The sequence below is a fragment of the Salmo salar genome, chromosome ssa27 (genome assembly GCF_905237065.1).
Source record: "Salmo salar chromosome ssa27, Ssal_v3.1, whole genome shotgun sequence".
Classification (NCBI taxonomy): domain Eukaryota; kingdom Metazoa; phylum Chordata; class Actinopteri; order Salmoniformes; family Salmonidae; genus Salmo; species Salmo salar.
In genome coordinates this window covers 17431189-17553084 of record NC_059468.1, presented here as the reverse complement: position 1 = coordinate 17553084, position 121896 = coordinate 17431189, and the positions used below count along the sequence as shown (strand labels likewise).

At 43.5% G+C, this 121896-nt stretch overlaps 1 protein-coding gene across 1 annotated transcript; it reads left to right on the top strand.

Annotated features, from left to right (window-relative positions):
- Positions 1–308: 308 nt before the first annotated feature.
- Positions 309–53374, top strand: LOC106588622 (protein FAM135B). The gene is made up of 20 exons (XM_014177789.2): positions 309–792; positions 9095–9191; positions 15229–15308; positions 20439–20593; positions 23655–23725; positions 24531–24704; positions 25140–25272; positions 31313–31466; positions 31632–31681; positions 32608–32763; positions 36612–36685; positions 36870–37024; positions 37318–39598; positions 39770–39936; positions 40194–40285; positions 40499–40596; positions 49717–49868; positions 50249–50359; positions 50847–50960; positions 51236–53374. The coding sequence occupies exons 2-20, from the start codon at positions 9115–9117 to the stop codon at positions 51439–51441; spliced, it is 4500 nt and encodes a 1499-aa protein (XP_014033264.1). The 5' UTR covers positions 309–792; positions 9095–9114; the 3' UTR covers positions 51442–53374.
- The last annotated feature ends 68522 nt before the right edge of the window (positions 53375–121896 follow it).

The following is a 121896-nucleotide window of genomic DNA, read 5'->3' as shown; positions in this document are numbered from 1 at the left end:
GCCTGTTTATGAGTGCTCCAACCTGTTAACCAGGAATTTGACGTTTTTCTTTGGTAAACCCTATCACTAGATTACTGTCATTGTTGTGGAACACCCCTCTTACTTCTTGTGTTTACTGAACTCATAACTCCATGACTCCATATTTTGCTTCTCAATCCCATAATAGTCTAGTTGTTGTAGAATACACCAAACTAAGAAATGCTAACAATCTAATGACTGTAAACATAGCCTACTGTATTTGTGTTGATAGTGATGGTGAAAGTTGTCAGGTGGACTCTTTCAGTGTTTCATTTCTCAGCCGGCGTTGACGTCAGCCCGTCAATTGTAAGCACAGTGCACAAGCATGCAGCAGCCACGGCAGGATACTGGCACAACCTGTGCACGCTGACTGTTAATATTCTCCCGAAACGATGTGTCAACCACCAGACAGAGGATAAACACGAAGCTAAACCACGAGACAGGCCAGGCGCACCACTTAGACAAATTGAACATTACTATCATGATGGGGGAAACGTAAGCTAAGCTAGGAGGCTGACTTCTAGTGTTTTGCACTGCAGAAGGAGAGGATACAGGGGCTGAATGGATAACCATGGCAACAGCAGCAGCAGCAGGAGAAGCGGTGAGCAGCAGCTTACAACAGCGATATAACCACTGAACACAGACAAGGCATCGTACCTCCGTAGATCTGAAAGGCAAGGGTCGCTGTAGGTTGTGAAGCCAAAGCCTTCTGGATATTAAACAGTGGTGGACACTGGTTATTGCGTGGGGATTCGCAGCGCATCAGTGAGCAAGGTAAGGTTTGTTACATTGTAGCTAGCATCCTCATTGTCCATCACAGTGCAGTGGGACAGACAGAGAATATAACGGGCCGGCTGTTGCTTGCTGCTGTATTGTGAAACTGAGAATGTTTTGACAAGGTTGTAACAGACCTGTCCGCTACATTGTTGCCAACGAGCCAGCTCATAATTTAGTTGCGGTTAAAAGGTTGATGAGTCTATAATAGCAGCGTTGGCTATAACAGCATCACTAAAATACCAACAGTAGAACGTTGTGTCTGCCTCGCGCGCACGCACGCACGCACTCACACACACACACACACACACACACGCACACACACAGAGCAAATCATTTTATGGAAAACATTTGGCAAACCCCCATAGCTGCTTAGTGGAGGGCAGGTGCTTTGTCTGCTGCACACTGCATGCAGCTGTCCGCTTGGTGAACAGTTTACTTTCCTAGCACCTCAGCAGACCCCTACAGCAGATTCCTGAAGTGATAAAACAAGGCTTTTCCAGCTGACTTCAACCCTCCCAGGTCCATCCGCTCCGGGCAAAATGTAGTCAGACCACATGGGACTTCCGTGTGAAGACAGCATTGATGTTTCACACAATCTGCTGTTAGACAGATCTTATTCCACCTCCATCAACCCTCCAACCGCTGTACCAACAGCACACAGGCCACAGCAATGTTATGTTCCTTGGCTAGTTGGATGACTTGACGGGGTGAATTACTATGATATATTATATTGGAGCCTTTGGAGAAATGTTACACGTTGTTATCAGCACGGAACAGAACTGCAAGTTCAGTAAGTCACTGCAACCCCCACCCACTCTCCACCCTTCCAGAAATGTGTGTGTGACTGTGATCTAAACTAGTATTTCTACAGTAGCTAATGTCCTGAGAAGAACTTGGCCCAGAGTTCACTATCACAGGATTTACATAATCTTCTCTCTCCTTTACACAGTCAGTTATGCTCTCCCTGTATCACATATTTTTGCTGCACCTCCCTTCCTTACATGGTGCTTTATTCCTAGGGATTGTGACTTTTAAGAAGCGGGTAGTTCACACTTCTCATATAGCCTAGTTCCAGTCGGTGCATGGAGGGACAGATCAGTGTACAAGTCCAGCATAGGCCTACTGCTGTTCTTGTAACTCAACAATACCGTTAGGCTAATTTGTCTTTAAACCAAGAAAATAGCCATTTAATTTATTGTGTGGCATAGAGTATAAGGATACCAGTGTGCCTGGAGTGTCTATTCTGTGGGATGATGTTGTTGTATTCCAGTATGTTCTATTTATTTGTAGGGACGGTGTGTTTGCCTTTTATTCTAGTCTGCTTCATGAGATGGAGGTTCATTATGAAGTGAGTGTGTGAGATTAATTTCCTGTCATGTGACGATGTTGTGTAAACATTCAGCCGGTTGTCATGACACTGTGACTGTCCTAGGATTACGCCTACGCTTGGCCAGTTGTCTCAGTTATGCCTCTCCAAATGCTCACTCCAAATATAGGCAAGAAGCGACAGTAGGCTGCCATACTCTGAATAATGTCCCCCTCTGATCCTGAGATATTTGGTTATACTCTCAGAAGGAGAAAAATAGAAGGTAGCCTACCTGCAGACTGCAGGTAGGAAATTCTGTGGTGAAAAATAACATTTGAATCCATATTATTGTGCTGACCTTCATTTTTCTAGACTATTTCAGGTCTACGAACTACTCGTAGGCTAATGTACGAATACTACGTGTGTACTGGGTTTTGTCCTTATTTCAGTAACTGAAATGTCAGTCTATTTGCCAGCTGAACATACAAGCCAGGTCAGTGAGAGAAGAGCCAGGGGCTTGTTGTGCTTGCTGTGGTTGAGAGATTAGTGGTGACCAACTCAAGTCCCCCATAGAGCACGACCGTATAACCTGTAATAGCCTCATAGAGCTCCAGCCTCAGTAGTGTAACCTGTACTAGCCTCATAGAGCTCCAGCCTCAGTAGTGTAACCTGTAATAGCCTCATAGAGCTCCAGCCTCAGTACTGTAACCTGTAATAGCCTCATAGAGCCCCAGCCTCAGTAGTGTAACCTGTAATAGCCTCATAGAGCTCCAGCCTCAGTACTGTAACCTGTACTAGCCTCATAGAGCCCCAGCCTCAGTAGTGTAACCTGTAATAGCATCATAGAGCTCCAGCCTCAGTACTGTAACCTGTAATAGCCTCATAGAGCTCCAGCCTCAGTAGTGTAACCTGTAATAGCCTCATAGAGCTCCAGCCTCAGTAGTGTAACCTGTAATAGCCTCATAGAGCCCCAGCCTCAGTAGTGTAACCTGTAATAGCCTCATAGAGCTCCAGCCTCAGTACTGTAACCTGTAATAGCCTCATAGAGCTCCAGCCTCAGTAGTGTAACCTGCAATAGCCTCATAGAGCTCCAGTCTCAGTAGTGTAACCTGTAATAGCCTCATAGAGCCCCAGCCTCAGTACTGTAACCTGTAATAGCCTCATAGAGCTCCAGCCTCAGTCCTGTAACCTGTAATAGCCTCATAGAGCTCCAGCCTCAGTACTGTAACCTGTAATAGCCTCATAGAGCCCCAGCCTCAGTACTGTACCTGTAATAGCCTCATAGAGCCCCAGCCTCAGTAGTGTTATAGTACTCTGCATTAAATAGTCATCTGAAAGTGTGTCTTTAACCCAAGCAGGTGGCACTTTGTCATGATTAGGGTTTAATGATTTTTACCTACAGGCTCATCAGAACAGCAGCATATGGCCACAAGCAGCAGCACATTGAAGGGTCTATTGTAATTGGACTTCAGAGCATCCCCATCAGCTACTAGCATGGTAGATGATGAAGAGCATTTTAGGGCTGAACCCATTTAGTCGACTGGTCGATTGTTTGGTCAATAGGCTGTAGGTCGACCGAGATTTCTTTAGTCGAGCAGTAACAAATAAAAACATGAAAATCATGGTATACAAGACACCTGTCTTATTGGTGCCTGTCTGAGTGGACTGATCCATTTTGGAGGCTGTGGGGATGGCACAGTCCATCAGTCTAAGACATGTGGTACTGAAATTGTATATGGTTAAACTATGTAAGAACAATGGTGCAAAGCAAAAAAAAAAGATATTATTATAAAACAAATGCACTTTCTCCTGCGTTGGATAGCGGTCGCTGTCCGCGGTTCTGAAACACATCAGTGCACTGTTGAATTGGTACCTTTTCCTAGACCATGTTGCTATGTGCATAATGGCAAAGTTTACCAGCATATTGGGGTTGAGAGCAGAGGCAGCAGCAGAATGAGGAGATGAGAAAATAGCCTTATTGCCTAAGAAAAGTGAGGAGAGAGGAAACCACATAATGAAACCCCATAGCATAGGATATGCTATAGGTCAGGCCCTATTGGTCCCGTGCATCCGATGCGTACATGTGTCACGTAAAGAGAGCAAGGGTTGAGGGAATAGGGAATGTTTTTCCTAAACAAATGAGGGAGTTTGGTAACAGAATGGCTGTAATTATGTTGCAGCTTAAGCAACATGGACAGCGCGATAAACACTTTGATGTTCTGTGGTGGTCGCTGCAGCAGGGAGAAGAGAGAAACAACGGGTGCTTGTCACAGTCACTTGCTGTCTTTTTATAACACGGCGCAGCGAGTCTGAGCCCGGCCTGGCACAATCAAATAAATTGCTGGTCAGACTCCCTCTAGTCATCTGTGTGTCTTAATTATTTAATCAAACAGTGTGCTTGAAGCATCAGATAAGCTTAGTGAATATAGTTGATTTGATTAAAACCCATAGGATGTATCTATATGTGGAAAAATACACGTTTAAAAATTCAGACCAATTGATTGGTCGAAAGAACAGAAGACTCTTGGTCGACCAAGATTTGTTTTAGTCGGGGACAGACCTAGAACATATCATACTGGACAACAATCTCCAGGTCTCAGTATTCTGTCTAGACTTCATCTGTCTTAACAGTTGAATTACAGTGTAAGTGGGAGGTCTCTTTGAATCACAGAGGATCTGAGTTTTAGACGTAGCAACAACCTATCTGGCTTATCTTGTACATACAGTAAGAGTCATTTAACTGACTATAGAGAACATTTTGATTAAACTGAGAGATCCGGTGAGACAAAGCCACAGCAGTTGACCCAGCCTGAGGAGTGTAGGTCAGGGACAATGTGTAGCTGGAGCAGTGTAGGTCAGGGACAATGTGTAGCTGGAGCAGTGTAGGTCAGGGCCAATGTGTAGCTGGAGCAGTGTAGGTGAGGGACAATGTGTAGCTGGAGCAGTGTAGGTGAGGGACAATGTGTAGCTGGAGCAGTGTAGGTCAGGGCCAATGTGTAGCTGGAGCAGTGTAGGTGAGGGACAATGTGTAGCTGGAGCAGTGTAGGTCAGGGACAATGTGTAGCTGGAGCAATGTAGGTCAGGGACAATGTGTAGCTGGAGCAGTGTAGGTGAGGGACAATGTGTAGCTGGAGCAGTGTAGGTCAGGGACAATGTGTAGCTGGAGCAGTGTAGGTCAGGGACAATGTGTAGCTGGAGCAGTGTAGGTCAGGGGCAATGTGTAGCTGGAGCAGTGTAGGTGAGGGACAATGTGTAGCTGGAGCAGTGTGGGTCAGGGACAATGTGTAGCTGGAGCAGTGTAGGTCAGGGACAATGTGTAGCTGGAGCAATGTAGGTCAGGGACAATGTGTAGCTGGAGCAGTGTAGGTCAGGGACAATGTGAAGCTGGAGCAGTGTAGGTCAGGGAGAATGTGTAGCTGGAGCAGTGTAGGTCAGGGACAATGTGTAGCTGGAGCAGTGTAGGTCAGGGAGAATGTGTAGCTGGAGCAGTGTACTGTTGGTCAGGGATATTTAGCAGCATCTATTAAATTATATGGTTCAATGCCATGCATTCAGCATATATAGCATTCAGGATGATGATGAAAAATGGATTTTCATCATCCTCCTCCTCCTCCTCATCGTCATCCTTCTCCTCATCTTCATCATCATCAGCACAGGCAGACAAGCTCAGTAGAAATAAGGGAATTATTGCAAACATGTAATACCCTTGAATCTGTTTGTGTTTGTGGATCACAGAGATCCTATCAAAGTTCTATGTAATTCTATGGTCTGGAGATACGGTGCCCTTGACTTATTTACATTCAATTATTGATCAATTTCTGCCTCGGTTGATTAGCAGGGGAGACAATGCAGCCTCCGCCATATACAGTACTTCTGCTGACAGTTAGCATGATCTAGCGGTTACACTGGGATTGTGTGTGTGTGTGTGTGTGTGTGTGTGTGTGTGTGTGTGTGTGTGTGTGTGTGTGTGTGTGTGTGTGTGTGTGTGTGTGTGTGTGTGTGTGTGTGTGTGTGTGTGTGTGTGACAGAGAGAACGAGAGTGAGAGAGAGAGAGAGATTGACTGATCTGCAACCTCCTGTGTTTCTGTAAGGCACACCGTGTTCAGTCCCAGCTGTAGCCTGTATATGTCCCAGACAGAGAGATGAAAATGCAGAGCTCCTGCTTTTGACTCAATGTGAGACAGCTGACAACAGCTGACTAGAACTGGGCTCAAGTGAGACTTGGGAAAATGTTGACTAAATCAAATAAATGACGCATTTTACATTGTGTAATACACTTTAGACAAAATAATGTACAATACAGCACTGATGTAGAATACAACACTGATTAACAATTCAACACTGATGTAGAATACAACACTGATGTAGAATACAATGTACAATACAACACTGATGTAGAATACAATGTACAATACAACACTGATGTAGAATACAGCACTGATGTAGAATACAACACTGATGTACAATACAATGTACAATACAACACTGATGTACAATACAATGTACAATACAACACTGATGTAGAATACAGCACTGATGTACAATACAACACTGATGTACAATACAATGTACAATACAGTACTGATATACAATACAACACTGATGTACAATACAACATTGATGTACAATACAACACTGATGTAGAATACAATGTACAATACAACACTGATGTACAATACAACACTGATGTACAATACAACACTGATGTACAATACAACACTGATGTACAATACAACACTGATGTAGAATACAACACTGATGTACAATACAACACTGATATACAATACAACACTGATGTAGAATACAACACTGATGTACAATACAACACTGATGTAGAATACAACACTGATATACAATACAACACTGATATACAATACAACACTGATATACAATATAACACTGACGTACAATAGAGTACTGATGTACAATACAATGTACAATACAACACTGATGTACAATACAATGTACAATACAACACGGATGTAGAATACAGCACTGATGTACAATACAGCACTGATGTACAATACAGCCCTGGTGTAGAATACAGCGCTGATGTACAATACAGCATACTTTACACAGCAGCACAACATCCTCCACATATTCTCTCTCCACCAACTGTTCGAGGCTGCTGGGTCAAGGCTCTGTGTCAGGACAGGTCACTGTTAAAATGACCCACGGACTGACGCAGCACAAACCTAAGTTCCCTATCATAACCTTTATTAAAGTAGCCAGTTTGGGCAGGGGGGTGTGTGCGTGCATGTTTTTGTGTGTGTGTGTGTGTGTGTGTGTGTGTGTGTGTGTGTGTGTGTGTGTGTGTGTGTGTGTGTGTGTGTGTGTGTGTGTGTGCGTGTGTGTGTGTGTGCCTGCCCCCTCACATGTTCATGTAACACAAGAAGTCATGTCAGCAGAAGGCAGCAATGCTGTGTGACATATATCTTCCTTCCCTTTAGCTGGTTTTCAACAGCAATGCCATAATGGCCAACACAGTAGTGGAGAACGAGGCTTTGTTATTGTGTTTCTCTTGCTTACTTCTGCGTAGTTGCTTTACGGCGTCAAATTATTGTTATGATCTGTTATCCCTTTGTTTTGATGTGTCTGTGAAGCTAGAACAGTCTAAATGGGGACAAACAGCTTTTTGCATCGTTTTTGGAAGTAGATTTTAATGCAGATCATGTCACATAGAAATGTGATGCTTAGTTTGCTGTCCTACAGGCATGGCTCTGCTGTTGTTTCATTGGCTCAGTTGGTCGAGCATGGAGCTCACACTGTCAGGGTTGTGGGTTCCATTCCCGTGGCCATCTATATTTAAAATGTATCATCTGTTAAATGGCGTATAGTATTTGATTTGGTAGAGTTATTAAATGGGGATCAAACAAGCTCAATGAGTAACTGTGACTCGTTAGTAGAGGTTTTGCATGTCAGCCTCTGGGCTTTAAATCTGAATCAAAACAGGAAATAAACACAACGGCTACTAAGTTACTATAGTAATGCAGTGAGATAACAACCTTACCCATGCTATTGCTAACTACTTCTACTACTATCTTGAGAAGAAGGCTAGAAATCTTTATTCGTGACTGTGAAATACGTGGTTGTTTTAACGACGTAAGTCGAACGCACTGACTGTAAATCGCTCTGGAAGAGAGCGTTGGCTAAATGACTAACATGTACATGTAAATGTCTTAAAGAACACAGTCTTCAACATGATATCGTTATGATTAGAAAACACATTAAGAGGTGAATATATTTTGAGTCAATACTTTCCATTCCATTAATTTATTACTGTTTTCTAAAACTTCCTGGCGGGTGTCTCTCTCTCCGTTCATCTCAATGTTCCATGCTGAGGTTGATGTGCAGTCTGTTGAGTGTTGACTCTGTGAATAAGCTTCCTGGGAGATGGAAGGACCAAGGCAAACGCTTCCTGAATGACTCATTGTTTGTCTAATTAGAAACCATGGTGGAGGAGGAGAGTGTGTGTGTGTGTGTGTGTGTGTGTGTGTGTGTGTGTGTGTGTGTGTGTGTGTGTGTGTGTGTGTGTGTGTGTGTGTGTGTGTGTGTGTGTGTGTGTGTGTGTGTGTGTAGAGGAACTTCTATATCCAGTCTGGGGTTTCCTCCCTAAATGCCAGTGTGCTTCTCACTATGAGGCCTCCGAAGGTCAACAGAGTCACAGAAGCACTACAGTGAAGAAGACAAATGACAGTGTTCAATGATTACATGATAAATGTCATGGTTTGATTTGATTTTGATTCCTTGTGAATGATTCCTTTTTTAGTTTTTTTTGTATGAAAGGATGCTTTGTTGGCCATGAATTCACTGATGAATCATGAAGGTGCTGCTGGCTTTGTCACTTCAGTCATAAAACAATGGGGGTAGTGCAATAGAGCATTTCTCAGTGTGTCCCTCACACTACAATACAGTATGCATCCAGATGTGTCTACTGTGACTTCCTTTTTACCCATCTCATATTGGTTGATATATTCTCTTTCCTCTCTGCAGGGGATGACCTGGAACATATCATGTCTGAAGTACAGGGGACCTTGGAGTTTTCTATAGAGCTGAACAAGTTTCACAATGTGGATCTCTTCCAGAGAGGGTGAGTGTAATGGAGGTGGATCGGTGAACCACGCTCCTGTGATGAGTACATTTGCCTTGAGACCTGAAGACTGCCCAAGCTAATCATTAGGCTTTAGCTCAGAGGGCTAGCACACTCCTGTGGCATGTAGGAAACTTGGGTTGAAACAGTCTCCACATGTATCTCTGGCTGCTTCATAGTTCATATTAATACCCACTGACAGTCTCCACCTGTATCTCTGGCTGCTTCATAGTTCATATTAATACCCACTGACAGTCTCCACCTGTATCTCTGGCTGCTTCATACTTCATATTAATACTCACTGACAGTCTCCACCTGTATCTCTGGCTGCTTCATACTTCATATTAATACCCACTGACAGTCTCCACCTGTATCTCTGGCTGCTTCATACTTCATATTAATACCCACTGACAGTCTCCACCTGTATCTCTGGCTGCTTCATACTTCATATTAATACCCACTGACAGTCTCCACCTGTATCTCTGGCTGCTTCATAGTTCATATTAATACCCACTGACAGCCTCCACCTGTATCACTGGCTGCTTCATACTTCATATTAATACTCACTGACAGTCTCCACCTGTATCTCTGGCTGTTTCATACTTCATATTGATACCCACTGACAGTCTCCACCTGTATCTCTGGCTGCTTCATACTTCATATTAATGATAAAACGGACAGTTATTATTTAGAAAACGGACAGATATGGGCCTGGTCGTACGCTACATTGGGAATGGGGTGCTATCTGGGACACAGACACGAGGTAGTATAGGGTCATCTTTATGCCGTACAGATACAGTGTATCTGCTGAGAGATTATAACCGGGCATCGGGCTAGCCTGTGGGATGTGACTCTGACTGACTGAATGGCCAGCTTTACCCAGATTAGATTTTCCTGGATCCAAACAGGACAGGGAGGGCTTTAGCAAAATATAATCCTGCTTAGCTGAGCCTGAGTGCACTAATATATTTGTTCTTATGCATGTTTCCGCCCCAAACAGCAACAAGAAGGGAGTAGGTCTGATCGGAGGACAGAACAGAGGGAGAGAGAGTCAGAGACTCCTGTCCAAGTGACTGCTGGTGTAAAGAAAACACAGTCATTGGCTATTGTGAGATAAGGAGAAATGTACAATGAAAGACCATTAGGTTAAATATCTATGCAAATCTTATATACAGCCCTGAAAAAGCTATTCCCATGTACGTTTTATACAAACCCTATAGAGGAGTAATTGCATTAAACGAAAGTCTATGTTTGATGTTTTAAACCAGGAGATGGTGATAAGATCAGCGCAGACCTTTTAGTTGAGCTGAACGGATGGCGAATTAGTCACGTCTAACGTTGCTCTTGATGCTCTAATCAGGTTTGATTGATAATCCTGTTTGTAGTTTCTAGGAGCATGTCCATTTGAAGTCCATTTGAAGAACTGGTTGCCAATACATATCCAGTGTGTGATACCCAGAATGCACTCTGCCAACCATGCAGCATCTGTTTCTGACGTTCTGACTAGTACAATTAATGAATGTTTCCACTTTTGTTTTTATTGGAAAAGTGTTCATATGTCAATGATGTAGTGCATGATATCAAGACAAACTACAGGTATACTGTATATCATCCACATCTCTTGCTTCTCTCTCTGTTATCTTTTTCCCACAATACACTCTGACTCTAACCATAACATGTTCTACAATGGGTTTCACACAGTCGTGCTGTGATCTGCTTGAAGTCTATCCCCTTATTTATCAACCTCCAAAACCTTTTCCCTGCTCGCTAAAACCCTGATGATACCACGTCTGTTCACAGCTAGGCTCTGGTCTCTTCCATCGCCTTCCGATGGGTCTCAAATCAAATCAAATTGTATTTGTCACATGCGCCGAATACAACAGGTGTAGGCCTTACTGAAATGCTTACTTACAAGCCCTTAACCAACAATGCAAAAAAATGTAAGAAGAAAAATGTGTTCAGTAAAAAAAATTGTAATAAAATAAAAGTAACAAATAATTAAAGAGCAGCAGTAAAATAACAATAGCAATAGCAAGGCTATATACAGGGAGTACCGGTACAGAGTCAATGTGGAGGCTATATACAGGGTGTTACGGTACAGAGTCAATGTGGAGGCTATATACAGGGTGTTACGGTACAGAGTCAATGTGGAGGCTATATACAGGGGGTACCAGTACAGAGTCAATGTGGAGGCTATATACAGGGTGTACCAGTACAGAGTCAATGTGGAGGCTATATACAGGGTGTTACGGTACAGAGTCAATGTGGAGGCTATATACAGGGGGTACCAGTACAGAGTCAATGTGGAGGCTATATACAGGGAGTACCGGTACAGAGTCAATGTGGAGGCTATATACAGGGGGTACCAGTACAGAGTCAATGTGGAGGCTATATACAGGGTGTTACGGTACAGAGTCAATGTGGAGGCTATATACAGGGGGTACCGGTACAGAGTCAATGTGGAGGCTATATACAGGGGTACTGGTACAGAGTCAATGTGGAGGCTATATACAGGGGGTACCGGTACAGAGTCAATGTGGAGGCTATATACAGGGGGTACCAGTACAGAGTCAATGTGGAGGCTATATACAGGGGTACCGGTACAGAGTCAATGTGGAGGCTATATACAGGGGTACTGGTACAGAGTCAATGTGGAGGCTATATACAGGGGTACTGGTACAGAGTCAATGTGGAGGCTATATACAGGGGGTACCGGTACAGAGTCAATGTGGAGGCTATATACAGGGGGTACTGGTACAGAGTCAATGTGGAGGCTATATACAGGGGTACTGGTACAGAGTCAATGTGGAGGCTATATACAGGGGTACCGGTACAGAGTCAATGTGGAGGCTATATACAGGGGTACTGGTACAGAGTCAATGTGGAGGCTATATACAGGGGTACTGGTACAGAGTCAATGTGGAGGCTATATACAGGGGTACCGGTACAGAGTCAATGTGGAGGCTATATACAGGGGGTACCAGTACAGAGTCAATGTGGAGGCTATATACAGGGGTACTGGTACAGAGTCAATGTGGAGGCTATATACAGGGGTACTGGTACAGAGTCAATGTGGAGGCTATATACAGGGAGTACCGGTACAGAGTCAATGTGGAGGCTATATACAGGGGTACCGGTACAGAGTCAATGTGGAGGCTATATACAGGGAGTACCGGTACAGAGTCAATGTGGAGGCTATATACAGGGAGTACCGGTACAGAGTCAATGTGGAGGCTATATACAGGGGTACTGGTACAGAGTCAATGTGGAGGCTATATACAGGGTGTTACGGTACAGAGTCAATGTGGAGGCTATATACAGGGGTACTGGTACAGAGTCAATGTGGAGGCTATATACAGGGTGTTACGGTACAGAGTCAATGTGGAGGCTATATACAGGGGTACTGGTACAGAGTCAATGTGGAGGCTATATACAGGGAGTACCGGTACAGAGTCAATGTGGAGGCTATATACAGGGAGTACCGGTACAGAGTCAATGTGGAGGCTATATACAGGGGTACTGGTACAGAGTCAATGTGGAGGCTATATACAGGGTGTTACGGTACAGAGTCAATGTGGAGGCTATATACAGGGGTACTGGTACAGAGTCAATGTGGAGGCTATATACAGGGGTACTGGTACAGAGTCAATGTGGAGGCTATATACAGGGGTACCGGTACAGAGTCAATGTGGAGGCTATATACAGGGGTACTGGTACAGAGTCAATGTGGAGGCTATATACAGGGGGTACCAGTACAGAGTCAATGTGGAGGCTATATACAGGGGGGTACCGGTACAGAGTCAATGTGGAGGCTATATACAGGGGTACTGGTACAGAGTCAATGTGGAGGCTATATACAGGGGTACTGGTACAGAGTCAATGTGGAGGCTATATACAGGGTGTTACGGTACAGAGTCAATGTGGAGGCTATATACAGGGGTACTGGTACAGAGTCAATGTGGAGGCTATATACAGGGGTACTGGTACAGAGTCAATGTGGAGGCTATATACAGGGGTACCGGTACAGAGTCAATGTGGAGGCTATATACAGGGGTACTGGTACAGAGTCAATGTGGAGGCTATATACAGGGGGTACCAGTACAGAGTCAATGTGGAGGCTATATACAGGGGGTACCGGTACAGAGTCAATGTGGAGGCTATATACAGGGGTACTGGTACAGAGTCAATGTGGAGGCTATATACAGGGGTACTGGTACAGAGTCAATGTGGAGGCTATATACAGGGTGTTACGGTACAGAGTCAATGTGGAGGCTATATACAGGGGTACTGGTACAGAGTCAATGTGGAGGCTATATACAGGGGTACTGGTACAGAGTCAATGTGGAGGCTATATACAGGGTGTTACGGTACAGAGTCAATGTGGAGGCTATATACAGGGAGTACCAGTACAGAGTCAATGTGGAGGCTATATACAGGGTGTTACGGTACAGAGTCAATGTGGAGGCTATATACAGGGAGTACCAGTACAGAGTCAATGTGGAGGCTATATACAGGGTGTTACGGTACAGAGTCAATGTGGAGGCTATATACAGGGAGTACCGGTACAGAGTCAATGTGGAGGCTATATACAGGGTGTTACGGTACAGAGTCAATGTGGAGGCTATATACAGGGAGTACCAGTACAGAGTCAATGTGGAGGCTATATACAGGGGGTACCGGTACAGAGTCAATGTGCGGGGGCACAGGTTAGTCGAGGTAATTGAGGTAATATGTATATGTAGGTAGAGGTAAAGTGACCATGCAAAGATAATAAACAGAGAGTAGCAGCAGCGTAAAAGAGGACTCTGGGTAGCCCTTTGATTAGCTGTTCAGGAGTCTCATGGCTTGGCGGTAGAAGCTGTTAAGAAGCCTTTTGGACCTAGACTTTGCGCTCTGGTACCGCTTGCCGTGCGGTAGCAGAGAGAACAGTCTATGACTAGGGTGGCTGGAGTCTGACAATTTTTAGGGCTTTCCTCTGACACTGCCTGGTATAGAGGTCCTGGATGGCGGGAAGCTTGGCCCCAGTGATGTACTGGGCCGTCCGCACTACTCTCTGTAGTTCCTTGTGGTCAAAGGCCTTAGCTTAGTGATGAGCTTGGAGGGCACTATGGTGTTGAACACTGAGCTGTAGTCAATGAACAGCATTCTCACATAGGTGTTCCTTTTGTCCAGGTGGGAAACGGCAGTGTGGAGTGCAATTGCAGGGGACACAATGTGTTTTTACACAGAACCACATCCATTCACACTCCAATACTGAAAGTGATCTTTGAAAGACGCGTGTTTCACTGCACTTTTCATACCCACATCTTTTTGTACGAAGGACTGCTGTATGTCAGCATTTGCAGGATGATAATAGTATGCATGAGGCAAATCCAAATGATAGTATTAGGGATGTAGTATCAGTTTTATCAGCTATTGTTCAGAGCTCTGCTACTGTTGATCTTCAAGCACAGACAGCAGCAGACTCCACTGAATGGATGTGCATTACGATGAGTCATTTCTTATTTATTTGCCATTTTATCCCGTCCTCGTTAATAATTAAGGTAAATTTGTACAATTCCTTAGCAGCTGTGTTTAACATGACAGTGCTAGCCCCGGGTCTGATGTCATGGAAAGCGGCAGTTCTTTCCACTCCATTATGGCCATTGATTTCATATGCTATAGTATGTGTGTGGTATGTGTAGTGATGCGTCGCACCGGCATGTGTGTATTAGCTATTTGCAGATGCCGTATCTTAATTTGATCATTCTGTTGTTGCAGGAATTTTCCTGCACGGCAGGAAATGCAAACTTGTAGTATATTTGAGGTTTAAAAAGGCTTCTAAAGTTTGTAATTTCCACTTTAAAATGTCAGACTTGATTTGCCCTAATTAAAAAATGGATCGACCCCTACAAAAGATTCCCATGAATTATAATCCACATAATAATTCACAGTTCCTGTTGCTGCAGGTATATTGTTCTGCAGTAGCGAACTGGCTCAAATTAATATCCTACATCTGTGTAGTAACTGAATGTATTGTATTGTTTTCTCCCTCCAGATTCTACCAGGTCCGAGCAGGGCTGAAGGTCTCTCCTCGTGTACCACACAGGTTGATAGCAACAACACCAGGGAATACAGGTAATGTTTTCACATTGAGTTAAATCTGAATAACGTTGGAAGTTTTTAATGGATCGTTTGAACTTTGAAGCATCGGTATGTTTTCCATTTGCCGTAGATTGGGCCAGGAGTTTTTTCCTGAGCAGGTTCTGGCCAGGTCATGCTGAAAGATACCATAGATGCCATAGAACAGTTTCTTAGTTTTACAGATGCTAATTCCCACACAAATGTGTCTCACTGATTCCAGCAATGGGCAGGTGGGCAAGACCCAGACCAGCTTGTAGCATACCGAGACTTCTATACAGGTAGTTTGAGTTCATGCATAACATGCCAGTGGTTGGGACACTGTGTCTATGAGGTCTGTTAGGCCAGGGACTGTTGTGGGTTGAGTGTGAGATGATAATGCTTGTCTGACAGAGAGAATGTTCTGGTTACCCTGCTACATGATTACGATCATCTTCTGTGATCCACATTCTTAGCCCCAATGTCACACATGCTGAAGTACAGTTTCCTTTGATGTTTCTGAAAACAACACCTGCTTTTTATTGCATTTGGCCACTGAAACTATAGTATATGGGAACAGCAGTGCGTAGGTGGTGTGCTGTGTTGGAGCCTTGGTCTTGACTTTTTATCATGGGGCTCAACGTTTTGGAGGAATTAAGTCTGTACCACATGCTAGCTGTGTGTATGGCCCATATTATTCATGTTTCTGATGTGTTATACCATCTGGTTAGGCCTCATACAGCAGGCCACCATTAGCACCTAACTATGGGTGCTTCAGGGTTGCATAATGTGCAGGAATCGGAGGCAGCCATGAAAACTGCCTATCTTTGTCTTAGAGATGTGAAACTAAAAGGTTTATTGAACATCATTGTGTTGACTAATGATTTAAACAGTGCACGTGTCTCAGCTGGCTTTAATACATGAAAATGAATTTGTATCGCATTGAGTTTCGATATAGACTTTGCATGTTCTGAAAGTAGTCCCTCTCTTCTCGAGAAGATACAGTCCCACAGAAAGAGACGGGACAAAGTGCCCATTGCCACCGAGTGTCTCCTGCCTGTTTTACATGGTCTCAAGCAATCGGTTTAGGGTTGTGAACGTATTCACAAGAAGATCAAAGGATTTTGTTGTAACATGACAGAGTTAAATGACAAGAGTTAAACCAGAGGAAAGCTGGCATTGGATGCACCAAAAGAGAAGTAACAGTGTGTTACTTCCAGCTGACCGCTTCCTCTCGTGTTCTCTGTTTAGTAGTAATACGCCTTGTTGTTATTGGTGGAGAGTGTTTTCTTCTCTCTCTGTGAGGAAATGTGAAAGTCAGGCTGATGAATCTGGCTTAAGTGCATGATGCGGTTTTACCCTTTGTGGTGCATTACAACTACACTTTTGTTGACTTCAGTGGCCGTTACTAAATGTTAGTGTTGAGAATATATTTTTTCGGTGTGCAAGACTGTTCCAGTAGACCGGGCTGACACACGCTGTCATTGTCCTGTACTGTAGTCCCGTCAGCATTAGCAGACAGATCTGGTCCCCTGGATAAGCAGGAAGCCATATCCCAGGCGTCTCTGATTTGCTGTAATAAAAAATCTATTATTAGTTCATTATGATTGGAACAGGATGCAGGGAGCAGTGTGTGTGTGTGTGTGTGGGTAAGTGTGTGCATGGTCCGGGCTGCAAAAGCCCTTCGTTGTGTTGGTCTGACCCTGACATTGAGATGTGACACTCAGGCATTTCCTCAGACCCTCCAGCCACCTGCTCCTAGCCTCCTACTGACTCTAATAATCTGGATGTCACTCTGACCTATGTGGGGAAGTCAGGGAGGGATTGATCAGACCAATGTGACCTGTTGTATGGTGGAGCTTCACATGGTGCTATGCAGTATAAAACGGCATAGTATTTTACTGTATCAATTTGTAAGGTACAGAGCAGTATATAATGAGAGGTTAGCTGCATATTTAACTACAGTATGCATTAGATCCCTTATATGATTGGATAGGAGAACTGCGTAGAGTGGAGGGCATCAACTTGAACGACTTTGCAGTATTTAGCGCCCATAATATGATTAGGTCGTTGTCGATAATGTTTAGTTTATTGTCCATAATATGTTCACTTTCAGCAATAATAGGTTGTGGTGATTATCTCTGCACTGCCAGATGATAACATCAGCAAATAATTTGCTGTAGTGCAGAATATTCATATAGCCTAGCCTAGTATCAGGATTCCCTGCACACACACAGTGCAGCAGTGCCATAGTATCTGTACACAGTGAGTGTCGCTAGCTACATTGCAGCAATTGGAACGTACAGTAACATTACAGTATGTATCCATATTCTAATTGGAGGGCTTAGCCGCAGTCCCCTTCCCCATCTCCCTCCCCTCTCCTGCAGCTCCTCCTCTACAAGGTCACGTATTACAGCCAAAAGCCTCACAGACAGACAGGACAGACAGGGCTCCCAGACATAAATTCACCAGCCAATGACACGCTCCGTTCCAGCCAGCCAGGACAAAGACATTTATCAACCACAGAGACTTGGGAAATGATCCACCCAGAGTACTGTGGGAAATTAAAGGGTTGTGTACTTGACATTTCAAGCAAAGAAATGAAAGGTGTGACGGATTGTCTCGCTTCTGAAGAAGCCCAGCCATTTAATGACTGTGGTTCATACAGACAAACATTGTGCTGTGTTAAGTCAGGATGGTGTTATATCAATTAGCTTAGCATTTACTGTTCTGCTGCCTCCTTACAGTAGCTTAACTATAAAGGTATTATGTCACACAAACAGTAGGAGAATATCTGAGAAAGAGTGAGAGAGAGAGAGGATAGGGACTAGAGAGAGAAAAACAGAGGGTAGAAGGTGCGAAAGAGAGAAAGAGAGAAAGAGAGAGTGAGGAGGGAGAGAGTAAGAGATTGAGAGAGAAAGAGAGCGAGAGAGAGAAAGAGAAAGCGAGTGAGGAGGAAGAGAGAGAGATTGAGAGAGAAAGAGAGCGAGAGAGAGCGAAAGAGAGAGAGAGAAAGAGAGCAAGCAAGAGAGAGAGAGGGAAAGAAGAGAGAGAGAGAGAGAGAGAGAGAGAGAGAGAGACAAGGGCAACCAGTGAAGAACAAACACCATTGTAAATACAACCCATATTTATTTATTTTCCCTTTTGTACTTTAACTATTTGCACATCGCTACAACACGGTATATAGACATAATATGACATTTGAAATAATTTTATTATTTTGGAATTTCTGTGAGTGTTTATTTCACTTTTGTTTATCGATTTCACTTGCTTTGGCAATGTAAATGTATGTTTCCCATGCCAATAAAGCCCCTTGATTTGAATTGAATTGAGAGCGAGAGAAAAGAAAGAAATAGTGAGTGTATGTGCAGCGTTAGCAGGTTACTTCTGGTGCAGAGGTACAGTGGTTGAAGGCTTAAAGTTGGAGAGTCTAACATTATGTGAAAACTCCCTAACACCTGTAACTCCTGTATTTGGCTTTAGAACATGAACGCTTTGATTGCATACTTTAAATCACATGCCGTGTCAGACTGTGTAAATGAAGTACAGTATTTTGATTGATAACTTGATTAGTACCTCAGTATCACAAGGAGTCTCAGTGAAGCCTCTTTAATGCCTTGCTAGTTCCACTCCCTCTATCCCTCTCTCCCTCTCTCCCTCTGTCCCTCTATCCCTCTCTCCCTCTCTCCCTCTATCCCTCTCTCCCTCTATCCCTCTATCCCTCTCTCCCTCTATCCCTCTATCCATCCTTCTATCCCTCTCTCCCTCTCCCTCTCTCCCTCGCTCCCTCTCTCCCTCTCTCCCTCTCTCCCTGTAGAGCAGAACTAGAGATGCCATGTTTTTAGATTGGCCTGGAGCACTGAGCATTCACCCTCATTACAACTCTGTTGACAAACGGACTGTTCATCTGTAATAGCCAGGCTATGATTGGTTTGGAATTAAATAAGACTATTTGCGCTTGCAGTATCACATCATGCTGCCAAAACACAACATTCTTTCACTAAATCTACATTTTGTACAAAATAGTCTGCCACTCGTGCTGGTTGAAGCGACTGTTCTTTCTGGAGAGGGCTGCCGAGAGAGGGAGAGAAGTGGAGAACAGAGAGAAGAAACAGAGGAACCGAGGGAGAGAGAGAGAGAGAAAGAGAGGAGGGGGTGTAGAGTGCATGTTGAGGTAGATAAAAGGAGAGCACCTCAGTGGGATGCTTCCTTCAAAGGCCTATCACAGCTGCACATCCAGCAGCCGGATGCAGACAGCTGCTTCCTCACATCTACTTTTCAGAAACAAGCAGAAAACACCACTGACTATATAGAGATTTAATGGAAACCCATTTATTTTGATATCCAGAGAAATGTCAGATTGTATATTTATCCATTCAGCTATGCATAGTCACTGCTTCTGAGTCTCAGTTATGAGGAGGACATGAAATGACCTGTGATGGGAAAGTTGATGTGTTTGTCATGTATGATGATAATCAGGGCCATCTCTAGGCTTTGGGGGCCCGAAGCGAGATCTGGTTGGGGGGCCCCACCACCTCGCTTGTAAAACCTTTTCAATTATTTTCCTGCAATTTTGCCATGGGCAGAGAGCATTTTGCAGTTTTAATTAAAACTAATTTCATGCAATTCTACTAATTTTGCCATGGGCAGAGAGCATTTTGCAGTTTTAATGAAAACTAATTTCATGCAATTCTACTAATTTTGCCATGGGCAGAGAGAGCATGTTTTTTTTAAAAAAAGCCTGTTTTAAAACCCTGCAATTTTGCCATGACTTAAACCAGGTTCATGTGATATCTGAGTGAGAGTGACTAACAAAATCAATGTGGGCTCCTGGGCACGTGCCTTGCTTGCCCGGTAAGTAACTCAGTAATTCAGCCCTGATTACTACAAGGTTTAGATAGCTGGCTAGACTAACTTACCGAGCAATCTATAAAATGTGAGTGACTGTCAGTGACTGACATAACAAGATAAAAAGTGCTGATGCACAACCGAATGTCATAACTGCACCTTGTGTATTCTACTATTCCAACTCTCAACAGAAAATTGAGACCCCCAGCTGACTCTCAAAAAACGTAGCGCCTCGTCCGCGTATAGGCAGATGATGACGACGAGGGTACTGCTGATGTTCTCTGCCCTCCCTCCCCCCAGGTGACTGTAGTTTCAGCTCTGCGGGGGTCCATGATGGGGTCCATGAGGACACTACGGTGTTCAGTCGGATCTTCCAGATACTCTACCGGAACGAAGAGGTCAACGTCAATGACCGCATGCTCTTCAAGGTCCACCTGTTGCTGGACGGGGAGAGGGTGAGACACACACACAAACACACACACACAATCACACACACCAGCTCAATTTAACCACTTTAACCAGTTTATTTCCAAAACGCTATATCCACCAATTTTTAAATTTTTTTCCTCAGAAATGATACCTTATGGGTACCTTCATATGTGTGTGTCAAATATTACAGTTCGCAGGTTTTTAATTCAGCCCAAAAAAAGCTAAACACTATACATCCATTGTTTAGCTGGAATGGAATGTTTGCATATTGGACTGTGTTACAGCGCCTTCGGAAGGTATTCAGACCCCTTGACTTTTTCCACATTTTGTTACGTTATAACTTTATTCAAAAATGTAGAAAAAAAAAAATCCTCGTCAGTCTACACACAGTACCCCATAATGACAAAGCAAAAACATGATTTTGAAAATGTTTGCTAATAAAAAAAAGTAAAAAAAAAAATCACGTTTACATAAGTATTCAGACCCTTTACTCAGTACTTTGTTGAAACATCTTTGGCAGCGATTACATTCTTGAGTCTTCTTGGGGACAACTGTCCTTCTGGAAGGTTCTCCCATCTCCACAGAGGAACTCTAGAGCACTGTCAGAGTGACCATCGGGTTCTTGGTCACCTCCCTGACCAAGGGCCTTCTCCCCCAATTGCTCAGTTTGGCCGAGTGGCCAGTTCTAGGAAGAGTCTTGGTGGTTCCAAACATTTTCAATTTAAGAATGATGGAGGCCACTGTGTTCTTGGGGAACTTCTATGCTGGAGAAGTTTTTTGTACCCTTCCCCAGATCTGTGCCTCGACACAATCTTGTTTCGGTGGCCTACGGACAGTTCCTTCGACCTCATGGCTTGGTTTTTGCTCTGACATGCACTGTCAACTGATATAGACCAGGTGTGTGCCTTTCCAAATAATGTCCAATCAATTGAATTCACCACAACTCAAGGATGATTCATGGAAAAAGGATGCATCTGAGCGCAATTTCGAGTCTCATAGCAAAGGGTCTGAATACTTATGTAAATAAGATATTTTTGTTTTTTATTTGTAATAAATTAGCAAAAAATTCTAAAAACATGTTTTTGCTTTGTCATTAGGGGGTATTGTGTGTAGATTGATGAGGATTTTTTTTAATTTATTTAATCTATTTTAATATAAGCCTGTAACTTAGGGGTCTGAATACTTTGCGAATGCACTGCTCAGGTATCTTACCTACAATCTAACCTACAGTGTTAAACAGGAACCCTGGTACAGTCAGAATGTAACTGTCAGAATCATCAGCTTATTGGTTACATGGCAGGTCAACTCTCCTAATTGATTTATTTCATGTCGGCTACCTACCTTTGAGGTCTCCTAAATTTAGGTTTTTTCATTAAATGTATGACACATTATTTATGCAAAGGTGTTGAGAGAGAGGCTGTGGGCTGGAACGTAGATCAGATTTCAGACATCCCCTCTTCTCATTATCCTTCCAGAGGTTAACTCCTTTTCTCTCTCTGTCTATCACTCTCTCTTACTCCCTTTCCCTCTCCCCTTCTACCCCCCGCTCTCTCTCTCCCTCCCTCTCATTCCTCTCTTTCCCCCTCTCTCTCTCTCTCTCTCTCTCTCTCTCTCTCTCTCTCTCTTTCCCCCTCTCTCCCTTTCCCTCTCCCCCCTCCTCTCCTCCACCCCTCTCTCTCACACTCCTTCTCTATCTCTCAGTATATCTCTCTCCTTCCCTCTTCTTCCGTCAGACTCTGATAAGAAGGACAAAATAGAACTCGATTTCCCCAGTGTGTATGTTTATCCAATCAGAATATCAATAGGATTTGACAATGCTGTTTGTTCTGCTACACAGAGCATGTTGTGTATTTGTGTGTGTGTGTTTGTGTGTGTGTGTGTGTGTGTGTGTAAGTGTGTGTGTGTCTGTTTGTGTGTGTGTGTGCTTGCTGTAGAGAGATAACAACAAAGAGAGTGAGACGAGAGAGAGAGAGGCGCAGAGAGAGAGCGAGAGAGAGAAGGGGAGAGAGAGCGCGATAGAGGAGACAGAGGGGGAGAGAGAGAAAAGAGAGAGAGAAGAGAGGGAGGGGGAGGAGAGGGAGAGAATAGAGAGGGAGAGAGAGTGGGAGAGGAGAGAGAGAGTGAGAGAGAGGACAGAGAGGGGTAGAGAGAGAGAGAGCGAGAGAGAGGGGAGAGAGAGCGAGAGCGAGGAGAGAGAGGGGGAGTGAGAGAGGGAAAAGAGAGAGAATGAGAGAGAGAGGGGGTTAGAGGAGAGAGAGAGCGAGAGAGAGGAGAAAAAGGGGGAGAGAGAGGAGAGAGTGAGGGAGAGAGGAGAGAGAGAGTGAGATAGAGGAGAGAGAGTGGGAGAGGGAGATGAGAGAGTGAGAGAGGAGAGAGAGAGAGTGAGAGAGAAAGAGAGAGGAGATAGAGAGAGGAGAGAGAGTGAGAGAAGAGAGAGGGGGGAGAGAGAGAGTCAGAGAGAGGAGAGAGGGGGGGAGAGAGAGGAGAGAGGGAGAGAGAGAGAGGAGAGAGACTGAGAGGGAGAGGAGAGAGAGTGAGAAAGAGGGGTAGAGAGAGAGGAGCGAGAGAGAGGAGAGAGAGAGAGCGAGAGAGAGGAGAGGGAGGGGGAGAGAGAATGAGAGAGAGAGAGGAGAGACTGGGAGAGAGAGACAGAGAAGTAGGGTGTGTGAAAATAAATGAGAGATACAGTAGGGAGAGATTTCTTCCAAATTATTCTTCATTTCTCTCAACGGTGTACTCTTTAGTAGTGTATGGCTTTTTTGTTTTCCACTGCTTTATTCAAATAGGGTTCAATTGATTACCCTATCCCAAATCCAACTACCTGCCTTTTACCTTCATCATGATACGAACAATACTGTTCGGTCTACAGTGTAACCAGACAGAAGACACAGTAGAGAAACTAATGCCAATGCTACACACACATTAACAGCTGCTCAGGGTTCAATGTCGCACGATAGTATTGTTACACTGGTATGGATTTACAACATTCGTTTTTTATACCCATTGAATTTCATTGCTGATTTGTCTAATTCTGGTTGATAGAGTCTTGTTGATTTTGTGACTGTGCCTGTGTTTCTGTTCTCACAGGTGGAAGAGGCTCTGAGTGAAGTGGACTTTCAGTTGAAGCTGGACCTTCACTTCACAGACAACGAGCAACAGTACGTTAAACACTCGGTTACATGCTCCTTCTTCTCTGGCACTTTTCTTTTCACTTTCTCCCCATCTCTCCTCCTTTCCCCCCTGCCCTATCTGTCAGTTCTGAGAGGCCCTCAGTTAGTAGTGCTGAGGCCCAGGTCTTAATGATGTCCTGCCAGGGAAAAGCCTCTGGCTCTAACAGACTGACAGACTGCACTGTCATGAAAAAAACACTACTTTACCCACATCTCTGTGCAGACTTGCATGCGTGTGTACATTTGTGTGTGTGTGTGTGTGTGTGTGTGTGTGTGTGTGTGTGTGTGTGTGTGTGTGTGTGTGTGTGTGTGAAATAAAGGATGAGTTCGTGTTGGATACTGTCACTCCAACGTCTGCGTGTTTGTGCTGTGGCTGCTCAGTAGCTCAATAGTTACTGTAGGCCACAGACAGGTGATAGATGACTTGTAATGTGTCCTGGAGGCCTCATTAAACATCCCATTTGGAGCGCTTACAACTTCTCAGACTTTGCTGCTCAGAACTTATGGTGTTAGTGTGTGAAGAATATTACCAAGTTCAAGTTTCAACTTTATTGCCCCAGAGGGAGATTCGTTTTTTTCACCACACTGGTGTGCTTTCTTGAAATGTCTCTTATCCTAGCTGGATGATAACCCATTACATGATGTCCTTTTAAATGGGTAATAGTTTGAACAATGTATTTTAAACTGGCATTCACTGTCTTTGGCATGATGTTGTAACTGTATACTGTTCTGGCATGACCTCTCTCTGCTGTTGTTCTCAGGCGGGGTTAGACGCTAACTGTGTTGTCTTTAGGTTAGGGGACATCGTGACAGTCCCAGTGATCAGCAGTAGAACCCTGGGTCTCCACTTCCACCCCAGGAGAGGTCTCCACCACCATGTACCTGTCATGTTTGACTACTTCCACCTGTCCGTCGTCTCTGTCTCCATACACGCATCCTTGGTGGCCTTACATCAACCACTCATCAGGTAATACTGCGTGTGTGTCTTTGTGTGTGTGCATGTCTATGCAAACATGCATGCCTGTGTGTGTGTGTGTGTGTGTGTGTGTGTGTGTGTGTGTGTGTGTGTGTGTGTGTGTGTGTGTGTGTGTGTGTGTGTGTGTGTGTGTGTGTGTGTGTGTGTGTGTGTGTGTGTGTGTGTACATGTCACACTGATGATCACTTCTTAGCTGTCACACCACGTATCTCCTCTCCTGTTAGAATGGGTTTAGTTTAGCAACCTGCTCTGAGACTGCATCCACTGGCCTGCTACTTGAAGAAGTTGTTTTTCAAACACTTGATGAATCTACTTGCCAATATCTTAACCTGAATGTTCAGCCATTCTTTTCCCTGGTTACACCAGAACTCTATTGATTACATAATGACTTACTGCTCTTCTCTCTCTCTCTCTCTCTCTCCATAGTTTTGCCCATACAGGGAAGGGTTCCTGGCTGGGAAAGGGCTCCCAAGAGAACGGTACTGACCCGTCAGCCATGGGGGTGTCCATGGAGAACCTGATGTTCGGGGCTGGATACTGCAAACCTGTCATCACAGAGGTACAGTCAAATCAAGTCAAACTGCATGAGCACAAGGTATCTCAATAAACCTTACAGAGGACAGTAACTGATCAACCCAAACAAGCCTAGTCCTTGACTTTAAATAATACTCAAATGGCAATCTGAATCTGGGAAAGTGGCCCACAGAGTTCACACTGAAGATGAGAGCCAAGAGACAGAAAAAATGAATCAAAGCTATCTTTCTCCCTCCCTCCCTCCCTCCCTCCCTCCCTCCCTCCCTCCCTCCCTCCCTCCCTCCCTCCCTCCCTCCACTATTGTAAGGACGGGTCATCAGTCAGGTCCCTCTAGAAGTATTAGAGACAGTTTTAGTCCCCCACATGGACCACATGGACCACATCACTTCCTATTAATGTCTCATTAACCCACGTGTTCAGACCAGGCTCGCAGGACACTGAGGCTGCGTCCCTATTAATGTCTCATTAACCCACGTGGCCAGACCAGGCTCACAGGACACTGATGCTGCCTTCCTAATAATGTCTCATTAACCCACGTGGCCAGTCCAGGCTCACAGGACACTGAGGCTGCGTCCCTATTAATGTCTCATTAACCCACGTGGCCAGACCAGGCTCACAGGACACTGATGCTGCCTTCCTAATAATGTCTCATTAACCCACGTGGCCAGTCCAGGCTCACAGGACACTGATGCTGCCTTCCTAATAATGTCTCATTAACCCACGTGGCCAGTCCAGGCTCACAGGACACTGAGGCTGCGTCCCTATTAATGTCTCATTAACCCACGTGGCCAGTCCAGGCTCGCAGGATACTGAGGCTGCATTTAAAGAACACCTTATTCTTTACATAGTGCTCTACTTTGGACCGGAACCAAAGACGCTGTTCAAAAGCAGTGCATTTTGGGGGTGCCATTTCGGACGCGGCCCGAGGCTAGCAGGACACTGAGACAGGCTGAGCTACTGTGGCCTGGCGTCTGGAGGAGAAACTACTGCAGCTCTCAGTCACAGGAGGTTGGTGGCACCTTAATTGGGGAGGACGAGCTCGTGGTAATGGCCGGAGTGGAATCAGTGGAATGGTATCTCATACATCAAACACATAGTTTCCAGCTGTTTGATGCCGTTCCATTTGCTCCGCTCAAGCCATTATGATGAGCCGTCCTCCCGTCAGCAGCCTCCTCTGCTCTCAGTAGTAATTATGTTGTAATAAGGGTTCTCATCTGCCTACATCTGGACTACAAGGCTAAGAATAATAGTAGCCACTAGGGATGGATTCTACATGTGAAGGTCTGAGAGCTGTGGGAAGTCAGAGAAAGTGCTTCGCTGGATGCATCAACCACAGACACCACTCACGTCTCTCTCTCCTGGAGGTGTGTGTGTGAGGGTGTGTGTTTGAGGTGTGTGTGTGTGTTTGTAAAAGTGTGTGTGAGGGTGTGTGTGTGTGTGAGTGAAAACTATATGGTAGTCCACCTCCAGCAGAGCAGCTATTTTTCATTAGTCTTATCCAGCGTAGGTCGCTACTGTGATTGCAAAAGCTGTTGCTCACACCAACATGTGCCTCATACATACATCCTGATCCAGCCCTTTGGCCCTGTGGACAGATGTCACAGACTGAGCACTAAATCTTAATGAGAGCTGGGTTGTCCCCCTCATAGCCCCTCCTCTCGGTTTGGCCCCCTTGTTCATGGGTTACACACGCACACATACACACCGGGCTCGGCCCCCCGTTCCTGGGTTTTATACAGCGCCTCCAACAGGGAGCTTTAATAAGCACTGCATTTAGCCGGGCGGGGGGGCGCTGTTTGATCCCCGTAATGAGTTCTCCAACCGCCACGTAGCTTACCTGCAGGAGGGGTGTGTGTGTGTGTGTGTGTGTGTGTGTGTGTGTGTGTGTGTGTGTGTGTGTGTGTGTGTGTGTGTGTGTGTGTGTGTGTGTGTGTGTGTGTGCGTGTGTGTGTGTGTGTGCGTGTGCGTGTGTGTGTGTGTGAGTGCCATCCGTCTCTCCCTTTCTCCTCTCTTCCACCCCTTATTTATGTAAGGCTTTCTACCTGGAGGGTATAAGCACATTTTCAGCACTACCCTATTTATACTGCGGCAGCTTTTCCACGCTCTTTCTTTATTCATTATTAAGAGTGTTGTCGTTGCACAATCTGGACACGTGTCGTTGGGAAATTCTGTTGATGTCAGCTGAATTATAGTGGCGCTGCCTCTTGTGGTGGGCAGAACATGGATGTTGACGTTCTTTACACCTTTCACATTTCCTCATTGGTATAAAAATGTGTATCTCAGAAATATCAGAGGCGATAAAGATTTTCTGAGTGAGATACTCGTCTTGGACCCTCGTGGGGATGTTGAGAATGTCAGGTACCACTGCAAGAGCAAGAAGCAGGATACCTTCAGATACTGAAAGCACATAGTCTCAGGCCTTTTCGAGAGAGAGGCCTGTCCTGATATTTTACCAGCCTGTCTGTCTGTCAAGCTGCTGGCTTGTCCCCTGTTCCTGTGGTACGTAGATGTAGAGTGAGCCATAGAAATATAATTACTAGATCAGGAATTCCCATTCATGTCAATGTTTTGTAACTCTTGAGTTCTATTTCTATCGGAGCAGATGGACCCCCTGCAACTGCGTATCCCACAGTGCACTGCAGCAGGCATCAGATCCAGCATGTAACCTGTGTACTCAGCCTTGTGTTCCTGGAACAGACTGTCAGCTTCGCACATGGCTGCGGCTGACCATTAGGACTTAAGAAGACTGTAATACAGTATCCAAAAAAGGTTATTTTGCATAAGAAGAAATATACTGTATTTACACAAAGATTGCCTCGGCCCCTCTTGCTTGGTAAGCTACTCTGGCACCCCAAGCCCCCTGGTAGATATACACTGCACAAGGCAGACTTCCTCTCTGGGTGGAACGCAATGACGACGTGGAAGTTTTCTCCAAAAGATCTGACTCTGCCCATGCACATGCTCAGATGTCGACCAATGGAGTGAAGTGTGTAGAGACTCTTAGACTTCAAGTTGGGTAGGGGTTGAACAGAACACAACTCATCCGTTGTCAGTGAAGAAAAAATAGTTTTGCTTTGTGGGGGAGGGGGATAATGACTGCGTTCATAGTGACAGAAATAGCTATTTTTCATTTTTACCCCTGGAGGTGTTTCATGTCACAACCCCCATATCCCAGTATGAAGGTAAAAGGAATTATGAAAGTAAAGATACAGATGTTCCTTCCTGGTTGTGGAGGATCCAGAAGTATTATCTGTTATTACAGAGCAGAGTAGAGCGATGATGATAGGGCACTGCGCTTTACTGCCCAAAGGTAAATTATAGTGCACCCTGACATACACCAGTATTACATGCCTTTAAAACACATACACCAGTATTACATGCCTTTAAAACACATACACCAGTATTACATGCCTTTAAAACACATACACCAGTATTACATGCCTTTAAAACACATACACCAGTATTACATGTCTTTAAAACTAACACACATACACCAGTATTACATGTCTTTAAAACACATACACCAGTATTACATGTCTTTAAAACACATACACCAGTATTACATGCCTTTAAAACACATACACCAGTATTACATGCCTTTAAAACACAGCCACCAGTATTACATGCCTTTAAAACACATACACCAGTATTACATGCCTTTAAAACACAGCCACCAGTATTACATGCCTTTAAAACACATACACCAGTATTACATGCCTTTAAAACACATACACCAGTATTACATGCCTTTAAAACACATAAACCAGTATTACATGCCTTTAAAACACATACACCAGTATTACATGTCTTTAAAACACATACACCAGTATTACATGTCTTTAAAACACATACACCAGTATTACATGCCTTTAAAACACATACACCAGTATTACATGCCTTTAAAACACAGCCACCAGTATTACATGCCTTTAAAACACATACACCAGTATTACATGCCTTTAAAACACATACACCAGTATTACATGCCTTTAAAACACAGCCACCAGTATTACATGCCTTTAAAACACATACACCAGTATTTCATGTCTTTAAAACTAACACACCTACACCAGTATTACATGCCTTTAAAACACATACACCAGTATTACATGCCTTTAAAACACAGCCACCAGTATTACATGCCTTTAAAACACATACACCAGTATTACATGCCTTTAAAACACAGCCACCAGTATTACATGCCTTTAAAACACATACACCAGTATTACATGCCTTTAAAACACATACACCAGTATTACATGCCTTTAAAACACATAAACCAGTATTACATGCCTTTAAAACACATACACCAGTATTACATGTCTTTAAAACACATACACCAGTATTACATGTCTTTAAAACACATACACCAGTATTACATGCCTTTAAAACACATACACCAGTATTACATGCCTTTAAAACACATACACCAGTATTACATGTCTTTAAAACTAACACACATACACCAGTATTACATGTCTTTAAAACACATACACCAGTATTACATGCCTTTAAAACACATACACCAGTATTACATGCCTTTAAAACACAGCCACCAGTATTACATGCCTTTAAAACACATACACCAGTATTACATGCCTTTAAAACACATACACCAGTATTACATGTCTTTAAAACACATACACCAGTATTACATGCCTTTAAAACACATACACCAGTATTACATGTCTTTAAAACTAACACACATACACCAGTATTACATGTCTTTAAAACACATACACCAGTATTACATGCCTTTAAAACAAATAAACCAGTATTACATGTCTTTAAAACACATACACCAGTATTACATGCCTTTAAAACACATAAACCAGTATTACATGTCTTTAAAACACATACACCAGTATTACATGTCTTTAAAACACATACACCAGTATTACATGCCTTTAAAACACATACACCAGTATTACATGTCTTTAAAACTAACACACATACACCAGTATTACATGTCTTTAAAACACATACACCAGTATTACATGCCATTAAAACACATAAACCAGTATTACATGCCTTTAAAACACATACACCAGTATTACATGCCTTTAAAACTAACACACATACACAGGCATTATCGAATCATACACCAGCAATACATACCTTAAACTAACACACATACACAGGCATTATCCAAACATACCACATCATTACATGCCTTTAAAGCTCACTTACATCAGCATTATCCAAACGTACACCATCATTACATATCTTTAAAACAAAACTGCCAAAGCAGCCAGAACAGCCAGCCAGTCACAGGAAGATGGACCCTGCCCAGAAAACAGTGACAGAGGCCAGGCGCTGGCATCCCAAGGGGCTGGGACCTGTGTGTGTTGGGACTGGTTCAGTGTCAGAGGTGAAAGTGCTGTGGGTTTGTGGTTAGAGATCCGCCTGCTGGTGACAAATAGGAATTACTACTAATAAATACTTTCCTTAAAATGGTAGTACAGTACCAACATTGATGGACAGATTCCCAGTCTAATATAAGTTGTATGAAACATCACCAGTGATTGTTACTGATGTCTGGGTAGTTGGTGGTTACTGGGTAGTGTAGGCTTAGTTAGTTCCTGTCCACAGGACATGTTAAAGGTCATACAACTACTGTAGGGTCACGTCTTCTATATCTTCCAGTACCACGTCCACATCAATGTTGTTTTTCTACCGGGTACCAAGCTATGTTTAGGAGCTGCTTGTGTCCAAAACCTCCTGTTGTGACTGAGACTTTACACGTTGGTGTTAACTCAGTAGACAAGGTCCTAAATAAAGTCATGTTCCAGACCAAGATCAATGGCAAGGCTACACAGAGGGAGCTCATTGGTTCCTACTGCGGAGGACGTAAAGTCCCAGTATGTGGACTTGGCCGTCATTAAAGCAGCTCATTATCGTTTGACCTAGATGGAGTAACCAACGTTTTCTTCTTTTCCATGTCTCTTTTCTCCCTGGTCTCTCCCCCTGTCTCTCCGTCTCTCCTGTCTCCCCTCTCCCATGTGTTTATCCTCTCTCTTCTCTTCCTCTCCCTCTCCCCTCTCCTCCCTCCTGTCTCTCCCCAGGGAAGTTTCTACGTCCCCAGTGAGAACTGTTTACAGAGAGCTCACACATGGCATGGTAGACTCTGTCGCCTCCTACTGGTGGCACACAGAGGCCTACGTTCCTACTACACCAGTGTGATGAAGGAGATACCACAGCTGGACCAGGTGGACATAGGTGAGACAACAACATGTTACAATAGCATTTCCTCATTATTTAGCTATGTCTATTGTGGCAATCAATGGGTGGGTTTACTTCAGTGGGTTTACTTCATACTGTGTAAGGCTGAGTAGAGCTGCGCTTTGCTGTAATAATCTCTTTCTCTTGTCTTTCTCTCCACAGACGAGCTTCCTGTGGAAGGAACACTAAATCAGCTCAAAATAGAATTACAGGTAGGTGGTGTACGAGACGTACAGTACTGATAAAAACCAAGATCAATATCAACATTTATATTAGCTATGTTCTCTTTCCTCTCCAATGTTCTACTAGTATTTCCATAAAACAATTCCATTATTAAAGTGTTTTACTTTATCAACATACAGGTAACAGCCAAAATAAAGGAAACACCAACATAATGGAGCGTGTTAATAGGGCGTTGGGCCTCCACCAGCCAGAACAGCTTCAATGCACCTTGACATAGATTCTACAAGTGTCTGGAACTCGATTGGAGGGATGCCACACCATTCTTCCATGAGAAATTCCAAAATGTGGTGTTTTGTTGATGGTGGTGGAAAACACTGTCTTAGGCCCCACTCTAGAATCTCCAACAAGTGTTCAATTGAGTTGAGATCTGGTGACTGAGACGGCCGTGGCATATGATTTACATCGTTTTCATAATAATCAAACCATTCAGTGACCACTCGTGCCCTGTGGAGGGGGGCATTGTCATCCTATCGGGGCATAGCCATTGGAGCCAAAATAATGGCCTGCCCAGCATTTTTATACATGACCCTAAACATGATGGGATATTAATTGCTTAATGAACTCAGGAGCCACATCTGTGTGGAAGCACCTGCTTTGCATATACTTATCTATTTATTCAAGTGTTTTCATTATTTGGCAGTTACCTGTACTTTTACTATATACAGTATCTAAGATACCATAAATGAGTTGAGCATATAAAGAGATACTATCTGTATCCACGCTCTCCTCTCCTCCTCTAGCTTCAGCTGGTCCATTAGAAGGCAGCAGAACATATCAGTAGAGACCTGACACAGCTCTGCTCTAACTAACGTGCCCTTTGACCTCTAACCCCTCTAACCAGCACCACACGCTGACCCTAACCCTCGTCTGTCTCCTCTCTCTTCTCCTTCTCTAGCTGCAGGAAGGACATGAGAAAGTAGCAGAACAGATCTGTAGAGACCTGACCCAACTCTGCTCCCAACTGTCGGCCCTGTGGACCCGCTTCCTGGAGGCTGCTGTTCCCAACACACATATCCTGTCCCACCTGTCCCAGGAACACCACACACTCAGGGTGAGCCCTAACCCCTGACCTCCAACCCCTGACCTCCTCAGGAACATCACACCCCCCCATACATTCAATCTAATCTATTTTAAAGCCGAGGTCTTGAACTCTCCAAAGCCCACTATTCTGATTAGGTTTTGTGTGTCAGATTGCGTAAGAGTATTACTGCCAGGTAAAATACACCAGCTTAGTCCCTCTAGACCTCTATGCCTTGAATAGACATTATATCTGAGAATCCCAAATGTAATTTCCATCTAATTATTGGAATGATTCATATTAATGTAAAATCTTCCCACTCCTCTCCTCAGTGTTGCTAGCAGGTCTCCAGGCTCTTGTCTCTCACAGTGTTAGTTTCATATCTCCTGCCTGCCTGTCTGTGAATCATAATGAACACAGTATGTCTCCATATTAGTTTACCCTCAGTGGTTAGTTTCATGCTTCCACCCATAGGATGGGTGTGATTTCAATAAACATTTATTTTGTAATTATCCTGATGTTTCTGACTCTCTGTCTCTCTCTGTCACGCTCTGTGACTTTATAACAGAAGACAGGTTTAGTTACAGTTCAGTGGGGATTATTTTTTCTTTTAATGCATGGTATCAAAGTCAAAATGTTATTGAAACTGTTCAAATAAATTACATTTGCAAAATGCCAGAAGTCAAACATAATTTAACACTTTATTTAGCACTATCTTTCATACATATACAGGTAACTGCCAAAGTAAAGAACACACCAACATAAAGTGTCTTAATAGGGTGTTGAGCCACCATAAACCGCCAGAACAGCTTCAATGCGCCTTGGTTTAGATTCTACAAGTGTCTGGAACTCTATTGGAGGGATGCGACACCATTCTTCCATGAGAAATTCAATCATTTAGTGTTGTGTTGATGGTGGTGGAAAATGTCTCAGCCGCTGCTCCAGAATCTCCCATAAGTGTTCAACTGGGTTGAGATCTGGGGCCTCATTTATAACCATTCAGTAAATTTCACACTAAATATCTGTGTGCGCCATATCTAAAAAATAATTTGTACGTCTAAAAAATATTTTGATTTATGAACTTGACATATGCCATACATAGCATGTTTCCCATTATAAATCAGACCTGTCGCAAAACTGTGCCCGCATTCTGCAAGATTGATTGTATATTGGAAACAATTTAAAAGTAGGTAACAGCCCACACTTCTATGCGAAGGATGAATTGTTGTTCAATATTTTGTTTATCAATAGAGTATTGTGTTTCTATGTCCTGCCTTGGTATAGGCTCTGAGATTAAATAGGCTTATGATGTCACGCTCCTATTGCACAGCATTACTGTAGCCTATGCATACTGTCAAATATTTTATATGAATAACTGGTCTATTTACTGTATTGGCAGAATGTACATTTTTTTGCAATAATTTATACTGTATTTGGCAAAGGACTGTGACAGTTTCTGAAAGAGAGAACATTTGAATTCAACAATGTTTTGCATCAACTTTTCCCCCAACCTAAACATGCTGTCTAGGCTACTCAAAACAAATTGAAATTACAGTGGGCTACATAGTACTGGCATACAGTGCATTCGGAAAGTATTCAGACCCCTTGACTTTTTCCACAATTTGTTACGTTACAGCTTTATTCTAAAATGTTTTTTTCCCCCTCAATAATCTACACACAATACCCCATAATGACAAATCAAAAACAGGTTTTTAGAAATGTTTGCAAATGTGTTAAAAACGAAAAACTGAAATATCACATTTACATAAGTATTCAGACCCTTTACTCAGTACTTTGTTGAAGCACCTTTAGCAGCGATTACAGCCTCGATTCTTCTTGGGGACAACTGTCCTTCTGGAAGGTTCTCCCATCTCCACAGAGGAACTCTAGAGCTCTGTCAGAGTGACCATCGGGTTCTTGGTCACCTCCCTGACCAAAGGCATTCTCCCCCAATTGCGGGCGGCCAGCTCTAGGAAAAGTCTTGTTGCTTTCAAACTTTTTCCATTTAAGAATAATGGAGGCCACTGTGTTCTTGGGGACCTTCAATGCTACAGAAATGTTTTGGTACCCTTTGCCAGATCTGTGCCTCGACACAATCCTGTCTTGGAGCTCTACGCACAATTCCTTCGACCTCATGGCTTGGTTTTTGCTCTGACATGCACTGTCAACTGTGGTACCTTATCTAGAAAGGTGTGTACCTTTCCAAATCATGACCAATCAACTTAATTTATCACAGGTGGACTCCAATCAATTTGTAGAAACATCTGAAGGATGATCAATGGAAACAGGATGAAATTTGCTCAATTTCGAGTCTCATAGCAAAGGGTCAGAATACTTATGTAAATAAGGTGTTTCTTTTTTCTTTTTTTTTACACATTTGCTAATATTTCTCGAAACCTGTTTTCGCTTTGTCATTGTGAGGTTTTGTGTGTAGATTGATTAGTGTTGTGTTGATTGATGAGGGAAAAAATTCATTTCATCCATTTTAGAATAAGGCTGTAATGTAACAAAATGTGGAAAAAGGGAAAGGGTCTGAATACTTTCCGAATGCTCTGTACATACCTCATAGTAAAAGAGCAACTGTGTTGATGTTCACCTAATTAAATTAGGCTATAAACCGCACTGCTCATGGGATCACGTACAGCCAAACTTGAAATGCATAGCCTATCTATTTAAATAGGCCCAGTTAAATTAGAGATGCGCATGGTCATTTGTCGTATGGCACCATCAGTAATGTGAACCCATCACAGCTACGAAAGGTGAGGAATTTATTCTGCAATGGTTAAAAAAAATCCAGAAATAAGAAATGGATTCCTATGTCTAATTATTTTACATTCCAACTAAAGGAAATTGGCTACATGTCACGCCCTGACCTGAGAGAGCCTTTTTATGTCTCTATTTAGGTTTGGTCAGGGTATGATTTGGGTGGGCATTGTATGTCCTTTTCTTCTATGTTTTTGTATTTCTTTGTTTTGGTCTGGTATGGCTCTCAATCAGGGACAGCTGGGTTTTGTGGGTAGTTGTTTTCTGTCTTGTGTGTTCACCTGGCAGAACTGTTGGCTTTCGTTTTCTTGTTTTATTTAAAGTGTCATTAAAGTTAATATGAGCACTTACCACGCTCCATCTTGGTCCCCTCTGTCAGACGATCGTTACACTACATCGTGTTATGATTATTTTATCAATAAGCCTGTCATCATATCCCCCAGAAAATACTTAGGCCTGCTTACCTGCTTACAATAAAATACTTCAACCACTAGAAGATGTGCGTACGCATGGTCTGAAGTTTGCGTGGAGGAAAGGACATTTTCACGTTAAGTTCCATTTTTATAAATGCCAACTTTTGCTGGAAAACCGGCACACGCACACTTTGGGATATATTTTCTAAGTACGCACGGTTTATAAATGGGGCCCCTTGTGACTGAGATACAGATACACACACACACACACACACACACACACACACACACACACACACACACACACACACACACACACACACACACACACACACACATATCCGTTAAACGTCCTATGCTCCTTTGAGACCCCTCTTTCATAGTCACTGAGATCTCTTCTAGCCAAAATAATGGGCATCTGGGCATTTTCTACGTGACAATAAGTATGATGGAACGTTAATTCTTAACTAACTCAGGAACCCCACCGGCGTAGAAGCACCTGCTTTCAAAATACATCGTATCTCTCATTTACTCAAGCGTTTCCTTTATTTTGGCAGTTACCTATATTTGAACAATTTTACACTATTAACTTTTACACCACTTTGAAGATCAAACCATTGCCTTTCGTGCATACAGTACTAACTCTGTAGGTTTCTCAGTGAGGAAATTAAGGTGGTTCTCGTTGGTATTTTGTGCTGATGTCAGGTCAGGCGATTTTCAGAGGCCTACTTCTTCACAGAACACCCCAAAGAGACATCCCTGACATTTCAAGAGGACCTGTGAGTATTGACATGATGTAGTTTTGTCACTCTGTTTTAAACAAAATGTTGTGTTAGTGCTTTACCTAAGATTTCATTCCATGAATGGAGAAAATGTAGATCCAATGTGTTCGAGTAGTTATGATAGATAGAGGAGAAAGGAGAAGATTACTTTTTGCTAACATGGTCTTTCTCCTGGTTAAAGGATCAACAGACACAGTCAGATAGCTGTGGAGGTGCGTAGCTCCAACTACCTGACCAGAATGCCCCCGTTACCTGTAGAATGCCTGGACATTGACGGAGACTGGAACAGCCTGCCTATCATCTTCGAAGATAGATATGTAGAGTCTCCACGGACAGGTGAGTTGACTAAGTCCGGGATTTCATTCAACAGCGATGTACATTTAAAGGCAATTTCCTCTACATTCGCAGAGATCATAATCGCTGATGGCTCAACAAGAATTCACTTTCAAGTAGTGCATAGGTTGTACATCTGTTTTAGTTTGAATCCTGGCCTGAGTCTGCTTTTATTTGTGCTAACAATACTGTTTTATCTGTTTCAGATTCCTACTTTTCAAGTAGTGTAGATAAGCATAATTCAAACATCTAGCATTAGCGTAAGACCTAACATTTTTATCCATCTTTCTTTCTAGATTGGGGATCATATATGCCAACACCTCTGTCCAGCAGTGAGCAGGCCATCCGTGACCCTCCTGTCACTGATGCCAACAATAGCCCTCCTCCCCTGGACCAGCTCACCAGCTCACCAGCAATACCAACCCAGGAACCTAAAGACAGTGAGGACTGCATGGACCTGTCTACATACGGGTCTCTCATAGGAGAGCAGAGCACCAGCATTACTACTTACAAGATAGGAGAGACATCAGACCCAGACCAGGCAGACCCAGACCAGGGAGAGCCAGTCCAGCCAGGGGATCCAGAGGAGCAAGCCAAGGCAGAGGAGATCTCAGAGGAGAGCCCTGGTTTAGGCCTGAGGATAATCAGAGTCAGGCCCACTGATGTGGATCCATTCAGAGGAGAGGCAGTGCTAATGATCTCCTCCAACCACAAACAGTGTACGGACCCACAACATACCTCTAACCGTGAAGACACGACTTGGAAAGACTTGGAGAACCACCAGGACATCATCACACAGAGATGCCAGAACATTATCAGTACAGGAATTGACTTGGATGTAGAAGAGAATGACATTGCTATGGACGACGACAGCAAGGTAGTTCCTCTGAGCCGTCTAACCACTTACCCCCAGGCTCCACTCAAAGACCATCCCCTCACGTACCCTCTACCTATGGACCTGAGGAGAGAGCTGGCCCACCGAGGGGTGGTGGGGGTGGGGGGCTCCAAGATAATGAACCGCTCCCCCTCCGTCATCTCCGACTCGGGCATCGAGAGTGAGCCCAGCTCGATGGCCTGGCTCCTGGACGCTCACCGGACTGGAGGAGGGCGCCCTCTGGAGGAGATAATGGTACTGCAGCGCCTGGAGAGGAGACACCCGGCCCACCGCAGCTCCCTGGAGGGCCTGCAGACAGAGAGTGGAGCCAGCGGGGGCAGCCTGCCCAGCGGAGGGGGTGGCAGCATGGGTATCCAGGCCTCCCTCACCTCCATCTCGTCCCTGCCCTACGAGGACGACGAGGAACAGAGGTACCAGCAACAGCTCAGTAAACTGACCAAGTCTGTCTCAGCTCCTCAGATCTCCAGCCCTGAGGACACAGAAGAGGACCAGGGAGGAGCGGAGGAGGAGGTAGACACGGAGAGCGAGGGGACCAGTGGGTACCAGGACCAGGAGGAGGGATGCTCCTCCATCTCCACTGCTCCCACCAATGTAATGGCTGGGGACTTGATTAGACACCAGGAGTCCTTATCCGGGGGAAACTACTCCTCTCTAGAGGACATCCAAGAGGGAGAGCTGCCTGAGGTTGGTCTGTTTGACTGGGTAGCAGCGCCCTCACCACCCCAGCATGTGATCAGAGCTCATATGGAGAGTTGTCATGTTCTTAAAGAAACTCTTAGATCTAATGAATCTGCTTTGCCAGTGGCCCTGTCAGACACTCAGGATACGAAGGCAGTATTAAGTGGCATTAGTCGAGTACCAGAAGTCTTGCTGTTCCAACAGTATGTTGAAGGCCATGATGACGTGAAGGATCCAGCTGTAGTCAGTCAGGTGGAGGATAAGAACCATCACAGAGGAGATAGCCGTGGTGTCTCAAACTCAGTGGACCCAGGTCCCTTTAAAGTAGACATCGCCTCCTGTAGCTGTGAGACAAAACCCTGTGAACATGACAGCAGTGTGCTGGTGGATGATGTGGAGGATAATCCAATCAGGGATGACTGTCAGAGTCTCCATCAGATTGGGTTGAATGACCTTGTTGACCAGGACCTACTGGATCATCATCATACTCCCTGCCAGAGTCTCCATCGGGTCGGGCTGCGTGACCTGGTGGTGGTCTCACAGAGGAAGAGCCTCCATGACCCCAGGCCTATCCCCTCTATCCCTAACCACACAGAGAGACCCATCCACCTCATAGGCCTTACTGTCAATGATACGGCCAGGCCTGATGGCCTCATAGGGCTCCCGGCCAATGAGCGAGAGCAGCTGGATCTCAACGGTCAGACCAAGCCGGCTAAGATCCCCAGTAGCTCAGAGTCAGGGTCAGGCTCGGGGTCAAACTCAGGGTCAGGCCTGTCCTTTATGAACAGGAAGGTGGTGGAGGTGGTGAATATGTCTGTGTCCTGTGCTCCAACCTGTCTTCCCTTCTCCTCCGTCCTCCGGGACTCACCGTCCATTAGCGGCATCTCCACTCGACAAGCCGCATCCCCCATTACCCATCAGCCCCTGGGGTCCTTCGGCATCATCTCCTCATCCTCGTCCAACTCCCTGGGGCCAGATGACGACACAAACGAGAGGATGCTGCAGTGAGTTGTTTTTTCTTTCTAGTTTTTAAATGAGACGGAAGTCAGATGTTTGCTCTTTGACCTCTTTGATGATGAGTTCTTGTGAGTGTGTGATTTCCCATAATGATGCTGCTGTTATTTCCAACAATGATTCCACCATCACCTGTCCCCTCTGCCCACACTGTGTTCCAGTTTCTACAGGTCCAAAGAGGATCTGGTGAAAGACCTGGTGTTCCAGGCAACCCTGTACAGTGACCTCCCTCACCTGGCCTCCGACCTGCCCTATTTCCCCCCTGAGGAGGAAGATGAGGAGTTTGAGGATGGCATACACCTGGTTGTCTGTGTCCACGGCCTTGATGGTGAGACAATCAATCAATGAATGAATCAAACAATCAATTAAAATCAACCAATCGCCTGATCCACCTGATTGTATATGTCCATGGCCTGGATGATAAAACAGCATACAATGCTGTCCAATGTGTCCAATGCTAGGACAATACAACTTTACTCAAAAGAACTGAACAGTCCAAAATATATTTTGGGTCCCCCCTCTATGCTTACATACAGATCAGGGGCCAGGAGTTTAAAGGTGTATTGTTTTATTGTCTCCTCCTAGGGAACAGTGCAGACCTTCGCCTGGTGAAGACCTTCATAGAGCTGGGTTTACCAGGGTCCAGACTGGACTTCCTCATGTCTGAGAGGAACCAGGTAAAATACATAATATTCTGTCTGCACATTAATACAATAAAACATAGATTCTTGTAAATCGATAATATGTGTGAGTGAATCCTGTGAATATGCTTTCATTTTAGCTACTTATACCAGAGCACCCTTGTTAAAGAGGTATTTGAATCTCTATAGGATTTCCTGGTTAAATAAATGTAAAAATATGTTGGTTGTTTTCCTCTTACTTGGCTGCAGATTGACACGTTTGCAGATTTTGACACCATGACGGACAGGCTAATAGACGAGATCATCCAGCACATTCAGCTGTACAACCTCACCGTCGGACGGATAAGGTCAGTATCCTAACCACTACACAACATTAAGGTCAGTCTCCTAACCACCACACAACATTAAGGTCAGTCTCCTAACCACCACACAACCTTAAGGTCAGTTCAAACTACCACACATTTATTTTGTGAGATAGTAAAATAGAACTTCTCCAATCAAGACAGGATAACCATATTGCTTCAGAAGATAATGAACCACGTTTCTTGTAGTTAATTTTTTCTGAACTTGTTTTTTTATTACTTTCTAGCACTTCAAGCTAGATTACAGAGTAGCTAGCTAACTGCCAGCTAACTGCCAGCTAACTGTCAATGGCAGGTAGCCTAGTGGTTAGAGTGTTGGGCCAGTAACCGAAAGGTTGTTGGATCAAATCCCTGAGCTGAATAGGTAAATATCTGTTGTTTAGCCCCTGAGCAAGGCAGTTAACCCACTGTTCCCTGTGTGCCAAATATGTGGATGTCTATTATGGCAGCCCCCTGCACCTCTCTGATCCAGAGGGGTTTAGTTGAATGCATTCAGTTGTACAACTGACTAGGTATCCCCCTCTCCCTTTGTAGCCATGGATTGTGCATCTTCTGTTGTTTAGCTAAGTCACTAGCTGGTTGATGTTTTCCTTTTGTAACAAGGGCAGATGAAAGCAACATCCACCTCCACAAATTCTGTTTACATTGATAACCATACTGAATGAAGCAGTTAATGGACCTCATGGGCACCCTTAACTTTTTCACTTAATTTAAAGGGGAATTCACATTAAAATGTTTTGTGCAACTGACTTAAAGTTAAGGAAACTTGAAGGAAAAAGATGAGGGGGAAATTAACTTAAGGTGTTTTATGCAACTGGGCCCATTGCCTTAACTACCATACAACAATAAATGCAGTTCCAACTACCACACAACATTAATGTCAGTGTCCTAACCACAACACAACATTAAGGTCGGTTCTAACTACCACACAACATTAATGTCAGTATTCTAACTACCACATAACATAAAGACATAGGTACAATAATAGGAGGCAAAGGAGAAACAAAAGCCAAATAGCCACTAGATGGCAGGATATGAATACATTATGATATTCACTGGGAAGATCTCAATTGCATCCTCCTCACGTCCTCTCTCCTCGTCACCTTCTTAAAACCCATTGTATGAGAAAGACAGAGGTTCCTACTCCTCCAATGAGTTTTGAGAAGGAGACGAGGAGAAAGGACACTAGGAGTATGCGTCCTCTCTCCTCCGTCTTCTCTCGCCTCCTTTTGAAAAAGGTCAAAGGAGAGTCTGCGAGGAAAGTGAACGTGGATGAAATGAGACGGTCGTCGTTAGGCAAATTATGTTTACAGGGGTGGATCCCCAAATAAATGTGTAAAGTGATCAAACAAATGAAGTTAGTTGTGCAAGACATGTTATAGATGAAAAAATGAGTTGTTTTTAAACGTGGACATGTTTTTTTGTCCTCTGACATGAAGCTGATTCAAAGGGGGTGTGGCAGATTTAAAAGCTCTTCCGCCTTAGGATACACATGAGTATCCTCGATGAAAGGTGGCTATCGAGGAGTGGAGGACACTTTCGTTTGCCTACTAATGAACTGACACACTCCTCGACCACTTATCGGTTTCTGGGTCACGGAGGAGAGAGGACAGAGGACAGAGGACGGAATTTTGCCCAAATGAGAAAACCCCCCCTTTCTCAGTTCAATCCTAAACCCTATCAAACTGATGGCGAATTAGAGAAGAGGAGGCTGGTGGGAGGAGCAATAGGGAGTACGGGCTCATTGTAATGGCTGCAATGGAATAAATGGGATGGAGTCAAACGTGGTTTCCATATGTTTAATGTATTTCATACCGTTCCATTTATTCCATTGCAGCCATTACAATGAGCCCATCCTCCTATAGCTCCTCCCACCAGCCTCCTCTGAGTTCGAGAAAGTTTTAATAACCCAGTAATGGAGGATATTCCCATGCACTTTCAATCACTTAGCATTGTCTTTGATGTGAAGAACTTAAACATATTTCTCTCCGCAGCAGAACACTAATGGGTCCAAATCAAGTACAGTGATTCATCATGTACAATAATTGCCCTAAATATGCCAATGTTCCTATCTGAGTTTCTGTGTGTGCTATTTAAGTATGCATTCTTTTCAACATTGTTTATACTCTGGAGAAATGTGACTAAAGACATGGAGTGCCACAGTAGCAGCTGTCTCTCTCCTCATCACCTCTACTATATTTAGTGTTAGAGGAAATAGATGAGGAGGTTGTTTGTAGCTGGTGTTAAGGAAAGCTGCCCAGTACTGCGATGATGGTGATACTGTCACGACTTCCGCCGAAGTCGGTCCCTCTCCTTGTTCGGGCGGCGTTCGGCGGTCGACGTCACCGGCTTTCTAGCCATCGCCGATCCACTTTTAATTTTCCATTTGTTTTGTCTTTGTTTTTTCTACACACATGGTTTCTATTCCCCAATTACATGTTCATTATTTAACCCTCTGTTTCCCCCATGTTTGTGTGCATGTTTGTATATAATGTTCAGGTTGTTACTTGTTGGCTGGTATTGTTTGCCGGGTTCGTTATTACGCCCGTTATTTACGAGTGACCGGTAGTTCACGCACCTTTAGTATTTGTTTTATACTGGTGCTGTTCGTGGAATAAATGACCTTGTACACTCATCTCTGCTCTCCTGCGCCTGATTCCATGCACCAGTTACCCACAGCCTGACAGAAACACGCACCTCAAATAGAGTTGGCAGGAGCAGTTACCCCGGTACTAGGGGTTGAGGAGTGCGTCCAGCAGCATGAGGCGATGCTACAACATCTCGGCACTGCTATAGATCGCGTCCTACAGACTATGGAGCGCTGGGAGAGAAGAGGAGTTCCTTCAGCGCCTCCACCAGCACCCCCAAGGACACCACTGATCACCCCTCCTTCACCCGGTTCCAGTGGGATTCGGCTCTCCCTTCCGAGGGAGTACGATGGGAAGGCAGCAGGATGTCAGGGTTTCCTACTCCAACTGGTGCTCTACCTGGCGACCGTGCACCCAGCTCCTTCGGGCCGCGAAAGCGTGTCCGCCCTTGTCTCGTGCACCTGAGGCAGGGGACGAGGAGCGCACAGGAGTTCACATTGGACTTACGTACCCTGGCCGCCGGCACGGGGTGGAACGACAGGGCCTTGATCGATCACTACCGTTGTAGTTTGCGTGAGGACGTCCGTCGAGAGTTGGCCTGTAGGGACACAACTCTGACCTTTGACCAGCTGGTGGACATGTCCATAAGGTTGGATAACCTGCTGGCTACCCACGGACGTCCAGATTGGGGTCTGTCGATTCCATCCCCCAGCACCACTGCTCTGAAGCCCATGGAGCTGGGAGGTGCTGCAATTAGGGCGACCGGAGGAGGGGCCGATCCATGCACCATCTATGGCCGCAGAGGGTACACTGCCGGTCGGTGCTGGGGAGGTTCCTCTAGGAGTCGAGGCCGCAAGCAGGGCACTATCGTGTCACCCCCTGTTGCTCACATGTTTTTGTTTATTAATTTTCCAGAGTTTTCCCCGCATTCCCAGCATAAGGCGCTCGTAGATTCAGGCGCAGCTGGGAATTTTATTGATAGATCATTTGCCCATAGTTTAGGGATCCCCATTGTTCCTATGGATATGCCTTTCCCTATGCATGCCTTAGATAGTCAACCATTATGGTCAGGACTAATTAGGGAGGCCACCACTCCACTGGGCATGGTTACGCGGGAGGGTCACAAGGAGAGAATCAGTCTCTTCCTTATTGATTCTCCTGCGTTTCCCATGGTGCTGGGCCTACCCTGGTTGGCCTGTCATGACCCCACTATTTCGTGGCAACAGAGGGCTCTCACAGGGTGGTCACGAAAGTGCTCGGGTAGGTGTTTAGGGGTTTCCGTCGGTGCTACTATGGTGGAAAGTCCAGACCAGGTCTCCACCGTGCGCATCCCCTCTGAATATGCCGATTTGGCTCTCGCCTTCTGTAAAAAGAAGGCGACTCAATTACCACCCCATCGACGGGGGGATTGTGCGATAAATATCCTGGTAGACGCAGCACTTCCCAGGAGTCACGTGTATCCCCTGTCGCAAGAGAAGATGGCAGCTATGGAAACATATGTCTCCGAATCTCTGGGGCAGGGGTACATTCGGCCCTCCACTTCACCTGCCTCCTCGAGTTTCTTTTTTGTGAAGAAGAAGGATGGAAGTCTGCGCCTGTGTATTGACTATTGAGGCATCAACCAAATCACTGTGAGGTACAGTTATCCGCTACCTCTCATCGCCAGTCCGATCGAGTCAATGCATGGGCCGCGCTTCTTCACAAAATTGGATCTCAGGAGCGCTTACAACCTGGTGCGCATCCGGGAGGGGGACGAGTGGAAGACGGCATTTAGTACCACCTCAGGGCACTATGAGTACCTCGTCATGCCGTACGGGTTGATGAATTCTCCATCAGTCTTCCAGGCCTTTGTAGACGAGATTTTCCCGGGACCTGCACGGGCAGGTGTAGTGGTGTACATCGACGACATTCTGATATACTCCGCTACACGTGCCGAGCATGTGTCCCTGGTGCGCAGGGTGCTTGGTCGACTGTTGGAGCATGACCTGTACGTCAAGGCTGAGAAATGCATGTTCTTTCAACAGTCCGTCTCCTTCCTAGGGTACCGCATTTCCACTTCAGGGGTGGAGATGGAGAGTGACCGCATTTCAGCCGTGCGTAATTGGCCGACTCCCACAACAGTAAAGGAAGTGCAATGGTTTTTAGGGTTTGCCAACTACTAACTGAGGTTTATCCGGGGTTTTGGTCAGGTAGCGGCTCCCATTACCTCACTGCTGAAGGGGGGACTGGTGCGTTTGCAGTGGTCGGCTGAGGCGGACAGGGCTTTTGGTCAGCTGAGGGCTCTGTTTACCTCTGCTCCGGTTCTGGCTCATCCGGATCCCTCTTTGGCGTTCATAGTGGAGGTGGACGCGTCCGAGGCTGGGATAGGAGCCGTGCTCTCTCAGCGCTCGGGTATGGCACCAAAGCTCCGCCCCAGTGCCTTCTTTTTTCGAAGAAGCTCAGCCCGAAACTATGACGTGGGGGACCGGGAGCTGTTGGCTGTCGTCAAGGCTTTGAAGGCATGGAGACATTGGCTTGAGGGGGCTGAACACCCTTTTCTCATCTGGACTGACCACCGCAATCTGGAGTACATCCGGGCGGCGAGGAGACTGAACCCTCGCCAGGCAAGGTGGGCCATGTTCTTTACCCGTTTTGTCTTCATCCTGTCCTACAGACCAGGTTCCCTGAACGCTAAGGCAGACGCACTGTCCCGGATGTATGACACAGAGGAGCGGCCCATGGATCCCACTCCCATACTTCCGGCCTCTTGCCTGGTAGCACCGGTGGTGTGGGAGCTGGACGTGGACATCGAGCGGGCGTTACATACAGAGCTCACTCCCCCCCCCAATGTCCAGCTGGGCGTCTGTACATTCCGTCTGCTGTCCGCGACCGTTTGATCTATTGGGCCCACACGTCACCCTCCTCTGGTCATCCGGGCATCGGTCGGACAGTGCGCTCTCTTAGTGGGAAGTACTGGTGGTCCACTTTAGCTAAGGACGTGAGGGTTTATGTCTCCTCCTGCTCGGTGTGCTCCCACTTGCCCAGAGGGAAGTTACAACCCTTACCCGTTCCACAACGGCCGTGGTCGCACCTGTTGGTGGATTTCCTAACAAATATTCCTCCATCACAGGGTAACACCACGATTCTGGTCGTTGTGGACCGGCTTTCTAAGTCCTGTCGTCTCCTCCCTTAGCCCAGGAAGCCTATGGCCCTACAGACTGCGGAGGCCCTGTTTACACACGTCTTCCAGCACTACAGGGTGCCTGAGAACATAGTATCTGATTGAGATCCCCAGTTCACGTCAAGGGTCTGGAGGGCATTCATGGAACATCTGGGGGTCTCGGTCAGCCTTATCTCGGGTTTTCACCCCGAGAGTAACGGGCAGGTGGAGAGAGTGAACCAGGATGTGGGTAGGTTTCTATTGCCAGGACCGGCCGGGGGAGTGGGCGGCATTCGTGCCCTAGGCAGAGATGGCCCAGAACTTGCTCCGCCATTCCTCCACTAACCTCTCCCCCTTCCAGTGTGCACTGGGGTACCAACCGGTCCTGGTGCCTTGCCATCAGAGCCAGATCGAGGCTCCTGCGGTGGATGACTGGTTTAGGCATGCTGAAGAGACCTGGGACGTTGCTCATGTGCACCTTCAGCGTGCCGTGAGGCACCAGAAAACCTGGGCAGATCACCACCACAGTGAGGCCCCGGTGTTCGCACCAGGGGACCGGGTCTGGCTCTCGACCCGAAACCTGCCCCGCCGCCTGCCCTGCCGGAAGTTGGGCCCGCAGTTTGTGGGGCCATTCAAAGTCTTGAGGAGAGTGTACGAGGTATGTTACAGGTTACAGCTTCCCCACGATTATTGAATTAACCCCTCGTTCCATGTGTCTCTCCTCAGGCCGGTGGTGGCTTGTCCACTCCAGGAGTCTGAGGTGCGGGAGGTTCCTCCGCCCCCTTTGGACATCGAGGGGGCCCCGGCGTATGCAGTTCGATCCATACTGGATTAGAGGCGTTGGGCGAGGGGCCTTCAGTACCTCGTGGAGTGGGAGGGGTACGGTCCGGAGGAGAGATGCTGGGTGCCGGTGGAGGACGTATTGGACCCCTCGATGCTGCGGGACTTCCACTGTCTCCATCCGGATCGCCCTGCGCCTCGTCCTCCGGGTCATCCCCGAGGTCGGTGTCAAGGAGGGGTACTGTCACGACTTCCGCCGAAGTCGGTCCCTCTCCTTGTTCGGGCGGCGGTCGACGTCACCGGCTTTCTAGCCATTGCCAATCCACTTTTCATTTTCCATTTGTTTTGTCTTTGTTTTCTTCACACCTGGTTTCTATTCCCCAATTACATGTTCATTATTTAACCTCTTACATCTAGACGTTCTGCTAGCGGAACACCTGCTCCAACATCCAATGATAGGCGTGGCGCGAATTACAAATTCCTCAAAAATACAAAAACTTCATTTTTTCAAACATATGACTATTTCACAGCATTTTAAAGACAAGACTCTCCTTTATCTAACCACACTGTCCGATTTCAAAAAGGCTTTACAGCGAAAGCAAAACATTAGATTATGTCAGCAGAGTACCCAGCCAGAAATAATCAGACACCCATTTTTTCAAGCTAGCATATAATGTCACAAAAAACAAAACCACAGCTAAATGCAGCACTAACCTTTGATGATCTTCATCAGATGACACACCTAGGACATTATGTTATACAATACATGCATGTTTTGTTCAATCAAGTTCATATTTATATCAAAAACCAGCTTTTTACATTAGCATGTGACGTTCAGAACTAGCATACCCCCCGCAAACCTCCGGTGAATTTACTAAATTACTCACGATAAACGTTCACAAAAAACACAACAATTATTTTAAGAATTATAGATACAGAACTCCTTTGTGCAATCGAGGTGTCCGATTTTAAAATAGCTTTTCGGTGAAAGCACATTTTGCAATATTCTGAGTAGATAGCCCAGCCATCACGGCTAGCTATTTAGACACCCACCAAGTTTAGCCCTGACCAAACTCCGATTTACTATTACAAAAGTTTGATTACCTTTGGTGTTCTTCGTCAGAATGCACTCCCAGGACTGCTACTTCAATAACAAATGTTGGTTTGGTTCAAAATAATCCATAGTTATATCCAAATAGCGGCGTTTTGTTCGTGCGTTCAAGACACTATCCGAAGTGTAAATAAGGGTCACGAGCATGGCGCATTTCGTGACAAAAGATTTCTAAATATTCCATTACCGTAGCATGTCAACCGCTGTTTAAAATCAATTTTTATGCAATTTTTCTCGTAAAAAAGCGATAATATTCCGACCGGGAATCTGCGTTTAGGTAAACAGACGAAAGAAAATAAAGCATGGGGTCGACTCGGGCACGAGCCTGAGTCTCAAAGTACTGTGACCAGCCACTACCCAAACGCGCTACTTTTTTTCAGCCAGAGCCTGCAAAGCCACGATTCAGCTTTTTGCCGCCTTCTTAGAGCCCATGGGAGCCGTAGGAAGTGTCACGTAACAGCAGAGATCCCCTGTAATGGATAGAGATAATCAAGAAGGGCAAGAAATTGTCAGACAGGGCACTTCCTGCATGGAATCTTCTCAGGTTTTGGCCTGCCAAATGAGTTCTGTTATACTCACAGACACCATTCAAACAGTTTTAGAAACTTTGGAGTGTTTCCTATCCAAAGCTAATAATTATATGCATATTCTGGTTTCTGGGCAGGAGTAATAATCAGATTAAATCGGGTACGTTTTTTATCCGTCCGTGAAAATACTGCCCCCTAGCCATAACAGGTTAACCCTCTGTTTCCCCCATGTTTGTGTGCGTGTTTGTATATAATGTTCAGGTCGTTACTTGTTGGCTGGTATTGTTTGCCGGGTTCGATATTACGCCCGTTATTTACGAGTGACCGGTATTTCACGCACCTTTAGTATTTGTTTTATACTGGTGCTGTTCGTGGAATAAATGACCTTGTACACTCATCTCTGCTCTCCTGCGCCTGATTCCATGCACCAGTTACCCACAGCCTGACAGATACTACTGTACTTAGCAGATTGAGAACATAACATTAAGGAAATCTAACTTCTCATTGACTACTGGGGCAAAGCAGCTAATTATTGTAGCGAGCACTATCTTAGCCATTAAGACGTCAAGATGTCGCCTTGCTTTGGAGGACGCTTTTTTGGACATTAATCATCTCTATGGAGTTAAAAATATAAAGATCTATTTTCTTGACAAAACTCAAGGGCTAGATTGGATGAGCTACCCTCGTCCTGAACACTTTATTCTGATAGAGTAAATACCAGGGGGCCAAGGAATTGGAGGCACTTCTTGCTGTGCATAGTTTCTATTCTATAATAAGAAACTGTGCAGTCAGTCTTGGCAGTCTTTTCCTTTTATCATTCTTTAGTCTAACGAGACCTAGGTAGCAGCAGAGTATTGTATTTATCTGTTCTGTTTGTTGGTTCTGTTTTTCTGTTCTGTTTGTCTGTTTTGTTTCTGTTCTGTTTGTCGGTTCTGTTTGTCTCCCTTTCCTGACCCTCAGTTTCATCGGTCACTCTTTGGGGAACGTGATTATCCGGTCGGTGCTGACAAGGCCCCGGTTCCGCTGCTACCTGGTCAAACTGCACACCTTCCTGTCTCTGTCTGGACCACACCTGGGAACGCTGTACAACAACAGCACGCTGGTCAGCACAGGTGAGGTGGGGAGGGAGGGTCAGCATACTTATCTACTTACTTAGGCCTGTGTAATCCTTGCAAAACATAGGGCATCGTTGACTTAGCATGGAGAATAGAAACAGTGCAGAGATTATATATACTGTATTACCCCAAAGAGTGTTTCTGATTCTGGTTTTGTCTCCTCAGCAGCTTCGTACCAGTCTGTATTAATTGTACTATATTTAACTCTGCCCTGTGATCATCCCAGTGTTGTCTTCAAAGGGGGATGTGTGTGTCTTTTATTCAGGTGATGTCTGTGGTTGTTACAGGTCTATGGCTGATGCCTGTGGTTGTTACAGGTCTGTGGCTTATGTCTGTGGCTGATGTAGGTCTGTGGCTGACATCTGTGTTTGTTTTAGGTCTTTGGCTGATGCAGAAGCTGAAGAAATCTGGATCGTTGCTGCAGCTCACCTGCAGAGATCACACCGATCCTCGGAAAACCTTCCTCTATCTTCTCAGTCAGAAACCAGGTAGGTACTGCTATAATGTAGGAGGAACTATACTGTAAGAGCACAATGAGCTCAAATATTCATTAAAATGTTGTTCATCTTGTCTTTTTTTCTTAGTTTTTTTTCTCTTTTCCTCTCCATATGTCATTTGGCTAACACACAGACTCCACTAGCTAGCTAGCTCTGTTCTGGGAAGCACCCCCACTGTGTGAGATGAACAAAGCATCCGTTTGTCAAAGACTCCAAGTACATAAGCCAGAAAAACACTTTTTTCTTCGAGCTGTGCCGGGCTGACAAAATGATCCAAACCCTGTCATTTGAAACCCAGCAGTGCACTCTTTTAAGAGCACAGTGACAGGAGACACGAGAAATAACACAGCTTTATCAGTGGAGGGCTGTCAAACAATGATGATGGCACCAAGTAATATATAAATATAACCCACAAAACACTTTCTGTCTCTCTATTTCTGTCTCTCTGTCTACGCCCTCTGTTTGTCTCTTTTCTCAGGGCTCCAGTTCTTCAAGAATGTGGTGTTGGTGGCATCGCCTCAGGACCGATATGTTCCCTTCCACTCTGCCAGGATAGAGATGTGCAGGACTGCACTCAAAGACAGGACCACAGGTTAGCACCAGTCACTGCAGCTCCTATGTTCCTATTGAAAAGACCAGATGCCTGCCTTCTCCACCAAATACATCTAAGAATCATGGTTCGCATAGTAAACAACCGTCATAACGTACTGTACCTTTCTCTCTGTTGACGTGCCAATGTGATTGCGTAAATAGAGAAAGCTTTTAACATTCCAACAGAGACTGATCCCTAACATGTGTCTGTCTGTTTTCACGCTGTAGTTCTCTGTGTACACTAACTAACATGTGTTTCTGTCTTCACATTTAAAGGTCCAGTGTACACAGAGATGATCAACAACCTACTCCAGCCGTTGGTGGGGGCTAAGGACTGTCGTCTGATTCGTCAGAATGTGTTCCACGCCCTGCCCAACACCGCCAACACTCTGATTGGCCGAGCCGCTCACATCGCTGTGCTCGACTCTGAACTCTTCTTGGAGAAGTTCTTCCTGGTCGCAGGGCTCAACTACTTCAAATAGAATTTAAAACTACTTCAAATAGTACTTCAAACTACTTTAAAGGGATACGTCAGGATTTTGACAATGAAGCCCTTTAGCTATTTCCCCAGAGTCAGATGAACTTGTGGATTCCATTTTTATGTATCTGCGTGCAGTTTGAAGGAAGTTGCTAACTAGCAGGAGCGCAATTGCAAACTAGCGTTAGGGCAATGACTGGAAGTATATGGAAACTGCTAGCCTGCTAGTAGATACCGCAGACTTCCAGTCATTGGGCTGACACTAGTTAGCATTGGCTCGCGAAACTACCTCTAACTTCCTTCATACTGGATGCATTGACATAAAAATGGTATCCACTAGTTCATCTGACTCTGGGGAAGTAGATAAAATGCTTAATTGACAAAATCCTGAAGTATCCCTTTAAATAGAGGCTCAACTATTTAAAAAAGTAGGACCACTACTTCAAATAGAGCTTTAGCTATAGAGAAACTGGCTCAGAGAGGCCCTAGGTCTATATGAAGATCTCTTTGTTGTGGTTGACTGGATAGGAGGATTTGGTGAGAGAAAGGGGGTTGCACCATGACTATGTACAGTGTATATTTAAAGTATGTATACCTATGTTACCCCTGCTGTCAAAGAGGTGATCATAACCTCTATACATCCCATCCACATTAACAGCTGTATACAGTATGTCAAGTGAAACAACCGCCGTGGTGCATCGTGTGGCTCATATTGGTGTTGTATAGGCCTTATGAACACCCCTTCATCCCAAAGTATAGTCAATATAATGTACATCTAATGTCCATCCCAAAGCACTACCAAATCAAGAACATTTCATGTTGGTATGTATCCTGACCTGAAGTGGCTAGTCTGAATGAGGATCACTGGATGAAGGATCTACTTGAATGAGTAAATGTATGAAATTGTTTTAAAAAAACTAAGGAGATAGTTGTTTGAAATTTAACTCCTTAATTTAATTGTAAATGTTATAATACATGTGTCAAACTCCACATAGAACTGTGGTGATATTATACTGTACAAATGTTTCTTTTTACAAAAATTATTTATATATAATTTTAAATTATGTATTTTAAATTATACCATATCCATACGTTTGTCAGACTATGAGCATTGTGTTGTGGATTTTATATCATACAATTTCAACACGTAACATGAAGGCCAAATCAAGAGGTGAACCTTCTCTGCAGTATACACTGTAATATATACAATGCAAGAAAAAGGTGTTCTATATATTTATTGTATACATTTATATACAGTATATTACATATATAAAAAGTGTATGTTTGTTGAAAGCATTTGTGTCCATCAAACTACTGAGTTGAGTTGAATGCTTATCAACCATGTAATGCCTTTGTGTTCTTTAAAATAAGGTATATCCCAACCTCCATAAGGTATTATGTACCTTCTACCGACTGTAGTGATCCTATTGAGATATGAGTATTACTACTACTGAGATATGAGTATTACTACTACTAAGATATGAGTATTTCTATACTGAGATATGAATAATATGAGTAATATTATACTGAGAATTACTATACTGAGATATGCGTATTACTATACTGAGATATGTGTATTACTATACAGATATGAGTATTACTATACTGAGGTATGAGTATTACTGCTACTGAGTCCATTGTGTAATTATCTTGGTTGATTAATATTTGAAATATAGAATTATGAAATATGAATGGCTATAGCTCATATCCCTTGGAAATGGGATTTTTTTCCTGATTTCTCATACCGTATGTGCGCTGCTTTTAGAGTTAGATTTTGTATGCATTGAACCTTTAATGTCGCTACCTTGTCTGTGCCAGGAACAGTATAATAAGGAGGGTGTCACCTTCCTGCGTCGGAGAACAGTGTCTCTACTATGGGAACTTACTAGTAGGCACTATGCTTCTGTCCATCGAGATTAAATGAATGTTTAAATTTACAGAGATGTTGTCATGGTATCACTTGGAGGTGACTGAAGTTGCGTCTATGGAGGTCATGTACCGACACAGACCTGTAGTTATTCTTTGCACTGGTTTGAGTGACAAGTACACTTTATGGTGGACGTTTACAGCAAGTAGACCTATAGATACACTTGCTCGACGAAGTCCTTGCACTCCAACATTGTCCTTCATGTATGGATGTTTCAATTGATATTGTACATACTCCATTCTCCGCTCACGGGTTAGCTTTCAAAGATGTGTCCATGAAGCTAGCGGCAAGCGACAAAGCTTGACCTTACTCGTCTCCTATTGTAATGTCCCATCTTCTAGTGTTCTGTCGTCACTGTCATTAAGCCCTGTCCTAGTGTCCTTGCAGTACAAAAGGTAACATCTCCAAGTCGTCTCCTGCGGCTGCTCTGTTTGCTGCAGTGCTGACTGGTAAGCAGAGTGTCACCGGGATTGACTTTAATTAAATGGCTTCCGTTAGGACGCACGCACACACACACACCACACACACAGCAATAGAAAGGGGGCTAGATTGTTCCCGTTAGGACAATGAGGGGATGGCTGGTTGTGAAACCTCAACAGAAGCTTTGTCAGCAGTCTGGTACAGCTAGCAGGCTTCATGCATCATTTCCTTCTGACATCCCTCTCGCATGTTTGCTTTTACCCCCAAAGGGCCATGATCTGTTTGTCTGTTTGCCCAAAGGGTCACATATTTCGTGAAGTAAAGGTTTGAGTTTTCATACTCTCCAAGGGCAGGTGTGGATTGGGATTTTAATATTCATGCTTTACAGGTTGTGTGGTTTAATTCATTGACATGTCATAATAGTTTTTTTTCTGCGCTTCTGTGTTTTCCCGAAGGTACATAATACAGTAGCTGTAGGCCTACATGGATTTTGTTCTTTATGTTTCTTTGGTTAAGCAAAACATTCTGATGGGAAAGAACTTGCTTGCTTCACACGGTCAGAGAGGGCCGCTGTTCTGGTGCTGTCATGAAGAGAAACGCTTCCCATTTCAAATGATTTAAAACATTATTCTTTCTTCTTGTTCACTCCTACAGAAGACATGACTTACCTCTGTCAGCAAAGCAACCCCTGATATGTTGACTGAACTTTTTCTATTTTATTTGATTATTATTTATCATTGGGAGAGTGAACCGTCCTTTGTTACAGTGTGTGTGTGTGTGTGTGTGGGGGTGTGTGTGTCACAGGTGGGTGGTGGCACTTTAATTGGGGAGGACGGGCTCATAGTAATGGCTGGAATAGACTAAATGGAATGGTATTGAACATCATTCCGTTCACTCCATTCCAGCCAAAATTATTCGCCGTCCTCCTCTCAGCAGCCTCCTGTAGTGTGTGTGTGTGTGTGTGTGTGTGTGTGTGTGTGTGTGTGTGTGTGTGTGTGTGTGTGTACGAGCATGTGTGTCCTTATTGTGTGCTTTTGTATAAAATGCTCCAAGGCAGCTGTGTGACATGTTTGTGTAGTGGTTTCATTTATTATCATTGTCTGTCTGCTGAGGATTGTGCTGCAATATGACCCATTTCCAGCTGTTTGGTATGAATGTTCCATAAAAAAAAAAAAGTTGGACTTGTGAGTGACATTGTATTTATTTATTCAATCAAATATTTTCTTTTTGCTAGCAATATAATAGAACTTAATCTGTGCCAATAATACTAATCTAATATTTTTCTAAGTTCGCTTACTGTATGTGTTCCTTAGTAGCTTGTGCCCATGTAAAAATATACATACAGATATTTCAGAACATTATGATAAACAATATCAACATTATATTATAATAAAAAAGTATGTTTCTTTATGCAATTGTGGAGCTTGCCTTCTTTGTTCTCAGCTAAAGAAACTCATTGTAATGCAATATTTCTGTATTAAGCTTAGTACAGGTGACTATAACCTTTAGAGAACAAAGGCTTATAGCATAAAGGATGAAGGATGGGACTAAAAACAAACAAAAGATAACTATTGTAAAATATACTGTGTCTGTAAAATACATATAGTACTGTATAAGCTGGAAGTAGAAGCCTAAGTGTTGTTGTCCATTAGTTTACTCCAATTAGGGGAATGTTGGAGGGTTAGGGGAAAATAAAGGGAAATCTATATATATATTTACAAAAAAACATGGGGGATTGGAAATGATGCAGACAATTACATTGATGGAAGCAACAATCTATTTGATCTACCCCCTAAAAAAAGGCTAATACCATATGGTTGTGCAGTTTAATAGGACTGTATTCCACAAAATACTCCTTAACTGAACCCTCTGAAAACTATGCATTTTCTGAATGATATTTACTACCCTTACCCATACATCAAAAAATATGATCTCACTTTTCTAATATTATGTTGCGCTAGGAAAACAGAACAATATAACACAAGTTACAATAATATTACATACAGTTGAAGTCGGAAGTTTACATACACTTAGAGAGTTGGAGTCATTAAAACTCATTTTTCAACCACACCACAAATTTCTTGTTAACAGTCTATAGTTTTGGCAAGTTGATTAGGACATCTACTTTGTGCATGACACAAGTCATTTTTCCAACAATTGTTTACAGACAGATTGTTTCACTTATAATTCACTGTATCACAATTCCAGTGGGTCAGAAGTTACATACACTAACAGCTTGGAAAAGTCCAGAAAAATGATGTCATGGCTTTAGAAGCTTCTGATAGGATAATTTACATCATTTGAGTCAACTGGAGGTGTACCTGTATGTCAAGGCCTACCTTCAAACTCAGTGCCTCTTTACTTGACATCATGGGGAAAATAATTCACCCAATTTATTGTGGGAAGCTTGTGGAAGGCTACCCGCAACGTTTGACCCAAGTTAAACAATTTCAAGGCAATGCTACCAAATACTAATTGAGTGTATGTAAACTTCTGACCCACTGGGAATGTGATGAAAGAAATAAAAGCTGAAATAAATCATTCTCTCTACTATTATTCTGATCCTAACTGACCTAAAAGAGGGTATTTTTATTAGGATTAAATGTCAGGAATTGTGAAAAACTGAGTTTACATGTATTTGGCTAAGATGTATGTAAACTTCTGACTTCAACTGTAGATATCTAGGGATAGTGTGTAACACATTCCACCATTCTTCCTTCGAGGGCAAACATCTGTTTGCTAAGTCGGTAAGTGCAGGTAGCCTTACAGAGAGCTGAACATGTCTAATAGATTTGACTCAAAGGGCATGAAAGTCATTCCACCTGCTCAGTGAGGCTGCTGCTGATTGGTCCTGTACCGTCCACCTGGGCAGGCCTCTACAGGTCACCACCATACAGGGGGACAATGTTCTACACCACTGCACAGAGAAAATCTCTTTCTCTCTCTCTCTCTCTCTCCCCTTTCATAATTACTGACCACACACAATGGAATCAATTTCTCAGTTTCATCCCGTTGTATTAAAGATTGGTCTCTCTGTTCAGAGGTTATGGGTGGTATGTGTCAGAATATGAATAATGAAAAAGATCATATCAAGAAACATCGGCTGTGCTATAGATAGATCTGTCAAATCCACTAGAAACAAGCAGAAAGTAATGAGATCTGTCATATTAAGTCATTTTTTATGAGATTTATTGAATAAAATCTGGCTTGTAGTGCCATCTAGCACATCCCTGCTATCAACGTTTATGTATGAACATAATGCTTATTTTCTAAATATGATATAAATCTATCAAACCATTGACATTGTTATGGACAACCTAGGTGGTATTTTCTGGCCTGGGTGCCAGTCTGTTTCTGCTCTACTTATGGAATTGTCTTGCCAAATGTTTAGCTTGACAATGACATTGACAATGGTCAAAAGCACAAACAGATCTGGGACCAGGCTAGGTATTTTCTAGGCTACAGTACAATATATTTCTGTGGATGCATAATGATCTCTGCAGCTACTTGTTACAGAGCTGGTGGTTCTACTGGCTTCTACCCGGTTACAGAGGTGGTGGTTCTACTGGTATCTACCCGGATACAGAGGTGGTGGTTCTACTGGTATCTACCCGGATACAGAGGTGGTGGTTCTACTGGTGTCTACCCAGTTACAGAACTGGTGATTCTACTGGTGTCTACCCGGTTACAGAACTGGTGGTTCTACTGGTTTCTACCCGGTTACAGAACTGGTGGTTCTACTGGTTTCTACCTGGTTACAGAGCTGGTGGGTCTACTGGTTTCTACCTGGTTACAGAGCTGGTGGTTCTACTGGTTTCTACCTGGTTACAGAGCTGGTGGTTCTACTGGTTTCTACCTGGTTACAGAGCTGGTGGTTCTACTGGTTTCTACCTGGTTACAGAGCTGGTGGGTCTACTGGTTTCTACCTGGTTACAGAGCTGGTGGGTCTACTGGTTTCTACCTGGTTACAGAGCTGGTGGTTCTACTGGTTTCTACCTGGTTACAGAGCTGGTGGGTTTACTGGTTTCTACCCAGTTACAGAGGTGGTGTGTCGTGACACGGTGCGGGTCTCTACTGTGAACCTATAGTGTGGTCTCTGCTGAAGTTATGTCCTGCAGGGGTAGTCGAGCATTCACTATGAGCATTTGGAGTTCAGTTCACCACCGTATGAGAATGAACTGTGGCTAGATGGATCAGGCGTGACCTGACCTTGTGTGGCCTACGCACCACCACAAAATGAACAGTTATACTGTACAGTCGTGGCCAAAAGTTTTGAGAATGACGCAAATATGAATTTACACAAGGTTTGCAGCTTCAGTGTCTTTAGATATTTTTGTCAGATGTTACTATGGAATACTGAAGTATAATTACAAGCATTTCATACGTATCAAAGGCATTTACTGACAATTACATGGAGTTGATGCAAAGAGTCAATATTTGCAGTGTTGACCCTTCTTTTTGAAGACCTCTGCAATCAGCCCTGGCATGCTGTCAATTAACTTCTGGGCCACATCCTGACTGATGGCAGCCCATTCTTGCATAATCAATGCTTGGAGCTTGTCAGAATTTGTGGGTTTTTGTTTGTCCACTTGCTTCTTGAGGATTGATCACAAGTTCTCAATGGGATTAAGGTCTGGGGAGTTTCCTGGCCATGGACCCAAAATATCGATGTTCTGTTCCCCGAGCCACTTAGTTATCACTTTTGCCTTAGGGCAAGGTGCTCCATCATGCTGGAAAAGGCATTGTTCATCACCAAACTGTTCCTGGATGGTTGGGAGAAGTTGCTCTCGGAGGATGTGTTGGTAGCATTCTTTATTCATGGCTGTGCTGTTAGGCAAAATTGTGAGTGAGCCCACTCCCTTGGCTGAAAAGCAACCCCACACATGAATGGTCTCAGGGTGCTTTACTGTTGACATGACACAGGACTGGTGGTAGTCTTCTCCGGACAAGCTTTTTTCCGGATGCCCCAAACAATTGGAAAGGGGATTCATCAGAGAAAATGATTTTACCCCAGTCCTCAGCAGTCCAATCCCTGTACCTTTTGCAGAATATCAGTCTGTCCCTGATGTTTTTCCTGGAGAGAAGTGGCTTCTTTGCTGCCCTTCTTGACACCAGGCCATCCTCCAAAAGTCTTCGCCTCACTGTGTGTGCAGATGCACTCACACCTGCCTGCTGCCATTCCTGAGCAAGCTCTGTACTGGTGGTGCCCTGATCCTGCAGCTGAATCAACTTTAGGAGATGGTCCTGGCGCTTGCTGGACTTTCTTGGGCGCCCTGAAGCCTTCTTCACAACAATTGAACCGCTCCCCTTGAAGTTCTTGATGATCCGATAAATGGTTGATTTAGGTGCAATCTTACTGGCAGCAATATCCTTGCCTGTGAAGCCCTTTTTGTGCAAAGCAGGTAACCTTGCCTGTGAAGCCCTTTTTGTTCCTTGCAGGTAACCATGTTTGACAGAGGAAGAACAATGATTCCAAGCACCACCCTCCTTTTCAAGCTTCCAGTCTGTTATTTGAACTCAATCAGTATGACAGAGTGATCTCCAGCCTTGTCCTCGTCACACAAACCTGTGTTAACGAGAGAATCACTGACATGATGTCAGCTGGTCCTTTTGTGGCAGGGCTGAAATGCAGTGGAAATGTTTTTTTGGGGGATTCAGTTCACTTGCATGGCAAAGAGGGACTTTGCAATTAATTGCATTCATCTGATCACTCTTCATAACATTCTGGAGTATATGCAAATTGCCATCATACAAACTGAGGCAGCAGACTTTGTGAAAATTAATATTTGTGTCATTCTCAAAACTTTTGGCCACGGCTGTACTTGTTTTTGGGGAAGCTAATCTGAAAATATAGTTTACCAAGCTACCAATTACTTCACACTGGAAGATGTTAAACTACAGTAAAGCTACCCCTTGTTTAACTAAAGTTACTTCGAAAAAGTAGTACACTGATCAAAATTACCTCGTTAGAATCTGAAATGTCAAGTTAAGAAACAGGCCTACAAGAACAGATCAAATATTAACAGTGTAGTGAGCTCTTTGTGACGTCCAGAGAGTGAGTGTGTCGGGTTAGCCCAGTGGTCAGGGAGAGAAAAAAAACAAGGGAGTAGTTATTTTGCTAATAATTTAGTATTTTTTGTGTACGCAAAAATGTTATGGGTAGTTCCAGTAGTTAGCTACACCACTACATGGCAAAAAATGAATTCGGTACTGAAAACACTACGACGCTACTCCAAAGTGTAGATCTATTAGTAGTTGAGTTACATGTAATGGAACTACTTGCCAACACTGTTGTAGAGTTAAGTATGGCTTGATCAAACCCCCTCAAATAAAAGCCATGATGATTTCACCAAATAAAGCAGTTGCAGGACTGATGCCAGTTAAAGAGCGTCTTCATAGATGTTTGAACAGTTTATGCTGTCTCTGTTCTCTACAGGTTATGTTTCCACAATCTGCTCTCTCCATCCCACTAACATCCTTAACTCTGGTAGCAATATGGTTAAACACAAACACATTATCATCCAAACACATACACTTTCTGACCCAACGACATAGGCCTACTGCTGTAGCCCTACACCACCGGAGGTTGGTGGCACCTTAATTGGGAAGGAAGGAGTCATAGTAATGGCTGGAACGGAATCAATGCAATGGTAACAAATAAATCAACGACATGGTTTCCATGTGGTTGATACCACTCCATTCTCTCCATGTGGTTGATACCACTCCATTCTCTCCATTCAAGCCATTTTTATGGGCCGTCCTCCCCTCAGCAGCCTCCTGTGGGCTACACACAGCCACCACATTCCATTTACCAATCAAATTTTCCGTCATGGAAATATCTGTTATAATCAGACTCTCCAGAAGATGGCATTACCCTCCTCTATTCTTGTTGTTTAGAAGGTTGTGAGGCAGCGTGAAAGGCAGCTTGAAATTACTTTGGGTTCAGTATATTGTGGCACTTTATGTTGTGATTGAATTGAATATCAAGTCACTCACCTTATTCATAGAGGGATGGTAATCTTTTGCTGATAAAACAGACTATTTTTCTTTGTCATCTTTAGTCATCGTGCACATGGATTCTGGTGGAATTCAAAAGGATATCTCTTGGAGTCTGGGCATGTTTGTCTGTAGGCTGTGAAGTGATCTATAGGTCAGAGACATACTTAACGAGAGGCGAGGAGACTCACAGACAGTGGTACAGGCCAAAGTATTGATCCAGAAGTATTTGACATTTCATGTAGAACCCTCACTGGTAATTCATTGTCAGGGTGCGTCCATCCTTCCTGTCGAAACAGAGAACAAACGTGATCCTCATAAGGGATCCATAAGTTATGAGCCACGCAAAGCATGTTACAGACAAATAGTGAACTCTTGTTTTGACCACAACAATAGCAGCTCCCTTCCTCCTTCATTTGAAAGGTTATCAGCTTCTCCAAGACCCTGTAATATAGATAAGTAACATCCTGGCTTCGTGCACAATTCTGGCAACACCCACCAATTGGTGGAGAATGCACTTGGACACATCTAGATCATTCTGCATGTTACTGTTGCTGCAGAGGTCAACATGTTCTCACTAACATCTATAGAGAGATGTATACTTTGTGAGAGAGAGAGAGCGCCAGAGCAAGAGAGATAGCGAGAGAACACGATGGAGAGAGAGAAAGAGACACAGATAGAGAGAGACAGAGAGAGACACAGAGAGAGAGAGAGATGTACTGTACATATGTAGGATTTTAATTGGACCTATATTGCCACAGCAACAGGATTTTAGCGTTTAGTCCACAATGTTGCTTGAGCGATGGTTAGGCTATTTGCTGGTCAAAAGTAGGCTGCATGAAAAGTGAAATACTGTTAATATAACCGTGTGTTAGTTTGGGTTTTCAGTGAATTCATGAAAATTACAACGTTAATCTGAAAATTGTCATCAACAAAATAGGGATAAAATGAAGATCCTACACCTGTAGACAAAGATAGCAGGAGACAGATGGGTGGGGAGTGGTGTGGGGTCAAAAGGAGCCTGGAATTAGACCTCCAAAAGTGACCTTAATATCGCACACCGAAAAAGTTCCATCCTAAAACTGACAGCCTGGGCGAAGACGTCCCTGCTACACGTACCTGAATCTGGCTCTTCCACTTTTCTTTCTGATAAGTAGTCAGTCATTCACTGCTGTGTGAGTCAAGTAAAGCATTGTCTATTACTGTGAATGGCTCAGTAAAAGTCATATGCCTACGCATCACAGTAACCACATGACATTATCATTGCTGTAAATGCCAATACTGTGACTCTGACCACAGTGATGCCACAGTCCGTTTTTACTGCTCTCTGCATTGTTAATGATGTCCTGCCTACTATCCAATATGAACTCAGCCATAGTCACAATATATCTGCGTCCCAAATGGCCCTCTATTCCCTGTATAGTGCATCACATTTGACAAGAGCCCTATTGGACCTGGTCAAAAGTAGGCCGCTATGAAGTGAACATAAAGTAAATATGTCACAGAATAGTGCACTGAGAGTTCAGGTATTGTTTTGAATGTGACTCAGGTTTACTTTGTCAACAAATGTCTCTCCAGCTCATCCTCTTTCTGTTCACTCAAGCATCCACAACAATAAGACCAATTTACTCAACTATCAGTCACATTGGGATTGACTATATACTGTAGCTTGCGGCTTCGGAGAGAGGAAGAATGGACAACAACTATCAACAAAACCAATCCGAGACCCTCTCCAAGAACAGCAACTTGAATGTGGGACCTCCAAGGTGTACAGCTATGCTTTTGGAACATTTCAGACATTCAAACACGAGTTTATCGCAGATCCCCTAGGAACACTGAACAGCAGCAGGATTTCATTTCTTAAATCATAGTTGGTGGATGTAAAAAGATAAAACTATAAATCTGTCAACCCAGTGGTTTTAAACATGAAGTAATCTGCTTTAGTTCTGGGAGATCACAGCAGGCAAAGAAATGCTAATCCCACATAATGATGGCTGTGCATCACAAAGGTCCACTCTGTCAGGAGAAATACAGACGGTAGAGGGAACGCACTGCGTGCGTGGGTGCGTCAAGTGTGTCCGTGTGAACTTTGAAGAGAGTGGCAAACCATTCAGTGCCTCTTTCTGTGGACCAGATATGTTGCAACAGTTGAGGGAAATACTGTATAGCTACTCTTAGAAAAAAAGGTGCTATCTAGAACCTAAAATGGTTCCTCCGCATTCCCCATAGAACCATTTGAAGAACCTTTTTTGGTTCAAGGTAGAATCATTTTGGTTCCATGTAGAACCCTTTCCACAGAGTGTTCTACAGGAACCCAAAATAGTTCTACCTGGAACCAAAAAAGGTTCTCCTATGGGGACAGGAACCCTTTTGGAGCCTTTTTTTTCTAAGAGTGTACCATTTACTGAAGGAACACAGTTTGATGTGACAGCTTGATGTGTTCTAAATCCATTTCCTTTTTAACTACAGATTAACCTTGACCCATACAGGAGGATATCTGGGGATTATCCACTCTGTGATAAATGCATATGGTGTGCTTTTGAAACGCATCCCCAATCCTTCGGTGAACATACTGTCATTCATGTTTTAGTTTAGCCTTACAAAGAGGAACGCTGAAAGAAGCATTGATTTCTCTCTGTTTCTTCTTGTGTTTCTCCCACAAAGAGGTGTCTAGGTCATGTCTAGTTGGTGTCTGGAGCAGGGGAAGCGGAGAGTGGAGAGGAACGGTAGAGGCAGGAGGAAGTGGAGGGAGGAAAGGAGCAGTGGCAACGAGGGGAAGGGGAGACCTATGACCTCGAGTCTGCACACTGTGTTTACTCGCTTTATCTCACTTTTTTCTCCTAGCAGTGGAGAAGGCTGGGGTGGGTGTAAACTGTGCTAGACTAGACAGACAGAGACAGACAGACAGAGACAGACAGACAGAGACAGACAGACAGAGAGGCCTACAGAACTCTCTGCTATGGGCCACAGAATATACATTTAAAAAAAGGCTTCTTCAGTGTTCGGTAATAATGGCCCGATTCTGACTTATTCCTTCTTTACACGTTTTGATTTAAGCACTTCTCAGTATTTGGTATTCAGACTTACAGTATACAGGCTTAACTGGCTTTGCAGGTGTGGCTCCCTTGCACGCGCTAAATTGAATTAAACTGCTGAAAACACTCCCACTTGCTGGCCAACAGATTTTCTTGTGAAGTTTATCTTCATATGGTTTTCAGTACATTTATCTATAGCCATCCCTTTAAATATGGTGTACCTGTAATTACAATTTTCTCAACAGACTCACTAGAATATATATCAAGACGTCACGCCCTGGCCATAGAGAGGGTTTTACTCTCTATTTTGGTTAGGCCAGGGTGTGACTAGGGTGGGCATTCTATGTCCTTTTTTCTATGCTTTGTATTTCTTTGTTTTGGCCTGGTATGGCTCTCAATCAGGGACAGCTGTACATCGTTGTCGCTGATTGGGAGCCATACTTAGGCAGCCTGTTTTCCTTTTGGGTTTTGTGGGTAAATGTTTTCTGTCTTGTGTTTTTCACCTGACAGAACTGTTGGCTTTCGTTTTTGTTTCTTTAAGTGTTTCGTCATTTATAATAAATTATGACCACTTACCACACTGCATCTTGGTCCCCTCTTTCAGACGATCGTTACACAAGAGAACGGTTCAGAATAGGGATCAATGAAAGAAAACTGTCTAAATACACGCATATTAGTCTCCTTTTCAGCACCAATTGGTAGATTTAAAAATACTCTGATCTTGTATATTATTCATGGTTTGAAGTATTTATGAATAATAAAAAAACAGGTTTGGAGAGCCTTTGCCAATACAGTGGTTTGATTCATCCTAAAAGTTGTCATATTCAGTTGTTCAATCCATGAAATATTGGAAGGTGAGAAAGTGTACAATAGGTGTTGAATAGTAGTCCTATAAATCTACCCTAATAATCCTCACTAATCATGGAACTGTGATGACTACGGTCCAGTCGTGGTGAACCGTGCACCAGGTTCCAGGTTTAAACTGCTTTGTGTGGTCTGGGTTCCATAATGATCGAAATAAGCTACATGTTCCAAATTATTGCACAATTTGTAATACGTCAGCCTATTATGATCCACTATCGCCAGCGATCCTCACGAACACCCACACAAATGTAAAATCACAATGTGATGGAATGATGCAAAATGTATGGAAACTAACCCTAAAGTGACACTTATAAATGTATGCTGGCATAACTGACAGTGGCTACAGATAGGGGTTAATATTTAACACGATACAAATTGTAATAAAAATACAGTGAAATGTCTGGCCATTTAATTAAAACATTCTAGAAATCATAAATCAACTCGGTAGATTTGGCCCTATACTGTCATTTGCTCATGGCTACAGAAGCTTAGTCTCCACATTTCAGTTATAAGGCCAACATTTCAAAAACTTCACAGTGGAAAAGATAATATGTTGATACGCTGCAGTTCGCTGCCATGTGACTGGTTTCACATTTGTCTCAAGCGATCAGAAGGTAAAATAGATATAAAGCAATTGTAATTCATATTTACAATCTCCTTACCCAAATGGCTTACTCATTTACCCAGCTCTTATCAGTTTGTATATGACAGTGCGTGGAGAACGGTGTTGATTCTATAGAGGAACAAAAGAAACTAGATGTTGTTCCACTTGGAACGGACAGGTTGCTCCACCTTATTCATCGCTTCATCGTCCTTTATGGTGGTGGAAATAGGGGAATTCATTCAAGGTCAGAATACGGCGTATCTGTGGACAAACGTTCGCATACTACTCCCATGCCTAAATGAAAGGTCGGAATATGAGTAGAGAGAAAGGTTCATAAAGATGATGTTCCATTCACGCGCGCATAACTCGGGTCGCTAGCCTTATAGCACCCTTCATTATACTGTTTTCCTTGAAACATTGTAGTTCACACAGGTGGCTGTCCAGGTACATAGTAAAGCATCAACGTGAAATTCATTCAAAGTTAATTAATGGATAAATAGATAAAGGTCATTCCCCATAGGGCTTATCGCGTCTGATGTTTTCATTAAAGCAAAGAAAAACTATTAATTCTCAGCGTGCAGTCACCCCTGCCAATACAGTTAATTGGCAATTTGATTAAATTTCAGCATTTAATGTGTGTGTAAAAGTAGGGTATTCATCTCTCAGAGATATAGTCCTCTCCGCTGACTGGTAGTCTGTGGGAGAAGTCCATTAATAAAAAAATTCTATGATTTATGGCCAACTTTTAAAATGACTGAGCCATTTAATCAGCACAAGATGTGCTACGGTTGTAGAGATATGGAGGACAAAGGATTTACAGGGGATTGCCTTCATCTGACTACTCAGATTCCATTTCAGCGGACTTGCAAGACATTCACACATTCATAACCTGCAACAAATACAGTACTAGATGTTGTTTCAGTATCTCATCTAGGTGTAAGTCCTGTCTGCATCCTTGTGAAATGGTTTGTGCAATATTCCTGTCAAACTCAGTGAGACACATTGAATTGAGTTTGTAGCCAAATGCTGATGATGCTTCTTCTTAAAAAGTGTATTTCCCTGTTCTGCTTCAATAAAGAGAGAGGCAGCCATTCTCCTCGATGGGGGAGGAGAGAGAGGAAACAGAACTTCATAAAGGATGAAAGGAATAAAAATATCAGCGGAATGGTGGTGAAGAAAGAACAAACTGGCTCTTTAGAATCATCATCAGAATCTTCCTGAGCCATGGCCCCTCACAGAGCTCACATAACATGGCTACCACTTAGAATGTTAGAACAGAGAGGAGCCCCCGAGTTCTCCTCAGGCAGACCACATCACATCTTCTTTGCCTGCCTACCAGAGAGAAGAGGTCTGGGACCGACGGCCAGCCGCCTGTAGTGCTCTCGCTCTCATCTTCATTATCATTTCAAGCTTAGCAGGCTCCCGGATTGGAGAATACATCGCAAGGAGGAAAGGGGAACGCCTGCAAGGTGAATTAATGAAGAAAGAATGAGAGGAGGAAGAGAGGAGAGAGAGGAGGGCCTTGGCAACGAAGAGGTGAGAGATAAACCCAGATTAGCTGGAGTCCAACAGAGAGAAGGTAGGAGTCAGCTTTAATTGATGACTCTCTGGATGGGTGGAACCATTTACGGCGGGCTCCAATTGCAGTCAGTTTCACCTAGATACCATACCATCAATAAATAAACGTTAACCTGGATAGAACCGAGAGAATCAAAGAGGATCAGATGTTCAGCTCGTTCTACATCATATAACATCAGCCATGCTGGCAAAATCAATGGGGATCACAAGAGGCTGGTGAGTGGAGGACAGCTCGTAATAATGGCTGGATTGGAGTGAATGAAATGGTATCCAACACACTGAAACCAGGTGTTTGATACCAACCCATGCAAGCCATTACTATGAGCCCGTTATCCCCAATTAAGGTGCTACCTTAATGGTCATTGCTAAGCTTATCATTAAACTACCAGCTTAGTGGTCATCATCACCCAGACATAAAGGATGCTTCAATAGACACGACGGTGGGCCATATGGATGGAGTCTTCCCCCCGTCTAATACCTTGTCAGCATCATTCAGATTTACTGAGCTGCAACGTGATCTACTGAACAAAATCAATCTAGTGAGAGAGCACTGCCTGACAACACCCGTAGTGAAATACTGGCCAACAGTGAGGCTGATTTTATTTTTACTTTTATTTAACGAGGGAAGTTAGTTAAGATCAAATTCTTATTTACAATGACGGCCTACACCGGCCAAACCAGGACGACGCTGTGCCAATTGTGCAACGCCCTATGGGACTCCAAATCACAGCCGGTTGTGATACAGCCTGGAGTCGAACCAGGGTGTCTGTAGTGACACCTTCAGCATTGCGCCACTCAGGAGCTGGCAGAGATACAGGGAAACATGACGGATTCCTCAATACAGAGGAAGGAGGGCCTGTGAATATGATAAGATACACAGAGACACAGAAAAACAAACAAAACCATTAAAAAAATACAAATACACTGAGATACAAAAAAATATATATTTTAAAAAATATACCATTTCTGAACCAACTCTCCCCTCCCTACTAGCACTAACTTCACTCATAGCTACTTTACTAGAATGGTGTTGTGAATGAAAGCCAACTTTCTGGGACATGGACATGTCTTATATGGTCAGAAAGCTTAAATGATTGTTAATCTAACTGCAGTATCCAATTTACAGTTGCTATTTTAGCAAAAAAAATACCATGCTATTGTTTGAGGCTCGTGCACAACAACAAAACAGTTGTATCAATGCAACTGGTTTGATACATCAACCTCGGACGCTATATAATGTACTTACTTTCAGTAATCTTGCTCTGATTTGTCATCCTGAGGGTTCCAGAGATAAAATGTAGTGTAGTTGTGTTTGATAAATTCTATTTTTATATCCTAACATGATCCATGTTGTTTACAGTATTTCGCATGAATTCCGACTCTTTCAACTTGCAACAAAACAATCTATGAAATCTAACTTGTTTCACCTGGTAAAATGCGGTTTCTGTGCAATCCTTTGCACTCTAGAAGGCAACCAAACTTTATCTCATCATTCAACATTACGTACTGGCTACACAACATGTCAATTAGTCCATGGAGGACAGCCATCATTACGCACTAATGAGACAGGCGATGTTCACTTGATTGACAGTCACTTGGTGCAATGACCACCTATAGTTTTGAAACACAGCTAGCTAGATAGCTAATGATCTGGGCTTTACATGAGTATGTTATGGCCCTTTGTAGGACTAACTGCCATTGTCCTATGGCTGCGCACAACACGATTCATTCTCCTTTGAAAATCTACAGGACGCAGGTCAGTTTACGTTACGCAGCTCTCGCTTTCATCTACAAGGTTTTGTCAACACTGAAAACGTACAACATGGCTACTAAGAGTGTAAACGCTAAATTGAACTTCAAGTAGACACATTTGGATGAGATTATTGCAGAAATTGACCAGGAGAGTGACACGAGGAGCCCTGCGCGCAAGAAAGATTGGAAGGAAAAAGTAACATTACTTTTAGATCAGTAAGTAAAATGAGTTTGTGCTTCTCGTGCTAATCCAGTTGTTTAAATTGTTGCATATTTATTAAAGATATTTGTTTTTGATTTCTATATATGTATAGATAATACATAAACCTGAGGCATACGATATATTAGTATAGTCTATGTGTCTTATTGCCTATTGACCCACATTTCATAATAGTGATTGTGTTCCCCATACTCTATATCATATATTTAAACAATAAGGCCCGAGAAGATGTGGTATATGGCCAATGTACCACGGCTAAGGGCTGTTCTTTTAAGCACGACGCAATGAGGAGTGCCTGGACAAAGCCCTTAGCCGTGGTATATTGGCCATATATCACAAACCCCTGAGGTGCCGTATTGCTATTATAAACTGGTTACCGATGTAATTTAAGCAGTAAAAATAAATGTGCTTTCATACCCGTGGTATACAGTCTGATATACCATGGCTGTCAGCCAATCAGCATTCAGGGCTCGAACCACCCAGCTTACAAATATGTTTATAGATGTGTTGTGTTGTGTATTTGATGTATTGATGCAATGCTCACCCCCTGCTAAAGTAAATATTAAATAAAATAAGTAATAGTAAACTTGAGTTCTAACTGATTTTATAAAAATCCTCAATAGTGGTAGAGAGTAGGATGACCTGTCGGAGCCAACTTCAAAGACACCACAATCAAGTCCTCCATCCCCTAGTCATTTAAATGTAGTAACTGGTTCCTCCAGTCTGACCCCCTCTGCTGTCTCTGGCTCCACACCCACCCCCGCCTGGACATCTAGAGGTGTGAAGGTTAGTACCTTTTATGTGAGGGCGCTAATGATATGATATCATATGACATTCCTGGGAGTGTGTAAACAACAACAACAAAATATTACCATAGCATTTATGTATGTTCTGTATAGTTATGTACTTAGAAATGTATCAATTGACCAATTCGGCCACTTGGGTACATTTGGGCAAACTCGTGAGGAACACCTGGGAGACTTGATACAAAATATTATGTAGATCTCTCATTCTTGAATGTCTCAGTTTGCACACACACTACTGACCACTTGTGGACCACATCTACATTACACCCATCTTCCTAGGTCAATGAATGCGCTGTATGGCCTTTCTTTTGCATTTCATAGATGATAAAATAAAAATAGAAAACGCATGTTTTTTTGTTTGTATTATGTTTTAACAGATCTAATATGTTATATGCTCCTACATTAATTTCACATCTCCACAAACTTCAAAGTGTTTCCTTTCAAATGGTATCAAGAATATGCATATCCTTGCTTCAGGTCCTGAGCTACAGGCAGTTAGATTTGGGTATGTCATTTTAGGCGGAAATTGAGATGAAGGGTCCGATCCTTAAAACTTCTTAGGGATAGGCTTCCGTCAATGGGACAGTTGTAAATCATGCAGCGCCTTGTGTCACGATCACAGGTTTTAGAGAAACAACAAATGTCGGTACATATCATCTGAAAGCTTAAATTCTTGTTAATATAACTGCACTGTCCAATTTACAGTAGCAATTGCTGCGAAAAAATGCCATGCTATTGTTTGAGGAGAGCTCCTAACAACAAACCCCTTTTTTCACCGCAATAGGTTTGATAAATTCACCTCTGAAGGTGAAATGTATACTTACATTCTGAAATCTTGCTCTGATTTATCATCCAAAGGGTCCAAGAGATAACAGGAAGTGTCATTTTGTTAGATAATATCCTTTAAAAGGTATTATCCTACAAAGGTCCATATATCATGCACGATTGATTTTGTATTTCCGCTAGTTCAATTTGCAAAGAATGGAATCTGTGAAAATCTAACCCTAAACGTTGCTTCAACCAGTCAAATCACATTTGTATTTATTCCTCAGAGATCCTATAACATAACCAGACTTCACGATATTATTAGGGGTGTAGTATATCCTATAGGACACCAAATTTGGTCAGAGAGTGACTCCTTCATGGCACGCCGATGACGCGGGCGGTCTTCACTTGATCGACTGTAACTTTGTCAAATAAGCACCAATCGGGGTCAAACAAAGCTAGCTAGATAGCCAATGAGCTGTGCTTTACGGGAGTATCCGGAAACCCCGTATCTGTTGCAAAATGTAGCCGCTAACCTTGTGCGACAGCACGCCTTTTCCTTTTGGACAAAATTTCTAAGAATATGGAGAGTTATGAAGTTATGAAAACTGGTTGTTTTGCAAATGTTGAACTTTATAATATGGCTATTAATACTGGAAAAGCTAAATCAAAGTCCAAGTATAGAGATTTGACGATATTCTTGCAGAAAATGTAATGTGAATGTAAATGTCTCTTTCACGATTTGCCCAAATGTACCTGGGTGACTTCACACTAAATGTCATGTAATTTTCTCATACTTCAAGTTATCCGTCTGTAATTTTGCACATACACTGCTGTCATCGTGTGGACACCATAGAAATTACAACCAGAGTGATGGCTAGATGTGGGACCTTTCTGTTGCATTTCAAAGATGGTGGTAGAAAGAAAAAAACGTTTTTTCCCCTTTGTATTTTCTTCTACCAGATCTATTGTATTATATTCTCCTACATTCAATTCACATTTCCACAAACTTCAAAGTGTTTCCTTTCAAATGGTACCAGGAATATGCATATCCTTGCTTCAGGGCCTGAGCTACAGGCAGTTAGATTTGGGTATGTCATTTTAGGCAAAAACTTTAAAAAAGGGGGCTATCCCTGAGAAATTTTAAGAACAAATTCTTATTTACAAACACAGCTTAAACAGTCCAAACCCGGGCCAATTGTTTCACCAACCTATGGGACTTCTAAGCACAGCCAGTTGTGATACAGCCTGTATTCAAACCAGGGTGTCTGTCAGGACACCTCAAGCACTGAGATACAGTGCCTTAGACCGCTGCGCCACTCAGCTGGAATGTTTCTCTGTGTGTCAGTGGAGACTGGCAGAGGGGAGCTATAGGAGGACAGGCTCGTTGTAATGGCTGGAATGGAATAAATTGAACGGTATCAAACATATGGAAACCACATGTTTGACTTCGCTCCATTAATTCCATTCCAGACATTACAATGAGCCTGTCCACCAATAGCTCCTCCCACCAACCTCCATGGACACACATAGCTAAACTGTAAGATACAAGATACACAGTGAGATACAGCCCAAACAGCACCTGTTCAGTGATAATAGATCAAACATCCAGAGAGGACTGGAGGGAGAGAAGACAGTATAGAATGTTTAATTGAATATTTACATACAAAATAACATGAACCATATGGATCAGATTTTTTTCCCACTTCTGTTCTGTTCTGGTGGTAACTTTTTACATTCATTATCAGCAGGTAGAAGCTCTTATGCAAAACACATTCCCATCATCCCACTAGCACATGTTTTGCGTATACTCCTCTTCCTCCTCCCTCTCCTCCTTCTCGCTCTGCTTCATCCTCCTCCTCAACATCTCTCAGTGCCACTTGTTCCTACTTTAATGACCTGTGTGTAGCTCCCACTGTCAAGCCCATTCCCTCTAACTACAGGCTCTGAGCCAGTGAGACCTCGCGTCAATCTCCATGTCAGCTCAGCATCACATTTGCATGGGAATTCTAATTTCCCAGCATGCTATGTTGGCCTCCCGCAGACCGGAATAAAGGACAAAGCTCACGAGGTGGAGCTGTCCATCAGGAACTTTGTGTCATGTGCTGTTCTTTCCCGAACCACTCGCTGTGATTCTGATCTGTAAAGATGGATTCCAGCAGAGAACGAGAGCTAAAGGCTGCAGGGGAAATGCTTTATAATAACATCCAGTAATAAACCATTTATTAAGGCATTTATCAACAGAGTAACTTAGTTGCAAATTGAAAGTGGAAATTACTACACATGTATCCTGCATTATCATAGAAAGACAGACACACTGAAGGTTGTGCACAGCCTGCCTTTCAACATTATCAAAATCACATTTTAACTGTGTTAGGGGAGACCCAAAGTATTGGAAGTCTTACCCAGTCTGTGGCCTAGTCTGTTAACCCTTATACTTTTCAAAATAAATAGCATATTTCCATCACTTTATTGCATTAAATTAACTGGGAGTATTAGCGTATCTGCTTTGTAAACAAGACTAATTAGGCTTTAGAAAATAATTGCCCCTGTTTGTCGGAATTATATTCCTAAACCCTGTTTATCTCTAAAGAGATAAATAACAAAAAAATCACTGTGAGAGAGATGGAGAGAGAACACAGAGAGAGAAAGCAAGAGAGAGGGAACAAAGGGAGAATGAGAAAGAAAAAAGAGAGGGAGAGAGATGTCTTCATTGTTATTCTACAGTGTGGAAAGTAGTGGAAGAGGGGAAAGACCCTTGAATGAGTGGGTGTGTCCAGACTTTTGACTGGTACTGTATATCAACGAATTGGCGAGGGCACTAGAACAGTCTGCAGCACCCGGCCTCACCCTACTGGAATTTGAATGCAAATGTCTACTGTTTGCTGATGATCTGGTGCTTCTGTCCCCAACCAAGGAGGGCCTACAGCAGCACCTAGATCTTCTGCACATATTCTGTCAGACCTGGGCCCTGACAGTAAATCTCAGTAAGACAAAGATAACGGTGTTCCAAAAAAGGTTCAGTTGCCAGGACCACGAATGCAAATTCCATCTAGACACCGTTGCCGTAGAGCACACAAAAACAATGCTTACCTCGGCCTTAACATCAGCGCCACAGGTAACTTCCACAAAGCTGTGAACGATCTGAGAGACAAGGCACATATGGCATTCTATGCCATCAAAAGGAACATACAATTCGACATATCAATTAGGATCTGGCTAAAAAATACTTGAATCAGTTATGGAATCCTTTGCTCTTTATGGTTGTGAATTCACAAAATGGGACAAACACCAAATTAAGAATCTGCATGCAGAATTCTGCAAAAATGTCATCTGTGTACAACGGAAAACACCAAATATTGCATGCAGAGCAGAATTAGGTAGATATCCCCTAATTATAAAAATCCAGAAAAGAGCCGTTAAATTCTACAACCACATAAAAGGAAGCGATTCCCAAACCTTTCATAACAAAGCCATCACCTACAGAGAAATTAACCTGGAGAAGAGCCCCCTAAGCAAGCTGGTCCTGGGGCTCTGTTCACAAACACAAACAGGCCCCACAGAGCCCAAGGACAGCAACACAATTAGACCCAACCAAATCATGAGAAAACAAAAAGATAATTACTTGACACATTGGAAATAATTTACCAAAAAACAGAGCAAACTGGAATGTTATTGGGCCTTAAACAGAAAGTACACAGTGGCAGAATACCTGACCACTGTGATTGACCCAAAATGAAGGAAATCTTTGACTATGTACAGACTCAGTGAGCATAGCCTTGCTATTGGGAAAGCCCGCCAAAGGCAGATCTGGCTCTGAAGAGAAGACAGGCTATGTGCACACTGCCCACAAAATGAGATGGAAAATGCATTTCCTAACCTCCTGCCAAATGTTTGACCATATTAGAGACACTTATTTCCCTCAGATTACACAGACCCACAAAGAATTTGAAAACAAATCCAATTTTGATAAATTCCCATATCTATTGGGTGAAATACCACAGTGTGCAATCACAGCAGCTATATTTGTGACCTTTTGCCACAAGAAAAGGGCAATAAGTGAAGAACAAACACCATTCTAAATACAACCTATATTTATGTAGATTTATTTTCCCTTTTTTACTTTAACTATTTCCACATCATTACAAAACTGCATATAGACATAATATGACATTTTGAAATGTCGTTATTCTTTTGTAACTTTTGTGAGTGTAATGTTTACTGTTCATTTTTTATTGTTTATTTCACTTTTGTTTATTATCTATTTCACATGCTATGGCAAAGTAAACATGTTTCCCATGCCAATAAATCCCCTTAAATTGAAATTGAATTGAGAGAGAAAGAGAAAAACAGAAAGAGAGAGACCCAGCGTCATCATCTCTCATTAAGTAATGAGTAGTGATTGGTATGAAATGACTTCAGCTCACAGTCTGGTTGTCCATTAGTTTGTTAATCAACAGCATATGACTGCCAGGCAGCAGATAAATCCTCCTGCAAACAAACCACCCGCCCAGTCACTGGCCTTCGACACAGACACACACACGCGCACACACACACACGCACACGCGCACACGCACACGCACACACACACACACACACACACACACACACACACACACACACACACACACACACACACACACACACACACACACACACACACACACACACACACACACACTACACACAACACACAACACACCCCTCAACATCCAATCCTGTATTAGCATAATAAGGGCCAAAGAAGCCAATGTTTGCTGATGATCAGTATGCATTTATTCACAGGAAGCTGTTGTCATGTAGCACCTGGTTTATTCCAGGCCTGGTCTGTTCTGTAATCAAAGCTGAGGTTCAGGTTAAACTACCGGCATTATAATGCTCTCAACGCTCAGAGCTCAGTGGTCTCGTCGCATTCAGAATGAGATTGGCAGAGAAACTCTGTGAGAGAAGTTCATGATTAAAGACTTACAAACAGGGTATAGGAGTAATTCATGAGGGTGATGAACCAACACTTTACATACTACAGCAACATCTTAACTGGGAAGACATTTTTACCGTCATGTCATAAATATTGTTTTAGTTGTTATAGGCTGCAAGGAAATGTCCGTTGTGTCACATTGAAATAAGAGAAAGGCTCATAAGGCTACAACAGTGAACAGGCTAGACTTGTGACAGCACAGGTGAAATAGAGTATATTAGTATAAACAACAAGCTCATTCTAACAACATGGACAGTTTATTAACTCGCGCAATGCTTTATGTTATGCTATAGCGTCATGCTATATGATGCAACCAGAACAACAGGACTGATCCCTCTCTGTGGGTCAGAGAACATCCAGCTCAATAGATGGGAGACGGTCAACAGTAAATGTGACCCATCACCTCAATTTGGTCTCCACTGGATATCATAAGGTGAATGCACCAATTTGTAAGTCGCTCTGGATAAGAGCGTCTGCTAAATGACTTAAATGTAAATGTAAATGTTATGTAGCAACATTTTAAATTGTGTTTTTTACATTGGATAAAATTACAGACTCAGAGCTACAACATGGCATATCATACACTGCAGTTGAGGAACAATAGGAAAGTAATTCTGCTATGAAAGTTGATAAACTTGTAACCCCCCTTTTGAGAAAATATACCTTGAATGTTTTTTGGTACACCTACTGAAGAGCTCTTCTTTGTCTACACCCATTCAGCATTGTTCACACCCTCTTTGTAACGGCTGTCGTATAGAGGGGACCAAGGCGCAGCGTGTTGAGTGCTCATCATTACTGTTTATTAAACTCAGAACACTAAAGAAAATAACAAAGAGAAAACGATCAGCTAACAGTTCTGTCAGGTACTGAAGACTACACAGAACACAACTAAACAGACCTACTCTACTATAGAAAATGACATCTTACTAGGGTCAGGACGTGACAGTACCCCCCCCAAAGGTGCAAACTCCGAATGCAACTGCAGACCGCCGCTGGAGGTTCTGGGCTGCAGGCCGCCGCTGGAGGTTGTGGGCTGCAGGCCGCCGCTGGAGATTGTGGGCTGCAGGCCGCCGCTGAAGACTCTGGGCTGCAGGCCGCCGCTGAAGACTCTGTGCTGCAGGCCGCCGCTGTAGACTCTGGGCTGCAGGCCGTTGCTGAAGACTCTGGGCTGCAGGCCGTTGCTGAAGACTCTGGACTGGGGAACTTCTCAGGAGGTTCCGGACTGTAGGCCGTCTCAGAAGGTTCCGGACTGTAGGCCGTCTCAGTAGGTTCCGGACTGTAGGCCGTCTCAGGGGGATCCGGACTGTAGGCCGTCACTGCAGGCTCCGTGCCATGGATCATCACTACAGGTTCCGCGCCATGGATCATCACTGGAGGCTTCGTGCCATGGATCATCTCTACAGGCTCCGGGCCATGGATCATTCCTGCAGGCTTTTTGCCATGGATTATCCCTACAGGCTCCGGACCATGGATCATCCCTACAGGCTTCTTGCCATGGATTATCCCTACAGGCTCCGGGCCATGGATTACCTCTGGAGGCTTCGTGCCATGGATCATCCCTACAGGCTCTGGGCCATGGATAATCACTGGAGGCTTCGTGCCATGGATCATCTCTACAGGCTTCGGACCATAGATCATCACTGGAGGCTTCTTTTGTGGAGCTGGAACAGGTCTCACCGGACTGGGGAGACGCACTGGAGGGAGAGTGCGAGGAGCAGGCACAGGACATACTGGGCTGTGGAGGCGCACTGGAGGGAGAGTGCGAGGAGCAGGCACAGGACGTACTGGGCTGTGGAGGCGCACTGGAGGGAGAGTGCGAGGAGCAAGCACAGGACATACTTGGCTATGGTGGCGCACTGGAGGGAGAGTGCTAGAGGCAGGCACATGCTCGCCACGATAAGCACGGCGAGTTGGCTCAGGTCTCACCCCTGACCCCGCCAAACTACCCGTGTGCCCCCCCAAAAACATTTTTGGGGCTGCCTCTCATTCTTCCCCGGCAGGCTTCGATATCTGTCCAATACCTGGCCCCATGTCCAGTTTATCCTTTCTCGCCACTCCTCTATAGACCAGGTATCCATCTCCTCTCGGGCACGCTGCTTGATCCAATTGTGGTGGGCAGTTCTGTAATGGCTGTCGTATAGAGGGGACCAAGGAGCAGCGTGTTGAGTGCTCATCATTACTGTTTATTAAACTCAGAACACTAAAGAAAATAACAAAGAGAAAACGATCAGCTAACAGTTCTGTCAGGTACTGAAGACTACACAGAACACAACTAAACAGAATACATAGAAAAACCACCCAAAACACCCGATGTCACGCCCTGAGCTCCTCTACTATAGAAAATGACATCTTACTAGGGTCAGGACGTGACACTCTTAAGCCTTAGCCCCACCCATCTCTTTAAGGATTCACATGTGAGGCCATGTGGTAAACAGAGTAAGGTAGTGTAGTAAACAACCAAAGATTTCAAGACTAAAGTGGTGAAAGTAGTAGCAAAGAGTAGTAGTACAAATACACTTTATCTAGTCCATGGCCCATATCCTAATCTGACTTCGGAGCAGGTCATATTGTTCTTCACATTACCGTCTCTGGTAAGCACTCACTATATCAAATAACATCTACGTTTATTTGTCACATGCACATGATACAGAATGTGTAAATAGGACAGTGAAATGGTTACTTGCATATTTGCATAGTAGTAATATCAAAAATATAGTGTCCAGATAAAAAATATTGTACAAATATTTCATAGTTATTAGATGATGCTTTCACACTTGTCAAAATTGATGGGTCATGTGAAGTAAATGCTATAACCAGTCCCAGCCACATCTAACTAAGCCGATGGGTCACTATTGTCTAGACATGTACACATGTTCATGAAATATAATAGATGGCTGTAATTACCCCCAGACACATCTGGCTAACTTGATGTGTCATGTAAACATCTGGCAAAGTGGAGCCTGATGTTTAGACATTTAGCTAGCAAAGCTCCAGTACAAATGGATTGCCATAGCTAGCCACCATGCATGAAATGCTGTAGTATGAATCTGAAGGCAGCTAAAGCTAACCAACCGGGTTCAACATTACCTACAGTTGAAGTCGGAAGATTACAAACACTTAGGTTGGATTCATTAAAACTCGTTTTTCAACCACACCACAAATGTATTGTTAGCAGACTATAGTTTTGGCAAGTCGGTTAGGACATCTACTTTGTACATAACACAAGTAATTTTTCCAACAATTGTTTACAGACAGATTATTTCACTTATAATAGACTGTATCACAATTCCAGTGGGTCAGAAGTTTACATACACTAACTTGACTGTGCCTTTAAACTGCTTGGAAAATTACAGAAAATTATGTCATGGCTTTAGAAGCTTCTGACAGGCTAATTGACATCATTTGAGTTAATTGGAGGTGGCCTACCTTCAAACTCAGTGCCTCTTTGCTTGACATCATGGGAAAATCAAAAGAAATCAGCCAAGACATCAGAAAAAAATGGTAGACCTCCACAAGTCCGGTACATCCGTGGGAGCAATTTCCAAACGCCTGAAGGTACCACGTTCATCTGTACAAACAATAGTGTGCAAGTATAAACACCATGGGACCACGCAGCCGTCATACCGCTCTCCTAGAGATTAACGTACTTTGGTGCGAAAAGTGCAATTCAATCCCAGAACAACAGCAAAGGACCTTGTAAAGATGCTGGAGGAAACTGGTACAAAAGTATCTATATCCACAGTAAAACGAGTCCTATATCAACATAACCTAAAAGGCCGCTCAGCAAGGAGGAAGCCACTGCTCCAAAACCGCCATAAAAAAGCCAGACTACAGTTTGCAACTGCACATGGGGACAAAGATCGTACTTTTGGAGAAATGTCCTCTGGTCTGATGAAACAAAAATAGAACAGTTTGGCCATAATGACCATCATTACGTTTGGAGGAAAAAGGGGGAGGCTTGCAAGCCGAAGAACACCATCCCAACCGTGGCAGCATCATGTTGTGGGTGTGCTTTGCTGCAGGAGGGACTGGTGCACTTCACAAAATAGATGGCATCATGACGTAGGAAAATTATATGGATATATTGAAGCAACATGTCAAGACATGGGTCTTCCAAATGGGTCTTCAAAATGGACAATGACCCCAAGCATATTTCCAAAGTTGTGGCAAAATGGCTTAAGGACAACAAAGTCAAGGTATTGGAGTGGCCATCACAAAGCCCTGACCTCAATCCTATAGAACATTTGTGGGCAGAACTGAAAAGGTGTGTGCGAGCAAGGAGGCCTACAAACCTGACTCAGTTATACCAGCTCTATCAGGAGGAATGGGCCAAAATTCCCCCAACTTATTGTTGGAAGCTTGTAGAAGGCTACTTGAAACGTTTGACCCAAGTTAAACAATTTAAAGGCAATGCTACCAAATACTAATTGAGTGTATGCAAACTTCTGACCCACTGGGAATGTGATGAAAGAAATTAAAGCTCAAATAAATCATTCTCTCTACTATTATTCTGACATGTCACACTCTTAAAATAAAGTGGTGATCCTAACTGACTTAAGACAGGGAATTTTTACTAGGATTAAATGTCAGGAATTGTGAAAAACTGAATTGAAATGTATTTGGCTAAGGTGTATATAAACTTCTGACTTCAACTGTAGCTAAAAAACATTTGGCTATAACTAGTAATGCCAATGGTTTTCTGAGTTACAAATAATATTACTACACAGATCATACACGTAACGTTAGCTAGAGAGCAAGCAAGCTAACATCCGCTAGCTAGCAAACAGTACACTTTAACTTGCAATGAAAACGACTTTCTGACAAAATTACAAATGTATATTATTTGAAAATGTAGCTAGACTCTTATCTGTATACATGGATGAACACATGTTTGGCCCTTTGTGTCAAGTCACTCCGGTTCACACTGACCGTGTGCAGAAAGTAGTCCATCACAACTTTTTCCCACTGATCTTTGTCGATAGCGCCTGCTAACCTCAGGGCAGCAATGTTGTTGAGAGCAGTAGCAACACTTTTGCAGTTCTCCATGGCTAAAGTTATATCTTTATAAAAAGCCACGGTAGCAAGGATTATCTACACATACTGAGCAGCTCATATTTTATACAGAAGCATCCTGCATGGCAGACGAATCATTTCTAGGCATGTCCAGCCCATCTATTATCTTAGCCAATCATGGCTAGTGGGAAGGTTCCTGGGTTTTTCCGTGGCTAAACCAACTAGGCTCATAATTTAACAGTTATATACATATTTACAGATGGTATACACATGTGTTATTAAGGCACATGAAAGTCCACATGTTACAGAATGCATTTCTGCCAAAAAACACATTTTGAAAAAAAAAATCATTCAAATGCCTCTCCTGTAAAGTTGTGATGTGCGACACATGCCTAGCTTCCTGAAATGGGTGACAAATGTCAAAAGTGTTTACCCTCAAGAAGGAGACAGGTTGGCTGGTATTTATCATAACCACATACATGTTCCTATTACAGCTTCAGCCTCTCAGCCTGTCAGGGTCCTGTATTTAGGATTAATTGAGTGGAAATATCAAGAGGGAAAACAGAAGCAGAAAAATGTCTGGGTTCTATTCCTATATGATATTATAGTGAGCGTGAATGGTAAAGGTCATTCTTAAGTCTCTGTTCCAAATGACACCTTATTCCCTACATAGCGCACCACTTTTGATCAGAGCCCTATAGGCCCTGGTCTAAAGAAGTGCACTATATGGGGAATAGATTGTCATCTGAGACAGTCTATGTTTCATAGAGCAGCAGAGGTTATGGGTGCTCAGATATTGAGTCTTGCACTAGATGTTGACTTGCACTGGTTATAACACAGCATGTACTTTTATTACTTATTCAAGAACCTGCTTTCAAGGTAGGTGGGCTCTAAATGTTGGGAGTATTTCCATGTGTGTATCTGAGATGGAGAGAGAGCGAGAGAGAGAAAGAGCAGAGAGAAATAAGATTATTAGATATGTTTAGAGAGAAACTTGTTATAAATGTAGCAGAGTACATTTACACTTACAAAATAATAATTTATACTGGCCCCCCGTGGGAATCGAACCCACAACCCTGGCGTTGCACATACCATGCTGGCGTTGCAAACACCATGCTCTACCAACTGAGCCACAAGGAAGAACTTATCACTGAAAACAGCCTATAAACCAGTGGTGGGAAAAGTACTTAACTGTCATGCGGAACTGTCATGTCATTCTATTAAGATACCTTAACAGAAACGTACTCAAGTAAAAGTGACAGTCACCCAGTAAAATGCTACTTGAGTAAAGTCAAAAATTATTTGTTTTTAAATATACTTAAGAATCAAAAGTAAACGTAATTGCTAAAGTATACTTAATTATCAAAAGTAAAAGTATAAATCATTTCAAATTCCTTATATTAAACAAACCAGACGGCACCCTTTTTCTTGTTTTAATTTTTACGGAAATCCAGGGGCACATTCCAACACTCACACATCATTTACAAACGAAGAATGTGCGTTTAGTGAGTCCGCCAGATCAGAAGCAGTAAATCAAATCAAATCATATTGGTCACACACATACGGTTAGCAGATGTTATTGTGAGTGTAGCAAAATGCTTGTGCTTCTAGTTCCGACAGTGCAGTAATATCTAACAAGCAATGTAACAATTCCACAACAATTACCAAATACACACAAATTTAAGTAAAGGGATGGAATAAGAATATATACATATAAATATATGGATAAGCAATGACCGAGCGGCATAGACATGTAAGGGGTGCGTACTGGAGGCACAGAAGTCAGACGCAGGAGAGCAAAAACTGTGTTTCCAACAGCGCAGTTTAATAATAAAAACCACAGGAAAACAGAACAGTCAATAAATGGGTAGAAAACCCGACGCACACCAGACATAAAGTGCACAAGCACTTACTTTAAACAATACCGGACAAGGACATGGGGGGAACAGAGGGTTAAATACACAACATGTAATTGATGGAATTGAAACCAGGTGTGTGGGAAGACAAGACAAAACAAATGGAAATGAAAGGTGGATTGGTGATGGCTGGAAGCTCGGTGACGTCGACCGCCGAACGTCGCCCGAACAAGGAGAGGGACCGACTTCGGAGGAAGTCGTGACAATACAGCCCCCCCTTGACGCGCGGCTCTAGCAGCGTGTCGACACAGGCCTCGGGGACGACCCGGAGGGCGAGGCGCAGGGCGTTCCAGACGAAGACGGTGGAACTCCTGCAGCATTAAAGGGTCCAACACGTCCTCGACCAGAACCCAGCATCTTTCCTCCGTACCGTACCCCTCCCACTCCACGAGATACTGAAGACCCTCGCCCGACGCCTCGAATCCAGTATGGAGCGAACGGAGTACACCGGGGCCCCCTCAATGTCCAGAGGTGGGCGGAGGAACCTCCCGCACCTCAGACTCCTGGAGCAGGCCAGCCACCACTGGCCTGAGGAGAGACACATGGAATGAGCGGTTAATACGGTAATCGGGGGAAGCTGTAACCTATAACAAACCTCGTTCACTCTCTTCAGGACTTTAAATGGCCCCACAAACCGCAGCCCCAGCTTCCGGTAGGGCAGGCGGAGGGGCAGGTTTCAGGTCGAGAGCCAGACCCGGTCCCCCGGTGCGAACAACTGGGCCTCACTGCGGTGGCGGTCTGCATTCTCTTATTGGCGCAGCGCGGCCCGCTGAAGGTGAACCCGGACAGATTCCCATGTCTCCTCCGCGCCTGAACCATTCGTCCACCGCAGGAGCCTCGGTTTGACTCTGATGCCACGGTGCCAGAACCGGCTGGTACCCCAGTATGCACTGGAAGGGAGAGAGGTTAGTGGAGGAGTGGCGAAGCAAGTAGTGCCGGAAGACGTGCGTAAACGGCAGGACTCCGCAGTCTGTAGGGCCGTAGGGAGACCGGGCAGAAGGAGGAGACGACAGGACTTCGAGAACCGATCCACAACGACCAGGATCGCGGTGTTACCCTGTGAGGGGGAGATCGGTTAGAACATCCACTGACAGGTGCGACCAAGGCCGTTGTGGAACTGATAAGGGGTGTAGCTTTCCTCTGGGCAGGTGCCTAGGCGCCTTGCACTGGGCGCACACCAAGCAGGAGGAGACATAAACCCTCACGTCCTTAGCCAAGGTAGGCCACCAGTACCTCCCACTCAAACAGCGCACCAACCGACCGATTTCCAGGATGACCAGAGGAGGGTGACGTGTGGGCCCAATAGATCAACCGGTCACGAACAGCAGACGGGACGTACAGACGCCCAGCTGGACACTGGACGGGAGTGGGCTCTGCACGTAACGCCTGCTCAATGTCCGCGTCCAGCTCCCACACTACCGGCACCACCAGGCAGGAGGCGGGGAGTATGGGAGTGGGATCCATGGACCGCTCCTCTGTGTCATACAGCCAGGACAATGCGTCTGCCTTCACGTTCTGGGAACCTGGTCTGTAGGAAACTGTAAACACAAAACGGGTGGAAAACATGGCCCACCTTGCATGGCGAGGGTTCAATCTCCTCGCTGCCCGGATGTACTCCATATTGCGGTGGTCAGTCCGGATGAGGAAAGGGTGTTTAGCCCCCTCAAGCCAACAGCTCCCGGTCCCCCACATCATAGTTTCGCTCCACCGGGCTGAGCTTCTTCGAGAAGAAGGCACAGGGGCGGAGCTTCGGTGGCGTACCCGAGCGCTGAGAGAGCACAGCTCCTATCCCAGCCTCGGACGCGTCCACCTCCACTATGAACACCAAAGAGGGATCCGGATGGGCCAGCACAGGAGCCAAGGTAAACAGAGCCCTCAGGTGACCAAAAGCCCTGTCTGCCTCAGCCGACCACTGCAAACACACCGGGCTCCCCTTCAGCAGTGAGGTAATGGGAGCCGCTACCTGACCAAAACCCCGGATAAACCTCCGGTAGTAGTTGGCAAACCCTAAGAACCACTGCACCTCCTTTACCGCGGTGGGAGTCGGCCAATTATGCACGGCTGAAATGCGGTCACTCTTCAGCTCCACCCCTGAGGTGGAAATGCGGTACCCTAGAAAGAAGACAGACTGCTGGAAGAACAGGTCCTTCTCAGCCTTGACGTACAGATCATGCTCCAACAGGCGACCAAGCACCTTGCACACCAGGGACACATGCTCGGCGCATGTAGCGGAGTATATCAGAATGTCATCAATATACACCACTACACCCTGCCCATGCAGGTCCCTGAAAATCTCATCTACAAAGGACTGGAAGACTGATGGCACATTCATCAACCCGTACGGCATGACGAGGTACTCATAGTGCCCTAAGGTGGTACTGAAAGCCGTCTTCCACTCGTCTCCCTCCCGGATACGCACCAGGTTGTAAGCGCACCTGAGATCTAGTTTGGTGAAGAAGCGCTGTGGCTATGAGCGATAGCGGGTAACTATACCTCACAGTGATCTGGTTCAGACCCTGATAGTCAATACACGGGCGCAGACCTCCCTCCTTCTTCACAAAAAAGAAACTCGAGGAGACGGGTGAAGTGGATTACCGAATGTACCCCTGATGCAGGGATTCGGAGACATATGTTTCCATAGCCTCCGTCTCCGCCTGTGAGAGGGGATACACGTGACTCCTGGGAAGTGCAGCATCTACCAGGAGATTTATCGCGCAATCGCCCAGTCGATGGGGTGGTAATTGAGTCGCCTTCTTTTTAGAGAAAGCAAGAGCCAAATAGACATATTCAGGGAGAATGCGCATGGTGGAGACCCGGTCTGGACTCTCCACCGTAGTAGCACCAAGGGAAACCCCTAAACACCTCCCCGAGCACTCTCGCGACCACCCCGTGAGCGCCCTCTTTGGCCAAGAAACAGTGGGGTCATGACAAACTAACCAGGGTAGGCCTAGCACCACGGGGAATGCAGGAGAGTCAATAAGGAAGAGACTAATACTGTCCTTGTGGTGCCGGCTCACCTGGGATGACACCAGAGCGCCCTGCCTGCTGCCTCGACACCCAGAGGAACCAACCCGGCACTGACCGGCAGTGTGACCTCTGCGGCCACAGATGGTGCTCTAGCTGCAACCCCCTCCGGTCTCCCTATTTTTCAGTCTCTCAGTCCCAGCTTTGATGCACCTGTACTGACCTCATCTTCTGGATGGTAGCAGGGTGAACAGGCAGTGGCTCGGGTGGTTGTTGTCCTTTATGATATTTTTGGCCTTTATTATAATTTTTTTCCTGTGACAACGGGTGCTGCAGGTGTCCTGCCCCCGGTGATGCGTTGTGCAGACCGCACCACCCTCTGGAGAGCCCTGCGGTTGTGGGCGGTGCAATTGCCGTACCAGGCGGTGATGCAGCCCGACAGGATGCTCTCAATTGTGCAGCTGTAAAAGTTTGTGAGGGATTTAGATGGCAAGCCAAATTTCTTCAGCCTCCTGAGGTTGAAGAGGCACTGTTGCGCCTTCTTCACCACACTCTCTGTATGGGTGGATCATTTCAGTTTGTCCGTGACGTTTACTGCTGTCCCGTCGCTGTGATCATCTTCTTTGTTTTGTTGACGTTGAGTGTAAGGTTGTTTTCCTGCCCTCACCTCCTCCATATAGGCTGTCTCGTCATTGTCGGTGACCAAACCTACTACTGTTGTGTCGTCTGCAAACTTGATGATTGAGTTGGAAGCATGGCCACGCAATCATGGGTGAACAGGGAGTACAGGAGGGGGCTGAGCATGCACCCTTGTGGGGCCCCAGCGTTGAGGATCAGCGAAGTGAAGATTATGTTTCCTACCTTCACCACCTGTGGGCGGCCCGTCAGGAAGTCGAGAAACCAATTGCACAGTGCGGGGTTGAGAGTTCATTTACCTTTGCCTTACCATTTAGTTCAGTTACCTTTTCCTTATTGGGTACAGGAACAATGGTGGCCATCTTGAAGCATGTGAGGACAGCAGGCTGGGATTGGGAGAGATTGAATATGTCCGTAAACACACCAGCCAGCTGGTCTGCGTATGCTCTGTGGATGTGGCTAGGGATGCCTTGCGAGAGTTAACACGTTTAAATGTCTTACTCACCTTGGCCACGGAGAAGGAGAGCCCGCAGTCCTTGTTAGCTGGCCGCGATGCTTCCAATGTATTATCCTCAAAGAGGCAAAGAAGGTGTTTAGTTTTTCTGGAAGCAAGATGTCGGTGTCCGTGACGTGGCTGGTTTTCTTTTTGTAGTCTGGGATTGCCTGTAGACTCTGCCACATACGTCTCGTATTTGAGCCATTGAATTGCGACTCCACTTTCTCCCTATACCATCATTTCACTTGTTTGATTGCCTTGCGGAGGGAATAACTGCACTGTTTGTATTCGGCCATATTCCCAGTCATCTTTCCATGGTTAAATGCGGTGGTTCGTGCTTTCAGTTTTGCGTGAATGTCGCCATCTATCCACAGTTTCTGGTTAGGGTAGGTTTTAATAGTCACAGTAGGTACTACATCTCCAATACACTTCCTTATCAACTCACTCACCAAATCAGCGTATAAATCAGTATTATTCTCTGAGGCCAACTGGAACATTTCCCAGTCCGTGTGATCAAAACAATTTTGAAGCGTGTATTCCGATTGGTCAGTAGGGATGACCACACATGTTCACTTGATAAGTACTTGAATTGGACCATTTTCCTTTTCTGTTAAGCATTCAAAATGGAACGAGTACTTTTGGGTGTCAGGGAAAATGTTTGGAGTAAAAAGTACATTATTTTCCTTAGGAATGTAGTAAGGTAAAATAAGTACTTTACACCACTGCTAGAAACACCTGTGACAACCAGACTGCAACAAAGGTCTGATATTCACAGGACCACATTCAATAGTAGTATTTGTTGTTCGCTTGTCCTCTGAAAACTGAAAATGGAAACAATATGAACAGTGAAGTGAGATAGATTCTCCTGCTACTTCAACACAACTCTGTTGTGAGTATACGGGGGCAAACCAAGCTGTTCCCTGCTCTTCCCTTGTCCAGCACTTTATTTGGCAGCCAGCCAAAAGGATGAAAATATATCAACCTTAAATCTGGAGAAATAATACTTTAATGGGTGTGGTGATCCTACGGTCCCCCATGTCTGAGTCTGAAATTGGACCCTATTCCATACAATATATAGTGCACTATTTTTTTCTCAGGGCTCATAAGGTGTCATTGGGGACTCACACTAAACAGTATCATGGTGGAATCACTGTGGTTCATCAGATAAGTAATGAAAGGTGAGGTTTTTAACAGAGTAACACCTGCCCTACCACCAGCAGTAAAACCATGTATTATTCACTACACAGCAGATCAATAAACCAGGAGTAAAGAGAGAGAGAGGGGTATGCTGTGTCATCAGTATAATGAAATATAGATTTGGGACTATTAAACATCGGGTGTTTGTCGTTGTAAAATTGGTCACTTTTTCAGGGCTAAACAAAGCCTTCCACTTAACTGCAGAAGGATCGATGTCGGTGCTGCAACGAATATGTAGGCCTACCTTTCAGATGTGGCTAGGGGATGATTCAAAACAAAAGCTATGACCATTTTTGATAGTTGTTGTATCTAGTCACCTGCGCACTTACAAACACACACCCACACACACACACACACACACACACACACACACACACACACACACACACACACACACACACACACCTCTGAACTCAAATTTCAATGTGACATCACCACGGTAGCTCTTCCTTGTAGCTCTGTAATTCCTCTGAATTAATTATTGTAGGTTATTTATAAAGATACTATACAGAAGACGATTTTATTACCAAATAGGCTGTGGTTTCATACTCTGGACTATGCATGTAGTGCCATGATGACAACATAATAAAACCTGGCTACCCATCAATTAAATAGTCCCATGATGAGTTGATAAGGATCCAGAAACATTCTAGTGTGCCTCAGAAAACCAGGGCTAGATATAATCAGTTCCACCTTAACCCGCGATAACTGAGAACTGCATAGCAGTTTCATTGTTTTTATTTAGGCGATTTGGAATGTGTTGTGATCTACACCTTGAGCCTTATTATTTTGTTGAATGATTTTTCAATTTGAGTGTCATTATTTCTATATAGCTTACACTTTCTTGTTCTAAACTTCTAACCAGCGATGGCTGCTGATTGGCTGAATACCAGGGGCATGGTTGTAGTTGTCAGCAAAGCAGCGTGACAGAAATATGCTGCCAAGTTTTCGAACTACCGGTAGTTTCTTTGGAAAGTTAAACAAAGTGATCTGTGCATTTGAACAACAACATATATACACCTATTTCACCTTTGCATGCCAAAAACCGAATAGCAGCCAGCTCACGTCACAAACAAATGAGTGCACCAGGGAGAACGCAACAATCATGCAGATGCAATAATTGAAAACATACTATCTATCTGGAGATAGCTAGCTAACATAATGTCACAAAGCATGATGCGCTAGCCAGTTAAAGTTGATTCTGAAAGAACTTCATATTTCCGAGTTAGTCAGATATTAGTTTAGAAAGACTAGATATTGGGATGGGAGCCAACTAGCTAGCAAGCTACAAGCTAGCAAGCTACAGCAGAGCATGATGAGCAACATGTCGTACCTGCCACCTACAGCAGAGCATGATGAACAACATGTCGCCCTGTCACCTACAGCAGAGCATGATGAACAACATGTCGCCCTGTCACCTACAGCAGAGCATAATTAACAACATGTCGCCGTGTCACCTACAGCAGAGCATGATGAACAACATGTCGCCCCGTCACCTACAGCGGAGCATGATGAACAACATGTCGCCCTGTCACCTACAGCAGAGCATGATGAACAACATGTCACCCTGTCACCTACAGCAGAGCATAATGAACAACGTGTCGCCCTGTCACCTACAGCAGAGCATAATGAACAACGTGTCGCCCTGTCACCTACAGCAGAGCATGATGAACAACATGTCGCCCTGTCACCTACAGCAGAGCATGATGAACAACATGTCGCCCTGTCACCTACAGCAGAGCATAATGAACAACATGTCGCCCTGTCACCTACAGCAGAGCATGATGAACAACATGTTGCCCTGTCACCTACAGCAGAGCATAATGAACAACATGTCGCCCTGTCACCTACAGCAGAGCATAATGAACAACATGTCGCCCTGTCACCTACAGCAGAGAATAATGAACAACATGTCGCCCTGTCACCTACAGCAGAGCATAATGAACAACATGTCGCCCTGTCACCTACAGCAGAGAATAATGAACAACATGTCGCCCTGTCACCTACAGCAGAGCATAATGAACAACATGTCGCCGTGTCACCTACAGCAGAGCATGATGAACAACATGTTGCCCTGTCACCTACAGCGGAGCATGATGAACAACATGTCGCCCTGTCACCTACAGCAGAGCATAATGAACAACATGTCGCCCTGTCACCTACAGCAGAGAATAATGAACAACATGTCGCCCTGTCACCTACAGCAGAGCATAATGAACAACATGTCGCCCTGTCACCTACAGCAGAGCATAATGAACAACATGTCGCCCTGTCACCTACAGCAGAGCATAATGAACAACGTGTCGCTCTGTCACCTACAGCAGAGCATGATGAACAACATGTCGCCCTGTCAACTACAGCAGAGCATGATGAACAACATGTCGCCCTGTCACCTACAGCAGAGAATAATGAACAACATGTCACCCTGTCACCTACAGCAGAGAATAATGAACAACATGTCGCCCTGTCACCTACAGCAGAGCATGATGAACAACATGTCGCCGTGTCACCTACAGCAGAGCATAATGAACAACATGTCGCCCTGTCACCTACAGCAGAGAATAATGAACAACATGTCGCCCTGTCACCTACAGCAGAGCATAATGAACAACATGTCGCCCTGTCACCTACAGCAGAGCATAATGAACAACATGTCGCCCTGTCACCTACAGCAGAGCATAATGAACAACATGGAGGGAAACGATCAAATTGGCCGTGCTTTTTTGTCCTATCAGATCCACTAAGGGCAGAGTGTCCCTCTGTCCTTGGACTGTTGTTGGATATAGTTGTCCGGTTTATCAGGTCCCAGGCTCCAATTACTGTTTGGATTATTTATTTACAAGTTATTTACAATTAGCTTTTTGCTTTAGTGCCATCTGTACTTGATAGAGCAGACCTAGTCGAGGTAGACAAGATCAGACCCAGAGGTTCTGACAGAGGTTTTGACTGAACGGGCCACAAATTATATAATATACAGTGCCTTCAGAAAGTATTCACACCCTGTTGACTTTTTCCACATTTTGTTGACCTACAGCCTGAATTTTAAATTGATTATATTGAGATTTTTTTTTAAAGTTTTTTTGAAAGCTGACATTTTTTTGTCAATAAGTATTTAACCCCGTTGTTATGGCAACCCTAAATGAGTAAAAATGTGCTTAACAACTTGCAAAAAAGTTGCATTGACTCATTCTGTGTTCAATAATAGTGGTTAACATACTTTTTGTATAGCTACCCTATCTCTGTACCCCACACATACAAGGGTGGTTTTACAATGGCTCGCACAGAAGGGCACCTATTGGTAGATGTGTAAAAATACAAATGCAGACGCTGAATATCTCTTTGAGCTTGATGAAGTTATTAATTAGGTTTTGGATGGTGTATCAATACACCCAGTGACTGCAAAGACACAGGCATCCTTCCGAACTCAGTTGCCGGAGAGGAATGAAACCGCTCAGGGATTTCACCATGAAGCCAATGGTGATTTTCAAACAGTTACAGAGTTTGTGATATGAGAAAAGTGAGGGTTGATCAACAACATAGTGTAGTTACTACACAAAACTAATGTAAATGACAGATTGAAAAGAAGGAAGCCTGTACAGAATAAAAATATTCCAAAACATGCATCCTGTTTGCAACAAGGCACTTAAATAATACTGCAAAATATGTGGCAAAGAAATTTACTTTTTGGCCTGAATACAAAGCATTATGTTTGGGGCAAATCCAACACAACACATCGCTGAGTACCACTCTTCATATTTCCAGCATGGTGGTGGCTGCTTCATATTATGGGTATGCTTGTCATCGGTAAGGACTAATGAGTTTTTTAGAATATGAAGAAACAGAATTCAGCTATAAGCACAGACAAAATCCTCGAGGAAAACCTGGTTCCCATCTACTTTCCAACAGACACTGGGAGACTAATTAACCTTTCAGCAGGACAATAACCTAAAACACAAGCCAAATCTACACTGGTATTGCTTACCAAGACGACATTGAATGTTCCTGAGTGGCCTAGTTTCAGTTTTGACATAAATTGGCTTACAAATCTATGGCAAGACTTGAAAATGCCTGTATAGCAATGATCAACAATCTACTTGACAGTGCTTGAAGAATAAAAAAATATATAATGGGCAAATATTGTACAATCCAGGTGTGCAAAGTGCTTAGAGACTTACCCCAAAAGACTCAAAGCTTTAATTATCGCCTAAGGTGAACTATGTCAAGGGGTATTAATACTTAAAAAAGGCACTTTATATATATAAACAAATACTGATATACAGTATATATTTTTTTGGACCAATCACAAGTGGGGCGCCACCCCTAACACCCTATTGGGTGGCCCGCCGCTGTTTCTAATGTGAGAGGGGGTTCAAATAACAGCCTTGAGAGACAGATAACAGTACACTAGTTTCTGGTCAAAACTATACACTGTAAACTGTATTATTAAACTTATTATATTTTTTTAAATAAGTGATTTTTTCAGTCAAAGAGTTAGTCTTGTTTGGGGGCGGAGCTTATTATAATATTACCCTGCAGGCTTTGCAAATGTACATTTTTACATTACATTTACATTTTGGTCATTTAGCAGATGTTTAGCAGAACTACCTCAGTAAGTGCATTCAACTAAGGTAGATAAACAACCACATGTATAAAGTTAAAAACTAAAACGTTTTGTAATCGTTACTGAGAATGTTGTTGAAATTAAAGTGGTCTGTTGGTTTGGCTGTAGTAAATTCTAAATCTAATAAAAAGGCTTACAGAAATGTTAGAGGCAGAGGGGAACATTAATGTTCTCTCCTGAATTCTCTGTTATGCTATTGCACATTTTTGATTAAACTTTTTAATATTATATAGTGCTAACATGTTGTGTTACAAACTGGATCAAATACTTTCTTTGTCGTAGGGAAAAACAAAGAAATACGCTTACTGCACCCAAAAAGCATGGAAATGTTGATTATGTTATCTTTGTTGCAAAAATATATTAATGTATAAAATGTCTGTATTCTAAGCTCAATCAACAATATTAACAATAACCGGCTGACAAAAGTTCATGACCGCCACAGCCCTACCCCCTACAGGGTCAGAGTAACTCTATTGGTTTGAGCAATGACTACAAAATCACTTCAAGTAACTGTACTCTGATATGGTAGCACAATAGATTTCCACCAAAGTTTGAGTAACAGCACATTGGGGTTTACAGTGTAAAGTGAATAGGGGGCCATTTTAGACACATCCCATGTCAAGTGTTGTGACAGTATGAGTTGGGTAAAGAGAGGGTCCTGTCTCTGTGAGATTTGTGTTAATGGTCTGTTGAAAGCAGACCACTGTATAGAGGGAGTTTTTAATGAGAATAAATGGCTTAGTAAAAGCCCAGCCTGGCTGTTCTGTCAAAGTTTCCTGTGACAGTGAAGCATGTTGAAACATACCAAATTCCCCCCTCTCTCAGAGACATAGTACCCACTAACAACTGCTAACATCTGTTGTGTCAGAGAGATATGAAACATTTTATATGTATAGTATATTTTGGTCATTTAGCAGAGGTTCTTATCCAGAACTACTTACAATCAGTGCATTTAAGGTCAGGTGAGTAAGATGACCACATTTGGCAGTCATTGCAAGTCAAACCTCCTAAAAAAGCAACTATCAGCTAAATCAGTGCTAGTTTGAAAGACAAGTACCGCAGTAAGGTGTTTTTGTGCGTCCGAAAAAGCACACTATTCCATATGGGCCCCGGTCAAAATTAGTGCACTGTATAGGGAATAGGGTGCCATTTCAGACACAACCCATACCTCCCATGCTTTACTTCAGCTCTCAGTCTGGCCTGTATGACTGGGATGTATTCATTTGAGCCAAAATCCCTTTTTCCACTTTGTATCAAATTGACAACCATCTGGGGATCCATAGGAAAACGGCCTCCCGTTGAATAGTTAAGTAGAGTTGAGATGTGTGCGTGTGTGTGTGCGTGTGTGCTGAAGAGATGGGGAGAGGAGGCGACTGTCTGTCAGCTGTAATAATGCGGCTGCTTGAAATGCATTGGCACCATTCAGATGCATAATTACAGTGGGCAAGGGAGGTCTGTAAGCTCCCACTTTATATCATGTAATATCATTGAGCTCAAACCAGGTCCTTTCAGAACTGATGTTTCCCATATTGGGTGGACTCTATTATCATATTACAATCTCTTTGTGTGGTGGATTTGTCTATCGAAGGTGATTCACAGGACACAGTGAATAGAAGACTTTGGTTCGCAACACTATTAAAACACTATTGTTAACATTTGTGATATTTACCGATGCACCCTCATAGGTTTCTGAAAAGAGATCACCAAAAACTTGTCTCCAAGAAACCAACAGATATATAAACACACACACACGCACACACAAGCAGGTGATGGCTATCTTATCTGTTGGAAAGATATCAGTTTGTCTCTGTGGATGGTTTGTCCTCTGACAAATCAATTGTAAGTTTCGGTGTTCTTCAAGGTTACGTTTTAGGACCACTATTGTTTTCACTACAGTGAGGGAAAAAAGTATTTGATCCCCTGCTGATTTTGTACGTTTGCCCACTGACAAAGGAATGATCAGTCTATAATTTTAATGGTAGGCTTATTTGAACAGTGAGAGACAGAATAACAACAAAAAAATCCAGAAAACCGCATGTCAAAAATGTTATAAATTGATTTGCATTTAATGAGGGAAATAAGTATTTGACCCCTCTGCAAAACATGACTTAGGACTTGGTGGCAAAACCATTGTTGGCAATCACAGAGGTCAGACGTTTCTTGTAGTTGGCCACCAGCTTTGCACACATCTCAGGAGGGATTTTGTCCCACTCCTTTTTGCAGATCTTCTCCAAGTCATTAAGGTTTCGAGGCTGACGTTTGGCAACTCGAACCTTCAGCTCCCTCCACAGATTTTCTATGGGATTAAGGTCTAGAGACTGGCTAGGCCACTCCAGGACCTTAATTCTGCTTCTTCTTGAGCCACTCCTTTGTTGCCTTGGCCGTGTGTTTTGGGTCATTGTCATGCTGGAATACCCATCCACGACCCATTTTCAATGCCCGGGCTGAGGGAAGGAGGTTCTCACCCAAGATTTGACGGTACATGGCCCCATCCATTGTCCCTTTGATGTGGTGAAGTTGTCCTGTTCCCTTAGCAGAAAAACACCCCAAAGCATAATGTTTCCACCTCCATGTTTGACGTTGGGGATGGTGTTCTTGGGGTCACAGGCAGCATTCCTCCTCCTCCTCCAAACACGGCGAGTTGAGTTGATGCCAAAGAGCTCCATTTTGGTCTCATCTGACCACAACACGTTCACCCAATTGTCCTCTGAATCATTCAGATGTTCATTGGCAAACTTCAGACGGGCATGTATATGTGCTTTCTTGAGCAGGGGGACCTTGCGGGCTCTGCAGGATTTCAGTCCTTCACGGCGTAGTGTGTTACCAATTGTTTTCTTGGTGACTATGGTCCCAGCTGCCTTGAGATCATTGACAAGATCCTCCCGTGTAGTTCTGGGCTGATTCCTCACCGTTCTCATGATCATTGCAACTCCACGAGGTGAGATCTTGCATGGAGCCCCAGGCCGAGGGAGATTTGTGTTTCTTCCATTAGCAAAAAGTCGTACCAACTGTTGTCACCTTCTCACCAAGCTGCTTGGCGATGGTCTTGTAGCCCATTCCAGCCTTGTGTAGGTCTACAATCTTGTCCCTGATCTTGGCCATGGTGGAGAGTTTGGAATCTGATTGATTGATTGCTTCTATGGACAGGTGTCTTTTATACAGGTAACAAACTGAGATTAGGAGCACTCCCTTTAAGAGTGTGATCCTAATCTCAGCTCGTTACCTGTATAAAAGACACCTGGGAGACAGAAATCTTTCTGATTGAGAGGGGGTCAAATACTTATTTCCCTCATTAAAAGGCAAATCAATTTATAACATTTTTGACATGCGTTATTCTGGATTTTTTTGTTGGTATTCTGTCTCTCACTGTTCAAATAAACCTACCATTAAAATTATAGACTGATCATTTCTTTGTCAGTACGCCAACGTACAAAATCAGCAGGGGCTCAAGTGCTTGTTTCCCTCACTGTATATATTTTACCTCTTGGTGATGTAATTCAGAAACATAATGTTAACTTTCACTGCTATGCGGATGATACACAGCTGAAGAGTTTGATGAAAGATGGTGAAGACACAAAATTGCCCTCCCTGGAAGTTTGTGTTTCAGACATAAGGAAGTTGATGGCGGCAAATGTTATTATTTTAAACTCGGACAAAACAGAGATGCTATGAAAAGCCAACTGACATTTACTCCTGAGGTGCTGACCTGTTGCACCCTCTACAACCACTGTGATTATTATTATTTGACCCTGCTGCTCATCTATGAATGGTTGAACATCTTGGCCATTTACTGTTATAACCTCCACCCAGCACAACCAGAAGAGGACTGGCCACCCCTCAGAGCCTGGTTACTCTCTAGGTTTCTTCCTTGGTTCCTACCTTTCTAGGGAGTTTTTCCTAGCCACCGTGCTTCTGCATTGCTTGCTGTTTAAAGTTTTAGGCTGGGTTCCTGTAAAGCATTTTGTGACATCGGCTGATGTAAAAAGGGCTATATAAATACATTTGACTGATTGATTGATTGATTGATTGATATGAGTAAGGAGGGAGAGTTAGGTACAGTAAGTGGTTGATTAATATTGCATCTTAGACTGTGTGTGCGTGTGCGTGAGTGTGTGCGGGTGTGCGCGTGTGTGCGTGTGTGTGTGCGTGCTTGTGTGTACGTTTGTCTCAGGTAAGCGGTTGGTTAATATTGCCTCGTAGAGTGTTGATAGCCTTTCAGCTGATTATTCCAGTTAGAGAACACAGCTGGAGGAGGTGATTAATTCAACACTGTGACTGGCTCTGTTATTTACACTGGGCCCTTCAGACTGTTTATTTACCAACCTGAGTCCATGGAACAGGATAAAAATTGCAATCAATTCCCTGTATAGTGCACTACTTTTTACCAGAGCCCCATGGGTGCCCTATTGGTCGCCATGCAAATAGCTTTCACTGACTGTTAAATATGTGCAGTGATAAAGGAGTATAGCTAATTAGATCATTGACAAGACATGTAACACCACTTGTTGGTGTGAATCTGAATGTTTACTCAAGTGTTATTTTAACACTCTCAGTGTAAAATTAAGTATTTTTCATGATTCACATAGCAGTATCTTCCCTGTCTATGTGCCTGACCAGGAAAAACATGAGGCCCTATTAGAGGCCATAAATAGGGCCCAGAGTTTTCCCTGGACTGTAGGGAATCCTATCCTCATTGTAAATTGTATACGCTGCCAAGACGAAACACATGCATTCTTTTGTATTTCTTTCCCCCTGTCTTTCTCTCCCACTAATGTGTGTTTCCTCTGAACTTGTATAATTCTCTTCCCAGAGGACCAAGTTTGTTCCACATGAGTTGGCCTCCTAATAACCAAGCCCAGTCCGGGCCAGCCTTCTTCCCAGCCTCCCTGTGAGAAGTCCATTAAGACCAAGTCGTGCATAGTAGATGTAACATGAGGTCTGCTGGGCTGCTAAGGAGAGACCGGAGCCTGAGAATACTGAATTAATCAGAAAGGAAAATCATGTTTTTATGATTATGGAAACCCAGATGGGATAGGACACTTTATGGGATATTTGGTAGCATTTCTGTCGTTACGAGCATGATACTTTGAGACTCACACAATACAGCAAATTTCCAGAAATTAGTACACTTGTTGTGATACTAGATATAACAAACATATCTATCTCAGAGGCCTTTTACTACATAGTTAAAATAGTGAAGAGGGAGAGTTCTGCTCTTTCTGTATGGTACCCTACAGTATCTGTCCTTTAGGAACAGGCTCTACATCATCCCTTGAGCGATGCCCTTCCAGAAAGAGAGCCTTCCCTTCCCTTCCCTTCCCTTCCCTTCCCTTCCCTTCCCTTCCCTTCCCTTCCCTTCCCTTCCCTTCCCTTCCCTTCCTTCCCTTCCCTTCCCTTCCCTTCCTTCCCTTCCCTTCCTTCCCTTCCTTCCCTTCCCTTCCCTTCCCTTCCCTTCCCTTCCCTTCCCTTCCCTTCCCTTCCCTTCCCTTTCCTTTCCTTTCCTTTCCTTTCCTTTCCTTTCCTTTCATTTCCTTTCCTTTTCCCTTCCCTTCCCTTCCCTTCCCTTCCCTTCCCTTCCCTTCCTTCCCTTCCCTTCCCTTCCCTTCCCTTATCCTTCCTTCCTTCCTTCCTTCCTTCCTTCCTTCCTTCCTTCCTTCCTTCCTTCCTTCCTTCCTTCCTTCCTTCCTTCCTTCCTTCCTTCCTTCCTTCCTTCCTTCCTTCCTTCCTTCCTTCCTCCTCTCTCAGCTTCTGTTCTATGTGCTTCATTAGTCCAGACAACATATCCATCCCGCCGCCACGGCAACGCTCCTCGCCTCGTCTGGCATGGCACGGGGGAAGAGGTAGAACCAAGGACATCGTCGGCATCAGGGGGATGCGGGATGTGGGATATGGGGGATGGGGGGGGGGGGGGGGGTGTAATAGCACCCCGCCAAACAACGCAGTCATGTGTGAAATCACCTCTCTTTCTGCCTTAAAGGGCTTACATGGATTTTTAATGATGAGCCCGTATCTTTTATATGACAAATATATGGAATGACTTCATTCTTTTAAATGCATATTTAAAGATATGGAGGAGGATGGTACTATGACAAGATAAATTGTTATGTGCACTCTGAGATGGAAAGGGAGCCTTCCTCCTCTTAGGTTACCTAAGTAACACTGAACCTGACATGGAAGAGAAAAACCCAGGCCTCATCATGTATAATGAGGGAAGGGGTGTAAGGTTACATTAACTGACCTATTGGCTCACGCAAAGCAATAAACCAAGTGCCAGGAAAGGATTTCAGTTTTTGAACGAATGGATACATACCACAAACAAATTGAAATCTCTCAAAACATGCAAATCTATCAAATGCATACATTGTATTGATTAGTCACATGCTATAGCAGAACAACATCTAAGCTAGTAACCAAACAGTATTAGGAGACCTATGCCTCCCCCCTTCTCGTACAGGTATTGCCCAGCGATGGGAGATTACACTCGCATGAAACTCCATCAGGAGCAGCGCAGCACCAGCCTCCATCTGTTCAGCACAATGAGAAACCCTCACCTAGTGTAGACGGCCCCGCTGGAGGGAACAGGGAGGGAAGTCCCAATCAGATAAATCACTTCCCATAAATGCCACTGGGAATTACTGTGTGTGCATGAGAGAGAGAGAGAGAGAGAGAGAGAGAGAGAGAGAGAGAGAGAGAGAGAGAGAGAGAGAGAGAGAGAGAGAGAGAGAGAGAGAGAGAGAGAGAGAGAGAGAGAGAGAGATTAGAGTATTAGAGGGATCTGAGTGATCTGAGACAGAACTGAGATCCTGTAAGCCTAATGTCTCATCTTGCTGAATGTGGCTGGGGATGTGTTCCAAATGGTACTTTATTCACTTTCAAGTGCACTACTTTTGACCAGGGGCCATAGGAGTGGGGATAATCTTTCCCATCCACAGCAATATGACTTTATACCTGGCTTAGGGGAAAAGAATTAAGTCATCATAGAACGGAATGTTTCAATTTTTTATTTTAGGACATCAGATGTCAATGACCAAATAAAAAATTGAAACACTTGTGGTCCACAACTTCCTCAGCATTGCGTCATTTGATAGCTCCTCATACCTTTAATATGCCATGCCTAATAGCAAACATCTCTCTATGGGACAATTATTTTGGAAACAGGGAAATGGTTGATAGGCTTTTGAGATTTTGCTGTGGTAGAAAAAAAGAGCATGTAAAAAGCTTTGTCAACAGATTTCAAGGACCAGTGTGGCCATATGGAAAGTTAATATACTTGGCATTTTCAACTAAATAGCCTTGTTTCTCATGCAAACTGTTTCAACTGAGAAGTAAGTGCCCTTTATAATGAGTACATTGGAAATTTGACTTTTCACAGAAAGCTTTAAATAACACAGGTAGTAGTCAAGTAATAACTTATAAGTTCAAGAAAGAAAGAAGGGAAAAGAAAAAGCAACCCCTTCCCCCTCCACACACAAAGAAATGGAAGAAAACTAAGCAGAGTTTTAGTCATCTCAATGGCTCCAGATCCTTTGACAGCTGAAAGTTCTGCTCAGAAACAGATTGTCGTTGTGAGGTGATTTGTCACAGAGGACCTGGCGTGTCTCCATTCAGAATGAGACGCCTTACAGACGACGCCACGGCCTGACGGCCGCCTCCCCCCAACCGCCTGCCTAACCACACTGACAGGATTGTCAGAGCTATTTGTCACAGCTGTGTTTAGTGATGGGATTGGTTGTACCCTCTGCGCCCTCTCCTTCTCCCAGCCGCTATAAATGCCAATGGTTCAACCTCTGGAGGTTAATCAAATTACCTGCTGCTGGTGGCTTTAGAGGCTCTTATATTTTCTCTATTCTCGTTTACCTTTCATGAAATTTAAAAGCTGTATAAATGGGGATGAAGACAGAACATCATGGCCTCTGTGTTGTACTGTCAGGGAGAGAATAAAAGGGTATTACTCCTGTTGTAGAGGATGGGGTGGAGACATGTCACTGTGTTTGAAAGGGATTTGGTCCCTGGATCGACTCAAAGTCTGCCAAGATACTGACTAATAAAGACTTTAATATAAGTTTGGTGTCTAACTATCTCCCCAAAGGAACATGTATGTTGGTGCAGGGAAGTCTGTAGTACCAGGAACAATGCATGTTTACACTGACAACTTTTGGTTCCTTAAAAACGTTTAGATAAAATCCCTATTCCCTATTTAGTGTATTAATTTTGACCAGTGACTTCCCAATAGGCAAGCACAGTCAGCACAACAACACCCTGGTGATAAAGCTCTAAGTCCTCAGAAACGGATGAATTGCAGCGTTTTCCGTGACACAGGGATCATCTGGCTGTCTCAGAGCACACTGTAGAGACGATAAAGCTCTGTTATAGCAACTGTGGTATTGTAGAGGAGAGGAACTCTGTTGTATACTGGTGTACACTGTGTTAGTGTGTGTCTATTCATATACTGTAGCTCCACATACCAGATATACAGTATCTACCATATTTTGTGCCTAAATGGTAATTTAATGAATAATGTATGTATGCATGCAGGCCTATTCACAGCTCTTCCTGGACCAGACATATTCTGTGCCTTACTACGTGGAAATAAGGGAGAGTAAATGCTGACTCAGACAAACTTATCATCATCTGTTCTCAATTTGTGTGTATATATGTGTCAATAACCCATTTCAGACATTGGCCCAGGAAAATGTAGGACATTCTTTCTGAAATTAGATCCTCTAAGTGAAAATCACTCCATTATATCGACACAGGCAATCAGTGGACATGTGTTCAGTTACTTAGAAGACATTTAGTTTCGCCAGCTTTACTGCAGAATGATACGGGAAGTCATGATATCCTTTTCGAGTTGCAATCTGCTTTTCTTGTTAAAGAAACGTCAGCTCACCAGATTACAACCAGGTAAATACATTTTCAATAAGTATACAAACGGACCATGACAAAAATCATCAGGCTGTCACGTCCTGACCAGTAAAGGGGTTATTTGTTATTGTAGTTTGGTCAGGACGTGGCAGGGGGGTGTTTGTTTTATGTGGTTCGGGGTTTGTTGGGATATGTGTTTATGTAGAGGGGTGTTTGTTTAGAGTATTCCGGGATTTTTGGTTATGTTCTATGTTTTGTATTTCTATGCTCTGTCTATGTTGTGTATTTCTTTGTGTTGGCCTGGTATGGCTCTCAATCAGGAACAGCTGTACATTGTTGTTGCTGATTGGGAGTCATACTTAGGTAGCCCTGTTTTCACCTGTCATTTGTGGGAAGTTGTTTTTTCACAGCTGTGTGTAGCCTGCATTACTGTGCGTTCGTTTGTTTTGTTGTTTACGTGTTCTAATAAAAGTTAAAATGAGCACTCAACCCGCTGCGCCTTGGTCTACTATATACGACGACTGTTACAGAACTTCCCACCACCAATGGACCAAGCAGCGGGGTAAGGAGCTGGAGAAAAGCTATCGGGAGTCGTGGACCTGGGAGGAGATCCTAGCCGGAGAGGGACCATGGAAAAAGGCTGGAGAGGACCGGGACTGTTATATTGGAACACGATTTGCATGGAAGCCTGAGAGGCAGCCCAATACATTTTTTGGGGGGGGCACACGGGTAGTTTGGCTGGGCCAGGGTTAAGCCCCAAGCCGACTCCCCGTGCTTACCGGAGGCAGCATGTTACTGGTCAGGCCCCGTGCTGTGGGGTGATGCGCACGGCATCGAGGCTGAGCATTCACAGGCCGGTGTGCGTGGTGCCAGCGTCCCACATTTGCCAGGGGGAAGCGGGCATCCAGACAGTAAGGGTGGTGCCAGTACTGCGCTCGAGACCGCCAGTGCGCCTTCACGGCCCAGTGTATCCTGTTCCCGCTCCTCGCACTAGCCCTGAGGTGCATGTATCCAGCCTGGCACCTCCAAAGCCAGGGAGTCATACTTAGGTAGCCCTGTTTTCACCTGTCATTTGTGGGAAGTTGTTGTTGCATAGCTGTGTGTAGCCTGCATTACTGTGAGTTTGTTTGTTTTCTTGTTTTGTTGTTTACGTGTTCTAATAAAAGTTAAAATGAGCACTCAACCCACTGCGCCTTGGTCTACTATATACGACGACCGTTACACAGGCAGATGTCTATTCGACCAGTTTTTCCCACTGGCCCCAGAAACAAATAAAGAGGTGTATGATGATGTTTTCTCATTAAAGGTACGAATTTATGATGTCACTTATTCATGTGCTGGTATGAGTAACACATCGTCATGTGCCAGTTGATTTGTGGTGTCTGCTCTAGCTGGGGAAGTGACAGCGACAGAGACAGAGATGCATGGCCATGGCCACCTCTGGGTTCGTAGACACTGAGAACATGATGTCATTCTTAGCTTATTTGATTTTCTGAGTAAAGCTGAAGGGGAGAGTGGGGTATGTTGAGTAATGTTTTCCGTTCAGCGTCACTACGTCTTTCACTTCCTTGTTTGCTCTCTCAAGAACCTCAAGGGGGGTAGACCACTGGTTTGTATACACAGGGCATGATGATGTCTCCTCTGTAACCATATCAACCTTGAGTTCATATGCCTGACACATTGCAAAAATACTATGCATATATTGTGCATAAAACTGACAAAATGTAATCGTCATTTGTTTTGGGTATGGTGGCCATTGGCTCAACTTACTCCAAGGCAAACATTTTGACTATATTCGTCCACACAGATACGAGGATACACTTTCATGCTAGGTTCAAATCCTCATATTGTAGATTATATAAACCCCAACTGATGGACAGAACAATCTTAAAACTATCGAAGTTGGTTTAAATACAAGCATAATGAAACCTCTAACACAATAGGTTAATTTGAATTGGTGAAAATCCGTTTTTTGGACCTAACTTGCTTACCGCTTTTTCCATTTGGTTTCTTCCTTCACAGACTCCATGAAATTATGACCTCTACCTAAAGATTTGGTCACATGATTCATTTTGTGTATGGTTTCCTAGAAACTAGTGGTGGCTCATTTAACCCTTTGGTTCAACTTAGCCCAAAAGGGATGATGCTTTTACATATATTTCTCCAACTGGGTTGAAAATGAACTTTCTTGAACACTTACTACAATATACAGGAAGTCATGATCGTATAGCCTTAAATAAACCTTACCCATTGTGGTTCAGTACTTCTTGCTTTTGAGGTACGCTATTTTTATTTATTTATTTCACCTTTATTTAACCAGGTAGGCAAGTTGAGAACAAGTTCTCATTTACAATTGCGACCTGGCCAAGATAAAGCAAAGCAGTTCGACAACATACAAAAACACAGAGTTACACATGGAGTAAAACAACGTACAATCAATGATGCAGTAGAAAAAAATAAGACTATATACAATGTGAGCAAATTATGTGAGATAAGGGAGGTAAAGGCAAAAAAGGCCATGGTGGCAAAGTAAATAAACTATAGCTATAGGGCCATCTACGTCTGTTGAACGTGGTTCATACAGACAGGCTCTTGCAATTCTATAACCTTGAAAAGCAAATTATTTAAGTGAAAATAGTCTAAACACATGGACTAAACACAAGAAAGTAGATTAGTAAAGTATGTGAGGAACACGCAGTCTGGGGTTAAATTGGGAGGAAGGAGCTGGAATGGAGTCTCATTGTGTTATGATAGGGGAAAAACATGAATACAGTGAAAATCAATTGATTAATAGATTTCTATTCAGAAAATGATCATGAAACATGACCAATTATGGGTTCAGTTCCACTCTGCCACCAGCTCTCCAGTATTATATAATGACTGTTTTACTCAGAGAATTTAAATGTCATATTGGCCATTTGTCTGTGAGAATAAACACTGTTGAAGCCAGAACACTGTTTCAGCCAGAACACTGTTTCAGCCAGAACACTGTTGAACCCAGAACACTGTTTCAGCCAGAACACTGTTTCAGCCAGAACACTGTTTCAGCCAGAACACTGTTTCAGCCAGAACACTGTTGAACCCAGAACACTGTTTCAGCCAGAACACTGTTTCAGCCAGAACACTGTTTCAGCCAGAACACTGTTGAACCCAGAACACTGTTGAACCCAGAACACTGTTTCAGCCAGAACACTGTTGAACCCAGAACACTGTTGAACCCAGAACACTGTTGAACCCAGAACACTGTTTCAGCCAGAACACTGTTGAAGCCAGAACACTGTTTCAGCCAGAACACTGTTTCAGCCAGAACACTGTTGAACCCAGAACACTGTTGAACCCAGAACATTGTTGAACCCAGAGCATTTTTTAACCCAGGGTGTGTGTGTGTGTGTGTGTGTGTGTGTGTGTGTGTGTGTGTGTGTGTGTGTGTGTGTGTGTGTGTGTGTGTGTGTGAATGTGGTCGGGATGCTGGCTAAATACATGCCCACGTACAGTGGTAAAAATACTTATCTGTACTTTACTTTACTACTTATATTTTTGATTACTTGTACTTTTACTTCACGACATTCCTAAAGAAAATTATGTACTTTTTACTCCATACATTTTCCCTGACACTCAAAAGTACTCGTTACATTTTTAATGGTTAGCAGAACAGAAAAATTGTCTAATTCATACACTTATCAAGAGAACATCCCTGATCTTCCCTACAGCCTCTGATCTGGCTTTGTTTGTAAATTAGTGTTGGAGTGTTGGAGCAGGCCCCTGGCGATCGGTAAATTTAAAAATCAAAGAAAATGGTGCCGTCTGGTTTGCTTAATAAGGAATTTGAAAATATTCATAATTTTACTTTTACTTTCGACACTTAAGTATATTTTAGCAATTACATTTACTTATGATACTTCAGTATATTTAAAACCAAATACTTTTATACTTTTACTCTAGTATTTTACTGGGTGACTTTCACTTTTACTTGAGTCATTTTCTATTAAGGTTACTTTTACTCAAGTACGACAATTAGGTACTTTTTCCACCACTGCCTATTTACAGTCCGATGAACATTAATAGACACTGGTACAGTACGTAGCCCTCTGCTCAGGATGATCACACAGCCTCGAGGGCACAGAGAAAAGAAAACCGACCACTAAATATCGCATTAATTGACATTCAGCGGGGGTCACAGGGTGGGTGTGCGTTGGCTGTGCTGACATTTTAATCTAGAGTCAGTCTAAGTTTGCATCCCAAATGGCACTCTGTTCCCTTTATAGTGCACTACTTTAGACCAGCCCTATGGGCACCCATATTTGCAGACATCTGGAATTAATATCTAGACATTCTGCAGCAGGCCTTATGTGAGAATTATTCATGCATTGATTGGTGTTCCACTGATAACCTAATACTCAGCCATACTCAGCGCAGTGGAGAGGATACTGTGACGATATCTCTCCTTCCCTCCGACCCTCTCTCCCTCGCTCTCTCCCCACCTCCCTCAGATGGAAGTGGGATTTCAGCAATACCCGGGACCAGGATATCCAGGTTTAATTAATGTCTTGAGGCTCTTCTAAATTATGCACTTACACACAGTGGTCTGGTGTGTGTATGTGTTGCTGTGCATGTGTGCGCTCGCAAGTGTGTACGCTAGTTGTGTGTGTGTGTGTGTGTGTGTGAGTGAGAGGAGAGCACTCAGGCTTCCCCTTAAAATGAATGTGACGTGATAACTATTGATGTGATATGATATGCTCATTGACTCTACTGACCTCGGAGGAGAAACCACCACTTTTCTGCTGCCATTTGTTCACACCCTGGAATAGAAACAAACACATTGCATGAATCCAAACAGATTCATCTGGCCCCATACACACTGAAGCTGTACAACTGATGTACAATTGTATCACCCTAAAAAAAGTATAACTTCTATCACAACCATTGTGCCAAATGCTTTGCACATTCTACAGCAGAATTAGAAATTAGAGAGAAGAATCTTGAATGAGGAAGATAAATGGTTGTCTTGGTTCGTTGATTGATTCGTTCATTCTATAAGTTATAACAACATCTTAACTGTTATGATCTTGATGACCTTTACTAAAGTAAAACTTGTTAAATAAGTGACCGGCACTGAAATGAAGGGGAAATAGAATGTAATAGTGGTAAGTGTTTTGTATTTGCTATTATACGAGTGGATATACACAGGTGTAAGAGCAATGAAATGAAAAGTATTGTTATCAAGAATTCTCACTGGGTGCGTGTGTTTGTCCAAATGAGTAGCCTATGTGTTGATTTTGTGGTTAGAAGCTGAAGTGTATTACAAAGAAAAGCTTTGTATATCATACATCCTAGCAGAAACAGCTCAGGTGAAGGAGGAGACTGCAACACAAATCATTCTCCCCCACCAGCAGGCATCTCAAGTGTAAAATTCTGTTAGGTGACCCGACTGACACAGAGTGCGTCCCAAATGGCACCCTATTCCCTATATAATGCATTACTGTTGACCAGGGCCCGTAGGGCTCTCGTCAAAAGTATTACACTATTTAGGGAATACGGTGCCATTTGTGATGCAGAACAGTGATCCTACTCTGGCAGTAAATGGCATTTCACTGAGCGAAGGGCGTATTCCTGTACCCAGCCTTATCCTGCCTTATCCTCCACAGACTGCATTAAAATGGGAAAATAAAGTCCAGACTCATTACAGCGCTGTCCTTGACAGTGAGTGCGTATGCACCTTGAAGAGCCATGTTACGCTGAAGTAGTTTTAATAGAGGCTAATCTATTTAAGACAAGGTTTTAACATCACCAAGCTGGTTATAGTGTGTGTATGGCACAGGGAGATAGATACTAATAATGGTGTTGGGAGTCTTTGAATAAAAGTTAGGCAGGGATATGGAGGGATATGGGGTGTGTCCCAAATGGCACTCTATTACCTTTCTAGTGCACTACTTTTGACCAGGCCCAATAGGGCCACTATTTAGAGAATAAGGTACCAAATGGGACACACACAGTATTTATAATTCATCGTGTTGTCTGAAGTTATTGATTAAGACGATCCATCTCCTGTCGGCCAGGGGAAATTATTCCGAGATGAAAATCAAAAGAATGTAATGTAAAATTGAAGAGGTGAGTGGAAATAGAGCTGAATGATAATACCCTCCCTATTCATAGAATACAGCTAATATATCTAACCAGTCATATTGGGGATTTACTATGGGAATGAGGTGTATTGTAGTCTATGTGAGTTGTCCGTTGTCATTAAGAATTCACCTCATGACGTGCTACAGATCTTAATTTGATCACTCTGTTGCAGGATAACTTTTGCAGGACATTTTGAACTGTAGTGTATTTGATGTTTAAAAAGGCTCCTGAAGACTGTCATTTCATCTTTGAAATGTCAGACTTTATTTTCCCTTACAAACAATGTCCATGATTTATAATCCACATAATAATTCACATTTTCTGTTGCTGCAGTATTAATTACCTAGCTAAAATTAACTTCTATGGGCTAGCGTCCCACCCTAGTCAACAGCCAGTGGAATCGCGTGGCGCGAAATACAAATACCTCAAAAATGCTATAACTTTAATTTCTCAAACATATGACTATTTTACACCATTTTAAAGGCAAGACTCTCGTTAATCTAACCACATTGTCCGATTTCAAAAAGGCTTTACAGCGAAAGCAAAACATTAGATTATGTCAGGAGAGTACCCTGCCAAAAATAATCACACAGCCATTTTCAAAGCAAGCATATATGTCACAAAAACCAAAACCACAGCTAAATGCAGCACTAACCTTTGATGATCTTCATCAGATGACACTCCTAGGACATTATGTTACACAATACATGCATGTTTTGTTCAATCAAGTTCATATTTATATCAAAAACCAGCTTTTTACATTAGCATGTGATGTTCAGAACTAGCATACCCAGCGAAAACTTCTGGTGAATTTATTAAATGACTCACGATAAATGTTCACAAAATACATAACAATTATTTTAAGAATTATAGATACAGAACTCCTTTATGCAATCGCATAAAGGGACTCACTAAACTCAGAATTACTATTAGAAAAATTGGATTACCTTTGCTGTTCTTACACCACAGATGCTGTATTTTTGATAGAGATGCAACAGAAGAACAACAAATTGTCAGACAGGGCACATCCTGTATGGAATCTTCTCAGGTTTTGGCCTGCCATATGAGTTCTGTTATACTCACAGACACCATTCAAACAGTTTTAGAAACTTTATAGAGTGTCTTCTATCCAAATCTACTAATTATATGCACAGTCTCGTTTCTGGGCAAGAGTAGTAACCTGTTTAAATCGGGTACGTTTTTTATCCGGCTGTGCAAATACTGCCCCCTAGCCCCAACAGGTTTTAAGATCCTACATCTGTACATGACGATAATGTTTTTTTGTGTGTGCAGATTGTATATGGTAGATTGTATTTTGTACATAAGAGTGTTTGTAGACTGAAATAGTTTGGGTTTCTTCTGAGTTGTACCCTCTAAAATGTCATGTTTTGATTAAAAAAACAGCTCTTAGTTCTTCAAGAAGTTGTATTGTTTCACGTTACATACAACCACTTTAGAGATGATCTCTGAATATTTCTGAAGCCACAGCCTGGTCTTATAGTCTAGTCATAACATAGTATGATTTACATTTACTATGTTATGTCTACCCCTGAGTCCAGGTTGGGAGAGAAGTAGGTAGATGTTGCCCTGTGCTCTTGCTCTGAATGCAGCAGACGAAGTAGCCAACCTGACTTGTGTCACCACCATAGCTTGTCTGCTAAGCGGCTAAGCCCTGTATTTAGATATTGATTACAGCCTATTGTCGCCCCCTTGGAGATCAGGCTAAATTACCCTCCTCTTAATTGGGACTCGCACTTACGTAGAACTACTCTGCTGTGAGGGGAGATTTAAAATTCCATTAGCGTCAACTCAATGACAGCTCTGCGCTGCACTCGGCAGTGAGAGAGCAGCGTCTCGAAGACGGGTCTCGTCTGATCCGCGTCCAAAATGTTTAAAGGTAATTGAGGATAGAAATGCGGCAGTGGCAGCAGAAGGATTGAAACCGGTGGCTCCCTAATTACAGACAGAAGCTGTGTCTGAAATGGCACCTTCTTCCCTAATTCCTATGGGCCCTTGTCAACAGTAGATCCCTATATAGGTAATAGGGGACTATTTGGGTGCTACCCAAGCTGAGCCCTAGGAGGAAGGTTCTCACTCATCCACAGGAATAGGGAAATATATATGAGCCTCATGGACTGTAGGTACAAATGATCGATTTCTCTGCCACTGTGTAGTTCATATACTTATAGGGACTAAATGTCATTATTGGCACTTGAGGACTTTCGTATTTCAGCTGAAGTCATGTTATGACAGATATAATCCGCTTCCCAAATTACACCCTATTGCCTGTATAGAGTACTACTTTTGACCGGAGCACTATGGGGCTTTTGAGACAGTAATAATCTCTCTTGTAACTGTCCATAGTATTATTTGCTAAGCAAATACATCTCAGTAAGTAAGTCATGCTTTACAGTGATAATACAACAAACAGAATTATGAATCGTGTTCCTCTGTCTAAAAATGAATCTCCTGACAGCTATACATACTAAGATCAGTCCTTATTCTGAGTTCTTCAGGCCACAGGGACAGACACAAGTTTAAGCCATGTACTGTATTAGACCATCTGCTGCTATTGTTTTGTGAATATGAAGAGCGCAATGATATTATAATGACAATCACTCATTATCACAATCACTCACTCTTCTTATTCGAGGTGATCGCCATCTGTCCATCTCTCTTTGTCTCCATCTCTCTTTGTCTCCATCTCTCTTTGTCTCCATCTCTCTTTGTCTCCATCTCTCTTTGTCTCCATCTCTCTTCGTCTCCATCTCTCTTCGTCTCCATCTCTCTTCGTCTCCATCTCTCTTTGTCTCCATCTCTCTTTGTCTCCATCTCTCTTTGTCTCCATCTCTCTTTGTCTCCATCTCTCTTCGTCTCCATATCTCTTCGTCTCCATATCTCTTCGTCTCCATATCTCTTCGTCTCCATATCTCTTCGTCTCCATATCTCTTCATCTCCATATCTCTTTGTCTCCATCTCTCTTTGTCTCCATCTCTCTTTGTCTCCATCTCTCTCTATTTTCATCTGTCCATCCCAGGAAAACAACAAGGTCTCATCGCTTGGCTTTATTTTACACTTAATTTCCTGATGAAGCGGCGCTCACGACTCATCTCATCTCAGGCTGCTTCCCAAATGGCACCCTATTCCTTATATAGTGCACTACTTTAGACCAGGGCCCATAGGGAATAGGGTGCCATTTAGGACTCCGATTTAGACCCAGATTGGCTGGAGAAACATTATGCTAATGTCTCCATGGTCTACAGATCTGGAGGAGAGAGGGAAGAGAGGCACACCTTAATGATGTGACCTATACTCTCTTATAGAAGCTCTGTTAAAGGGCAATCAATTACTAATATGAAAATAACCATACAGAATCTTGAAAAAAATGGGTCTAAAACAGTTGCTGCATTATTTTAGATAATAAGCAGAGCATTTAAGTGTGATTCACCACAGGCCAAAATGTAGTTGTAAACTTCACCATTTATCTCTTAGCAGGAAAGGTCAGTAGTCCCAGATACTGCAGGTTCTCAACTTGAAACCCCAGAATGGGGTATATTGCAGGTTACTGTTTCTCAATGCATGCCGGTGGCACGGGCTTCGAATTTGTTAACCTTTATTTAACTAGGCAAGTCAGTTAAGAACAAATTCTTATTTACAATGACGGCCTACCGAGGCCAAACCCGGACAACACTGGGCCAATTGTGCACCGACCTATGGGACTCCCAGTCACAGCCAGATTCGAACCAGGCACTATAGTAACGCCTCTTGCACTGAGATGCAGTGCCTTAGACTGCTGCGCAACTCGGGAGTAAAAAAAAAAGAGAACCTTAAAAAGCTGCTTGTCATAATACTGGTAGAGGAAGTACATTTAATAATGAATCAGTTTTCATGGAAAATAAAACACAATGCCTGAGGACTGCCTTGCCATAGTTGCTGACCAAAGACGGCCCAGTTCAACATCAATAGAGGCCACACCTTTCTCTGCTCTAACATCAATACAACATGCACCACTTGCAGAAAATCACATGGTTAAATACACAGTGCAACTCAACATTGACTGTCACTGCGGAAGTATTACAACTTGGAGAAGGTTGACTGTCATGGCGGTTACGTTGTCACCATTTCAAATCAAATCAAAGTTTATTTGTCACGTGCGCCGAATACAACATGTGTAGACCTTACAGTGAAATGCTTACTTACAGGTTCTAACCAATAGTGCGAAAAAGGTATTAGGTGAACAATAGGTAAGTAAAGAAATAAAACAACAGTAAAAAGACAGGCTATATACAGCAGCAAGGCAATAAAAATAGCGAGTCTACATACAGACACCGGTTAGTCAGGCTGATTGAGGTAGTATGTAGATATGGTTAAAGTGACTATGCAGAGAGTAGCAGTAGCGTAAAAGAGGGGTTGGCGGGTGGCGGGACACAATGCAGATAGCCCGGTTAGCCAATGTGCGGGAGCACTGGTTGGTTGGCCCAATTGAGGTAGTATGTACATGAATGTATAGTTAAAGTGACTATGTATATATGATAAACAGAGAGTAGCAGCAGCGTAAAAAGAGGGGTTGGCAGGTGGTGGGTGGGACACAATGCAGATGGCCCGGTTAGCCAATGTGCGGGAGCACTGGTTGGTTGGCCCAATTGAGGTAGTATGTACATGAATGTATAGTTAAAGTGACTATGCATATATGATAAACAGAGAGTAGCAGCAGCGTAAAAAGAGGGGTTGGCAGGTGGTGGGTGGGACACAATGCAGATGGCCCGGTTAGCCAATGTGCGGGAGCACTGGTTGGTTGGCCCAATTGAGGTAGTATGTACATGAATGTATAGTTAAAGTGACTATGCATATATGATAAACAGAGAGTAGCAGCAGCGTAAAAAGAGGGGTGGGGGGGCACACAATGCAAATAGTCCGAGTAGCCATTTGATTACCTGTTCAGGAGTCCAATGGCTTGGGGGTAAAAACTGTTGAGAAAGCTTTTTGTCCTAGGCTTGGCACTCCGGTACCGCTTGCCATGCGGTTGTAGAGAGAACAGTCTATGACTGTGGTGGCTGGGGTCTTTGACAATTTTTAGGGCCTTCCTCTGACACTGCCTGGTGTAGAGGTCCTGGATGGCAGGCGGCTTAGACCCAGTGATGTACTGGGCTGTACGCACTACCCTCTGTAGTGCCTTGCGGTCGGAGGCCGAGCAATTGCCGTACCAGGCAGTGATGCAACCAGTCAGGATGCTCTCGATGCTGCAGCTGTAGAACCTTTTGAGGATTTCAGGACCCATGCCAAATCTTTTTAGTTTCCTGAAGGGCAATAGGCTTTGTCGTGCCCTCTTCACGACTGTCTTGGTGTGTTTGGACCATTCTAGTTTGTTGTTGATGTGGACACCAAGTTGATGTCCACATGTTGATGTGGACACCAAGGCTTCATGGGCTTCATAGGCTTCATGTCATATTAAACAGCATATAAAACACTCTAAATAGGTCAGGAGCCAGACAGGGAGACTAAGAAGGAATGAAAATACATTATTTAGGCTATATTATTACAATTATTTCAAGGCTCTAGCCTACAAAAAAATACATTGTGAAGCATTTGCGAGTGCGACTCAATAGGCCGGTAGGGACATAAAGCACTCAGCATTTTAACAGCATTTCGTTGTATTAAATCATTACAATCTATACATTGCGCATTTAGGCTGTGTCTTACTTAGAATTAAATGCAAATTAAACAAAAAAATCACTTATTAGTGCCTTTGAAGTTTGACCAGAGTCTGTGGATTCAGGCTCATGTGACGGTGCCTGGAGAGCAGGTCAGCAGTGGAGAATATCCTCTCTGAGCTGGCAGAGCCACTGGGGATGCTAAACACCCTTTTGGCCACTCTTGCCAGGCTGGGCAGAGATGCAGAGTGTTTTATTTTTATTTTCTATAGGTAGTAGGCTTAAAAGTTGTTTATGAAAAATAAACCAATGAAAACGGAAAGATCCTTGAATGTGGGAATATACCAGGTCTATTGGGCCAAAATCAACGATGGCTGTTGTATAGATAATAGAGCAAAATTAACAACACGTTTGAGATCAGCTTTTTAGCTTATTAATACTTTGCAATGACACAGGGACTTTGCAATGACACACTTCGTTATCTACCCACTTCGTTCCTTTTTTTTAGCATGTGCACATAGTAAGTACACCAACATGCTTTCAGGATATATGTCTTTTCAGGTTCCACAATGATTCTTTAGTTGTGGACACTACATCACCACACACTATCTCTTGCTCTTGGTCCTCATCTTTGTAAGTCACCTTGTTTTAGCACCTGTGTGTTTTATCAGTTTCTTTATGAAAATATGTAGCGAACTCCATGACAGTAGCTATAGCAGTACACAAGTAGACTCAAGTGCATTATGGGCCAGGCATGCCCTGAGCTCGTGAAGTGAGCACTACTGGAGCGCTACTGGAGTGAAATTGGATCGGGCGAGAAGGCCAACGCTCCAGCCTTTGGGAATCTCGCTCCACGCTACGGTCAAATTGGGATCGCTCCAGCACCGCTCCTCTCACATACTCTGGTTCTGACTGACTGACAGGTGCTTTGTGGGTATTATGGACCAGGGCTGGCACGACGGTAAGTAGCCTATATTTAGCTCTTAATAACATGAAAGACACATATTAGACTTACTCTTATTCATTAGGCCAAATAGTCGTACTAAGGCCAGGATTAAATTAAAGACATGTTACCGACAAGCATATCGCAAAGGTCATTTATGCTTAAGTCGATATCTGCAGCATTTACCATGAATGCGATCTCACGAACGTTAGAAAAATTGCCTTAATAAACAAGTGTTTTGTCAGTGGTGCAATGTGCAGCGCTGGCCATAGTACCTTTTTCAGTTGTGGTGCGGTGGTTAGTCCTAGTGCCTCTCGTCCAAAGTTAATTCTAAGTTCTATCTATCTCTGCCTGGTAAAGCCATTACTCTCAGTTAGAGAGAAAGTCACAGACAGGTCCCGTTTCTGCCATCCGTCACACAGCTCTCTATAAAGGACGGAACGACAGATGGTCTGAGTGGCATCATCCCACTCCTCTGGCTCTCAACATGGCAGGTACAGTATATCTTTCAGATGAGGAGACGATCATGGTATGATAGAGCCATACAGAATTCTTCACATTATATCCACAATGTGGGTACTGTAGACATAGGCTGCATCCCGAATTGTACCCCATGCGGTGGCAGGTAGCCTAGTGGTTAGAGCGTTGGGCCATTAACCGAAAGGTTGCTAGATTTAAGCCTTGAGCTGACATGGTAAAAATCTGTCGTTATGTCCCTGAACAAGGAAGTTAACCCACTGTTCCTAAGCTGTCATTGTAAATAAGAGGTTGTTCTTAACTGACTTGCCTAGTTACATAAAACATATATAGTGCACTACTTTTGTTGAACAGAGCCCTATGGGCACTACTGAGTCCATTGCCATTTCAGCTGCAGCCCCAATGTGGTGACTCCTTCTGGTAAATTATATTTTAGCAGACACTCTTATCCAGAGCACCTTACACTAGTGAGTGAACAAAGTGTCACTGGCCCACCATGGGAATCAAACCCTCAATCCTGTCGTTGCAAGTATCATGCTCTACCAACTGAGCCACAGAGGATCCTACAACAGCAATGCAGCGCAAGAAGCATCTTTGTCCCTGAACCGTAATACAGTCACCTTGGAAACAATCACCTGATATGTAACAGGATGAGGAAGAGGTTGAGACTTGCTGCTATCAGACAAGCTGTGGGTCCATTATCACTTCTCTCCTTCACAGCCATCCATGTCACCTGCCCTTTTCTGCTAGTCTGGGTATTGATCCTTCTGCACCAGATGGGGAAACAAACCTCAACCCAAGGTGAACCTTCCAAAAGAGACTCAGGAGAAATGGGAAGCACTCTTATGAACAAATTCATCTTGTGCATTTCAAATTACTTCAAAGACATCTTTAATTTAATTTATGTAGTAAGCAAATTGCTTCGGGAGGGATGCGTTGTGTGTATCCTGCCAAAGCGTAATGACATGATAGCTTCTTCTTCCAGTCATCTGAGAAGAACTTGGTCCCTAAACAACAGTGGCTCTTAGGACAAGTTGGAGAGACACTAATGGCTTTCTTATTCTATTAGTCATGCAGCAGCATACTCTACTCTACCTAATAGATAATTATAGCTAACAGATACGTGTTGTTGGAACCTGCTTGTTTGTTTGTGTGTAAGATCCCAAAGATGTTGATGAAGGATATTATATTTGATAAGTGGGCTGCTATAATCGAATCTACAGTTACAACCCAGCGAGTTGCTGTGTTGACGTCAAAGCCTTTGAAATAAATATTATTTGAGCAGCTACAGTACAGCCCTCTGAAGAAAATAAAGAGAAGTGCATACTGTGTGTGTGTGTGTATGTGTGTGTGTGTGTGTGAATGTGTGTGAGTGTGTGTGTGTGTGTGTGTGTGTGTGTGTGTGTGTGTGTGTGTGTGTGTGTGTGTGTGTGTGTGTGTGTGTGTGTGTGTGTGTGTGTGTGTGTGTGTGTGTGTGTGTGCATCTGTGTGTGCATGTGTGCTGCTGGTCATGTACAGTACAGGGGATGTGGTTTCCAGAACATTAAATAGGTTACAGGCTGGAAAAATTGGATACTCAACATTCCCACCAAACCCCCACCCTGCTCCCTCTCAAAGCTCCCCCACCAACCCCCCACCCTGCTCCCTCTCAAAGCTCCCCAACCAACCCTACCCTACTCCCTCTCAAAGCTCCCCCACCAACCCCCACCCTCCTCCCCCACCAACCCCCACCCTGCTCCCGCTCAAAGCTCCCTCTCAAAGCTCCCCCACCAACCCCCACCCTACTCCCTCTCAAAGCTCCCCACCAACCCCCACCTTGCTCCCTCTCAAAGCTCCCTCTCAAAGCTCCCCCACCAACCCCCACCCAAGTCCCTCTCAAAGCTCCCCACCAACCCCCACCCTGCTCCCTCTCAAAGCTCCCCCCACCAACCCCCCACCCTGCTCCCTCTCAAAGCTCCCCCACCAACCCCCACCCTGCTCCCTCTCAAAGCTCCCTCTCAAAGCTCCCCCACCAACCCCCACCCTGCTCCCTCTCAAAGCTCCCCACCAACCCCCACCCTGCTTCCTCTCAAAGCTCCCCCACCAACCCCCCACCCTGCTCCCTCTCAAAGCTCCCCCACCAACCCCCACCCTGCTCCCTCTCAAAGCTCCCCCACCAACCCCCACCCTGCTCCCTCTCAAAGCTCCCTCTCAAAGCTCCCCCCACCAACCCCCACCCTACTCCCTCTCAAAGCTCCCCCACCAAACCCCCACCCTGCTCCCTCTCAAAGCTCCCCCCACCAACCCCCCACCCTAATCCTTCTCAAAGCTCCCCCACCAAACCCCACCATGCTCCCTCTCAAAGCTCCCCCACCAACCCCCACCCTGCTCCCTCTCAAAGCTCCCCCACCAAACCCCCACCCTGCTCCCTCTCAAAGCTCCCCCACCAACCCCCACCCTGCTCCCTCTCAAAGCTCCCTCTCAAAGCTCCCCCACTAATCCCCCATCTTCCACTCCGCAGCCCCCAGCATACCCCCATCCCCTTTCCCCTTGTGCTAAGTATACAGGAATAGACACCTCACACCTCAACCTCCTCAGAAAGTCACCGTCTGACAACTTTAGGTACATTTCAATAAATTTTTCGGAGCTGAGCTGACACCTGTCGTCTCCATTAAAGAAAGAAATCAGCCCTTCATATTGTAAAAATATGTGGCAAGAATCTAACTGATATAAGTTCTCTCTCTTCTCTCTCTCTCTCTCTCTCTCTCTCTCTCTCTCTCTCTCTCTCTCTCTCTCTCTCACTAACTCACTCACTCACTCACTCCTTCACTCACTCACTCTCACTCTCAGAGCTGTAAGAGCTGTAAAAATAGAACCATAGTATCAAACTTTCAAAGCGACGCCATTACAGATCTGACAGCTGCCGACAGTAATTAGTTGTCAAACGGCTCTTCTCATGCTGCTGTAGAAAGCTACACTATACCTTCCCCCCCAACAGTTCAATATCATCTAGTATTGTTGCTGTAGAAACCTACAGTATACCTTCCTCCCAACAGTTCAATATCACCTAGTATTGTTGCTGTAGAAACCTACACTATACCTTCCTCCCAACAGTTCAATACCATCTAGTATTGTTGCTGTAGAAACCTACAGTATACCTTCCTCCCAACAGTTCAATATCATCTAGTATTGTTGCTGTAGAAACCTACAGTATACCTTCCTCCCAACAGTTCAATATCATCTAGTATTGTTGCTATAGAAACCTACAGTATACCTTCCTCCCAAAAGTTCAATACCATCTAGTATTGTTGCTATAGAAACCTACAGTATACCTTCCTCCCAACAGTTCAATATCATCTAGTATTGTTGCTATAGAAACCTACAGTATACCTTCCTCCCAACAGTTCAATATCATCTAGTATTGTTGCTGTAGAAACCTACACTATACCTTCCTCCCAACAGTTCAATACCATCTAGTATTGTTGCTATAGAAACCTACAGTATACCTTCCCCCCCAACAGTTCAATATCACCTAGTATTGTTGCTATAGAAACCTACAGTATACCTTCCTCCCAACAGTTCAATATCATCTAGTATTGTTGCTATAGAAACCTACAGTATACCTTCCCCCCCAACAGTTCAATATCATCTAGTATTGTTGCTATAGAAACCTACAGTATACCTTCCTCCCAACAGTTCAATATCATCTAGTATTGTTGCTATAGAAACCTACAGTATACCTTCCCCCCCAACAGTTCAATATCATCTAGTATTGTTGCTATAGAAACCTACAGTATACCTTCCCCCCAACAGTTCAATATCATCTAGTATTGTTGCTATAGAAACCTACAGTATACCTTCCTCCCAACAGTTCAATATCATCTAGTATTGTTGCTATAGAAACCTACAGTATACCTTCCTCCCAACAGTTCAATATCACCTAGTATTGTTGCTATAGAAACCTACAGTATACCTTCCTCCCAACAGTTCAATATCACCTTGTATTGTTGCTATAGAAACCTACAGTATACCTACCCCCCACCCCCCCACCCCCCCAACAGTTCAATATCATCTAGTATTGTTGCTATAGAAACCTACAGTATACCTTCCTCCCAACAGTTCAATACCATCTAGTATTGTTGCTGTAGAAACCTACAGTATACCTTCCTCCCAACAGTTCAATATCATCTAGTATTGTTGCTGTAGAAACCTACACTATACCTTCCTCCCAACAGTTCAATATCATCTAGTATTGTTGCTGTAGAAACCTACAGTATACCTTCCTCCCAACAGTTCAATACCATCTAGTATTGTTGCTATAGAAACCTACAGTATACCTTCCTCCCAACAGTTCAATATCATCTAGTATTGTTGCTATAGAAACCTACAGTATACCTTCCCCCCCAACAGTTCAATATCATCTAGTATTGTTGCTATAGAAACCTACAGTATATCTTCCCCCCCAACAGTTCAATATCATCTAGTATTGTTGCTATAGAAACCTACAGTATACCTTCCTCCCAACAGTTCAATATCATCTAGTATTGTTGCTATAGAAACCTACAGTATACCTTCCTCCCAACAGTTCAATATCATCTAGTATTGTTGCTATAGAAACCTACAGTATACCTTCCTCCCAACAGCTCAATATCACCTTGTATTGTTGCTATAGAAACCTACAGTATACCTACCCCCCCCCAACAGTTCAATATAATCTAGTATTGTTGCTATAGAAACCTACAGTATACCTTCCTCCCAACAGTTCAATATCACCTAGTATAGTTGCTATAGAAACCTACAGTATACCTACCCCCCCACCCCCCCAACAGTTCAATATCATCTAGTATTGTTGCTATAGAAACCTACAGTATACCTTCCTCCCAACAGTTCAATATCATCTAGTATTGTTGCTATAGAAACCTACAGTATACCTTCCTCCCAACAGTTCAATACCATCTAGTATTGTTGCTGTAGAAACCTACAGTATACCTTCCTCCCAACAGTTCAATATCATCTAGTATTGTTGCTGTAGAAACCTACAGTATACCTTCCTCCCAACAGTTCAATATCATCTAGTATTGTTGCTATAGAAACCTACAGTATACCTTCCTCCCAACAGTTCAATATCACCTAGTATTGTTGCTATAGAAACCTACAGTATACCTTCCTCCCAACAGTTCAATATCATCTAGTATTGTTGCTGTAGAAACCTACAGTATACCTTCCTCCCAACAGTTCAATACCATCTAGTATTGTTGCTATAGAAACCTACAGTATACCTTCCCCCCCAACAGTTCAATATCATCTAGTATTGTTGCTGTAGAAACCTACACTATACCTTCCTCCCAACAGTTCAATACCATCTAGTATTGTTGCTATAGAAACCTACAGTATACCTTCCTCCCAACAGTTCAATACCATCTAGTATTGTTGCTATAGAAACCTACAGTATACCTTCCTCCCAACAGTTCAATATCATCTAGTATTGTTGCTATAGAAACCTACAGTATACCTTCCCCCCCAACAGTTCAATATCATCTAGTATTGTTGCTATAGAAACCTACAGTATATCTTCCCCCCCAACAGTTCAATATCATCTAGTATTGTTGCTGTAGAAACCTACAGTATACCTTCCTCCCAACAGTTCAATATCATCTAGTATTGTTGCTATAGAAACCTACAGTATACCTTCCTCCCAACAGTTCAATATCACCTAGTATTGTTGCTATAGAAACCTACAGTATACCTTCCTCCCAACAGTTCAATATCACCTAGTATTGTTGCTATAGAAACCTACAGTATACCTTCCTCCCAAAAGTTCAATATCACCTTGTATTGTTGCTATAGAAACCTACAGTATACCTACCCCCCCCCCCCCCAACAGTTCAATATAATCTAGTATTGTTGCTATAGAAACCTACAGTATACCTTCCTCCCAACAGTTCAATATCACCTAGTATAGTTGCTATAGAAACCTACAGTATACCTACCCCCCCACCCCCCAACAGTTCAATATAATCTAGTATTGTTGCTATAGAAACCTACAGTATACCTTCCTCCCAACAGTTCAATATCATCTAGTATTGTTGCTATAGAAACCTACAGTATACCTTCCTCCCAACAGTTCAATATCACCTAGTATTGTTGCTATAGAAACCTACAGTATACCTTCCCCCCCAACAGTTCAATATCATCTAGTATTGTTGCTATAGAAACCTACAGTATACCTTCCCCCCAACAGTTCAATATAATCTAGTATTGTTGCTATAGAAACCTACAGTATACCTTCCTCCCAACAGTTCAATATCACCTAGTATAGTTGCTATAGAAACCTACAGTATACCTACCCCCCCACCCCCCCCAACCCCCCAACAGTTCAATATCATCTAGTATTGTTGCTATAGAAACCTACAGTATACCTTCCTCCCAACAGTTCAATATCATCTAGTATTGTTGCTATAGAAACCTACAGTATACCTTCCTCCCAACAGTTCAATACCATCTAGTATTGTTGCTGTAGAAACCTACAGTATACCTTCCTCCCAACAGTTCAATATCATCTAGTATTGTTGCTGTAGAAACCTACAGTATACCTTCCTCCCAACAGTTCAATATCATCTAGTATTGTTGCTATAGAAACCTACAGTATACCTTCCTCCCAACAGTTCAATATCACCTAGTATTGTTGCTATAGAAACCTACAGTATACCTTCCTCCCAACAGTTCAATATCATCTAGTATTGTTGCTGTAGAAACCTACAGTATACCTTCCTCCCAACAGTTCAATACCATCTAGTATTGTTGCTATAGAAACCTACAGTATACCTTCCCCCCAACAGTTCAATATCATCTAGTATTGTTGCTGTAGAAACCTACACTATACCTTCCTCCCAACAGTTCAATACCATCTAGTATTGTTGCTATAGAAACCTACAGTATACCTTCCTCCCAACAGTTCAATACCATCTAGTATTGTTGCTATAGAAACCTACAGTATACCTTCCTCCCAACAGTTCAATATCATCTAGTATTGTTGCTATAGAAACCTACAGTATACCTTCCCCCAACAGTTCAATATCATCTAGTATTGTTGCTATAGAAACCTACAGTATATCTTCCCCCCCAACAGTTCAATATCATCTAGTATTGTTGCTGTAGAAACCTACAGTATACCTTCCTCCCAACAGTTCAATATCATCTAGTATTGTTGCTATAGAAACCTACAGTATACCTTCCTCCCAACAGTTCAATATCACCTAGTATTGTTGCTATAGAAACCTACAGTATACCTTCCTCCCAACAGTTCAATATCACCTAGTATTGTTGCTATAGAAACCTACAGTATACCTTCCTCCCAACAGTTCAATATCACCTTGTATTGTTGCTATAGAAACCTACAGTATACCTACCCCCCCCCCCCAACAGTTCAATATAATCTAGTATTGTTGCTATAGAAACCTACAGTATACCTTCCTCCCAACAGTTCAATATCACCTAGTATAGTTGCTATAGAAACCTACAGTATACCTACCCCCCCACCCCCCCAACCCCCCAACAGTTCAATATAATCTAGTATTGTTGCTATAGAAACCTACAGTATACCTTCCTCCCAACAGTTCAATATCATCTAGTA

Bases quoted from the DNA above. Each gene is read 5' to 3' on its own strand.
- LOC106588622 (XM_014177789.2), top strand. From the start codon at position 9,115: ATGTCTGAAGTACAGGGGACCTTGGAGTTTTCTATAGAGCTGAACAAG. The intron at 20,594-23,654 runs GTGAGACACACA...CTGTTCTCACAG, and splicing joins TGTTGCTGGACGGGGAGAGG to GTGGAAGAGGCTCTGAGTGA. The intron at 36,686-36,869 runs GTGAGTATTGAC...TCCTGGTTAAAG, and splicing joins CTGACATTTCAAGAGGACCT to GATCAACAGACACAGTCAGA.